The sequence below is a fragment of the Camellia sinensis genome, chromosome 7 (genome assembly GCF_055761805.1).
Source record: "Camellia sinensis isolate YWXY chromosome 7, ASM5576180v1, whole genome shotgun sequence".
NCBI lineage: Eukaryota > Viridiplantae > Streptophyta > Magnoliopsida > Ericales > Theaceae > Camellia > Camellia sinensis.
This window is the reverse complement of record NC_138967.1, coordinates 199,870,264-200,014,442: the sequence shown is the minus strand read 5'-3', so window position 1 is coordinate 200,014,442 and position 144,179 is coordinate 199,870,264. Positions and strand designations below refer to the sequence as shown.

General features: G+C 39.9%; 1 protein-coding gene, 1 long non-coding RNA gene and 2 pseudogenes across 3 annotated transcripts; all 4 read right to left on the bottom strand.

Moving 5' to 3' along the window:
- Positions 1-44,598: 44,598 nt before the first annotated feature.
- LOC114286086 (uncharacterized) lies at positions 44,599-46,002 on the bottom strand. The gene is made up of 2 exons (XM_028229172.2): positions 45,273-46,002; positions 44,599-45,164 (listed from the first exon to the last, which is right to left on the bottom strand). Exons 1-2 carry the CDS (start codon positions 46,000-46,002, stop codon positions 44,599-44,601), a joined length of 1,296 nt encoding a protein of 431 aa, XP_028084973.2.
- A 9,330-nt stretch (positions 46,003-55,332) lies between these two features.
- Positions 55,333-118,604, bottom strand: LOC114278945 (uncharacterized). 2 transcript variants are annotated; one of them, XR_014334868.1, is made up of 5 exons: positions 117,994-118,324; positions 115,728-116,056; positions 115,574-115,638; positions 115,255-115,392; positions 55,333-55,406 (listed from the first exon to the last, which is right to left on the bottom strand). It is a non-coding gene; the product is annotated as an uncharacterized LOC114278945 (long non-coding RNA). The 2 variants fall into 2 exon arrangements; XR_014334867.1 differs by lacking the exon at positions 117,994-118,324 and adding an exon at positions 118,354-118,604 and having other exon boundaries at positions 55,334-55,406.
- LOC114286094 (small nucleolar RNA snoR74) lies at positions 57,146-57,255 on the bottom strand (annotated as a pseudogene).
- Positions 116,775-116,884, bottom strand: LOC114278967 (small nucleolar RNA snoR74; annotated as a pseudogene).
- Positions 118,605-144,179: the final 25,575 nt, after the last annotated feature.

Below are 144,179 nucleotides of genomic sequence, written 5' to 3'. Positions count from 1 at the left end.
CAGGTTCCTTGCACACTGTAGAGTACCATCGGCTGGAGGGGATGCCCACCGGCCATATGTAATTTCCATCGGCTTCTGATAGAGTTATCGGCCCTTCACAAATGGCCGGTCGGCATTGGATGCTGCCGGTCGGCAGAAGCTTCCTGCAGAAGACAGTTTTGACAGCAGCAGAGGACAGACAGTATATGGCATGGGATTTCAGGCACATGTGAGCATGGTCATGTTCCCCATCATGCTTTGAACTCAGGGAAGCATGGCCCTCGATCCTCGAGCCATCAATAGTGCATGATAGCCCAAGAGATCAAGCTTGCCACTTGATGTAAAAATGCATGCAATCACACAAATGAGGACCAAGACCCTATCATACCGAAGTCAAGGGCCCCGGTGACCGAGAGTCAAGGCGCATTACATCACTTATAGTATGAACGCTCCTTAACCCTCATACTTGGTTTGACACCCCAAACCAAGTAATGCAATGCATGTTATGGGAACAATGACTCAAAGATACAACATGGGATTAAAATGCAAGGCATGCCAAGATGCAAATGCAATGCAACTAATATGGCAAGTATGCAATGCTAGGTATACAAGATGCAAATGCAATGCAAACATGGACAATCTAAGCAATAGGATCAACATATTACAACATTTGATGAAGCAATCATGCAATGGACATGAGACAAGTATGCAATGGTGGGCTTAAACCATGAACGGGCAGACCTTGATCCACCCCAAAACAGTGGCCAAAAGTGTCCAAAATGGTGGACAAATACTCATGCTAACAAACAAGCCAAAGGTCCTAAGGTCAAGGCACAAAAGAGGGCACTTTACTTCCACCAACATGACCACTCATGGCATGAATTGGACAAGCCAAAACAGAAACTTAGCAAGCAAAAATAGACCCCAAAACCTACTAACATGGCAGCTAAAGTGGCTCCAATAAGATGCATGCACCAAAGCTCATTTCTAGGCATAAAAGGCATACCTTCAAAGCATGAAAGAGGTCACTTATGCACACATATAAACATGATTTATGGGCTGAAATATGATCCTAAATGATGCCAAATCATAAGGATGGTCATAGTTACGCATGCTAGAAGTCAAAATGCTCAAAGCTTACAAGCCAAAACACAAAGAGAGGACACCAAATAAGGCAAGCATGACTGAAATAGATGGCCAACAGGCCTTAAACATGGTAAAATAATGCCAACACCTTCATGGAACTAAGCCAACATATAAAAGAATCATGACCTAAGCATGAGATGTATTTCTAGGCCAAATGGAGGAATGCAAAGCAAGTATTTTAAGCATGCAAAAGGCCACAAATCCAACCAAAAACAGAGATGACATATGACCTAGAGACACCAAAAAAAACTCTGAAATAGGGCCAAAATTAGTCAAGCATGCATGTTGCCCTTTAAGCCAAAAGGCAAGGAAATAAGACAGTGAAGGGAGAGGGGTGTCCCTCCCCTATACAAGACTTCAAACCACCTTTCTCACCACTGAAAATCCACTGGTTTTTAGTGGTGAGAAGGCTAAGACACTCAAGTAAACAAGACCTTACGAATGAAGCACCAAAAGGGGCCAAATAAGGCCTAAGAGGGTGAGTTTGAACTCAAACCACAAAACACCCTTAATGAAAGTTCTTAAGCATGAAAATATAAGCCTTTTTTATGTTATGCACAAAAACTAAATCAGCAAGCAAGATAGGTAAAAGACTAGTGCAAGTTTGGGGAAACTAAAGCAAAGTGCTCACCCTTGAAGCACACCTCAAGAACAGCCAATGCAGCCCTTTTATTTTGATCAAAAACAGTCCAAAAACTCAAGAATCAACCCTCAAAGCCCCTCAATCTCGGAGCAAGGTGTAATAGTGTGTGTATTAGTGCAAAAGTAAGGTAAAAGTACACTTTTAGGCCATGAAACACACACAAGGGAGGAGAGAGAGGGAAATATAGAGAGAGGGTGTATCTATATGTATAAGCTCTGGTTTTTGCCTTCAAATTTTCTAACCAAGAACAAGGAGAAGAGCTCTCCTCTTATAGAAGTCCCTCTTGCAAAGCTTACACAACAAGCTTGCTTAGAGGGAAATCCCTCCATACACGTGTATGGAGGGAAACAGAGTTGGTGCCAGCTATTACAGCTGGCACAAAATATCTACATAAAGTAGATGAACAGTAGTCGGCTGCTCAAAAACATCATTTTGACAAAATTGAGTGCCGATCGGCAACAAATAGTGCCGACCGGCAATATAGATTGCCGATGGCAACAAAACACCAGTCGGTGGCCTCTGGCCATGGCCGGTGATGTGTGGGGGTGCCTCACAAGGCATTCCCTGCCCCTCCAAGGCAAAACACAAGTATTTGGTGCAAAGCCAGACACTAAACAATCGATTTCGGAGATCCTGAGGCAAGGCGCGTAGCTGAGACCTCCGGGAACTCCAAACGAACACAAACAAGGGTAATCACCAAGTGTTCCAATGGTGTTGTCCAAGTCTTGAGGACGGTCAAAAATGGGGTGTCTACAGTTGCCCCTCTTTGACAGAACTCGAAAGTCATAACAATGACGGGAGTGAATGTCAAAGCCCAGAGACGACCCATTTTTGACAAGGCCGAAGACTTAGACAAACATGCAAGACAAACAAGGTATGTGCCCGAAGGCAGGGGCTAAATGCAAGACAATGCACAAAGCCAAACATAACTTATGATTATGCAAAGGAAACTGTAACGAAGCATAACATGCAACAGTTTTAAGCTAGCATACACCAAACTACACTGCAATGCAGAAAGGATGTAAGAGAATTATGCAATTCTCGATACGTCTCACTCGGAGGATACAATACCTGTGCGGCTCGTCTGGTTGCACCAACCTCAAATGAACCGTACATACAATACCGTGCCTGTAAAGAAAACAACTTAACAGGTACGATGTTATTAGCAACATGCATATTAATGTATTTGAAAATGCGTGACAACGCAAAGCGAATGGGAAGCATAACAATGCTATGAAGGCACAAATATGTAAGTGGAGCACGCGGTCTACGCAGGTAAATAGTAAAACATGCGGTCTACGCAAGTAAAACATGCGGTCTACGCAGGTAATGAAATTGAATAAACATGCGGTCTACGCAAGCAAAACATGCGGTCTACGCAAGTAATGAAATTAATTACAAACATGCGGTCTACGCAAGTAATGAGATTAACATGCGGTCTACGCAAGTAAAGTAACTATCATGCGGTCTACGCAAGCAAAACATGTGGTCTACGCAGGTAATGAAATTGAATAAACATGCGGTCTACGCAAGCAAAACATGCGGTCCACGCAAGTAATGAGATTAACATGCGGTCTACGCAAGTAATGAAATTAATTATTAACATGCGGTCTACGCAAGTAAAGTAACTACCATGCGGTCTACGCAAGCAAAACATGCGGTCTACGCAGGTAATGAAATTGAATAAACATGCGGTCTACGCAAGTAATGAGATTAACATGCAGTCTACGCAAGTAATGAAATTAATTACAAACATGCGGTCTACGCAAGTAAAGTAACTAATATGCGGTCTACGCAAGCAAAACATGCGGTCTACGCAGGTAATGAAATTGAATAAACATGCGGTCTACGCAAGTAAAACATGCGGTCTACGCAAGTAATGAGATTAACATGCGGTCTACGCAAGTAATGAAATTAATTACAAACATGCGGTCTACGCAAGTAAAGTAACTAATATGCGGTCTACGCAGGTAATGAAATTGAATAAACATGCGGTCTACGCAAGTAAAACATGCGGTCTACGCAAGTAATGAGATTAACATGCGGTCTACGCAAGTAATGAAATTAATTACAAACATGCGGTCTACGCAAGTAAAGTAACTAATATGCGGTCTACGCAAGCAAAACATGCGGTCTACGCAGGTAATGAAATTGAATAAACATGCGGTCTACGCAAGTAAAACATGCGGTCTACGCAAGTAATGAAATTAATTACAAACATGCGGTCTACGCAAGTAAAGTAACTAACATGCGGTCTACGCAAGCAAAACATAAAGAGAAACTTGAACACACGTAAGTGAAAACATATCATTCATAATGCAGGGATGTAAAATACTGCAACATAGCATAATTGAAGCGATTTTGAGGGAATCTTCAAGACATGAAAAGGATACGGGAAGGGACGTTCTTCGTACGTATTGAGCATCGTTCGCAGAAGTCGTGGCCTGAGGTCAACTCGAAGGTCCATGTTTCAAAAGTGTGGTTCCCCGCATGGTCTCAAGTAATGAAGATTCCAAACCATGTCGTTGACCCGAACAAAGGCACGGAAGGCGCGTTTGACCGCAAGGGGAGTTTTACTGGTATCAATTCCGACACTTTGTTACCCTGTCATTTTATGCTTTACTTTCCTTTTTACTGGTAGTTTAAGCACATTGCACTGCCTCGGGCAGGTTTTATTCTTTCTCAAAATTACACATTTTGTAAAACACGTGACAGGAATGAAACAACTATTTTGTTCAAAAGATGTTGCATTTGTAAACTTTCTATGCATTGCATCGCAAGGTATCACACCACAATGTGAACGAAATTGAATCTATTTTGAACATCCGAGTATTTGCATCGTAACAATCAGGCAGTGAACCGACTTACAACTCGATAAGCAAAACAAAGGTATGATATAACCAAACAAGTGTGAATACAACTCGATAAACAAATCAAAAACTCAAAGAGAGTGAAATACAACTCGATAAGCAAATGTTCGATAACTCGCTAAGCAGACAGGTGCGACTTCCGCAAGAATCGATCGCCGGGGGAGGGATTGGAGGTGGTGGAGTTCCCCAATCCCTAGCATAAACAGCTCAGGGAACCAGGAGGAAGCCCATCGGCCAGGGGGAGAGGCCATCGGCCACAAGGAATGGCCATCGGCCAAAAATTTATTCGGTCGGCAAAAGTTAATGACCGGTCGGCATAATATTTGGCCAGCCGGCTATGAATGAAGGGAATCACCAGAATGTTGACACCTGTCCTACACCCAACCTTATCTCCTACAAAAGACCCCAGCTTCGTAGTTTTTCTCGATTTCACACTGATTTGCTCTAATGGAAGAGTTTCTTGCTCAAAATCTGACAACTTGGATTGCTAGCTTGGATGGCTCGGAAAAGTTGAATTTCCGGGGTTTCGGCATAAATGCACTATTCACTCTGGGTCGTACCCCGTTGCACCTCCCGTTTCTTCATGCCGCGGCAAGGTTTTGGAATCCGGTGACGCATGTCTTTAGCTTCGCTGGGCAAGAGATATGTCCTACCTTTGAAGATTTCCGAGCCTTAATGGAGTCCGAGCGCGACGAGGAGCTCCTTCCCCAACTTAATTTTGGCCATGCCCAATCCTTAGGGCGAATGTGTGGACTCAGCATGCGTGACGCTCGGTCTCTGATTTGTGACGGGATGCTGGACATTCCGAGTTTGACCGATCGTTTTTCTGACGCTGGTGATCGCAACAACCATCACTGGCAAGGCTTCCGGCGACATGCCCTCTGTTTGTGCATGCTATCTCATTTTCTATTTGTCTCAGGCTTGGGAGGGTCTAGTGTCCGGCTGATTGAGGTTGCCCAAGGCTTGAAGGAGGGCAAGAGCTGTATTGCCATTACTCTGGCTGAGACGTTAATGGGCTTAGACGCCTTTTATCGTCGTGAGACGACCAGGTTGGCAGGGAGTCCACTACTATTACAGGTAATGTTTCCCACCCAATCTCGCATATGTATTTGCTCACATCACTCGGCCCTCAAGCTCGGTCTTTTCTCACAAAGCCCTATTCTCACTTTTCTCTCCTCGTACATCTCTCTATTCTTTACTCTCTCATTTTTCATCCCTCCCCAGGTATGGTTGATGGACAAACTGCAGGTTGTAGACTCTTGCCCAGCATATTCAGCTCGCGGCTACTTCTTCCGGCACCGTCTAGTCAATGCCCTGGATGAGGGATGGTGGTTCACTTGGATGTGCCGCTTGTCCGCAGACCGTATTGCTTGGCGGTGCCCTTGGCTGAGCCTTCCGGCAATGAGTTACAATATGCCCCGGAAGACTGGGATTCAATTGGTGGGTCTCACTCACTGTGTATTCTACTTCCCATTCCGGATTCGATGCCAATTTGGCTATGATCAAACCTGCCCGCCAGAGGGGATAGAGTATCCTGCTGCATTCCCAGCCCGAGGCGCACAGCTTGCTTGGCAGGCCACTGCATGGAGGATGAGAGAACTCCTGGCCCCCGCTCCTACTTTCAGTTGCACTTTGTCTGATGAGTGCTTGGATTGGCTTAATGAAGAAGCACAGATTGGGCCCAGCTTGGTATCAGAGGCTTCGACCAGCTCTGGGAGGGGGCGCAGGGGTACCTAACTTGACTATGCCCCGGATTTATTGCTTTATTAGTACTTTCAAGTTTTCTTTTATGAATGTAATAAAAAGGCAACTTCGATTGTATGCAAGAACAGGAGAACTCTGTTTTTGAAATCAATGAAATTGAAGGTTGTGGTACTGAAAATCTTCCGCTTTGGTCCAAAAATGGTCAGAGTTGTAAAAAGATTATTTGAACAAAGTCGGCTTTTATTAAAACTTCTCAAAATCATTTTTGATGTGGATCAGAACTGGACACGCCTGAGATCTGTCACCGAGATGCACAACCCTAGATCCTTGCAACTGGAAAGTTGCCCCTAGTCTGAAGAGCACTGCACCGGAGATCATAACCGAACCCTTGAATGCTGAATAGATAAAGATGGCCGAGACGATCAAATGGACAAAGTTGATCGGGGAAGTGTTATGGCTGAACTCCAGGATGAAGTTGCCTACGTATCCTAAAGATGGGAATCAAGCCTTACGTAGTTCAGGCTTGGGTTCACTTGAGTATTTTCACTCTCCTTTTGCGCTCTAACTTTTTCCAAAGCTGCCCTTTGCGGGTTTTCAGCCTTGCGAGCTCAGTTTTTATATTTTCTAATTTTTTTGTGCTCTAACTTTTGCCTAGGTCGCCCTTTCGGGTTTTCGGCCTAGCGAGCCTCTCAAGGGTAATATTTCTTCAACTTGTCCATGTTGATCGGTTGGGAGAACTCCAGGCCATCTAGGTCCATCAGAACCACAGCTCCGCCTGACCAGATAGCTTTGATGATGTAGGGACCCGTCCAATTGGGTCTGAACTTGCCCCTTGGGTCATGGATGGGAGCTCGGTTGTTCTTGAGCACCAAGTCCCCTTCCTTTAGATTCCTGGACTTAACTTTCTTGTTGAAAGCTCGGGCAATTCTGCGCTGATAGCTTTGAACGTGGTACAATGCTTTCAGTTTTCTCTCGTCAAAAAGCATGAGTTCCTCAAACCTGCTCTGCTGCCAATCTGCTTCGGCTATTTGACACTCAGCCAATACCCGTAAGGACGGAACCTCAATTTCGATAGGTAGAATGGCCTCCATTCCATAAACTAATGAATACGGAGTCGCTCCGGTAGAAGTTCTAATTGATGTCCTGTAGCCCCATAGGGCAAACAACAACTTATCTGGCCAATCCCGGTAGGTTTCCACCATCTTCCGCAGTATATGCTTGATGTTCTTGTTGGCGGCCTCAACTGCTCCGTTGGTTTGCGGCCGGTATGTGGATGACTTATGAAAAGCCATGTTATATTTCTCCAGCAATTCAATCACTTCCTTCTTAAAGTGGGATCCATTATCCGAAATAATCTCGCTTGGAACCCCGTAGCGACAGATGATGTTGTTTCTGATGAACTTTGCGGCGTGCGACGCCTTCAACACCGCGTATGATTGGGACTCGACCCACTTCGTGAAATAATCTATCGCTACGAGGATGAACTCATGCCCATTCGATCCCTTCAGGGTAACAGCTCCGATCACATCAATTCCCCAAACTGAAAACGGCCATGGGGAGGTCATGTTGTACAGCTTTGACGGCGGGATGTTCATGTGGTTTGCATGGATCTGGTATTTGTGACATCGCCGAACAAAGCCGATACAATCCTCTTCCATGGTAGACCAGTAGTAGCCTTGTCTGAGGATTTTTCTGGCTAGCATTACTTCATTCATGTGTGCACCGCACTCTCCCCCATGGATGACCTCCATCAAGCGCTTCGACTCTTCAGCTTCTACACAGAGCTTATGCATTCCCAGATGACCTCTCTTATACAGTTTACCCCCGCAGATGATGAACTGAACAGCCATTCTTCTGATTGCCCTTTTATCCTTGGCATTTGCCCCTGGCGGATACGCCTCCTTCTCCAAGAAGTTCCAAATGTTGTAATACCAGGGGTTGTCGTCCTGAGCCTCATCTATGGCGGAAATTGACTCGTACGCTAGCGCAAACTTCTGGTCAATAATGACTGGACGCATCCGGACTCCGGACGGGATGTCTATCATGGAAGATAGAGTTGCTAGTGAATCTGCGAACCTGTTGTTCTCTCTTACTAGGTAGGTGAAATTTAGCTTCTCAAATCGAGGAATTAACAAATCCAAGGTTTGGTGGTAAATTATCATCCTTTCCTCTTTGACTTTCCAATCTCCTTTTGCTTGAGATACAACAAGGTTCGAGTCCCCAATGACGTCCAACCGTCTTGCCCCTAGTTCTAGGGCTGCTTCTAGGCCAGCAATACATGCCTCATATTCTGCTTCATTGTTCGAGACTTTGAACCGGAGCTTGAATGCTAAAGGGATACAGGAATCGTCTGGCGCTATCAGCAACACTCCTATCCCATACCCGTATTGGTTCGACGCTCCGTCAAAGTACATCGTCCAAGTTTCATCTTCGATGTGCAGAATGGCTTCATCTGGGAACAGGTACTCAACCGCTTCATCCCCTTCAACCAGGTGGTCGGCAAGGAACTCCGCTACTGCTCTTTCTTTTACTGACTTGCGTGTTACATACTTCAGATCAAATTCAGAAAGCAACAGCAGCCAACGAGCTAGCCTACCCGTAAGTGCCGGTTTCTCGAAAAGATATTTGATGGGATCCAAGCGTGAAACCAACATTACAGAGTGAGCTAACAAGTAGTGCCGCAGCTTCCTGGTAGCCCATACCAAGGCCAAGCAGGCCTTCTCCAGCGGAGTGTAGTGGGTCTCGTAATCTAGCATCTTCTTGCTCAGATAGTAGATGGCCCTTTCCACTTTGTCCTCTGACTCTTGTGCGAGCATGCAGCCCATGGTAGTCTCAGTTACTGAAAGGTACAATATCAACGGTCTCCCTGGCTCCGGTGGTGACAACACGGGCGGATTCTGTAGATATTCTTTGATCTGATCAAAAGCTGCTTGACATCGGCTGTCCCATTGGAATTTCTTTCCTTTCTTCAGGAGACCAAAAAGTAGTTCACAAGTCAAGGTTAATTTTGAGATAAACCGTCTTATGAATTGCACTTTACCTAGAAATCCTCGCACCTCCTTTTCAGTCATTGGTGGTGGCATTTCCAGGATGGCCTTGATTTTCGAAGGGTCGACTTCGATGCCCCTTTGTGTAATCAGAAACCCTAGCATTTTTCCCGCTGTAACACCGAATGTACATTTCTGAGGATTCAACCGCAGCCGAAACTCTCTGATCCTTTGAAAGAACTTTTGTAAGGCGGTGTAGTGGCCCTCTCTTTCTTTGGACTTGACAATCATGTCGTCCACGTACACCTCAACCTCTTTATGGATCATATCATGCAGTATTGTGGTCACTGCTCGTTGATAAGTAGCTCCAGCATTCTTCAGCCCAAACGGCATTACTCTGTAACAATATGTACCCCACGGGGTAGTGAATGTAGTCTTCTCCTGGTCTTCGGGTGCCATTACTATCTGATTATAGCCTGAGAAGCCATCCATGAACGAAAGCAAAGCATGCCCCGCCGTGAAATCTACCAATTCATCAATGTGTGGTAAGGGAAAGTCGTCCTTCGGACTGGCTCTGTTCAAATCTCTGAAGTCTACACATACCCGAATTCTGCCATCCTTCTTCGGCACTAGAACAATGTTGGCCAACCAAGTCGGGTATTCTGATACCAGTAGGAAGCCTGCATCGATCTGCTTGGTGACCTCTTCCTTTATTTTAATGGCCCAATCAGGGTGGATCCTTCTGAGCTTCTGCTTAATCGGTCGGGCCTCGGGGTCAAGAGGGATCCGGTGCTGTACAATCTCAGGATCGATTCCAGGCATGTCTTTGTAGGACCACGCGAAAACATCTTTGAAATCTTTTAATAAAGCGACTAGGCAGTCGCGTTCCTCCGAAGACAACGTGGACCCGATCTGGACCAGCTGCGGGTCCTTCTCAGTACCAACATTCACAGTAGTGATTTCATTCATGAAGGGTTTAACAAATCTCTCCTGCTCTTGATCAATTAATCGTTGCAAAATCGGAGGAATTTCTTCCTCGTCGTTTTCATCAAAATTTTGAAAATCCTGATTTAAGTAATAAATTAAAGGCACAGAAAAATACTCAGAAACCACATCCACATCGTTCTCATTAAATACTTCCAAGCCATCTGATTCTTCTGTTATAATAGACTCAAAAGAGAAAGAAAATGACGACTTAGACAGGACTATGGCATCCGGATTATCACCCCCAAGAATACCGGATTCAGACTCAGTCGAGCTGGAACCTGATTCCGACTCACAGGACTCGGTGGAATCAGATTCCGGCTCACTACCTGACCCGGTGCTGCTGGACAAGAATCCTTCTTCATATTGCCAGACGAGAGAGGGTGCGATGGATGCATCTAAAATAGTTGCTGGTAGGCTCGCAGCCGTTTCGTTCCCGATCACGCATACCGAGGAATTATCCCCCAAGCACTTCTGTTCGATCGGAGGATCTAAAAGTAGACATGCCAGTGCTACCCCCATTTTATTTTCAGCGTCCTCAGACTGCACTTCCTTACTTTGTTCAGTCTCAGCCGACAGATCTGCCCGCCCTTCGGCGATGTCATTCTCAGGTAGCTGCAGGTCAAAGAAAATCTCAAAACCCGGCACGCGCTTCTTTTCCGCGTTCAACCATGGTTCTGGGAAGCCACAAAACGGAAAGTCCTCCCCCTCCCGGACGAAGCGTCCGTTTAGGGTACCCTGAATGGGCCTATGCATCAACTCAAAAGGCTTCCCAGCCTTCTTTGCTCTGGCTCTTCCGGCCATTTCCTTTCCTTTCCTTGTCCAGTCCTCTTTGGTGGGTAGATAACCCAATCCAAAGGTATGAGGGTTGTGTGGCACTTCGGCCAATGCTGCGACGCCCTTCCGGCCGCTCTTGCCCAATCCCATCCCGGGGATGTGTTGGAGCTTGTTCATGAGATAAACTGCTTGAGCACTGACATATACCCCTTCACTAGCAGCTATGATGTCCTGTACAACCCGAGCCTTAGCCAAGGTAAAACCCGATATGAACACATCTTCCATACCGTGCTCAATTTCTAGAACAGGCATAGATACTTCCGGCGGCGGATGAATCGATGAATTTCCGAAAACGATGGCTACTCCCTTCCCATAGGGGTATTTCACCACTTGATGTAGGGTGGAGGAGACTGCCTTTACCTGATGCAGCCATGGTCGCCCTAAAAGCAGGTTGAAAGTTGCAGGAACCTCCAAGACATAGAAATCTATCTCATGCTGTCCCGGCCCAACCTTTGTTTGAATCTTAACTGTTCCCATTACTTCCCGGCTTGTGTTGTCATACGCCCGAATCACCTGGGCCGTTGGCACAAAATCCGCGATTTTCAAACCGATCGCATAGGCTGTCCTTGCTGGGCAGACGTTGATGGCGGACCCTGTGTCGACAAGCGCCACGGGTATCCATTTATCTCTGCACTCCACAGAGATGTAGAGCGGCTTGTTATGGTTTGCACCCTCAGGTGGCAGTTCTTTGTCAGAAAAGGTCAACATCGGGGTAGTCCCTCCCGAAAAAACTAGGCCCACCGGCTGTTCGGGCGTGGTGTCTATAGAAAGCTTGGCTTTATCCATGGCTGAAAGGACAGCCTGTCTATGTACTCGAGAAGCCATAAGCAGCCCCCAGATGGAGATGTCTGCTTGTATCTTCTTCAATTGTCTCAATATGGCCTCATCCTCGAGTTGCTTTTCTTTTTGCTTCTCTGCCTCGTTATCTTTTCCAGACGCCTCTGGTTGATCTAGGTGTGGAGGCTTGAAGTACCGTCCACTCCTAGTCATGTGATCAACTTCGCCGATATACCAGGTATCATCTGGTTGGTTACCTCCCCAATCCTCGTCCGTGTGGGCAAGACATAGATCTTCGTCTTCCCACCACATTCCATCTGCAGCTGACAGGCACCTGTCCGGTTCTGGCATGACTGTTCTGATACTTGCAGTACCTTCTATTCCTATGCTCGCGGCATTCTCCATTTCTGTACTTGCGGCAGTCTCAATTCCCACGTGGGCTTTTGCCTTCTTGATTCTCTCGGAATCTTCGAATCTTTCCTGTCCCGACTGTATCAATGCAGTAGATTGTTCAATAATCCCTGTACTCAAAATGCTCCATTCCCGAGCGAAATTCTTGACACCGGCGCTCTCCGGCGATGTACTCTGTTCTTCGACCCTCCCGGCTGTTACTGACATTCCTGCCCCTGCCGGGCCTTGTTCTGACTGAAACTCTCCTACCACATCTGGCTGATCGTCCAACCATCCCGTGGCCTCCGCTGATTCCTCATAATCAAACCAGTTGATGGCTGAGTCTCCTGGATCTTGGTTACTGTAAAACTGGAACTTGGCAAGATCCTCTTCCACAGCCGTCAAATCATCCATTCCCTGTCCTGGACTGTCCCCTTGGATTGCACACAGCTCTCCTCCTGCTGGAAATTCCACATTTAGTCTATTCTGGCCTATTGGCGAAATGTAGTCACTCGGACTATAAGCATTCCCAACATCACTCCCAGATTCTGCAGACTCTGGCTCGACAACCCCCTTCTCCTTTGGAGTCTTCTCTCTCCTGCTCTCGATGGTCACCACCGCTGGCTTGGGTTGGGTTATGGAGACGTCCATCATGCACAAATCGGTGCAATCGGGAAAGAAAACCTCCGGCTTAGGCAGATAGGATGGTGTGATATAAATACTAGGATCGTAGGACACGACCCCAGTATGGATGAAATTGATTCTTTTGGGTGGTGGAGCTTGGTTATGTGTGGGGAGAGGATTTGTAGTAACGTTGGGTTTCTCAGGAGGCAAAATCACCCCATTATCAATGAGATCTTAAATCTCATGACGTAATCAGAAACACAGGTCAGTGTCATGACCGTGCTGTTGATGAAATGCACAATACTTGGCTGGATTGTGGGCAGCGGGAAGTCTTTCTGGTAAGGGCCGCGGCTCTAGGGGCTTCAGATGCCATTTTCTGATTAGAACCCCCAAAGCTTTGGATAGGGGCATATAAAGCGGAGCGAAGGTTCTGGTGTTTTTGGGAGGGTATTTGGCTATTTGTGGGTTGCTTCCGGACGCACCGGAGAATGGTGCGGCTGCCATAGTTCTCGGGGAAGGGTTGGTGGTGACCATACTCACTTCGGAGGTCCTGGTAGTTGTAGCGCCACTCGGGCCTGCATTAGTATTACGATTGAAAGTTCTGCGGGGTTGCTCTCGGTTATTATCAATCAAGCCTTGCTTCAAGGCGTCCTCAATCTACACCCCCATTTCATGCAGATCAGAAAAGGTAGGGAAGGGGAGCACAATCATCTTTTGCATTAACTTCGGCTGAAGATTGCGCACAATCATCCGAATCTGGTCTTTGTCCGTGGGCCTTAAGGTCATCATCGAAGTCTTAGCCCACCATCTGGTTACGAATTCTGAGAAGCTTTCTTTGGGTTCTTGCCTCGTTGTCTCGAGATCCCGGGTCGTGATCTCGATTTGCGTGTTGTATGAGTACTGCAAGATGAAGGCCTCAGCCATCTCGTCCCAACTTCTTTTAACATCATCCTCCAATTTAGCATACTATATGGCTGCCACGCCCGACAGGGTCCGGCCAAATAATGACAGCTTCTGCAGTCTAGTGAGGCCCATTGGCCTTAGGATGTCTGAAAACAGTCGCAGGTGCACCATGGGATCCCCGGATCCGTCAAAACGATCAATTTGTGGCATCTTAAATCGGTCTGGCAGCGTCACGGCTGCGTCAGTGTATTCGTCTTCAATGTCCGGAATGGACTTCACACCTTGAGATTTCTTAAACAGTTTTTCAAGCTTGCTCATTTTTAATGCCATGGGGTCCACCTCGGACTCGAAGGGAGAATCCGGTTGATTGATAGGAGTGGGTCCTTGGATAGTTGAGGCAGAATCGGGGGTGGAGCCGACCCCGTTGGGATGTCTGTATCTTCTTGGACATTCCGGGCATTTGGCGTCTCTTCGGGTATCGGAACCCTTAGTGAGGGAGGGACTTGCTGTTAAGCAGAGGCTCCAGTTTGCTGCTGCAATCTTACGATTAACTCCGCTTGCTCATTCATAACTGTGGCTTGTTGTTTGGCGAATTTTGCCTGTCGGACAGCATCCTGCTGCATCACTTTCATGCTTTCTTGGAGTTGGCGCACCATTTCTTCTAAACTAGCCATGCTGTTCTGTTTTGACTGAATTGCCGGTATATGTTCCCTTTCCGTGGGTGAAACAGAATCCTGATCCCTACTGTACACAGGTGGGGTAGATAAAGCCCTCTGTACTGACTGTTGAATTGGTGCCCTCTGCCTAGTTGTCCTCCGTCTAGTAACCGGGGGTAGAGAGTGGTACACTGGTTGCCCGTCTACCAGATCCTTAGATCGATGGAGCCGACGACCTCTAATCCAGAGTGCTTGGGAAATATCTACCGGGTTGGAAGCAATGATGCTAAACTACCTAGCAAAAAGATAAATAAAGCAGTAAATAAACTAACAATCGGACAGCACGACGGCATAAAATAAACACATATAACGCACAGTTGGGTATTCATAATACACAGTTGGTAAGCCGAACACACTGTTCCTCGATACTGATCACTGTTCCCCAGAATCACTGTTCCCAAAACTGAACCTGATACCCGCAGATAATCGATTCTCAAAACTGATACTGATGTCCTCAGGTCTAATACTCAATCTTGCAAACTGATATGCACGTTCCTGTAGAACAACACTCTAAAAGCACATAGCAAGTAAAGAGAGCCAAAACACCCCTATGTTGGGGTAGGGTTTCCCTGTCCTATTTTGTCAGGAGCTAGGGTTCCACTACGCACGCAGCAGTTTTCAAATAACCTAACATCGGGTAAGCAGCCTGTCCTAATTTGGAATGGTCACTATGGATCCGAACATGCACTAGGTCGAATGGTCGAAAAGGGTGCCCCGGTAAAACCGGGGTTTGTGTTCCCATACTGTCAGAGCCCATAACCGGTCAGCCTTATGGTCATGCCTTGACAAGACAAGCCTCCGGCAAACCGTTCAGGAATGGCAGATGGCAAACACGGTGTCCTAGGCGCACCAATGCACATGCAATGCAAAGAGACACATAAATGAGATCAAAACAGGATATCACGAGTTCGAGTCAAGCTCTCTAAATCCCCAGCAGAGTTGCCAGAAACTGTAGACGCGCCCGCGTGGGGCCTCTCTACGGTTCGGACTCGACTTGGTTTCGGTTCTTAATCTTGAACCAAAAGAGTCCAAATCTGGCAAATCGTTTTGAGAAAAATAGATTTTTTTGAAAAGAAGTGCCAAACATCGACTGCTTTGCCAGATACAGAGTCGCCACCTAAATATTTTAAAATGGAGAAATTTAGGAAACCCTGACTCGGTGCCGAAGGCCACATGTCCGTCATCACCAGAGTTGCCTCGGCTCGGGAGCTAGGGTACGATTGGGGAAGGTCAGCTATGAGCACCTCCTCTCGCTCGATCCGAAGATTAGCCTCTACTAACCGTGATATCCATTTTTGAAAACGTTATGTGTTCTTGTTCCATTTATTAGCCTAGAGTTACTATGTTATGCGCACAGCAAACAAGTATAGACTAGATTGCCTAATTTGGAAAGAAGCATTGCATATCCGTTTGTTTTGAAAATGTTTTGGAATTTGCTACTCACAAGTAGGCTAAAATACGGATTTCAATGAGTTTTTCTAACTCAAACAATCCAACCTTCACCCACAGGCATTCAAACAGTTTATCACATAGGCATTTAGCCGCATGGCAAACATACTGTCATGGCAACACTCACACGCATGCGGTATGCTAAAGCATAAATACTTACAACGTACTCCGTGCCAAAACAAAAAAACTAGTTAGCAAACATGCATGATCCTAGTTCATGTCAAGTTGACTAATGCAACACATGCAAGATGCAATTAGAGTAGGCTCGCCTAACATAAACATGGCATGTGAAATGCAACCAATTAATGCACGTATTCAATTTGGAATTGAAATACAAATGCAGTTAGCGTGATGTACCGAGCCCGGTGCATGCAGGACAAATGTATGGATGCATGCATGCATAGCATAAGGTATGCTAATTTTAAATATGCCCTAGTCTACCATCATAAGCAGGTAAATAAAAGGGAAGAAAGACGTGGGGTTGGAAGACATACATCTACTCACGCACACTTATTACACAATTGCCCTCACTCGGAGGGTACAAATAAATATTACAGTTCGAATAATAAATACATTAATTATTACAAAATTTCTAATTAATTAATAGAAAGAATGCAAAAAAAAGGAGAAAGGTGGCCACAGCCTCCGCCTCGAGATGCGCGAATGATGCATGTTCGAACCCGCCTTGCCCGGAAAGTCCGTACCATACCAAGGCTACCTCTGTTTACACTGCCCTGCTTCTTCTGAAAATTGCCAAAGTTCTGGGACAGGTTCCTTGCACACTGTAGAGTACCATCGGCTGGAGGGGATGCCCACCGGCCATATGTAATTTCCATCGGCTTCTGATAGAGTTATCGGCCCTTCACAAATGGCCGGTCGGCATTGGATGCTGCCGGTCGGCAGAAGCTTCCTGCAGAAGACAGTTTTGACAGCAGCAGAGGACAGACAGTATATGGCATGGGATTTCAGGCACATGTGAGCATGGTCATGTTCCCCATCATGCTTTGAACTCAGGGAAGCATGGCCCTCGATCCTCGAGCCATCAATGGTACATGATAGCCCAAGAGATCAAGCTTGCCACTTGATGTAAAAATGCATGCAATCACACAAATGAGGACCAAGACCCTATCATACCGAAGTCAAGGACCCCGGTGACCGAGAGTCAAGGCGCATTACATCACTTATAGTATGAACGCTCCTTAACCCTCACACTTGGTTTGACACCCCAAACCAAGTAATGCAATGCACGTTATGGGAACAATGACTCAAAGATACAACATGGGATTAAAATGCAAGGCATGCCAAGTGCCATGCAACTAATATGGCAAGTATGCAATGCTAGGCATACAAGATGCAAATGCAATGCAAACATGGACAATCTAAGCAATAGGATCAACATATTACAACATTTGATGAAGCAATCATGCAATGGACATGAGACAAGTATGCAATGGTGGGCTTAAACCATGAACGGGCAGACCTTGATCCACCCCAAAACAGTGGCCAAAAGTGTCCAAAATGGTGGACAAATACTCATGCTAACAAACAAGCCAAAGGTCCTAAGGTCAAGGCACAAAAGGGGGCACTTTACTTCCACCAACATGACCACTCATGGCATGAATTGGACAAGCCAAAACAAAAACTTAGCAAGCAAAAATAGACCCCAAAACCTACTAACATGGCAGCTAAAGTGGCTCCAATAAGATGCATGCACCAAAGCTCATTTCTAGGCATAAAAGGCATACCTTCAAAGCATGAAAGAGGTCACTTATGCACACATATAAACATGATTTATGGGCTGAAATATGATCCTAAATGATGCCAAATCATAAGGATGGTCATAGTTACGCATGCTAGAAGTCAAAATGCTCAAAGCTTACAAGCCAAAACACAAAGAGAGGACACCAAATAAGGCAAGCATGACTGAAATAGATGGCCAACAGGCCTTAAACATGGTAAAATAATGCCAACACCTTCATGGAACTAAGCCAACATATAAAAGAATCATGACCTAAGCATGAGATGTATTTCTAGGCCAAATGGAGGAATGCAAAGCAAGTATTTTAAGCATGCAAAAGGCCACAAATCCGACCAAAAATAGAGATGACATATGACCTAGAGACACCAAAAAAAACTCTGAAATAGGGCCAAAATTAGTCAAGCATGCATGTTGCCCTTTAAGCCAAAAGGCAAGGAAATAAGACATTGAAGGGAGAGGGGTGTCCCTCCCCTATACAAGACTTCAAACCACCTTTCTCACCACTGAAAATCCACTGGTTTTTAGTGGTGAGAAGGCTAAGACACTCAAGTAAACAAGACCTTACGAATGAAGCACCAAAAGGGGCCAAATAAGGCCTAAGAGGGTGAGTTTGAACTCAAACCACAAAACACCCTTAATGAAAGTTCTTAAGCATGAAAATATAAGCCTTTTTTATGTTATGCACAAAAACTAAATCAGCAAGCAAGATAGGTAAAAGACTAGTGCAAGTTTGGGGAAACTAAAGCAAAGTGCTCACCCTTGAAGCACACCTCAAGAACAGCCAATGCAGCCCTTTTATTTTGATCAAAAACAGTCCAAAAACTCAAGAATCAACCCTCAAAGCCCCTCAATCTCGGAGCAAGGTGTAATAGTGTGTGTATTAGTGCAAAAGTAAGGTAAAAGTACACTTTTAGGCCATGAAACACACACAAGGGAGGAGAGAGAGGGAAATATAGAGAGAGGGTGTATCTATATGTATAAACTCTGGTTTTTGCCTTCAAATTTTCTAACCAAGAACAAGGAGAAGAGCTCTCCTCTTATAGAAGTCCCTCTTGCAAAGCTTACACAACAAGCTTGCTTAGAGGGAAATCCCTCCATACACGTGTATGGAGGGAAGCAGAGTTGGTGCCAGCTATCACAACTGGCACAAAATATCTACATAAAATAGATGAACAGTAGTCGGCTGCTCAAAAACGTCATTTTGACAAAATTGAGTGCCGACCGGCAATAAATTGTGCCGACCGGCAATATAGATTGCCGATGGCAACAAAACACCAGCCGGTGGCCTCTGGCCATGGCCGGTGATGTGTGGGGGTGCCTCACAAGGCAGTCCCTGCCCCTCCAAGGCAAAACACAAGTATTTGGTGCAAAGCCAGACACTAAACAATCGATTTCGGAGATCCTGAGGCAAGGCGCGTAGCCGAGACCTCCGGGAACTCCAAACGAACACAAACAAGGGTAATCACTAAGTGTTCCAATGGTGACGTCCAAGTCTTGAGGACGGTCAAAAATGGGGTGTCTACACGTGGTCATATGACTCATGTTTTGCATAGCTATAGTGCAAATGCCTTAACTAGTCTTAAGTTTTGAGACCACTAGCATGCTATATTTGTGATGTGTGCATGATATGGCATCATTTGATATGAAATTTTAGAGCTTATATCTTTGCCATGCTTCCATTTAAATCACTCTTTAAGTGCTTTTGGGAGTTATGTCTTATATCTTGCTTGTGAGCCAATTTGTGCGCATGTTTGTCTAGCCTTTTGAGCTTCAATTCCGGCATGTTTAGGTCATTATTTTGATGTGATTAAGCTCTGTCCAGAGCTAGTTTAGTCCATTGAGCATTGTATTGCATGATCCTAGTGTTGTGTTCTTCACTAGTTTCAATGTTTAAGCCTACTAGCATGTTGTACTTGAAGTGTTTGCATGTTAGAGTCTTGTTTATCATGCCACTTTAGCACTGAAAAATCTTCCATCTCCGTCTTTTCTTCATTTTTGATTTGTTTTGAGGATTGGTTAGTCTTGAGATTGTGTTTAATGCTTGGGATTGAGGCCTATGCTTAAATGGCTTCAACCCTTTTTTGAGGGTTACTCCTAGTCAAAGGCATTGGTCTCTTTCATGCCTTAAACCATTCTCTTTGATAGACCTCTCTCTCATTAGAGAACTCTCATATTTGGACAAGTTGATTAATGAATGGATTGGTAATGTTAAAATGTGTAAACAAAATTAATCAAGTAAAATGTGTCAAGATAAGCATGTTGCATGTGTGCGTTGCATTGTGTTTAACCGGACGTTTTGTTGAACACAAAGTGAATTGGTCCATTTCATACTTGAAGTGATGAAAATGGGCCAATCTCCTTTGTCTCCATTGCCTTTGATTATCCATGATAAGGTGATGGTCCAAGTGTCTTGTTGTAGTATGGTTCGGTGATTTTTGAGTGAAGACGACGTATTGGATGGTGTTTGGCTGTGACATTTTCTGGAGTATAACTAGTTGAAATCAGTTCTTTTCGAGTTATAGGACGAGTGTAGGATTGCATGATTAAGGTTAGTATCATTTTGGTTATGAATACATGTTCAGATTATGTTTTAATTTGTATGATGAATGAGATGCTCTGTTTTTTGATTGATATGGATCGGATGCTCTGTTTGTTCAATTATATGCATTTTATGTGGTCCTGTGGAGGGGAAGTCATTCAGATTATGTGAAGAATATGGATGTTCTCATTTTACTTTGATGTTTGCTTAATGAGGCTCTGTGTGGGCGAGATAATTCAGAGTATATGTAACAATGTGAATGTTCATATCTTGTTAATATGAAGTTATGGAGGGTTACTTGCATATTGTGTATTGTCACCTTATTGTGGTGGTGTCATTTTGATATTGTAAAATATTTTATGTTGTGTAAAGATGGTGGTGATAGTTTTCATTTTGGATTTAGCAATTAAACTGTACACATAGGCATTTAATTTTGCACAATGTGAATTTTCATATCGTTTGGATTATTGTTGACTATTGTATTGTTGTGTTTTTACAGGAGATAGATACCTTTATGATGTTGGTGTGCACATATGGTTACAGTACAACTGTAATAAATGTTGCCCGCTCATTGTGTTATTCGCGTTTGGTGGAGCGTTTGTGTGAAAAATGGAGTGAGTTGTCTGCTTGTTCTATTTCATTGTTCTTTCAGCTACCTGTGATTAATAGTTGTGATTTGGACAATAAGGAAGAATTTCAAAACATGTTATTACTTGCTAAATCAATGGGGGTACAACATGTAGAAGTTATATTTGAGTTGAAAAGTGATATTGGTCAGTTGAGTAGCTTTGGGTCGCTACGTGTGGGGGGTGAGGAAGAAATTGATGTACTATGGAGATTTTGCCACCATAAGGAGAAGGTGTTGTTGTCAGCCCCTTGGGTAAATGGTATTACGCACGCGAGACAACGGTTTGTTGGAGGTGCACAAGAATTTCGTGATGTTTTATGTAAGTATGCCATCCAATGTGGGTTTCAGTTTACGTATGTTAAGAACGAAACAACAAGGGTTACTGCGGTGTGTGCGATGTGCAAGGAGAGAGGCTGCTTGTGGGCTATACATTGTAGAGTACAACGAGCAAATGGTTTTTTCTACATCAAAAGGTTTAGTGATGTGCATAGTTGTGGTACGGATGTCCGAACATCGAAGAATCCGAGAGTTAGTTCTGATTTGGTGTCGAGTACTATATCTGAAATTGTGAGGGACAAGCCGTTGACTCGGCCGTGTGAGGTGGTGACTATTTTGAAGAGGGATTATGGGTTAGATGTGAGTTACCACGTGGTATGGTTGGGCGTGGAGAAAGTAAAGGCTGTTATTCATGGAGATCACTCATTATTGTTTGACCAGCTGAGGTGGTATTCAGATGCTGTGATGCGTTACAATCCGATGAGTTATGTCAATATTGACTATGATGCGAGTAGTCAACAGTTTTGTCGTTTCTTTGTATCATTAGCTACGTGTATCTCTGGATTTAATTCTTGTCGGCCTTTATTATTCCTGGATGGAACATTCCTCAAAGAAAAGTACAAAGGTCAGCTACTTGCGGCAACGGTGAAAGATGGAAACAATGGTTAGTATTTTTTTAGCTGTCTTCATGTAAATATTCACATTAAGCGGCATAGTGTGGACATATGACAGACGATTACTCAGTGTAAACATTCACATGACCTGTTTCCTTTATAGTGTTTTTGTAAACTACTTGTGTTACTATTCACATTGGAATATTGTGAACAGTTGTTTAATAGTGTTGTGTTGTAGGTCTATTTCCTGTTGCATTTACGATTGTTGATTCAGAGACCACGGCCAATTAATCGTGGTTCTTACACGAACTTGGGAAGGTCATTGATGGTAAGCGTCAAATTACTTTTATGTTTGACCGTAATCTTGGTCTATTAGAAGCGATGCCAAAGGTGTTCCCATCTACTCACCACGGTTATTGCTTACAACACTTGAAGAACAACTTAAGAGACTGGATGAAGGGAATTGATAATGGATTTAGGGACCACCTTGTTAGTAGTTTGGGTGATCGTGCTTACGAGCCAACTGTGGTAGGGTTCCAGGAAAAGCTTGAGAAATTAAAAGAGTAGGGTATGCAAGGAGCACATAGTTTTTTCAAGGAGTTGGCACCTGAGCACTGGGCAAATTCATACTTCAGGTAATAGTAGTTTCCTGATGTATTCCATTTGTCAAGTTTAGAATGGTAGCTATGTGAAATTTCAGTTACGTTTTGTGACAATGTGAAATTTCATATTCAGTTTCGAAAAGATTTAATTCAATATTGTACAATGTTTGTGATGTTGTGCAGGTGCATGCATTATGGGGAGATGACATCCAATGTGGCGGAGTCATTTAATAATTGGATTAAAGAAGCACACAATCTTCCTATCACTCAGATGGTGGACACAATTCATACTCAGTTGATGTGGCAAATGTTTGCGTGGCGTGACCAAGCAAACAAATGGAGTGAGCTTATTTGTCCTACATTCAAAACAATGCTTCTTGATTCGTTCAATGACAGCAGGTCTTGGTAGGTGAGCAAAGCTAATGAGGATGTGTTTGAAGTTCGTTCTATACCATCTGTTACAATTGATATTGCAAGGCGTACGTGTTCTTGCTTCAAATGGCAAATCAACGGATTTCCATGTGACCATGCTGTTATTGCTATTCAGAAAAGCCGCTACAATCTCAATGATTGTGTGGAACATTACTTTCATATAGAGACGTATCGTGCAGCCTATTCGGGTGCCATATTCCCTATACCGTCGGTGGAAAAGCTGTCTTTTGATCCCACAGACTTCACTATATACCCACTAATTGTGAAAACACCACCCGACAGGCTGAAAAAGAATAGAATCCCATCAAGGGGTGAGAAACTAAAGCAAATAAGGTGCGTAAGATGTGATAAGTTGGGAAGCCACAATTGGAAATCATGCAAAGGAGCTGATCTAGGGTGTACATTTTTTCATTTCAACATTGTGTTTTATACGGGATTCTTATATTGATTTTTGAAATAAGATTGTGTTATGTTGGCAAACATTGTGTTGCAATAAGATTACATTGTGTTGGCAAACATAATAATGCATTGGCAAACCTAATAATGCATTCGTATTTGATTTGTGTGTTTTTTTTTTTTTTAGGTAGCAAACTGACATTTTTGTTTGTGTATTAAGGATGAATACATGATGTGAACATTCACACTTGTGTAAGATAATCACATTATGTGAATACTTGCATATGGGTTGAACTTTTTAACATTATTGTGGTGTGAATATTCACATTCTTGTTACCATTGACAGCATGAAAGTAGATGACATGAACATTTACATCAATGTAAACGTTCATATCATCAAATTAGAAGATGTGAATATTTAGATATGAATTACGAAATGTAATTGTGAGTGTTTTTTGCTAGCAAAAATAAGATATTTTTGTGTATATTATGATGCATGCATGGAAGTGGTGTGAATATTGACATCGCTGCTGCCATTCACATCATCAAAAGTTACAATGTGAATATTCACATCGTCAAATTATTTGCTGTGAATATTGACTTATGCGTTAAGAAATATCATATTCACACTTGTCATATTGTGTTACAATAACACTTTAAGCAATATTCACCCATATAGTAGGGCTTTTAAATATAAGAATGTGTATGATCCTTCCGTAATGTGGAAATTCACATTATGTCGTGTGTCAAAAAAAATAAATAAAATCTCAATGTGCATGAGCAACACGAAATAGGCCTCAAAATGCATATACATATATTGAATGAAAAATAGCAGTACAAGTAGTGATATAGAATTGATTTACAATCAAGCTAGTCTGCTCTAATATGTGAAATCTATTGACACTAAATTGTCTTAAATATGGATAACAGTGTTGGGCAACAGTGATAGGTGGACACCCCTCACCAATAGGTGTTCACATTGCACTGTCTTTCTGTGATTTAGAAAAAAGTGTACTAATGAGTTTCTTATTGGACATCATTCAAAGCGATTAAGGCTATCAACAATTTCCTTACGGTATACATGCGCCCTCATGATGTAACACACTGCGGGCCCGCAATCCGCCCTGAAAATGCAAAGTTGTTGTTAGATTTTGAAATTTAGGTGTGTATAATGGTTGTGGAAGATGTGTACAAATTGATTTGAGGCTTACGAATTTGATGCTTGTTGAGGACAAATGTCTACTGATATGATTGGTTGCGATGGATTTTGGCCTGATAATTTGATCCATAGTGGTGATGATGGTCTGATGTTGCGCACCATAGTCTCGATGTAGTCTTTCTACCATGGGGGAAGCAATGGAATTTCATATTAGGCACAAAGCAACATTGTGCATACGTCCAAGTTCAAATATTATACATCATGACAAGTATTATACGTGTTAGCCACTTATGACTATTTGTGCTTTGTCAATATATGGGTCATGTATGCTGGGTCTTGGTTGTAGTGAGTTATAATGCCTCCATAGATTGTCTTTGACGTCGTACACAACAATCGTCCAGTGGAAGTTGTGATGTATTGGGAAGATGAAGTATCTCTGGCCTTGATAATCATTGATATGTACATCAATCAGTTTATTTCTCTTGTGGAGGGATACTCTTGCATGACTTTCTGCACACAAATGGGCATACAATGATGTACCAAGTATTTATATCAATGTTTACTATGAATAATGTGAATGTTCACATCTGTTAATTTGTCAAACAATCCTATAATGTATTACAGATGTAATGTTCACACCTGTTAATTTCTCAAACTTCCCAAGACATGAATGCTCACTGTAAATGATGTGAATGTTCACATCTATCAATGTGAATATTCACACCTGTCATATTATATTGTTAACATTCACATCTGTCTAGCATTTAAGTTAACAATATAAGCACATAAGGTTAAGATGAACATTCATATCTATTGAACATGCAAATCAAATACTGTTCATGTAAACATTCTTATCAACATCAAACATAAACAAACCAAAATTCAAGTTGTTACCAAATATGTGCTTGTAAAGATGAATGTCGAATCCTTTAAAGTTGGGTTGACCAGCCCTTGTAGTTCCAGTAAAATTTCATCATATGCATCTGTCACCTACACAAACAGAGGGGTGACAGTACATTATTTCTAGTGTTTTTACAGTGTGTGTGTGTGTGTGTTTTGTACACATTTACGAGTGTCATACGTTGTTGTGTATTGATTCTTCCTTGATGATGTGTATGATGTCATCAAAATACACATTTTTAGTCTTTGAGTCCCCTCACCACACAAGCAACCTGTGCATTGTGATTACAGAAAATGTGAATGTTAACATTGCACAATTATAAAATGATCTAATCTATTGAGTACATATGTGAAGCTTAACATCATCATAAAAATAAATTCAATCTGAATATGTATGATCACTTACTCATCATCGCCGTTCTTGTGCAAATTTTGGATCTTCTGCTTGTTGAGTTTGCTCATGTTGGCCCAAACCTTCAGTTTGTTGGTCAATGTTAACTTCTTGTACTTTGTTGGGTGCTTTTTTTGTGGATGTTTGTCTAAATATTGTACAATGTGGACTGCATGGGATTACTTTTCAGCTCCCTCTTTCCCTTTCTTTTGACCAGGCAAGTCAGGGTATTGAAACACATCCAAGCAATGCTCTTTCCTTACCTTTTGCTTGATGCACTTTACCCTAGATGGTGGGCTAAGAATGTCTTTCAGTGCTGCAATGGGATGCTTCTTAAGGTTGTCATGAGCCTTTTGTGCTTCGACTTGCGTGATAATGTGGACAAACTGATCATTGTAAAGGTCTTGAAGAATTGTTTTTTCACATTCCAGGTTGATGACCAATTTTGTCAATCGTTGAATTTCTGGATCTTTCCACTCCATGCAATTCTTGATTTCCATGTCCATATTGGATTGGCCCGATTGGTTGAATAATTTGGCTTCAAGTGCAGCGATCACCCTTGCCCTCAAGTCCCATGATTCTTCCAATTGTTTGTATTTTGCTTCCCATTATCGTACAAGACCCCAAGCTTTTTGGTTTTCTTTTATAAGTACATCCACATTGTCCAGTTCACTTGGTTGTGCTAGGATGATACCTCTCTCAGCATTGGGGTTGTTAAAGCTGGTGTTGATGTCATCTTTAACATCATTACGGTCCATTGCATCACTAGAAATTTTATCGTTGTTGTCACTGCCGTCATTGTCTTCATCGTCATTGCTTTCATCTTGCTTTGCTGGTGCACTCGACAAAACCACATGTTTGGGCTCCACATTCAATTTGGTATGATGGTACATCTTTGCTTCAGTTGGGAATGCCATCAGTTTGCTGTGGACTCGCCTTTTTTTCGCGCCCTCTTTCGGAAGGTTTGAAAAGAAAGCCCTACAGTTTGGACTCTCGCGATTCTAAATCTAATCTCACAAGTGTAATGTGAAATTGATAATCACCAAAGAGTCCAAATCCAGCAAATCTTTTTGGAAAATTGATTTTGAATAAAAAATGTCAAAATTGGACTGTTTTTCTAGATACAGAGTCGCCACCTAAATATTTTATTTTGGGAAAATTTAGAAAACCGTGACGCCTGCCAAAGGCCATGAGTCCGTCATCACCAAAGTTGCCTCCGCTCGGAAACTTACGTACGAGAGGGGAAGGTCCTGAAATGAGCACCCCTGCTCGCCCGATCAAAGATCGGCCTCTACTAATTATGATATGAAATTTTATAAACATTATGTGTTCTTATTCTAATTATTAAACTAGCTTTACTATGTGATGCGCACAAGCAAGTATAGACTAGTTGCAAGACTTGAAACAATTCAACTCATGTTTGTTTGTGAAAATGGTTTGAATTTGCCACCTCAAGTGGGCTTAAAGTTTGCGGGTTTGCCACTAAACATAGTGGGCTTAAAACATGATTTGCCATAACAAAGTGGGTTTAAAATTTACATTTGTTGTATCGTTCCAATCCAAACAACAAGCCTTCATCCACATGCATTCATGCTAATCATAGCACATATGGCAATCACATTGGCATTTAAGCACATAGTCTCATGGCAAACATGCTAATCATAGCAATATGGCAATCACACTTATGCAAGTATGTTAAAGCATAAAACTCACCGAGTACTCCAAGCCAAAACAGAAACTAGTTAGAAAAATGCATGATCCTAACTATGTTAAGTGTCTAACGCAACACATGCAATATGCAATTAATAAGCTCGGCTACTAATATGGCATATGAAACAATTTGAACAACATGCTATTTAACACGTATTCGAAGAAGATATTGAAATTGCAATGCAGTTTGAATGATGTGCCGAGCCTCGGTGCATGCAAGACAAATGAATGGATGCAAAAATGCAAGCATAATGTATGCTAATTGAAAATGTCCCTAATCTTACCATCGAAAGCGATTAAATAAAAGGGAGAAAGACGTGGGGTTGGAAGACACACACACACGCACGCACACACGCACACTTATTACAACATTACGCCCTCGCGAAGGAGAGTCTGAATGAATAAAAGCTAACCAATTAGTTATGCTAATTAAGCTAACTAATTATTACAAACCGAAACTAATTAACTATTCTAGCTAATTAATTATTACAAACTGAAAATGAATAACTAGTTAAACTAACTAATTATTCACAACATTTAATTAGCCACAAGTAATTAATTACAACACATGCTTGATCTAATACTAATTAAACTAACTAGCTAATCTCGGGAAGCGAGGAATGCATGCATGCTAGATCCTTCACCCAAAAAAGTTACTGCTTTGCTGTTGCAAGCCTCTGTTTGCATATATGACCACTGAAAATTGTGCCCACTTCCAGAACACCTCTGCTCCATCTCAGGAACACATTGTGCAAAAACCACTGATGGCCGACAAGGGGGACAAGGGGCCAGTCAGTTACCAATGGTGGCCGGTCGGCTACCATTGGTGGCTGGTCGGCCACTGCTAGTTCACATTTGCATGCTGCAACAGAGAGCAAAATAGAGCAAAACAGTGTATTCTCACAGGTTGTTTATACTGTTTACCCTCTTTATCATCACACAAGCTCAAAGGAGAGAAACTCATGGCCCTCAAACCATCAATCAAGAAATTTCCATGCATAATGGCTAAGGGACCAAGTTTGTACATGTTAATAAATGCATAAACAAGACCAAAATGTCCATCACCCTATCATGCATGATCATGGGCAATGGAGACCAAGGAAAGAGGCACATTTAATCACTTTTGAGTATGAAATGTCCCATTTGCCTTGTGTTCAAATTAACGTCCAATTTGAACATATGCAATACAACACAAAGAATGCTTAATCTTGCCTCTTTTACTTGTCCATTTTGTTTACTCATTTGAATTACCAAACCATTTATTAGTCAATTTGTCCATTGGTGAGTGTCATTTAAAGTGCAAGAAGTCTCAACCAAGGGGTAGTTTAAGGCATGAGGGAAGCTTCATGCCGTTGGTAATGAACCCTCAAAAGAGGATTAAATCATTAAGCATAAGCCTTAACCTCAAGCTTAAACAACCCTAAGGTTGAAACAACCCTCAAAACAAATGAAAAAGTGAAGAAATGAGGGAGGTTATAGAGATTGTATGTGCTGAAAATGAGTGACAAAAACACTAAAAACATGCAACCAACTCACACCAATGATGGTTAAAGCCTTAAAACACCAAACTAGTGAAGGAATTAACACTATAACTATGCAAAATAAGACTCAAATGAATTAACTAGTTAAAAATAGAGGCAAAACAACCCTAAATATAGTCTAAAACATGCTGGACTTGAGCCACAAAAAGCTAAAACAATAAACTAATAAATGAGGCTAACTAGGCATGCAAACAAGACACAAGGAGAGGAGGCTAACCCCTCCTATTTTAAACTTCAAAACATGATTTTAGCCACTGAAATAGCTCTAAAAAATAGTGTTTAAAAACTCTAAAAAAGATGATGCGAGGGTGGGAACACATAAAGGCAAAGGCCTCCATAACAAGGTACAAAGAAGGGCTATCAACCCCTTAACCTTTAATGGCCTTAGGACCCAAGCTTGAGCCTAAAAACACAGAGTTTTTATAGCCCAAATTTAGTTGGAAAACATGCTGGAATGAAGACAAAAGCAGCTAAAACAATAAGCTAAAACATGGAGTTTTAAACTAGTAAACAAGCCAAAGGAGGGGTGGCTAACCCCTCCATTTTTGGGACTTCAAAACCACTTTTTTTAGCTTTGAAAACCTTTAAAAATCAGTGGTAAAAAGCTCAAAAAAATTTGATGAAAGAATAGGAAACACAAGTGGAAAGGCTTAGAAAGTAAGGTTCAAAGAAGGGTGATTAACCCCTCTACCTTTAAGAGCCTTGAACCACAAGCTTCAGCCCATAAAAATAGGTTTTAAAGAGCTTAAAAGTAGCAAGAAAAGATGGAAAACAAATGGTGTAAAGATGGTACAAAGGCAAGAGAAAGTATACCTCTTGGAGATGAGTGAACACTTAAGCCATAAACCACCAATTTCCACACTCTCAAGTGTTTCAAGAGCTCAAATCCGAGCTCAAATCACCTCAGCAAGAAGCTCTCTAGGTTTGGTTTGGTGTGTTTGGGCATAGGCTATGCAAGTTGTAAAAGAGAGAGAGAATTGTAGAGAGAGAGGATTGTAGAGAGAGAGGATTTTTCCAAAAATATTTCACTCCTAAATGTTTTCTAACCTTGAAAGTAAGAAGAGAGGCCTTCTATATATAGAAAAACAGCCCCTCAGGTCAAAAATATCAAGCCCTGGATAGCTGGCACATGTTTCAGTGGTGACTGGCCACCAATGATGGCTGGTCGGCCATCAAAAATCTACTTCCAAGCCCAAATTCAAAAGGGCATATCTCCTTCATCTGGACTCCTTTGTAGGTCATTCTTAGTCTAAATTGAAGCCCTGGAAGTCTAATTTCCAATGAAAGTGGCCTCACATCAAAAGTTTAAGCGTGCAAAGAGATATGCCTATTTTAGTGAAGGTCACTCAGTTTTGGCTTAATTGGATGGATGCCTAACTTCAACCAACCATATCTCTCTCATCCGGACTCAACTTTAGGCGATTCTTGGGTCTAAAATGAAGCCCTGGAATTCCACTTTCCAATGGTGGCGGCCTCACAATTAAGGTCCAAGTGAGAAAAAAGATCGACCTGATTTAGTGAAGGTTGCCCGGTTCTCTCTTTACGGTTTATGCCCAACTTCTTCCCCAACTAGGTTTCTTCCATCTCCTCCAATTTTCTTCAACTCCAAACTCTAAATAAGATGTTTTAAAATATTTTGAAAGATTTCACCTTTCTTCCATTTATTTCCACTTTGTCCTTGTTTGGTTTACCGAAAAGTGCAATTTTTAACGAAATGTGAGCCTCAGAACATCGTAGAAACTTTTGAGAAAAATATTTTAAAAAAGAGGGTTTTAAGGTCTAAAATGATTTTGGTCAATATCGTTTTGGTCCAAAATGGGGTGTAAGGTTGGGATTTAGAGCTCCTCTTGCTGAAGAAATCGAACGTTTGTACAACATAACTTCATCATCGAGTGATCAACTTGAGGCGCCTAAGTCTTAAGGGCGGTGAAAAATGGGGTGTCTATAGTTTCCCCTTTTTGATAGAGCTCAAAGTTATGAAGTGATGTAAGTGAACGTTAAAACCTGAAGACGACCCATTTTGACAAGGTCGTAAGACTTGGGCAAACAAACAGAATGCAAATACAGTTGGTTGAACCCGAAGGTTACCTACGTATCCCTTTGCAAGGAATCAAAACAGCGTAGTTCAGGGGTAGGATACGAAATGACACACAATGCAACAAAACAATGTAAATGATATACAATGTAACGAAATCATGCAAATGATATATAATGTGACGAAATCATCAAACCACAAGCAGTGCAAAACCACACAAATATCATAAAGGATTGGCAATGCAAATCAAACTATGTTTTATATAGAAAAGGTGTCGAAGTACTCTACCACTATTCTTGCGAAATAGGCACATGCACATGCAGAACTATGTTTTTCGTAGAAAGAGAAAGAGTACAAATAATTGGGTAGGATGTTATAAGTGAGGAATGATATGCTGGGGAAAGATAATGATCCTAAATGCTAAATGCAACAAGACAAAGTACAATGCAATGAATGCAATGGATGCAGTGAACAAGGCGTAGGCCGAACCACATCTTACCTAGAAAAGGTATGGACACAAAACAAACCACGTCTAACACAGAAAAGGTGCCGAAACCCTCAGACCACAATTCTTGCAAAATAGGTTCGTACGCATGCAGAGCTATGTTTTAACGTAAAAAGGATGGGCACATGCCAAACTAAGCTTAACATGGAAAGAATAATATGATAAAATAGATAATGCAGTAGATGCATAGGGTGACATACTCTAACCACGTTGGAATCGTGAGAGGAGGAAGAACAAATCCCAAACACGCTGAAATCGTGTGAGGAAAGGAACACTCAAACCATGCTGAAATCGTGAGAAGAGGACAAACAAATCCCAAACACGTTGAAATCGTGTGAGGAAAGGAATACTCAAATCACACTGGAATCGTGAGAAACGGTCCTAAGAAAAGCTAATTAGGGGCGCATTCCACACGTCCTGAGATAAATTCCAAACATGCTGAAAATTGTGTGAGGAAAGAAACACTCTGACCACGCCAAAACACAAGACGAGGAAAGAAAACACAGCTCAGGGCAAACTGAGAATCGAAAACTACTCGGGGTCGCGTTTCACGTGTCCTGAAATAAATTCCAAACATGCTGAAATCACGTTGGCCCCAATCCTCGTTAGGGTGTTTGGCTTTTCCAGCTTTCTGACTATTCTCATCTATTTCCTGTTCAAACCGCTTCAGTGCAGCTTCTTGTTCCGTATCAGCAGTACTAACAATGCTCAATTCCTAAGCTGAATTCTTAATACTGGTGCCCTCCGGCAATTTCCCCTTGTCCTCGGCTATTCCGACCCTTGTAATAGTTCCTGCTTCTAGCTGTTCCAACTTTGGTTAAAGTCCCTCATCTACATCAGGTTCATCACTGAACCACCCAGAGTTGTCTGTCAACCCTTTCAGATCGAACCAATAAATGTACACATCTCCCGAATCTTACTCATTGAAGAATTGTAGATTATTGATAACTTCCTCCATATCGGCTAGGTCATCTAATTCCTGGCTTGGCCTATCCTCTCGAACCACACTGACCTCCATTCTTGTTGGTAACTCCACCTCTAGTTTAGCTTGATTGGTCAGCACAATATAACAACATGGGTTGTATTCCTCCTCAGAAAAATCCACGGGGCCCTCAGGTACTGGACTGGTATTCTCCACCAAAGCTAATCTCCCTCCATCTTCCACTGTCACTACCACGGGTTCAGTTTGGATTATTGACGTATTCATCATGCACAAATCTGTGCTCTTGGGGATGAACAGTGCTGACTTAGGTAGGTGGGAGGGGGTGATGTATATATTGGGGTCGTAAGGGATGACCAGTGTATGGATAAGGTTTATTTGTCGAAGTGAAGGGGGTTGGTTTTGTGGTAGGAGAGGATTTGTAGTGACATTAGGCTTTTCTGGAGGTGCCATCACCTTATTGTCAATGAGATCTTGAATCTCATGACGTAATCTAAAGCACTGATCAGTATCATGACCATGCTATTGGTGGAAAGCACAATATTTGGTCGGGTTGTGTTTCGGAGGGAGAGGATTGGGCAATGGGCTTTGTTCTAACGGCTTCAGATGCCCTTTTTTGATTAGAACCCTTAGGGTTGCAGATAAGGACATATAGAGCAGTGTGAAGACTCTCTGGCCTCGGGCCTGATGGCTAGAGGTTTGTGAGGTTGGGTTGGATGTACCAACAAAAGGATTGGCGGTCTTGGGTGTGGTAGTGGCAGTATTCACATCTGAAGGCCTTGCAGCTGCACTACCGCTAGTAGTCACATTGGAGCTGCGTGTGAAAGCCCTCTGGTTGTTCCTTTTCGTGGTCTATCAGACCCTGCTTCATTGCATCCTCAATTTGTACCCCTATTTCGTGGACATCAGCAAAAGTAGACAAAGGCAAGACTATCATTTTCTGTAACAATCTTCTTTGCAAATTACGGACCATCATTCTGATCTGGTCCTTTTCAAACGGCCGAACAGTCATCATAGAGGCCTTAGCCCTCCACCGGGTCACAAAATCTGAGAAGCCTTCCTTTGGCTCCTGGCGAGTTGCTTCTAGATCACGAGTAGTGACCTCGATCTGAGTATTGTAGGAGTACTGCGCTATGAAGGCCTCGGCCATTTCTTTCCAGTTTCTCTTCATAGAGTCTTTAAGCTTAGCATACGGAATGACCGCTATACCCGACAGGGTCCGACCAAAGAGCGACAGCTTCTATAGTCTGGTGAGACCCATAGGTCGTAGGATGTCAGAGAATAGTCGTAGATGGACCATAGAATCCCCAAAACCGTTGAACTAGTCTATATGCGGCAACTTGAATCTATCTGGCAACGTTACTACCGAATCAGTATAGCCATCCTCTATGTCAGGGATCGAATTCACGCCCTGTGCCCATTTAAAGAGCTTTTTCCAGCTTGTTCATTTTCAGTGTAGTAGGGTCAACCTCGAATTCAAACGGCGCCTTTGTCGGGTAAATCGGTGCCTTGAAGGTCTGAGGTGGGATAGGATCCGCCTGAATGCCCACATTTTCTTGGACATTGATTATAACCCCGGGTGCCGGGATTCCTATTGGGGGTGCATGGGATGTTGAGGCTACTGCAGGTTGTGGCTGTTGTTGTTGAAGCCTTTTTATTACTTCTGCTTGGTGGGCTACAACCTCGGCTTGGCGAGCTGTGGTTTCAGCTTATCAGGCAACATCTAGCTGCATGTTCTCAATAGTCTGCTAGAGCTGACGAAGCATGTCTTTTATCTTGACTGGAGGACTGTTTTGACCGTCCTCAAGACTGTGGGGTGATACCTCCAGTCTAGCCAAAACAAAAGTAGCTAAAACAGATAAGGGATATGCTGGGGACTTAAAGACATTGGTTGTTTTAGCTAAAACAACATATCCACTAGGAATGATGACAAAAGTAGCTAAAACAATCCATGTCACCAACTTGGCTAGTGGGATATGTTGTACCGCTTCTTGGTCAAGTGAAGCCAAGGGCATCGCCAAGTGATGTCTATTGCAAATCTGCTGCATGTTCAATCGCATCACAACCCTTCTGTAGGAAAGCTCACTGTTGTGAGCAGAAGAGTGAGAATCTAGTAGAATACTGGGGGCAAGAGCCCACAACTTCCTTCTTATCCATCAACCACCCAAGGGATAGATAAAAAAAAAAAAAGAGAGATCAAAGAATAGAGAGATGTGCGTTGAGAGAAAAGTAAGGAAAGGGCTTTTAAGAGAAAAAGATATTGAGTGCCAAAGTGATGTGAGAATCACAAATGAGAAAGGGTGGGAAATAATACTCAGAGAAGTAGTGGGCTACCCGTGAACCGAGAAGTCTCCTACCAGCAGAAATCATTCGAGTGTTGTGGTTATTGTTTTTGTTTGTCTTGATTATTGTTTTAAGTCGTTAGTGTAAATATTTGTGTTTAGGTTGTTTTGCTTTGTTTTCCTTTGTTGAGTTGTTTTGACTGTGGTCAGTCGTAGGCTCAATACCTGGTTAAGAACTCATTCTTAGTTTCAATTTCAAAAATAAATCGTTTTGTGCTCAGAGTGTCGTGCCATTCCTAACAGGATGTACAAAACAGGATTCTTTCATTCATAAACTACAGGGTTCAACCCAGGTTAAGAGAGAACAATAAAACAAGGACCTATCTGAAGCTACATAGGTTCCAGACTACAAAGCAAAAGAAAAGAGGAAAAATCAGAGCATCTTAGTGTATTTCGACTTCAGCAAATTACGAGATTGCATTTTGGATGTACCTTCTCAGGCCTTGTCTTTTCTCCGGAGTATGAGTGTACCTCTACTTCAAGCTCAAGCTCAAGCTCAAGCCTGCTTCAAGCTAGAATGGCGATCAGAAGTGCTCTCCCTGAGTACCATTTCCCTACCAAAGGCGTAGTGGCTATGTTTTGCAATGAGTTCCTAGGAGATCAACTGTGACGGTGGAAACTAGAGTTCGAATGGCGATGCCTAGAACACAAAGATTTGGAATTTCTAAGACTAAAATCTGGTTTAAATACCCAGGGGTGCATCATCAGCTTGAAATCTATATGGTAGTCCCATAGATTGAGATAGCATATATGCGCCTCAATTCTGGATATTGAACCAACCTAGTCTGTCACCCCATTGGAGAATAGGAAAAGTTGTGAATATGATCAGGAAGACAGTGGCGTCCGTGGCTTCTACATGCAGAGGTTACCCCTTGTCAGCATTTGAGGGCCTTTGAACTGTGAGTTAAAGGTAAGAGTTCGAAGAACACAAGGGGAGATCCCCATCAGAGTAGAGCAGTTTATTGCCACTCGCCTCATGAGGTGCTTTCTAAAGCGTCGCTTTGCTTGTTTATTGCATTCCCTAAACATCATGCACTACATCGCTTGTAACATGTATCATATCATCGCATGTATTGCATTTATTTGCATCTTTTGTTATCTTGTATCATTTATCCCTTTACGCTGAGTAGCGTTTAGGAACGTTATCTCTCAGGGCTATCTCAGGATGCGTGGAACGCGTTCCTGATGGCTTTTCTTGGGACCTCTTCTCAAGATTTCAGCGTGGTTAGAGTGTCCCTTTCCTCATACGATTTCAGCGTGTTCGGAATTTATCTCAGGATGCGTGGAATGTGCTCCTGACGGCTTTTCTTTGGACCTCTTCTCACAATTTCAGCATGGTTAGAGTGTCCATTTCCTCACACAATTTCAGCATGTTTGGAATTTATCTCAGGATGCGTGGAATGCACTCCTGAGGGCTTTTCTTTGGACCTCTTCTCATGATTTCAGCGTAGTTAGAGTGTTCTTGCCAAACGACACTTAGTAATCTGAGGAGGTAGATCATATGACTAGAAGTGGGTGGTACTTCAAGCCCCTACACTTAAACCAACCCGAAGCATCCGGAAAGGACAAAGAAGCTGAAAAACAGAGGGAAAAATTGTTAGAGGAAGAGGTTGTGCCGAAATAGTTAAAGAAGATTCAAGCAGACATATCTATCTGGGGGCTGCTTATGGCTTCGCGCGTGCACCGGCAAGCTATATTGTCAGCAATGGATAAAGCAAAGTTGTCTGTCGACACCACCTCAGAGCAACTAGTGGGACTTGTCTTCCCAGGAGGTGCTGCGCCAGCTTTGACCTTCTCGGATAAGGAATTGCCGCCCAAAGGCTCCACACATAACAAACAGCTATACATCTTAGTTGAGTGTAGTGAGAAGTGGGTGCCGATTGTATTGGTTGACACTAGGTTTGCAATCAATGTTTGTTCGTCTTGCACAACTTATGCTATTGGCTTGAAGCAAGTGGATTTTGTACCAACAGCCCGAGTGATCTGGGCTTACGACAACACAAGCAAAGAGGTGATAGGAACAGTTCAGATCAGAACATAGGTCGGGCCGGCCTAACAGGATATTGAGTTTCACGTCCTGGATGTTCCGGCTACTTTCAACTTGTTACTTGGGCGACCTTGGTTGCACCAAGTAAAAGTAGTTTCTTCCACCTTACATCAAATGCTGAAGTATCCTCTTGGAAAGGGGGTAGCCATTGTTTTCAGGAATTCATCTATACATCCTCCACCAGAGGTTACTACACCCGTACTGGAGATTGTACATGGCGACGAGGATGTTTTCTTGTTTGGTTTTACCTTGGCTGAAGCCCGGGTGGTGCAAAATATCTTGGTTGTTGACGAGGGCTTATATATCAGTGCTCAATCAGTGTATCTCATGAACAAGCTACAGTATATACCCGGGATGAGATTAGGAAAGAGCGGCCAGAAGGGTGTTACTGCATTGGCTGAAGTGCCACATAACCCTCATGCCTTTGGCTTGGGCTATACGCCCACCAAAGATGACTGGGTGAGGAAAGGAAAAGAAATGGCCGGAAGAGTTAGAGCAAAACAAAGTGGGAAGCACTATGAGCTGGTGTATAGGCCAATTCATGAAACTCTGAACGACTGCTTTGTCCGGGAGGGGAAAGACTTCTCATTTTGTGGCTTTCCTGAGCCATAATTGAACTCCGAGAAACCGCGTCTACCAGGCCTTGAGATTTTCTTCGACTTACAGCTCAAGAGGGTGAAGCTACAGAGGAACATACTGAGTTAACTGCTGAGGCTGAACAAAGCACGGAAAATGAGTCCAACATTAGTGAACTTGAGGTAGGAGTAGCGCTGGCATATCTCCTTTCAGATCCTCAGATCAACCCGGAGAGCTTGGGGGATGACCTAACCGTTTCAATGATCGGAGACCAATCAGGTGTGGACTCTTCCAGTGGTATCCTGGATGCATCCGACGCACCATCTCTCACTTGGCAGCTGGAGGAGGGTTTTTTGTCCAGTAGTTTTGAGTCAGGTAGTGAGTCAGAATCTGATTCCACAGAGTCTACGGAGTCGGAATCAGATTCCAGTTCTTCTAAGTCGGAGTCCGGTATTCTTGGGGTTGATAACCCGGGTGCCGTAGTTTTCTCCAAGTCGTCTTTTTCCTTTTCTTTTGAGTCAGTTGTAATCGAGGAATTGGATGAGCTGGATCTTGTAAATGAGAATACCACTGCAGTTTCTGAGTACTTCTCTGTGCCACTTATATATTGCATTGATCATGACTTTCAAAATTTTGATAAAAACGATGAGGAAGGAATTCCTCTAGTTTTGAAACATCTGATTGATCAAGAGGATGAGAGGTTTGTAAAACCCCTTGTTAATGAAATCATTTCAATTAATGTGGGTACTGGAAAGGATCTGTGTCTGGTTCAGATCGGGTCCACATTGTCTTCGGAGGAACACGAGCGCTTAGTTGCTTTATTAAAAGATTTCAAATATATTTTTGCATGGTCCTACGAAGACATGCCTGGAATCGATCTTGACATTGTACGGCATCGGATCCCTCTTGACCCCGAGGCTCGACCCGTTAAGCAAAAGCTGTGGAGAATACGCCCGAATTGGGCTTTGAAGATTAAGGAGGAGGTCATCGAGCAGATAGACGCAAGGTTTTTGCTAGTATCTGAGTATCCGACTTAGTTAACCAACATTGTTCCGGTGCCGAAGAAAGATGGCAGAATTCGGGTGTCTGTGGATTTCAGAGATCTGAACAAAGCTAGTTCGAAGGATAACTTTTCTCTACCGCACATCGATGAATTGGTGGACTTCACCGCAGGCTATGCGTTACTCTTCTTCATGGATGGATTTTCCAGGTATAACCAGATTTTGATGGCACCCGAGGATAGAGAGAAGACTGCCTTCACCACGCCATGGGGAACCTACTGCTATAGGGTGATGCCGTTTGCGTTGAAGAATGCTGGGGCCACCTATCAACGGGTTGCAACCACAATTTTACATGATATGATCCACAAAGAGGTCGAGGTGTATGTGGATGACATTATTGTCAAGTCCAAGGAAAGAGACGGCGACTACTCCGCCTTGAAGAAATTCTTCCAACGGATCAGAGAATATCGGTTGAGGCTGAATCCACAAAAGTGCACTTTTGGTGTAACAACAGGGAAAATGCTGGGGTTCCTGATCACACGGAGGGGCATTGAGGTTGATCTTTCCAAAATCAAGGCCATACTAGAAATGCCACCACCAAGGACCGAAAAGGAGGCGTGAGGCTTTCTGGGTAAAGTGCAATTCATAAGACGGTTTATCGCAAAATTAACCTTGGCTTGTGAACCACTATTTGGTCTTCTGAATAAGGGAAAGAAATTCCATTGGGATGACTGATGCCAATTTGCTTTTGAGCAGATCAAGCAGTACCTTTAGAACCCGTCCGTGTTGTTACCACTAGAGCCGGGAAAGCCGTTGATTCTGTATTTATCAGTAACGGACACAACTATGGGCTGCATGCTTGCTCATGAATCTGAGGATAGAGTGGAGAAAGCCATCTATTACCTGAGTAAGAAGATGTTGGACTATGAAACCCCTTACACCCCGTTGGAGAAGGCTTGCTTAGCCTTGGTATGGGCTACCAGGAAGTTGAGGCACTACTTGTTAGCTTACTCCGTAATTCTGGTTTCGAGATTAGATCCTATCAAATATCTCTTCGAGAAACCAGCGCTTACGGGTAGGCTAGCTCGTTGGTTGTTTCTTCTTTCCAAATTTGATTTGAAGTATGTGACTTGTAAGTCTCTCAAGGGGAGAGCAGTAGCAGAGTTTCTGGCTGATCACCCGGTAGAAGGGGACGAAGCAGTAGAATACTTATTCCTAGATGAAGCTATTTTGCAGGTCAAGGAAGAGATTTGGACAATGTACTTTGACGAAGCATCTAATCAGTACGGTTATGAGATAGGGCTGTTGCTGATAGCACTCGACAATTTCCACATACCTTTAGCCTTCAAACTCCGGTTCAAAGTATCCAACAATGAGGCAGAATACGAAGTGTGTATCGCTGGATTGGAAGCCGCCCTAGAACTAGGGGCAAAAAGGTTGGATGTCATTGGGGACTCGAACCTGGTTATGTCTCAAGCAAAAAGAGACTGGAAGGTTAAGGAAGAAATGATGAAAATCTATCACCAAACCCTGGATGTTTTGATTCCTAGGTTTGAGAAGCTAACCTTCACGCATCTATGAAGAGAGAACAACAGGTTTGCTGATGCCTTATTAACTCTATCTTCCATGATAGATATCCCGTTGGGAGTCCAGATGCGTCCGATTATTATCGAGCAAAGATATGCGCCGGCCTACGAGTTTATTACCGCAATAGATGAAGTGCAAGATCGAAACCCTTGGTATTATGATATCTGAAACTTCTTGGAAAATGAGGTTTATCCACCAGGAACAAACGTCAAAGATAAGAGGGCAATACGGCGAATGGTCGTTCAATTTATCATCTGCGGGGGTAAGTTGTACAAAAGGGGTCATCTGGGAATGCACAAGCTGTGTGTTGACGCAGAAGAGTCGAAGCGTCTAATGGAGGCCATCCATGGGGGAGAGTGTGGAGTGCATATGAGCGGAGTAAGCTAGCCTGGAAGATTCTCAAGCAAGGTTACTACTGGTCTACCATGGAGGAGGATTGTATTTGTTTTGTTCGGCGATGTCACAAATGCCAAATTCATGCAAATCGCATAAATATCCTGCCGTCGAAGCTATACAACATGACTTCACCATGGCCTTTCTCAGTCTGGGAAATTGATGTTGTCGAGGCAGTTACGCCGAAAGGCTCGAATGGGAATAAGTATATCCTGGTGGCAATAGACTATTTTACAAAGTGGGTCGAAGCCCAATCCTATGTAGTGCTGAAAGCATCGCATGTAGCCAAGTTCATCAAGAATAACATCATTTGTCGTTATGGGGTCTCGAATGAGATCATTTCAGACAATGGCTCCCATTTCAAAAGAGAAGTGATCGACTTGTTGGAGAAACACAACGTGGCTTTTCATAAGTCATCTACATATCGGCCGCAAACCAATGGAGCTGTTGAGGCCGCCAACAAGAACATTAAGCACATTTTGTAGAAAATGGTTGAGACATATCAGGACTGGCTAGACAAATTGCCATTCACTCTCTGGGGCTACAGAACTTCAATTCGGACATTTATTGGGACAACTTCGTACTCTCTGGTTTATAGGATGGAAGTTGTTCTGCCGATTGAGATAGAGGTTTCGTAGTTGCTAGTTATGGCTGAGTGCCAGATAGCGGAAGCAAATTGACAGCAGAGCAGGTTCAAGGAGCTAATGCTGTTCGATGAGAGGAGGCTGAAAGCACTGTACCATGTTCAAGGATATCAACGAAGGATTGTCCGGGCCTTTAACAAGAAAGTTACGTCTCGGAATCTTAAGGAAGGGGATTTGGTGCTGAAAGACAATCGAGCTCCCATCCATGACCCTAGGGGCAAGTTTAGACCCAATTAGACTGGTCCTTACGTTATCAAGACCATCTGGTCGGGTGGAGCTGTCATTCTTATGGACCTAGATGGCCTAGAATTTTCCTAACCAATCAACATGGACAAGTTGAAGAAATACTATCTTTGAGTGGCTCGCTAGGCCGAAAACCCAGAAGGGCGACCTAGACAAAAGTTAGAGCACAAGAAATTAGAAAGAAAAAAAATTGAGCTCGCAAGGTTGAAAACCCAGAAAGGGCGGCCTTGACAAAAGTTAGAGCGTAAAAGGAAAGCGTTAAAACCTGAGCGAACCCGAATTGAACTACGTAAGGCCTGATTTCCATCTTCGAGATACGTAGGCAACTTCATTCTGAAGTCTGGCTGTAAACCCTTCTAAATCAACTGTGTCCATGTGATTGTTCAAGGCATCTTTGTCTACTCATTATCTGAAAGATCAGTTGTGATCCTTACCTCCTAGATTGTTCCCCAACCTCTTTGGACACAAACTTACACCCATTGCTATCATGGCCTAACCTCCTACACGCATAACAGAAGTCCGATAGTTTTTTGAACTTGTAGGATATCCAAATATCATTACCCTCTAATGGTATTTTAAGCTAGAAACCTCTAGGTAAGGGCTTAGTTGTGTCAATCTCCACTCAAATACGCAAAAAGCTGCGATACAACAACAACCCCTCTATATGAGCTTCTACCCGAATCAGACGCCCTACATGGTTTCCAATGATCTCACCGTTTTGCTTAGTGAGCTTGTTAAAGGGTAGGCCATGGGCTTGAACCTAGAACTGGCACCACTTGAAATCGGTCTCTTCCATGGTTTGTCCTGCGATTAGAGGTCGAAGAACTAACAAAAAACCTATAACTAACTAGGGACTATCCCTTAAGATTTTATTATGGTCTTCTCCATCAGTGAATTAGCATTACGAATAGCTCACCTCAAATTCGCTAAGCATTACGAATAATGTTAGTAACAACACTCTTATTCAGTGGTTTAGAAGCCAGCACCTTCCCAAGGAGACAGAGGTGGGATATACCTTCATTCTCACCCGATCCTTCTACGGCCAAACCATCCAACTATGAAAGCTCTATCGTATTAAATGCCATAGATAGGTAGAGAAAGGGGAGGTTGACGGAGTAATGTCTGGGTACAAATTTTATCTAGGTTGAGTAGGGGATGGTGAAGGTTAGACTGAGAAAGAGAGAGAGAAAGAGAGAGAGAGAGAGATATGGAGAGAGAGATGTAGGGGCAGGTAAAGATTGGGGTTAACAAGGAAGAATGGTGTAGAGACATGTATTATTTGGATTGGGTATGAGATGGTAAGGGTTAGACTGAGAGAGAGGGAGAGAAAGGATAAGGCATGTAAAGATTGGGTTTAGAGATGGAGCTAGGCAAACAGGGATAAGAGAGGGGCTGTGTGAGAGGAGGGGAGAAAGAGCCAGTGAGGTGGAGAGGAAGATGATGTTGTTGATAGCTTGGGATGAATCTAGGAAAAACTGTACTAGGACAGAGAAGCTCTCATCCTAGAGAGAGAAAATTTGTCCTTAAGTGGCTCTTGGGAGAGAGTAAATTTTTAGGGATAGATATTGTCACAACACCCATGCTGTCAAACCATGTGAGATTTGTTCCGACTATATTTTGATGATCCGAGCCGTTTATATTATCGGGTTCGTTGAGTATATCTTTCATATGAAAAATGAAAGTAATCAAACAAGCATAACCCTATAATCAAGCTGAATAATAATTATAAGAATTTATCAAAATCATACTAATCATTTATTTTTCTTAAATATAAACGTGATCTTATTATGGGTCACATATGTCTAATTAACTTAATTTTTTTTCTTAGATGATCTACTCAACAAACCTTACATTATGAACGGTTCAAATTATTAAAATAAATTTAGGACCAGTGTTATTAAAAGCGATAAGCGCACCAAGGTGCCAAGGTCTCCTAAGGCCTTAGGAGCAATGCGCAAGGCAAGGCGCGGGCTTCATTGAAGTAAGGTGCACCATGGCAGGTTGAAATAATATGATTTAATGAGACATATAAGCAAAAAGCTAACTGGTATAACATAAATAAAATGAAGTATTAAACATTTTAAAAAATAAATACCAACAAATATCACTATTTTAACATATACAAATGAATATGAACATGCATTTCAAAACATAAAACACGAATATCCATGATCTAAAGGTCAACTAATAACAATATTTCAAGTTTAAGCATGCATTTCAAAACATCAACAAATTATACCAACAAAACATCACGTCTTTGCTTCTGTTTATCCAATGAGGATCTAACAATCATCATCATCCTCAATATCAACAGCACTCAACTCATAATCTTCTTCTTTATCATTGGATTTGTATCCTTCTACATCTTCCTCTTCTGTCTCCTTTGAATCTGTCTCTTTTTGATCTATCAATTGACATGCATTTGATGATCTAGAACCCTTTGGCCTTGTCCTCGACGTCGATGGTGTCTTTGAAGTTGTTGATCTAGTTCTCTTATTTCTTTCCTGAACTCTAGAAGCTTTAGCAACATCACCCCACATCAAACTTTCATCATCAAACACATTATCGTTATCTTCATTCTCTTCTCCATCCATCCTCCCAACCAACCACTCATTGCTTTCATCAATATTTGTTAAAGTGATGGGATCAAGTGTGTCACGCATATCATATCGACATCTCAATTGTCACTTGTACTTAATAAATACCAAATCATTGAGAAATTGTTGTTCCAACCTATTTCCTTTTTTGCTGTGGAGCTACAAGAATAAGAGAATGTATTAAAATTTGCCATATGAGAAGAAAAAATGACAAAAAAAAAAAAAGGAAAACAAAGAAGAGGAATTCACCCAACTTTAGGTAGATGCTCAAATGCTCAAATACACTCCAATTTCTTTTATAACCAGATGCACTACAGGTTAAGCTAAGAACTTTTATGGCAAACTTTTGCACATTTGGCGTTGAAGAACCATATGCAGACCACCAATCAGTTGTGAATTGCAACTAATTTTAGCACAACTAGAAACTTTTGATTTAATCTAGAAGCATGAAAAAGTAAATGGTGTAAAATGGATTACTTGGTGCCCTTGTCATTCTCCACCTAATTGCTAGTGGCATCGCAAAGAGACCTTCAGATTTCTATAAATACTCATTTCTTGAGTGATTTTATCTTGAATCTCAGTGCCTCAAACCAAACTTGACACAACCTTGACACACACTTAAACAACCCTGACATGATTTCAATATCATGCACAATACTTGGATTAGCATAAAAGAACTTTGGATTCAAAAAAATGGCCAGTTGCATAAAGAGGTTGATGCAATTAGATATTCTACCCATTGTCAATGATTTCAAAGATGTTCTTGTATTTTTCTTCTTTTTCATTAAATGACTTTGCAATACTTTCTTTAGCCCTATCCATAGCCTCATAAATGTATCCCATGACAGGCTTTTTCTCAGAATCAACCAACCTAAGCACGTGCACAAGTGAACCTGAGACCTTGAGAGCATAGACAACTAGATTCCAAAATGATGGCATCAACATAATCTGTGTTGCTTGCTTACCCTTTGGCTCCTTTGCCCATTTGAAGCTTGTCCATTCCTTCGAAGTGAACATCTTTCTCAAGCTATTTTTTTGTTGATGAATCCTAGATAGAGTGAGAAAGGTTGTTGCAAATCTTGTATTTGCAAGCTTGACCAAATTCTTTAACTGTTTAAATATCCTCATCATATTCAACACACCTGGACGGTTATAAAAATAACTGTGTACCCGAATAGCCCTATCAAATGTCTTCTTCATATGTGGCAATTTGAAAATATCTTCCAGTATCAAATCCAAGCAGTGAGCAATGCATGGTGTCCAAAAGAGGTGCGGTCTCTTTGCCTCCAAAAACTTACCTATTAAAATTATAGAAACAAAACATAGAAGATTATTTAATGACAACTAAACTAACTAACTAACTAGTAAGTACATATTTTTTAAGAATCAAGACAAAAGATTCTTACCAGCCAACACATTAGTTGAGGCACTATCTATGATAATTTGGACTATGTTAACTTCTCCAACATCATCCACAAACTTGTCAAGTGATTCAAGGAGTTTTTCCCCATCCTTTGAGTAGCTTGAAGCATTGATGGACTCAACAAACATAGTTCCTCTAGGACAATTGACTAAAAAATTAATCAAAGTCCTCCCACTCTGCGAAGTCCATCCATCTGACATCAAGGAACACCCATATTTCACCCATTCCTCTTTTTGAATCCTCATTAACTCATTTGCCTGACTCAACTCTTTCTTCATATATGGAACCTGCACTTCATGGAAACTAGGAGGTTTCATACTAGGACCGTACTGCCCAACAGCTTCAACCATTGGTCCAAAGCTGTCATAACTAACTGCATTAAAAGCTATACTTGCATCATATATCCACCTTGTAATTCTCATCATTGCTCGGTCTATTAATTTTTCATTATAAGGATCATTGTGATCAATTGTTGTTTGTTTTCCTTTTTTATTTTGCACCACAAAATTAGGATTGGGTGTGTAGAATACATCCATGGGCCCCTTTGTCTTCAACCTTTTTGATCTAGCAAATGAACTATTTTGATTGCTTGGCAATGATTTACCACTTGGTCCACAAGGCCGATGAATCTCAAAAGCAACGTCATCTTCATCCTCTTCAAGATCATTGTTCATCTCATCAAAATGAGGCAACAAGTTAATTTGCTCTTTCATTGTTTTCTTGTTTCTCATATACTCTTTTATCTCTTCCTATACATCAGGCGGACATTTTTGACAAGCTATGACATTCCTTGAACCACTAACAACGTGTTGGTTGGCTCTATAAACTCCTCCATTAGATACCTTACCATAAAAATTACACTTCAATTGATTTGGGTTCTTAGGATCTAACTGATGTGCATATTTCCATGCAGGATCTTTTCTTACACCTTCAGATGCCATCTAAATCATAAAAGTAGAGAAGAAAAAAAGCAATTCAGAATAAATATTTAATCAATAGAGCAGTCCAGAGAAGAAGACATGAAAAAAAGAAAAGAATAAGAGAAGTAGAAAATAAAAGAAAAAGAAGAAGAAGGCAACATGGGTATAAGCAGAAAATAAGAGAAGAATTGACAAAGAAGAAGAAGAAGAAGAAGAGAAGAATAGATGGAGAAGAAGAAGAAGAGACTGACAAATAAACAGACAAAGAGAACAGATGGAGAGAAGATGAAAAAGAGACGAAGAAACAAAGAGAAGAATATATATGCACATTCGAAGCTCCTAGACTGAACGATGACTGAGATAGTTCAACTTCTTTGCAGATTTGCATTAGGGCTTGGTGTTTCTTCTGTCGTCGTTGATTTGGGGCTAAATCGGCAAGTATATTTGAAGAATATGATTTGCTATAGCTAACTTATGAAATTTTGGTGGTCCAATTCGAATTTAAAAAAAAAAAAAGCCCTCAAGGCTTGCGCCTTGGGCTTAAATGCGCCTTGTTCGAGTCGTGTGCTTTAATCGCGTCTTAGTGAAGTCGCCTCGCCTTAACTACTGCAAGGCACAGGAGGTGGGCATGGTTGGGAATTGGGCCTAGGCGTGCTTTTAATAACACTATTTAGGACACACCTATACCTAGGTTGAAATTTTATACATTTTAAGTATATTTAGATTAATGGATTTAAAAGTTAAAAAAAAGTTGTATATTTTTCTGATATGTTTGTTAGTGTTTAATGATTTTTTTATAAAAAAAAAAAATCATAAATTTTATACATTTTAATAACTGTTTAGATTGACAAGATTTGAAAATTGAAAAATATTAATTAAAGTATTTAAAAAAATTAACTACAAACAATAAAAGATGGATTGAAATTCAAAAATTATTTTTGAAAACTCTAAAATCAAAAAGAGTTTTAAAAATTATTTCAGAATCACTAAACCAAATGAATTTTGGATTTTCAATTTCCTAAAAATTATTTTTAGAATGTACAACCAAACAAATTTATCGGGCTTGTTTGGTTTGCTTTTGGGAGAGTTGTTTTTGAAATGTTTTTCCAAAATTTTGTTTGGTTTGTGGTTTTTCTCAAAAAATTTTGAAAATCACTTTTTCTCTTTTACATATCAATCAATCACTCTCTCTCTCTCTCTCTCTCTCCTTCTCAATCACTTTTTCTCTTACACACATCTACTAAATTACAACAAAATATCAAATGTGAAACCCCGTATTTTTGAGGTATTAATATTTTAGTGAGAGGAATTGGTTGTAGTTTGGTGGTGAGACATTTAGATGAGAATCTAACTTATTTTCTCTATTTATTTTATCTCTTTTTCTCTTCACGTCATTATTATTCATCTCCTTTGTTTTCTAATATATTGTTTTTTCATTATTCTTGGGCACCAAGTAAATTTCCTTTCTTTGAAGTTAGTACCATTGTGTGTGTATATATATATATTTGTACCTCTTATTCATCAAATCTTTTTGTACACAATATTTATGGAATTTGTACACTTAATAAATAGGAAAATCTCTCCCAAATCTTGAGCACATGGCTAGCCATCATACCTCCTAGGCTATAATCATTGTGCTTTAGTACAAACAAATCCCTTGAAATCTTGGAGCAATGATGACCTTGGTACCAATTCTATATATATACATTGGGAATATGTCCATAGTACACATATATTGAATAAAATATTCTCCATTTCCCTTCTCCATAGCCGGCCAACCTAGGAGAGTGTGAGGGATCAATTCTCAAGGCTTGTAATCATGACATTCTAGAAGCTTAAGTACCAAGTACACCCCTTTCTTGCCCACCATGTAAACTTTATTTTATTATTTTTCATTTTCTTTTGTCCCAAGTATCCTTGCCTATAAATTGAGCTCACCTTTCAACCATTTCTATCATTCTTCTTCTTGGTCCATCCATATCTCTATCTCCCTCATAATGTTCTCTCTTAAATTACAGAAATTTTGAGTTTAGATTAAGAGTGTAGTTATTTGATGAACTCTGTGTAGTTATTCTGTGTGGGAAATGTTGATTTGTCTGGCTAAATGACGTGGAAATACTCTGTACATGGATCAAGTGGACTTTGCCAATATGCTCTGTACCAATAGCCCGGATAAGCGGTTGAGCTTGGGTGAGGGGGGTGAGGCCAGTCACTAGTCATGTATCGAGTAGGACCGGGTATTTGGTTCTGGATAAATTATCATATGTCGAGTTGACTTGTTTGTGCAATTTGGTAAATTGCTTGATTATCGAATCTAATCGGTTGTGTAATTGTTGGATCTCTGTTGATTTATTTTCTGTCCGAGCCTTGTTATTCCTGCTGTATTGTATACTTCCCGAATTAATTTATTTTTTAGGCGTGGAGCAAATTTAGTGGCGATTGGAGTTGAAGCATATAAAGAGATAATTTGAGTTGGAGTTTTTTTTTTTTTAGTTCACAACTATATATTATTTTGGAGATTTGTATAATTTATGTTTTGGAGACATTTGAGTTAATTATTTATGGAGACGATTTGTATATTTGAGATTTTGAGTTATCTGCGATTATAAATTTGAGGTTGATTTGATTTATTAACGACTCGGAAGTCGGGGCGTTACATCAAATCATCCCAAACTTCCAAACTCTAAAACTATTTTCAAAATATACAACCAAACAAACCAAAAAAATTTCTAAACTCTCCCCCTAATTTTTTTTTTAAAAAAAAAAATCGCTCTCTGAAAAGCAAACCAAACACACCCATCATATTTCGTATACTAATCAAGTGGTAAGTGTGTTATTTATCAAACCCAAATGTTAATTCGAGCCTTACCCTCTTTTCTAACTTTTTTTTATTTAATTGCGAAATTCACTTGGTACATAGAGAAGTCAAAATTTCAAGACACTAGAATAGATGTCTAAGAAACAAATTTCTAAACTAGCATTTATATACAAAACCTAACAAAATATTTTTTCTTAGATACAAAACCTGAGAAAAATTAATTCAATCTATTTCAATGCAAAGAATTTCTTAGACATTCTAGATTTTGTATAGAAAACATAGATTGCTAAGAATTAATTTCTACATACAAAATCTTATTCAATCTCATCATTATTTCCATTCAATCATGCCTAACATATAATTTATCCTCCAATTTTTTCAGATACACACAAACAAACAGAGGGAAAGCAAAAGCAGAAAGAACAAAACATGAATGGAACTGCAAGTGATTTCAATTGTATGCATAAACAGCTTGAAGCTAAACCAAATCGGGAATTCGACAGTTTAGATTTCCTCCATGCGTCTTCATTCACTACATATATATATATCATTACTAAAGAAGCAATTTTTGCAACTGCTATAAGGCGTCACAAATAATAAAAATATAGTCACAAAAGACATTTTGCAACAGCTCATGCGATGGCAAATGAGAAATGAAAATGTGGGGGTGACAAATACTTTTTGCAGCCGTAAAATCTTTGCGACCACCTAACCTACTTATGGCGACTGATGTTTTTTCGTTGCATAAAAAAAATAAAAAAACAACAAAACACCGGAAGTGGTTTTTGATGTAAAACTTTCATTGCCCAATAACAAGGAGTTTATGAAAGAATCCTGTAAAGGTTTTCCACCTCTCAATCATGTAGGCAACAATGTTGATTCCAACAATCCTTGCAATTACCCACCGTAACACATAAAAAACTAGTATATGGAAACAAGAAACAGGCACTCCTTTATAGTCTTGTTACATAGTCTGGAAGGAGAGCCAGAAAAAGAGCAACAACTCTTAAGATTTTGTTTTAGCAGCTCCATCGTACGCAAAAAAGCTGAAAAAGAAATCTTCCCATCTGAAGTAATCACTCAATTATTCAACTTGGATACTCATCTTCAATGTCACACCTCCTACAGCTTCACAAATTGGAAGTGATTTAAGAAACTGTCCATGAAATTACAGACGTCTTCTGGTTCGTCAACTGTTCTCTACAAACAACAAAGTTTAAACTATCAATATGAAAACTCTGCCTTTTGTCATTCAGCCATATGAGTGGATACTTCAAATATAGGAAGAAAACAACTAGTATAGTAGTAACCTCATACATCCAAGCAAACAAGTGTGTGTGTGTGTGTGTGTGTGTGTGTGTGCGCGCGCGTGCGTGTAAGTTAGCTAATTTAACCAAATAACAAGTTGCAAATCAACCACTTGACCCTAACTTTTGGAACAAAGGTATTTATGGGGTATTCATCTTCTACTTGCATGTTCTGAGAATAGTTTAGTTATAATAATAGTTGTTTTTGTAAAAAAAATGATTCAATTATATCAATTTTTATTAATTAAAGATAACCAAACCACCCAAAAAAGGTTCTCCTTGAGTCTTGATTTCAAGTTCACAGTAATTCTGACGGGGATGCGGATTTAGTGCACTAATACCTACAAAATTGATAGTTTAGGTTGATTTCAAGTTTCAGGTTCTCCTTGCAATACCTAAAGCTAAAATCAGTAGCTCATAAGCAGGAATGCATACAACTTCGATAATAAGTTATTTTCCAATGTGGAATGTCATTGATACTTTTTGTTACAATATCTAAGAGAGAGAAAGAGATAGAGAATATTATATTATGTTGAATAATTAATGTAACAATGTATATAAGACTCCTTTATATAGGAGGAGAGAAGCCTGAGTATGATAATTCTAAGTATGGTAATGAATATAATATGGTATGTATGATAGACAGAATATATAGTTACTATATTTAACACCCCCCTCAAACTCAAGCAGGGATACCAACTTGAGTTTACTTGAGTTTGAAGAGAGAAACTAAAACATGAAATAAAACTATAAAAATTAAATAAAAGGTAAATAGATTGCAAAGTCCGAACGGGAGCGCAAAGGCACTTGAGATAGATCAAAAGCCGGAGCTAATGCCAGAAGACAGTTTATGATTGTATCAAACCGTTGTAGGAACTAGCCGGAACAAACACCGGGACAGCTTAAGGTCGTATCGGACCATGGTAGGAATTGACCGAAATCAATGTCGGAATAGTTTAAGGGGTCATATCGGATCCTTGCAAAGAAGCAATGGATGTTGAACCAACAGACGTGGTGTTGAACGGTAATGGTAACAGATGAAATTGTGTACCAGGGGGCAACTTATGAGAAAGTGCGCCAAGGGGGTGACTTGGGTGGTGCGCCAAGGGGCGGCTTAGATGATGCACCACATACGGTAGCTTGGGTTATGCACCATAGGGTAGGGCTTGGATTGTGTGCTAGGGTGCAGCTTGGGTAGTGTAACACAGGAGGCAGCTTGAGTTGTGCGCCACATGGCCAACTTAGGTGGTTCACATGGTATATCACCATACTCACCATGATATATGTACAATACCCCCCTCAAACTCAAATAGGGTTGAAGATAGAAACTTATTTGAGGTTAAAGCAGAGAAAAAGACAGAGTAGAGCAGAATGGAGATTTTCATAGGTTATATAAAAAGAAATTTGTTTTTTTTTTAATTTTAAAAAAAAATATAAAAACAATGAACATAAAGGTGGGAGTGGTGTTGTAGCACCTGTATCCTTCGAAGCTTTTGGGGAAGTGTATTCGAATCCTTTATTTTTATTTTGGAAATCTTTGGTGTTGTTGTATGCTGGTTTTGGAGGAGTATAATCCGATTTAAACTTGTTGGGTTTGGTTGTTCGTACTTGTTCTTGTCAAAAGCTCCTTGGAGACTTAGAAATTCTATTCTAGGGTCGACACCAGCCTTCCTAAGGGTCGACCCTTACCTATTGGTGAAGTTTCTGGAAGTGTTGTTGGAATATAGGATCAACACCAGTCTGGGGAGGGTCGACCCTTTTATATTGCAAAATCTGTGTGTTAGTTACTGGAAATTAGGGTCGACCCCCTCCTGTCTAAGGGTCAACCCCCTTGCTTGTTGCCAGATTGTCTTTCTACCTAAAGGGTCTACCCCCCTACCCGAAGAGTCGACCCCTGTGTGTTTTTTTTCAGATTTTTGGGGTTCGTATGGGCCCTACCTTTGGGTTTTTTTTTTGGGTCTATTATTTTATTTGACCTTGGGGCTATTTGCTACTACTATAAATAGGCCCAAACCACTTTTTCTCATTATTTTTCCTCCTCTTTTCCTTTCAAACTGTGAGTTCTTTTCTCTCTCTCTAAGACTCAAACTTTTTCACTTAAGTCTCTAGATCTGCCCACCTAGAGTGATCTTTTCACCTTGCTCCTTTGAGATTAAGTGTAAAGCTTGTCAAGGGCTACGTTTTGATCAGGGCAAATTGTTGTTTTGTCAACGCCGACTTTTGGGCTTTTCTCTCTTCTCTCTCATCTAAGCTTGAGGTAGGGATCTTTTCTACACTTCCATATGATATTTAACTTAGTTATTTGTATCTTGTGTAACAATGATGCGATTTGGAGGTGCTTAAGGCAAACCTAGAGTTTGGGCACAAAATGGAAAGAGGGGTTTTTGGGTGAAGGTGAAATAAATGCTTGAGAGGTTTGAAAATGATGTTGTATTGTGTATGATTTGATGATTTTGGCACTTGGCTAATATTTGGGGAAAAAAAGGGGATTTTACCTAATTGAATCAAATTATTATTTTGTATAAATAATGAAAATTGACATTAAAAATGTGAAATTAAAAGGGTATTGATTTGAATAGTGGGATTGGTTATGTGTTATTTCATTGTTTGATAGTTTCGAATAAACTATCTATTATGAGATTTGATATCTGTTTAGAAATAACTGTATTGGGTTATCGGTGGAGGATAACTATGATTGTTGTAGAAATTGCATGCGGATTAGGTAAATTGAAACCAATCACTTGTGTTTGTCATTGAATATGACTATATTTATGAACATTGTATATGTATGGTTATTTGGAAGTGGAAAGAGGATGTACTCCATTGTTTGAGTTTGTGATTAAACACATTGCATATGTATGTGTGATTGTTTGGGAGGAGAAAGGAGATGGACTCCATTATAATTAAGTTGGCCGGAGTGTCCTGGGTGAAAGTCCCGAAATTATACATGGGTACCTAGCCCACAGACAAAATATCCGTAAAATGGCAATTGCAGTGCTTGTATAGCCTACGTTTACATGGGTCTCGTTTGACGGCTGCCCGCTGACAAAATATCTGTAAAAGAATACATGGATCCCATTTGATGGCTGCCCGCGGATGAAATATCCGTAAAAGAATACATGGGTCCTGTTTGACGGCTGCCCATGGACGAAATATCTATGAAAGAAAAGTTTGAAGTGCTTACATGTTGATAAGGTGGTTCTAGAACTAATGAGTTGTAATCTCTTTTGGGTTGTTGAGAAATGATGAAATTGGCTTATGTAATTAAATGAAATGAAGGGGAATGGCTTAATGATTGAGTTTGGTAATTTAAGACTACACATAATGTGGATGCCTTTATCTTTGATGTTGCATATGCATAGTGTACTTATACCTTTGCTAAATTTCATTTACTGTGTTAGATGGTTTCTACTGGGTTATGGCTCACCCTTCTTGGGAATATCATTTTCAGGTAATGATGGCATGCCTCCACTAAGGCAATAGCGTTGGAGAAACTTTTGGAAGCAAGGGCTTCTTGTTCTGATTGTGTATTTTTGTAAAGCCAAGGGCTTAAGATGTAATGAGCTAAGCTCACTTTTGATTAAAACCAAGATATGTCTTGGAAAGATGTGAGCCCGTAAGGCATTTAACTTGTTGTTATTAATTTGCATTGCATGCTGTAGATTCAAAATGAATGTTTGTGAATGTATAATGCATGTATTCCCTTTTGTAATACGAACTCTGTTATGTGAAAGCGTACCAATTATATTATATTCATTTCTCTTATGAGTTGGGTTATTTGTATTATTTTGAGGGCGTTACAGGTGTGATGGAGGTAGTGACTAAGGCTGCCTCAGAGAGAGAGAGAGAGAGAGTTTGTAGAGATGGGTTTCGAAAAACCAAGCAATAGAAAAAAAAAAATCTGCGCTCTGAAGAGAGACTTTGGAAAGGAAAAACAAAGAGGTCCGGGAATGGATCGAGTTGAGGTCCAGCAGGCGGCCAAGGCAAGGCTACCGCCTGCCTGTGAAGCGAAATTACTAGGTACTTAACCTAGTTTTAATACCATGTTACAATATATACATATATATATATATATATATAGAGAGAGAGAGAGAGAGAGAGAGAGAGAGAATGTTATATTATGTTGAATAATTAATGTAACAACATATATATGACTCCTCTATATAGGAGAAGAGAAACCTAAGCATGGTAATCCTAAGGATGATAATAAAAATAATATGGTATGTATAATAGACAAAATATAAAGTTACTATATTTAACACTTTTAATAGTTGTATTCTACTTTTTAAATTGTGCTTCTTAGTTCAATTGATAAAAAAAAACAATGCTCAATTAGTACACATTAATATGTGTTTGGAAGGGAAAAAATTGGGTACACACCTAACCTTTGGCATAGTGCGCAAAATGGTTGGCCCATGACTTGAACCCATAACCTCAAGGTTATTAGGCTAAGGTTTTACCATTGTACCAATAGTAAAATTGCATACGCATTTAAAATTGCATACATGAAGATTTTATTGAGCAATAAAAGACACTCCTATCTCAATCCATCGATCAGTCAAAACATGCAATAAAAAGCAATTTTGATGTCTGATTAATAATTTCACGTTTCAGATAGAGCTTCGAAATTTCATGCACACAATTCAGAAAAAGGCAATTTTACTAGCACTAATTGGCACATACAGATGTGAGGGAGTACTTCGCAGCAACGAGAATCCTGTGGTTGTGACTGTGAGAATATATATTGTATATATGGCATGCTTGTGTATATTAGGAAATTGTGTATATTAGGAATTAGGCAATTTCCTAATATACACAAGCAAGAAAAGGAAATTGCCTAATTCCTAATATACACAAGCATGCCATATATACAATATATATTCTCACAGTGACAAGGTACATGGGTTTTAGAATGATCAAGTTTTAGGCCAAGGCCTTTGTAAAACCTTTGAGAATTGATCGAAATACAATAAGGTGAGCAATTGTGAGTGTATAGAGAGAGAGATTGTCATCATACCAATCGCAAGAGATACATGATGGAGACCATATTTTTCTGCAATGTCGATATATGCCTGCAAAAAAAAAAAAAAAAAAAAAAAAGAGTTAAGCATGCATAAAATACTTACTACAAACAATCTTGAGCTTAATGAAAGACACCAACAAGTTGGTGATTATCATCTTTTCCATTTTTTTATCATAGTTGAATGCTTCATAATTTCAAGAAGGATAGATTGTCTCCTCAGTATCTCAATTCTGAGCTGGTACAAAAATAAATCTAATACTCAGAGTGTGAACCATTTGCTTACTTTGGTAGCTTTTTTTACGAGAGTGTTGGACAGGTTGTAACTGAACTCCCCTTCTACATACCTCCCTGGGCAAAAGGAATAGAGCAATGAGATATATTCATCAAGAGGTTGCAAGATTTAAACATGTTGGTGTTCAAGCTTCAAAAAGATTCAAACAAGCATCAGTTGGACCCCAATCAGATGAGAAATACTTTCCAGAAAGAATGCCCATTGCCAGAGGGCTATAGGTCAATAAGCTCACCCTGAAAAAGGTCTAATAGTGAGAAAGGGAAAACATCATACTACTAAAATTATAAGGCACAATTACCAATCAATATACCTCTCATGATGACAGCATTCAGCCAACTCACAATCAAAATTTTGGCAAAGTAAGTTAAATGAATTCTAGAACAAAGAAAATGAGTTACAAATTAGCCTCAGCTTGCAGATAGCACATGCACACACACACGAATGATGGGTTGCTAATTTCTGACCTTGAATTGACCATATAATACCCGTAAAGATACTATCTTAGGGAAAACTAGGGCCATATTTGACAGTGAAAAAACTTCATGACACCATATGGTGTTTCGTTACTGAGCCCAACATATTTGATCTAATAAAACATCTTTGACTAGATTAGGAAAATTCAAAATGACATGGGCACAAAGATAATGGCAACAAAAGCAGCAAAACCCCTGATAGTGCCACTAACCTTACCAGCATCAACAACTTTGCCTAGAGCATCAAGCTATTCCTCTATGTCTATTGAATGAAATTGTCGAATCAGATCAAACATTGAATGTAGCTACATGAAAAGCAATGGAGGGCTTCAACAATAGTGGAGTGGAACAATTGAAAATTTTGACATAGAAGTTCATTTGGCAAATCTATCCATGATTTCCAAATAAAAAACATGTTTATCTATTTGTTCTTTATACAAACACAGTATAACTTAATTTGAAAAACACATTATAGTTCAAAAAGTACACAAAATAAAATCAATGGCCCAGTAATTTCCCATGAAACTGTTGAACAAAATGAGCAATTGATTATTTATGAAGACTAAAAGCTCAAAATAAAATAATAGTATCATAATCAACCACATTTCATAAGGCTCAATAAAAACTAATAAACACAAAAAGTAGTAGTAGTTAACTTTCTAAACTAATGATCATTATCTCATACATTATTATAATGATAAAAATTCTATGTCTCAGATTTCCCAACCAAAACATCAGTTAAAATATTTTAGTCAACCACACTATAATCTACAAAATGCCAAGTCAACTTCATTGCTTCAAGAAACACAAATACGAATAAATAGCTTCTTTTTTTCTTTTTTTTTTTGTTATTAATTTCTTACTCTAATAAATACCCTCATCTTCATTAACAAACGCACATTGTCATATTCTTAACGGTGGTGTTACATGCACCAATTGATATATCAATTAGTGTACCAACATATATTATGACATTATTATTGGCCCCATCCATTAATTGAACTAACATACTTCAATTGATTATAATGTCCCATCATTTACTAAACCTTCAGTCATTAACTACTCAAGAGGTTCACCCAATAACAACGAAAAAAATGATTTCTCATAAGAAGGCAATAGGCCTCTGCTTTTTCATCAGGTTAATACAATCTAAACACAATGTTGATGCTAAATTTCCAGCTGTTTAAAGAAGAAATGCTGCTAGAAGATGAGGAAATAAGACTCAGGTTTAAGAAAAAAAATCCTCTCTTAAACAATTTGTCCAAAAGGCATAACTTTTTTTTTTTTAAATTATACCATAAAAAAATTTATTTCAAATTTTTTTTTTGATCAACAACAAAAGAAGAATTTTATTAAAAAGGAGAAAAGAGAAGTACAAAGGAGGACAATAAGTCCACAAAAGCAAAAACCAAAAAATCTACAAAGGAAAAAACAAGAAGTCCTCAATTTTTATTTTTTTTTTAATTTCAATTTACTATCCAATTAAGCAAAAAACAAGTGGTTTACAAATCAAGTGTCAGTAACAATTTAAGAAATATATATTGAGATTTTCATCATCAATTTAAGGAATAGAAAGTTTCCATATTGTTGAAAATTCCAAACATTCTGTAATTAATGGACAAAATTTGAAAGGTATTGCCATATTGATAATTAAAAGTGAAAAAGAATAAAAAATTGACGAGAACCAATAATATAATGACACATAGATTTTTACATTATAAAAATTCAAAAATTTGAGAAAAATATATTGAAGTTTTCATCAATAAATACCTTACAACGTTGCAGTTATATTATATAATGTATTCCCATTTGTCTTGCAGCTCTAGTTCTAGTTCTAGTTTTAAGATGTAAGCTCTAGCAACTCTTTATCACAAAATATATGCTCTTAGTTGTAATCATCTAATCATTTTTATTTTATTTTTTTGGCAAAATATTCATCAAATAATTAGAGTTTATACTCCTACTAGTTTGGGATTGGAAACAAAAACTAATTTCCCATTCATCTACGTTGAAAATTGCTGCAATTAATCACAACATCAACAATAATCAACACATTAGCTATATTTTAACTGAACACATTTGTCAATAAACATGATATTCAAACTACAAAAGCTAACAAATTGAAATCAATTCCGAAACAGTAAACAAAAAGCTAACAAAGAGTTGTTCAATACAAATCTAAACAAGAACAAAACCAGAACAAACATATAAACAAATAGAGTAGAACTTAAATCCAATAAGAAAGTTAGGGTTTCTTTTCTCAAAGGAGTAAATTTTTCCACCGCCAATTAACAATTGGATCAGTCGAGAACTTGAAAATGAAAGAAGGATGATTATTCAATCAATACATAGAGATACATATATAAATTCATATATATACTTGTATAGAGAGATTTTTAGGAGAAGAAAAATTATCTAAAAAAGGTTAGATAATTTGTATGCAGATATAAAGAGAACAAGATTGTGAGAGAGAGATAAAGAAATTGAGATTAAGAGAAAGTTAGAGATCGGGGGAGAAATTGAGAGATCGAAAGAGAGATTGAGAGATCGAGAGTGATAGAGATTCATACCGATGTTCTTCAGACGATGAAAGAAAGAGAGCGATGCCGAATCCCAGTGGTTTTGATGCCTGTCTAGGGAAAAACTGGAAATGGAGCAAATAAATAGAAGGAAATAGGAGAAATAAATTGGGCCTTGCATTCCTGCGGGCTGAATGAGGTTTAAAGTCACTGATAAATTGGGACTAGCTCTAATGATTCCTAACCCCAATAGATTAATCTATTTGAAGGGTTTATTCTTTCCTTTCAAAACAACTCTCTATTCTATTTCATATGGACTGATGCTTTTGGATTTTTGTGGGATTTGATAATTTATAAAAAGTCATCCTTTAGGGTATCAAATCCTGAATTCAGTAGAGATAGTCTTTTGCTAGTTTTTAGGGCAGCAATTTCCATAGGTCTATCTTGAAAGGGTGGAGGGTGCTGTTCTTTAGTTAATAAGGTTAGATTGGTTGGAGAGTTGTTTCAAGAATAAGAGCAGGTAAACTATTTGTGGAAGGGATAAGGACAAAGTGATGAGTACAAATGGATTTACAATTACGACTGGTGGAATTTGAGGGAGAATTTGTTTGTGAAATTTGACCAATGTACATAAACTCCAGGATTTATCTCTCAACCTTCTCTGTGATTTCTATATTGTCATTGACTCATTGCCAATTTTGTTGCTAGAGATTTGTGGCATTCTTCAAAAACTACTTACAAGGTTGAGCGGTTGAGAAAGCTTAGGAACTGTATTGATTTGAGGTTTCAGAAACCACTCACCGTGTGCCAGCTCGGTAACTTTGAGGGTGTCAGCCCAGCACAAAATTAGTCCCTTTTGGTTCGTTTTTAGGTCTAATTTCAGGGAAGCATCTTGGGCACATTCAAACTTTTTTTATGCTATCTAGATATCAAAAAGCTTGGAGACTTTATTTTCTTCTCCAGCTGGTTTCAACATCAAATACTTATTCTTTTTTGAGTTATGGTCGTTTTACCCTCTCAGGAGGTAAACAATGAGTCATTTTCATAAAATGCTCATAACTCTTTTATTTATCTTTTTGAAGGGCACCGCGGGGTATTTTGTCATTTTGCATGTTTCACTTTTTAGCCAATTTCTAGCCTAGGGAACTGTTCCAAAGGGCATTATGATTTAGTTTTTGTAGCTGTAGGTTGGTGAGTTTGTTTGGTTGCACAGAAAGAGTAACAGTTTTTAGTTATAATTAAGCAAAGAAAACCAAAGTTTTGGGAACTATGAATTGTAACAATTACGTTTAAGTCTTGGTGCTCTGCCAATGCCAGGAGTGAGTGGTTGAAGGAAAGATGTTGGCATTGTTTTGGAGATGTTTGGTGTGTGAGTTTAGGAATATGGTTCTGGGACTTTTGTGAAGTGTTGGTCTTTAAGGTTTTAATTGTTAGAGAGAATGAGAGTTATTGTGTAGGGAAAGTACTAGGGTAATGAAAGATGAGGCTTATGGTGTAGGGAAAGGACTAGGGCTTTGAAAGAAGTATTTTTGGTTGAAAAAATGATGAAATTAGTGGCTACTAGTGATTGAATTAGAAAATTTTGCTTTCAGACAGTAAGGGAAGGAGGACAATTTTCATTTATGAGATTCACTTCAGGCATCACACCTAGGGTTAAAATTGCATTGAATGATCCCCCATGGCTTCAAAAATATATTTCATTGATATTCATTCTTGGTAATCCAAACACAAATATGGTTTAGACTCCAGTTTGGAAGCAGTAAAACATTTATTGACCAATAAAAAATCCATAACCATAATGTAGACACTCCATTTTGACTGACTCTAAGACTTCGGACACTTGCAAGCCTCCCGATGATGAAATGGTAAATTACTTCATCTTTAGAATGTTTAAGGATGTTTGGAGTTGTTGTGTGAACCCGTTTTTAGCCAAAAAATTAACTTTTTAACCCCAAGAAAGAAAGATAATCCCGATTCTGCTTTGATAAAACATATTTCCCAAAACTAGTGACTGGTTTTATCAAAAACATTGATCAGAAGAAAATTCGGACTTACTTGGGTCACATGCAAGCCAAGAACATGAAATACATGCAAGGATGACACGTGCACCATGGCAAAGGGTGCATGTACACAATCGTTACGTGTGCGCACATTCAAGCGTAGCAAAGCCAGGTATAAAAACTCAATCTTGGTGTATTTTTGGTGGGAGGTGGAGGGAGAAAGCGATGAAACCCTAGGAAAGGTTCCAGAACCTTCCCCTTTGCCTATAAATAAAGCCTTTCCCCTCCCTTTCAAAAGGGTTAAGAAATCTTAAGCTTTTAAAGAGTTTTAAGAGCCAAACACTCCCATCCTCCTCCCCCTTAGCCTTAGCCACGAAATTCCTCCATCCACAGCAGCTTTGAACTTCTGTAAATCATCCTAAGGTGTGAAGAACCCAAACTATTTCAAAAACCTAAGGTTGAGGGAGGCTTGCAAGCAAGAAACTTGCCTTTTCTTACTATTTCTTGGTGTGTTCTTCGGTTTAATCAAACCAGTATGCAAAACTCTTTCACCTTTCTATATTTCTGTATGTTCTTACTTTATTTTTCAATATGTATCCAAGCTAGGTTGTTAGTTCATCATTCTATCATGTAGTTCTTTTATTTCATTAACTTTCTCGCCTCTTTCTATGCATGTTTCTTCTATGTCATCAGAACATGTTTTAGGTCTTATTTAGACACAATAATCATGCATGGTTCGGTTTGATTATCATTTAGTTTAGTTTATATATATACTTTTTTATTTGTTAGCTGTATCTTTGTGCATATTCATCATTAGTGGCCTCAAACCGGGCCTAGGACCATCACTGTATGTATTAGTTGCATATTAGGGCATATTCACTTTATGCATGCATGTAAGATGCTGAAAGTAGGCGATCGAGTAAGTCCTTTTTTCCTCCTTAGCATATGCTTGTTTCTTGTATTTTTTTCAATTATGCAAGCTAATTGCTTTTCTATTCAAAATTGTGTGTTTTGTATGTTTTTATGAATATTGTTTATTTTAGTTTAAGTTTATGGCCACGTTATGTTAAAAATCCTTTTTATTTTATTTTATGAAAAATCTTATTTTATAAGGAACGTGGCTTTATTCTTTAAATTTAAAATAGACGGTATTTATTTTCTTCAAATCACATCGTCTACGTTAGTTAAAGGTTTTAGTTCTAAAAATGAATTTATGCGAATAATTAACCACTAAAATCATAAAATAGGAAAATAGTAGAGGCCAATCTTTGGATTGGGCAAAGGGGGGTGCTTCCATGAAGATGGCCTTCTCCTTTCGTACCTATGCTTCCGAACCCAAAATTTTCTTAGTTATGACGGGCTAGGCCTTAATTTAGTTTTCATTGTTAAAGGTTTTTTAATTCCCTTTTAAAAATTAAGTGGTGACTCTTTGTTGGTCAAAGTAAGTCAGTATGGGAAGTAATGTCTTAAACTAAAAAAAGGCACCGTGCCAACAGTTGGCGACTTTATTGGGGAATTAAGTTAGCTTGACTTGAAAATTTCTATTTCATGAAATTAGCGGTTAATTGTTAATTGTATTGCATCATTTTAGACTAAAGAAACCTACTTTGTTGCATAATATTTCGGACACTATTCATGGGCTATGTTATGTCAATAAGACAAGTGTCAGATTATGTTATTAGTACTGTTTGATCATTCCCTTGTGGGATGAGATGTATATTGATAGTAATAACTAATGTACCCTTTTGTGAACAAACCTACGTTTTGCATATAGAGAGCATTAACACCTTCCAAACTAGGACATGATACCTTCCTTTCTAGGATTGTATTGTTGTCTTTTTGTATGATTTAGTGAATCCTAGATCTCATTTCCAAATTAGGATACGACAACCCTATCCCCAAATAGACACGAATGCAAATTATGTACTTAGGTGATGTTTTGGAAATGATTTGATTACGAAGATCAACAATCATAAAGGCAATGATTAGATTCCAAAAAAAAAGTCTGAAGAGTCTAATATGGCAGTAATGTGATTTTGGAGCAATCTAAGTCGTTTGGGGACAGTGATCCAATTACAAAATTTAGGGGTTCAATTTAGGCAGTGATTCAAATTTTGATTATGAATTGAGCAATCAGTGGGAAATTAGGAGGTAGTTTCCCAATTTAAAGGTGAGTTTAAATTTGAATTCTTATCTTAGTGATTAATTGAGAATGATTGCCTTTCCAAAATTTAAATACCCAAGCAAATATGTTATCAAAGAATAACTTCTTAAAAAAAAAAAAACTTTCCAACTTAAGTACAACTGTAGACACCCATTTTTGACCGTTCTTAAGACTTGGGCGCCACTGATTGGATCATTCGATGGTGCAGGCTATCTTGTGCAAAGGTTTGATTTCTTCGGCAAAGAGAGAGAGTCAAATCCCAACCTTATAACCCATTTTTGGACTAAAACTATTTTGACCAAAGATTTTAGACCTTAAAACCCTCTCTTTCAAAATATTTTTAAAACAAAGTTCCTACGATGTTTCGACGCTCGCATTTTGTTAAATGTTGCGCTTTTCGGTAAACCGAGCAAGTACAAAGTGGAAATAAATGAAAGAGAGGTGAGATCACTGAAAAAATCTTTCAAACATCTTGTTTAGAGGTTTGGAGTTGAAGAAAAGAAGAGGAGAGGGAAGAAACCAAGTTGGAGAAGAAGATGGGCATGAACCGTTAAGAGAGAGTCGAGCAGCCCTCGCTAAATCGGGTCTATCCATTTGTACACTTGGATTCCAGCTATGAGGCCACCATCGTTGGAAAGAAGACTTCCGGGGCTTCATTTTTCACTCAAGAATCTCCTAAAGTCGAGTCCGGATGAGGGAGATATGGTTGGTTGAAGTTGGGCATGAATCTGATTGAGCCAAAACTGAGCAGTCTTCACTAAAATAGAGATATCTCTTTTCACACTTTGAATTTTGATGTGAGGCTGCACCATTGGAAAGATTACTTCCGGGGCTTCAATTTGGACACAAGAATGACCTAAAAAGGAGTCCATATGAAGGAGATATTGCCCATTTTAAGTTTGACCTGCAAAGCAGATTTTTGCTGTCAGCCTGAAAAGTAGCCGGCTGGCTAGTTATGTCCAAAACTCAGATATTTTGCAGATCTTTTCCCTCCAGCTGTTCTACACAACCTCCAGCTGTCCCAATTCAGATATTTTGACCTTGAGCTCTTGTATTGCTATATATGGAGGCTATATCTATCATTTTGAGAGGTTAACAAGTTTGGGAACCTCTCTCTCTAAATATCTCTCTCTCTCTCTCTATAATTTTGTGAGCAAAATTCCAGCCTCTCTCTCTTCCTATATTGTGCTTAGAAGTGAGAATTTCCTACACTCTTGCAAAGAGACCCTAGATCAAACACCTCTACCTTGTTGCTGAGATTCTTGGAGGTCCTATTTGAGCTCTCAAAGCTGGTTTTGGTTCAGATTTGCACCTGTTTTGCTGTTGTGCTTCAAGGGTAAGTACTTGTCCCTTTTAAGCTTGTCTTGCACACTTGTTTTGCCACCTTTGCAAACTATTTTTGGCTTGGTTTTGAACTGAAGAAAACTCTATTTTTTAGTCCTAAAAATGGTGGTTTAAGCCCCTTTTGAGTTTGAGGGTGGTCCACCCTTCTTGTCTCTTTGCTTTGCTAAGTTTTGTGCCATCTTTCAAAGCTTTTGAAACCATCTCTTTTTGGCCCTTTAACCACTGAATTCCAGAGGAATTTCAGTGGTGGAAAGGTGGTTTTGAGGTCTAAAATGGGAGGAGGTGGTCCTCTCTCCTCTTGTCTTGTTTGGATGTGTTGATGACCCAACACATGAGCATATTTTTCTACCATCTCATGGCTTGATCTCAGCATATTTTTGTGACTTTTTGGACCTGCTTTAACTCTGTTTTTGGCTGGTTTGGCCATCAGTTTCTTGCATCTTGCACTTGTAGTGTAATTTTGCTTACTAGCCTAACATGCCTAATGAGTATGCCTATCATTCTAGATTGTGTTAGCTCAACTCCAGCATATTTTTGCTAATGTTTTAGCATGCTTTAAGACTATTTTGAGTGGTCTTGGCCCTTTGAGGCTTGCTTTGTATAGCTATAGTGCAAGTGCCTTAACTAGCTTTGAGTTTTAAGCCTCCTAGCATGCTTTATTTGAGTTATTTGCATGATATGGCATCATTTAGCATGTGATTTCAGAGCATATTCTGCTGTCACACTCTCACATATATCACTCTTTAAATGCTTTTGAGAGTTGTGTATTATGCCTTGCTTAAGAGCCAATTTGTGCGCATGATTTTGTTGCCTTTTATGCTTCAATTCCAGCATGATTAGGCCACTGATTTGGCATGTTTTAGGTCTGTCCATTGCTGATTTGCTCATTTGAGCTTTGTATTGCATACCTCTAGTGTTGTATCCTTTACTAGTTTCAATGCTTTTGACTCCTAACATGTTGTGTATGGTTTGTTTGCATGATTTTAAGTCATTTCGCATGTCATTTCAGTGCTGAAATATATGCCATTGCACTCCATTGTTTCACTCTTTCATTCTCTTTGAAAGAGGTCTTTAGCCCCTTGTTGGCTTGAGCATGGGATTGAGGCTCTCATGCCTAATGATTTTAGCCTTCTCTTGAGGGTTTTTACTAACCAAAAACATGAGGCTTCTTTCATGCTTAAGGTGCTTGTGGCTTAGGCCATCTCTCCAATTAGAGGACTTTTCACATTAGACTTAACCGGTTAAAGGACGAATTGGTAAGCTAAAATGTGTAAACAAAATTGAATCAAGTAAAACATGACTAAGATAAGCATGTTGTTTGCATTGCATGTGTTTGGATCGGACGTTAATCCAAACGCAAGAAATGTGGGACGTTTCATACTCGAAGTGATGAAACGTGTCACATTTCTTGGTCGCCAATACCCTTGATCATGCATGATAGGGGTGGAGGCACTTTGAGTCTTATGTGCGCATTCACTAAGCTTGTACAAGCTTGGCTTTTGGACCATCATGCATTGAGATGCTTGGTTGGTGGCTTAAAAGCTGAGCGTTACACTCCTTTGAGCTTGAGAAATGATGAGGAGTGTGGCAGTACACACATTTCCTTGCAAATATATTGTTGTGCCTCTGTTGTTCTCTATTGCAGCAAAAATAGCATTTTGGAAAAACAGGTGGCTGACCGGCCACTTGAGGTAGCCGACCGACCACTCTCACTAGCTGGCCGGCCAGTTGAGGTGGCCGACCGGCCACCAGTCCATTTTTGTGCAGAAATGATCCTGTTTTGGAGCAGAAGCCGTGTGAAGGTTGGTTCAATGTTCAGAAACCATGGCACGTGCAAATAGAGGCAATTGATGGCAAAGCAATGGATTTCCAAGCGGATGCCAACCAAGCATGCATGTCTACCTCGCCTGTGAGGCCACTTTATCGCTTTAATTAGTTAGTATAGCTAATTATTCAAATGTTGTAATTAATTAGTTTGTGTAACTAGTTATTCAAATTCAAATTGGTTTGTAATTAATTAGTTTAGCATAGTTAATTAGTTGGTTTGTAATAATTAGCTTAGCTTAGTGTAGCTTAGCTTGTTTATTCGGACCCTCCTTCGCAAGAGGGCAATATTGTAATAAGGGTGCGTGTGTGTGTGCATGTCTTCCAACCCCACTTCTTTCTCCCTTTTACTTATCAGCTTTCGATGGTTAGTTAGGGCATATTTCAATTAGCATACCTTATGCTTTGTATGCGTGCATCATTCATTTGTCTTGCATGCACCAGGTTCGGCGCATCATTCAAAATGCATTGTATTTCAATACCTATTTGAATACGTGTATCAATTGTTGCATTCATATGCCATCTTAGATAGCCGAGCCTATTCAGTTGCATTATTGCATGTGTTGCATTAGGCATTCTGTATAGTTAGGATCATGCATTGATTTCTAACTAGCTTCTGTTTTGGCTCGGAGTACACTGTAAGTGTTTACACTTTAGCATACTTGTATTAGTGTGAGTGCTGCCATGATGCATGCTTGCCATGAGGCTATTTTCTTAAGTGCTTAACTGCATGAATGCCTGTGGGTGGAGACTTGATTGCCTGAATTGGAACAACTCGATGATTGTGAGCTTTAAGCCCACTTTGCGAAGTCACAAAATCATGTTTTAAAGCCCACTTGAGGGTGGCAAATCCGCGCTTTAGCGTACTTGCGAGTAGCACTTTTAAACCATTTTTGAAAACAAACATGCATTGTTTTGTTCCAATTCTCGTGATTGAGTCTGTACTTGTATGTTGTGCGCATCACATAGTTAGTTAGCTAAATAACCGGAATAAGAACACAGGGTTTATAAAACAACATATCATGCTTAGTAGAGGCCGATCATTTGATCGGGCAAGCGGGGGTACTCATTTCAGGACCTTCCCCTCTCGTACCCAAGTTCCCGAGTCGAGGCAACTTTGGTGATGACGGACACGTGGCCTTAGGCACGAGTCAGGGTTTTCTAAATTTCCCAAAATAAAATATTTAGGTGGCGGCTCTGTAATCTGGCAAAATAGTCCATGTTTGGTGCTTTTTTTTCTTCAAAATTGATTTTTCAAAACCAATTGCCAGATTTGGACTCTTTGGTGTTTATCAGTCTCACATTGCACTTTGTGAGATTAGATTCAGAACTGTGATAGGAGTCCGAACTGTAGTAAGACCAAATTCAGGCCCTCTCCGAAAGGGGGGCACGCGAAGGAAGTCAGGTCTATAACAGCATTGGAGATTATGGACGGTGTTTGATTGAATAAAAATCTTTAAGTCATTGACTTTAGGGGGAATTTCAAATTTTATGAAATATGGTAGATACAGAAGTGGTGATCAAGTCTTTCATTTTGAATGAAATTCTATTTTCCTTGAAAAATATTTGATGAAGGAGACAATTGTTTGATTAGGCACTTGGAATGAAACCCAAAGTTCCTTGGGATGAAAGAATTTTGAAAAAGAAAATATCTGAGTAGAATTTTGGAAATTATGGAAGGTTTTCGATTAGATGAAAATATTTAAGTTATTGACTTTAAAGAAGACCTATCTCGCACTGGTGTGGGCTATTCGAAAGTTACGACATTACTTATTCACCCACTGAGTGGTGTTGGTTTCAAGATTAGACCTCATCAAATATCTCTTTAAGAAACCAGCACTAACTGGTAGGTTGGCATGATGGTTGTTGCTTCTGGCCGACTTTGACTTGAAGTACATCACTAGAAAATTAGTGAAAGGCAGAGCAATGGTAGAGTTCCTGATAAATCAATCGGTTAGTGGAGAAGGTAGTTCGAAATACCTATTCCTGGATGAATCAATCATGCAGATTGTGAAGGAAACTTAGAAATTGTACTTTGATAGAGCTTCAAACCAAATCGACTATGGAATAGGGGTCCTTATTGCCTCGATGAACCCAAGTGCCATTGTCCTTCAAGTTTCAATTTGAAGTTTCAAACAATCAGCTGGAGTGCGAAGCTTGTATTGTTGGATTAGAAGCAGCCCTTGAACTAGGGGCAAAGCGGTCGGATGTTGTCAGTGACTCGAATTTGGTGGTCTCACAAGCCAGAGGAGATTGGAAAGTCAAAGAAGAGATGATGAAAGTATATCACCAGACTCTGGATTGTCTACTATCTAGATTTGAGAAAGTCACAGTTACCCACATGTTGAAGGAGAACAACTGGGCCGCTGATGCCTTGGCTACCTTGCCTTGTATTGTTGACATCCCTGAAGTCATTAAAATGAGACCAACCATCATAAAGTAGAGATATGCACTAGCCTACGAGTTGATTGTTGTAGTGGAAAAAGCCCAAGATGGACATCCTTAGTACTACGACATCTGGAATTTCATAGAGAAAGAGGTCTATCTATAAGGGGCAACGAAGAAGAAGAGGATCATCCATTCTACAAAAGGCAATTAAGAAATACAAGGATTGGCCAAACAAGCTGCCATTTGCACTATAGAGATATCAGTTATCAGTCAAGACTTCAACTGAGGCAACTCCTTATTCCTTGGCCCATGGGATGGAAGTTGTCTTGCCCATCGAGATTAAAATCCCTTCACCGTGAGTGTTGGTTGAATGGCAAATTCAAGAGGTTGAGTGGCAAAAAGGAATTGATGCTATTAGATGAAAAGAGGCTTCATGCATTGTATCATGTCCGAGTTTATTAGCATAGAATTGCCCGTGCATTTAACAAGAAGATGAAGGATTGGAGTCTGAAAAATGGGGATCTAGCGCTCAAAGAGGAATCGAGCTTCGGTGCATGACCCAAGGGAAAATACAAGCTAAACTGGATGGGGCTGTATATTATCAAAAAAAAATAAAAAATGAGCAGTTACAATGATGGATCAGAATGGGTTAGAATTTACACATTCCATTAACTTAGGCAAGCTAAAGAAGTATTATCCTTGAGAGAACTTATTAGGCTGAAAACCAGAAAGGGCGACCTAAGCAAAATTTAAAGAATACAAAAAAAAAAAAAAAAGTATAGAAGCTCGCAAGGTTGAAAACCTGAAAAAGCGGCCTTGGCAAAAGTAAAGAGCACAAAAAGAGAGAGTTAACACTCGAGTGAACCTCAACCTGAACTAAGAATGACATGATTCCCACTCTTGGGATACGTAGGCAACCTTCTCTTGAAGTTTGGCCCTATCTCGTCCAGATTCCATCAACTTGTGAGCACCAGTCATTAGCATCTAGCATCGGATTACTAAGTATTAAGGGGGATTTTTAGTTGTTCAACTCATGGATTCGATTGTGGAAATGTCTAATTAGTGAGTTTGCAAAATTATATTTGAGTTGTTTTCAACGAGAAGAGTGAGTGATTTGTGTTCCTTTCTGGTTGACCAATTATACAAACTTTTCAAAATAAGGGAATAAACTTCATTGCACTATTTTATTGATAACAATCTCAGACATAGCATATGAAAGCAAATTTAACTAATTCCTATTTGACAAAAGTCTTGAACTTCTAAATTAAACAGAAGTGGAAAAACTCTAAACTAGGGGCACCGTAAGTCAAGAATCACTCGGTCTTTATCCTCTTGAATGGTCTCTTCTTATGCGTCTTGACCCACTAAATCTCGTGTTCAAGCCACTAGATGAATGCTCCCGATAGTTTGCAGCTGGAACCCTCTTCTACCATCATGAATGTCCTGTCTTGCCAAGCTTTGGCATTGGACTTCAAGTGAGAAACTCGAAAAGTAAAAGGAGAAGGGTATGAAGGAGAACTGAAATGAGCCACCTGTTCATGCCCAAATTGTTACATAATCTGATGAGGGAAATAGTAGACCATATGAGTCAGGCTAACTACCTCTACGCTTGGGAAATGAAGCATCTCTCGGGTCATAGCTGGAAGTGCTAACTAGGGGTAACACCAAGCAATGTCTCTGTGAGTCCGGGCGCACATCCAATCATGCCAATCTTTAGCGGAATTCATTTTCACCAAATTGGGCCTGAGTATGATATGATATCGCCGAGTAATGGGTAGGAGTTGCCCACATCTTCAACTTGTCCATAAGCCACATTTGGAAAAAGAGAAAAAGAAAAAAAGAGACAAAAAGAATAGAAAGGTGTGAGATGAGTAGAAAAAGTAAGTTGGAGTATACAAAAATAGAAAAGAGAGATAAAAGAATAGAGAGGTGAAAGATGAGAAACCAAGTGAGATGGGTGGGTACTTGAAGCAATAGCGGGCTCCCAGCAAAGTTTGCAGTCTTACTAGCACGAACCTCATCCAAACCTATCAAAGTCTCCACCAAGACTAAACCAATGAAGCTCCTCTCGTCCTTAACCTGCTTGGCCACATCAACCAAGATAGGGCTAACTATCCCACTACTCGATATCGCTAGGAACTTGGCAAACAAGCAGATACATAGAGTAGCCTGTCTACACTCTTGAAACTCACCTTGGAAGGTTAACACGGTGATATTAAATTCTAATATGGTTTAACTGGCACACAAGCACATCTTCATCAGCCATGGCAATTCAATTGGTTCATTCAGGGCACGACGACGTTTCAGAGACAATGGGGGTATTTCGGCATCAATGTCAGAGTCATGTTAGGTTGTTAGGTTGCATGTATAGCGTTTTTAAGTTGTAATTTTGTTTTATTGTCTTAGTCATGTTCAAGAGTCTTTGTGAGATTCATGAGAAAAGCACAAAAGGCCAAGCAATTGAAAGAAATAAAACATTTTGACAAAAATAATATTGGATTTCATTGCATATTCTATGAAAATTTTGGATCTATACAAAACATGGATTTTTACGAAAAACATGGGACATCCCCTAAAGACATCCTGTACAATATTTTATGAAAAAGAAAAAAAATACAAAAAAAGAAAATGAAAAGCATAAACATCTTAAAGACTATGGCAAATGGAACCCGATCAGCCTTCCCAAGGGCACTTCGAATTACCTTGAAATGGACCCCCTTTATCTTGATCATCATCATCATCGCTACTATTACTAGACTCATAGTCATCATCTGAACTGCCTCCCCTAGCCGTATGGGATGCAGATGCACCTCCCGCATTCCTAGATAGGCCAATGACTTGTAAGAATCAAATAGGAACTCATAATCGGCCAAGATTATAGTATAGTTGAATCGTTATATGGTAGGAAAGGAAAGTCACCTGAATCGGGCCCCGAGCGCCCATACATACTCCCAGATCAGTGTCATCATGGTCGATAATGTCCTATAGTTGTGAGCATGCCTATAAGGAACCTAACAAGTACAATTGAAAGCCAGAGATAAGGGATAGGAAGTAGGAACCGAAAATGAAAGATAATTAGGAGTAAATTACAAACACACCTCATAAGGTTTATTTAAATTATTAATTATTTCATGTGGTTTTAAAAATTACATTATGGCCTCTAAGGTTTCTAATTTCATAACAAATAAATTCTTTTATTAATAAATCATCAAGTTAATTAAGAGTTTTTAATGATGTTAAAATTTTATTTCAATTAATAATTCAAATAATTTTATTATTGTATAGAAGAACAGTTAGAAATTTCATTTTTTCAGTTAATTTTGTTAAATAAAAAATTATGACAATGAGGTATTTGTAATTTTCCCAACCATAGGGGGTAATTCGTATTTTAAGAAAACCTTAGGGGGTGTATTTATAATTTACCCGATAATTATTAGGTACCTACTTGACTCTAGCATGCCAAAATGGTTCTGGTGCAACTGACTAGTAGCTAGGTCTGCAGCCTCTCACCACACATACAAAGGCTGAATGATCAAAGAGAGTAAAGATCCATAGCGAATTTGCAAAACTTTTGGATGAGGAGCTTTACAGGCAAGGCGCTTCAATCATACCAGTTAGCGAAGCATTCAGCAAAAGAGAAGGTTTTGGCAATGATCATGAAATAGTTTGGCCTCACATGATAATCATTATAAACACAAGATTTGAGCATGATGAAAATGACAAGTTGATTGGCATGTGAAATCAGGAGCTTTTTATTACTTCAACCCATTTCACCTGCAGGTGACCTCCCAAGGCACATGTACGTCCTAAACTCAAGTTCAAGCATTGGTACACTTTCTAAGGAACATCATTTTATGAGAAATTCGATTACATGGCACCGCATCACACTGGCACATGAGTAATTTGGCATTGGTAAATTTTGGTAAACATTTGGCACCACTTGGTAAATTTTAGCAAACATTCAGCACCATTTAATACATTTAGGCAAAACATTTGGCACCACTTTGTATAGATTAGCAAAGAAACCACACATCTTGCCGATGCGAATGCAAAATGGTGCCTAATAAACCTTTATACCTCGTCGATACGAGCATGAAAATGCATCACTTGGCATCTAAATAAACCCTATCTTGTCAATGTGAGCGTCGAATGACATCTAATAAACACCCATGTCTCGTCGATATGAGTATGGAAAGGCACCACTTGACATCTAATAAACCCCACATTTTACCAATGTGAGCATGGAATGGCACCCAATAAACCCCCATGTCTCGTCGACACAAGCATGGAAAGGCACAACTTGGCACCCAGTAAACCCCATGTCTTGTCGGTGCGAGCGTGGAATGGCACCTTGTAAACCCCCATGCCTCGTCAATACGAGCATGGGAAGGCACCACTTGGCATCTATTAAACCCCATGACTAGTTGATACGAGCATGAGATAACACCACCTGGCATTTATTAAATCTCCATGAGTCGTTGATACGAGCATAGAATGGCACCGCCTAGCATCTATTGATCCCCATGACTTGTCGATACGAGCATGGGATGGCAACACCACTTGACATTTATTAAATCTCCATGACTCGTTGATACGAGCATAGAATGACACCTCTGGCATCTATTAAACCCCATGACTTGTCTATACGAGTATGTGATGGCATCATGGCACCACTTAGCATTTATTAAATCTCCATGACTTGTCGACATGAACATGGAACGACACCACCTGGCATCTAATTAAACCCCATGACTCGTCGATACGAGTATGGGATGGCATCACTTGGCATTTATTAAATCTCCCTGACTTGGGGTGGCACCACTTGACATTTATTAAACCCAATGACTCGTCAATACAAGCATGGGATGGCACCACTCGGTATTTAATACCTCTGTGACTCGTCAATACAAGCACAGAACAGCACCACTGGGCCTTTAATAAACCCATAACTCATCGATATGAGCATGAAATGGCATACATTGGCATTATAATGGCATCACTCTAACCACATTGTGGTGTGTATTATCTGGATAGCTCTCCTTGGAAAAATTTGCAGGATTGGCACAACTTGGAAAAGAATGGAAAGTAACTTGGCATAGGTACGACAAGGTGAGTATGGAAAGTATCACCCACTCTCCTCTTCTTAGAATGCATGCTTGGATGATTGCTTAAGTGCTTGTTGCGCATATTCACTCATGTATAAATTGTTGCACAGCCATCCCTGAACTACACTGATCTGATTCTTTGCATCAAGGATATGTAGGAAACCTACAAGTTCTATCATTTGCATGAATGAATAGCAATGCCTTAAGCCTTAGGGTTAAGTCAATTGGGATTTCTCGAATCTTTGACATTCGCTTCTTATCACTTCATGATTGTTTGGGCTCTATCAAAGAGGGGTAACTGTAGACACCCATTTTGACTAACCCTAAGACTTCGGGCGCTTGCAAGCCTCCCGATGATGAAGTGGTAAATTACTTCATTTTTAAAATGTGCAATGATATTTGGAGTTGCTTTATAAACCCGTTTTTAGCCAAAAAAAAAAAAAAACTGACTTTTTAACCCTGAGAAAGAGAGATAAGCCCGATTGTGCTTTGATCAAACATATTTTCCAAAATTAGTGACCGATTTTATCAAAAACATTGATTTTAAGACAATTCAGACTTGCTTGGGCCACAAGCAAGCCAAGAACATGGAATACAAGCAGGGATGACACGTACACAAATCCAAGCACAACAGAGCCAGGTATGGAAACTCAATCTTGGTACATTTTTGGTGGGAGGTGGAAGGAGAAAGCAAAAGAACCCTAAAAAGGGTTTCAGAACCGTTCCCTTTGCCTATAAATAAAGCCCTTCCCTTCCTTTTCAAAAGGGTTAAAAAATCTTGAGTTTTCAGAGAGGTTTAAGAGGCAAACACTCCCCTTGTAATTCTCATAATCTTCTGCATTAAAAGCTATACTTGCATCATATATCCACCTTGTAATTCTCATCATTGCTCGGTCTATTAATTTTTCATTATAAGGACCATTGTGATCAATTGTTTGTTTTCCTTTTTTATTTTGCACCACAAAATCAGGATTGGGTGTGTAGAATACATCCATGGGCCCCTTTGTCTTCAACCTTCTTGATCCAGCAAAAGAACTATTTTGATTGCTTGGCAATGATTTACCACTTGGTCCACAAGGCCGATGAATCTCAAAAGCAACGTCATCTTCATCCTCTTCAAGATCATTGTTCATCTCATCAAAATGAGGCAAGAAGTTAATTTGCTCTTTCATTGTTTTCTTGTTTCTCATATACTCTTTTATCTCTTCCTATACATAGGTGGACATTTTTGACAAGCTATGACATTCCTTGAACCTCCAACAACGTGTTGTTTGGCTCTATAAACCCCTCCATTAGATACCTTACCATGAAAATTACACTTCAATTGATTTGGGTTCTTAGGATCTAACTGATGTGCATATTTCCATGCAGGATCTTTTCTTACACCTTCAGATGCCATCTAAATCACAAAAGTAGAGAAGAAACAAAGCAATTCAAAATAAATATTTAATAAACAGAGCAGTCCAGAGAAGAAGACATGAAAAAAAGAAAAAAATAAGAGACGTAGAAAATAAAAGAAAAAGAAGAAGAAGAAGGCAGCATAGGTATAAGAAGAAAAGAAGAGAAGAATTGACAAAGAAGAAGAAGAAGAGAAGAATTGACGGAGAAGAAGAAGATGAAGAAGAAGAGACTGACAAATAAACAGACGAAGAGAACAGATGGAGAGAAGATGAAAAAGAGACGAAGAAACAAAGAGAAGAATATACATGCACATTCAAAGCTCCTAGATTGAACGATGACTGAGAGAGTTCAACTTCTTTGTAGATTTGCATTAGGGCTTGGTGTTTCTTCTGTTGTCGTTGATTTGGGGCTAAATCGGCAAGTATATTTGAAGAATATAATTTGTTGTAGCTGTGAAAACCCCACATTTAATTATTCTTAAAAGAAAATAAATAAATTAATTAATTAATTAATTTTGTCTACAGTCTATCTGAATTGTATTTTAGTGTAAAAGTTAGTTTTAAATTGACTCAATTCAATCGCTAACAAAGGCATTATTAAGAATAATAATTTGGTGAGTGTTCAATATTTATTGTTTATAAATTATTTTAATTAGGATTCAATATAATAATTATTCTTACTAAATACCTTAGTTAAAAATCTTAGTGTATCAATTTTCAGAAACCCACACAAATACAAATACAAAAAAAAAAAAAAAAAGAGGGAATCAAACCTTTGCAGAAATTTGGTGGATGCTTTCCACGTGTTGATTTGCATGCTTGTTTAGGGAAGAAGAGCTAATGATGCTCTTGGAATTGAGAGAAAGAAAACTTAGAATGAAGAGAAAGAAAGAGCAAGAGAGAGAGAGATTTGTGCAACAAGCATTGTATATATATATGCATGCAAGTCTTCATTGTCTATAGGGTGCATGAAAGCATTCGGAGAAAAAAAAAAAAAAAAGAAGAGAGAAATCCCTGAAGCAACCAAGCTTAGTGATATGAGAGGAAGAAGAGTAGGAGATTAAGGAAGCCAAAGTTCTCAATCATTTTGTCACCCTACTACTAGGTAAGAAAACCCTTCCAACCCTCTCATTTTTTTTTATTGTTGGAATCTTCAAATTTTATTCCTATGATAAAATGACTAATTTATAGATAGAAATTTTTATATATATGTATGTAAATTTTGTGATGTGTATATCAAATATCTGAAGATACTGATAGTCAAAAAAATAAAAAATAAATCAAGGTATTATTGTAAAAATAGGCTTGCATGTGTATTTCATACCATTATAGAGTGAATTGAAGAATTTATTTGGTCTTTGAATCTGCCAGCCTGTTACCCGAATTTTTAGATAATTTTATACTCAAAATTTCGAGATGATTTCTTCTACAAAGTTGTTGATAATGATGTCTAGTTTATCCAGAAATTTTTGGAAACAATTTTTGAGCTTTCTACGAATTTATACAAATTTTTAATTAAATCTGAAACTGTGTTGAGAATAATCTGTTTTGAATCTGCCAGCATGTTTACCCGAATTTTTAGATAATTTTATACTCACAATTTCGAGATGATTTCTTCTAAAAAGTTGTTGATAATGATGTCTAGTTTATCCAGAAAGTTTTGGAAACAATTTTTGAGCTTTCTACGAATTTATACAAATTTTAAACTAAATCTGAAACTGTGTTAAGAATAAATTGTTTTGAATCTGCCAGCCTGTTACCCGAATTTTTAGATAATTTTATACTCAAAATTTCGAAATGATTTCTTCTACAAAATTGTTGATAATGATGTCTAGTTTGTCCAAAAAGGTTTGGAAATAATTTTTGAGCTTTTTACGAATTTATACAAATTTTTAACTAAATTTGAAACTGTGTTGAGAATAAATTATTTTGAATCTGCCAGCATGTTTATCCGAATTTTTAGATAATTTTATACTCAAAATTTTGAGATGATTTCTTCTACAAAGTTGTTGATAATGATGTCTAGTTTATCCAGAAATATTTGGAAACAATTTTTGAGCTTTCTACTAATTTATACAAATTTCTAACTAAATCTGAAACTGTGAGACAAATTTTACCATGTATTTGAAAATTTATTTAAAATTCTATACTAAGCCAAATCTGGTAATTTCTCACTAAAAGATGCAATTTGAGAAGTCTAGTTTCATGATAAATTTTTAGATTATGGGTTTGATCTATAAATTTAAGCATGGAATTAATGTAAGGAAATGTGACAAATCTGTGTCATAAACACCCTTGGAATTTGTTTAGAATTATTTATAAGTTATTTTTGGAAAATGCTTTCTGAAAAATAACCATAACATGTTTATTGAGTATCCTGTAGATTGATATGAATTTTAGAGTTGTATAAGTAATGCATTTATAATTTTATTTGTAAGATATATACTCTGAAAATTTTTCTGGACAGAATAAAATCACCACTTTAATATTATGCTAGTCTAATTTTGTAAATCAAAAATTTGTGCATGTGTGTATTTAGGGTTTAATTCTTGTATCTAAGTTATTATTTCATACCATGGTTTAAATAAATTGTTTATTTAAATTCTGTACTTTTATTTAGTATTGTGTGACACATGCAATATTTTATGATTGGGAATTTTAAGGAGTTGGTATAACATTACTTGGGATTAAAAATTTGGAATTATTTTTGATTAATATCAAAATTAACTGAAATGATTAACGGCATATACAAAGTTAACAATTGACGGTTAATACCAGTTGTTCGGGGTGAGTCTTGGTTTAAAGACTGTACGGGATTAAGAGTTGACGGTTAACACCGGTTGTTCAGGGTGAGCCCTGGTTTTGAGAATTCTCACGTAAATTGTGTTGCGAAACTCTAAGATGGCACGGGACTTATTTGAACCCTTTTCGGTATTCGGTTTTGGAATAAGGGTGGATGTGCAGGTGGCACACAGGGAGGTTACTTACCCCTGGCAGACCGTTTCCTTGGGGCAGACCACGGATGCCACTACTTGGGTATATAACTCCGGATGTTGGCATCCCTGGTAGTTACAGTTGGTAACACTTAAATATTTGACCAAGGGAGGGTTTCAAATTAACCGTTGCCATGCTTAGTGGTTGGTAAGTTAAATCTCTTTGGTGAGATTTCGAGTGTCACCTAATTTATAAAAATTACTGAAATCATTCTAATGGTTGTAATTTCTGTGTATAATTATATTGTTATCTCATGTTTAGAATATTATTTTTCTCTTAAAAAGAATGGTAGGTTGGTTACGTTTTCTTATTGTGTTGCAAAACTCATGGCATATATTTTGTTGCCCTGGCGTTTCATGCCAGATTATGTTGAAGAAGGGACTGAGGCTGAAATTAGAGCTGTTGCCAATATCGAACCTTGGCTGACTTAGAGTCAAGATTTTATCGAAATAAAATCCTGTTATCCCTTGTATTAGGATTTAACTATGTTGTGACATTGGGTGTGAATTTGTAGTTTTATTTTGTTGTTGGACTTTGACTATGTAAGAACTTAAAAGTTCCTAATTAATAGTTAAAACTTTATCTAGCAAGTTATCGTTATTTAAATCTTATGACGTTTCAAAAAAAAAAAAAAAAATTTGGGGCGTCACAGCTTGGTATCAGAGCCTAGGTTTGAACCTTTGGGCCATGGGTAGTAGTTTATTATTTTTACAAAAAAAAAAAAAAAAAAAAAAACCTTAAGTTAATTTGTAATTCTCGGTGACTTAACTAAGTTAGAGCCTTTTTATTGTAGGATGCCAGGGTCATCAGACATTAACTCTAACGAGGAAAATTCAGTGGAAAACTATGACATAGAATCTGACCTAAGTAAAGAAGTGGAGATGCCTATAGAAGACTATGAATCCATAGAATCTGACCCAAGTGAAGAAGTGGAGATGCCTATAGAAGACTATGAATTTGAGCCTGAGCTTGACCCTGAACCTGATCCTGAACTTGAGCCTGAACCTGAGTTTGAAGAAGTTGAAGAAGTTGTGCCAATATACAACCCCCCGGAGGTTATTGTGATTGAGTCAGACACTGAAGATGAGTCTATAGAAGGCAATATCGAGGAGGACACTGGAGATATAGGAGTCACGTTTGAGGGTTGGGATGTGCGAAATGGGTTGCAGATTGGCTCTTTTGTATATGTCAGACTTGATCCCCTAGGAGGTTGTGCTTGGAAAGCTGAGAGCTGGGTGGGTACCTATATCGGACCTGTCCAGATTCTAGGACAAAAGACTCCTTGGGTATATCAATTAGGCCCTTTCCCGAATGGTTTCACCGATAGGGTGGGCGACCTTTTTGACTTTTGGAGCCTTCAGTGTATCATGCCCGACCCAAGCAGAATTGTGAGGAGGGATGGGTCAGTGGACTTCAGAGACTGGAGGACCTATCGGGAGGAGCCGGTGCTGCTGCTAGGGCATCGTGTGTGCAAAACTTCTATCTTCGTAAGGGTGCTGTGGCGATTCATAGGACTTTTCCAAGCCACATGGGAGCCGGAAGCCCTGGTGTGGAGAGACTTTCCTTGGCTATTTTAAGAGGTCTTAAGGGAACTATAAACTAGGCTAACTGATTGTTTTGTATGCTCACATGTAAAAAATTGTCTAGTTTAGAATTGTGAGTGTAGGAGTTAACTCGGATTGTAGGGGCTATCTCTTGACCGTAGTATGTTATTTAATATTTTCCTTTGTTTTATTTGTATTTTTCTAATTGTAGCTTATCTAATCTAATTAATGAAGTCTTTTTTTTTAAACTATCCTTGCACATAAGTATAATAATAATAATGATAATAAATAAATGAATAAATCACAAGAAAATCCCATCATGCAAAGTGGCTGGACGAACAAGAAATAATAACGACGATAATGGTGATGGAGTGCCTGATGGCGATGTCGCTCAAATTATACGCGCGATTGCTGATAGGGTAGGCAATATACCACCCTGAAACCAAGATCAAAACAAATTGGAGATGATAGCAAAATTTGAAAAGCTACGTCAACACAAATTCCTTGGTGGATCAAACCCCCATGAAGCTAAAGCTTGGTTAAGACAAATTAAGAAGTTGCTAGATACTTCCGACATCCGAAATGAACAAGATAGAGTGACCATGACGGCATTTCAAATGGAAGGGGAAGCAGATCATTGGTGGGAAATGATCAAAAGTACTCGACAAGTAGAGACATTAACTTGGAGACAGTTCGAAGACCTGTTCATGGAAAAGTATTTTCCTAACTCGCTAAGACAAGAAATAATTCAAGAGTTCCTCGAACTGAAACAAGGAAAAATGTCAGTCGCTCAACATGCGAACCGTTTTGAAGCTCTTTCACGGTACGCTTCAGCCATAGTAGCAAATTCTAAGAGAAAACCAATTGTATGCTAAAGCTAGCAAATGTGAATTTTGGCTGAAGGAAGTAAAGTTCTTAGGTCATGTTGTGTCTGAATCAGGGATATCAATGGATCCTGCTAAAGTAGAAGCAGTAATGGGGTGGAAACAACCTAAGAATACGTTTGAGATTCGTAGTTTTTTGGGATTAGCAGGTTATTATAGGAGATTCATTCAGGATTTCTCCAAATTAGCCAAGCCGATGACACGCCTAACGCAAAAAGGAGTAAAGTTTGAATGGAACGAAGCGTGTGAGCAGTCATTTCAAGAACTCAAGAAGAGACTAACAAGCGCTCCCATATTAATCATACCTGAACGCGACGTTGGGTACACTGTTTATTGTGATGCCTCTAAGGAAGGGTTAGGTAGTGTGTTACTGCAAAACGGGAAGGTAGTAGCTTACGGATCAATACAATTGAAGAATCATGAGAAAAATTATCCTACTCACAATCTGGAGTTGGCGGTTGTGGTCTATGCACTTAAGACTTGGCGACATTACTTTTATGGCAAAAAAATTTGAGATATTTGCTGATCACAAAAGCTTAAAGTACTTGTTTACACAAAGAGATTTGAACATGAGGCAGAGACGCTAGATAGAGTACCTTGAAGATTACCAATTCACCTTGTCTTATCATCCCGGGAAGGCTAATGTTGTAGCAGATGCACTAAGTCGAAAGACAAGAGAGATTGTAGCCAACATATCAATTAAAGAATGGGACATGGTAAGCACTGTGAATGAGTTTAAGTTACAACCAGAGACTCAGAATGGGAAGGGTAGGTTGTTTACAATAGTTACAATACCCCAACTTCTTACCAAAGTATTGGAAGCCCAAAGATTTGATCAGGAGATCGACTCCATCAAGGCCCGATTAGTGTCCGGGGGATCTTCACCGGATTGGACGCTCCATCAAGATGGTAGTTTAAGGTATTTAGATAGAATTTTTGTGCCAAACATCGAACAATTAAGAGACGAAGTACTTAAAGAATTTCACCATTCAGTTTTTGCGGTTCATCCGGGAGGAAACAAGATGTACCAGGATCTTAAGCGACAGTCTTGGTGGAGTGGAATGAAGAAGGACGTTGCTCAATTCGTATCTAAGTGCTTGACGTGTCAGCAAATGAAGGCAGAACATCAAAAGCCGGCAGGGAAACTCCAACCTTTACCAATACCTAAGTGGAAATGGGAACACATAACAATGGATTTTGTAACGGGATTACCCCGGTCGCCGCAAGGCCATGATGCCATTTGGGTGGTGGTTGATCGATTAACTAAGAAGGCACATTTCCTACCAATAGGACCAGCAGACACACTCGAATCTTTAAGTCGATTATTTATTCGAGAAATCATTAGATTGCACGGAGTACCAGTCTCAATAGTGTCAGATCGTGATTCTCGTTTTATGTTACAATTGTGGCAAAGTCTGCAGAAAGCCTTGGGTACAGAGTTGTGTTTTAGTACAGCTTTTCACCCTCAAACTGACGGTCAATCACAAAGAACAATTCAGACTTTAGAAGACATGCTTCGAGCTTGTGAGATGGACTTTAAAGGTAGTTGGAAGAAACATTTACCATTAGTCGAATTCTCTTACAATAACAATTTTTAAGCAAGTATTGGTATGGCACCGTATGAAGCTTTGTACGGACGGCCTTGCTGGTCACCAATATGTTGGACAGAAGTCGGAGAAGCACCTCTTTTAGGGCCAGAGTTAGTTCAAGAAACTACCAAGAAAGTGAAACTAATTAGGCAAAGGCTTGAGACCGCTCAGAGCAGGCAGAAAAGCTATGCAGATCAAAGGAGAAGACCTTTAGCATTTAAAGTTGGAGATCACGTGTTTCTAAAAATACAGCCTCGTTGAGGAGTTGTTCGTTTCGGAAAGAAGGGAAAGTTGTCACCTCGCTTCATTGGGCCTTTCGAAATCTTGGACAGAATAAGAGAAGTGGCGTACTGTTTGGCTCTACCGCCTCAACTGGTTGGAGTACATAATGTTTTCCACGTCTTTATGCTACGGAAATACGAGCCACACTCTTCTCACATCATCAATTGGGAGGAAATTAACCTTGATGAAGACGTGACATTTGAAGAAAAGCCTGTCAAAATTTTAGATCGTCGCGAGAAGAAATTACGAGGTAAAACTATACCGTTGGTTCGAGTTCTCTGGAGACATCATGGGACGGAAGAGTCAACGTGGGAACGAGAAGATATGATACGTGCCAATTACCCTCAGCTTTTCGAGTCTAAAGGTACGAATTAATTTCGAGGACGAAATTTTTTTTTTAGGAGGGTAGATTGTGAAAACCCCACATTTAATTATTCTTAAAAGAAAATAAATAAATTAATTAATTAATTAATTTTGTCCACAGTCTATCTGAATTGTATTTTAGTGTAAAAGTTAGTTTTAAATTGACTCAATTCAATCGCTAACAAAGGCATTATTAAGAATAATAATTTGGTGAGTGTTCAATATTTGTTGTTTATAAATTATTTTAATTAGGATTCAATATAATAATTATTCTTACTAAATACCTTAGTTAAAAATCTTAGTGTATCAATTTTCAGAAACCCACACAAATACAAATACAAAAAAAAAAAGAAAAAAAAGAGGGAATCAAACCTTTGCAGAAATTTGGTAGATGCTTTCCACGTGTTGATTTGCATGCTTGTTTAGGGAAGAAGAGCTAATGATGCTCTTGGAATTGAGAGAAAGAAAACTTAGAATGAAGAGAGAGAGAGAGAGAGAGAGAGAGATTTGTGCAACAAGCATTGTATATATATATGAGTCTTCATTGTTTATAGGGTGCATGCAAGTATTCGGAGAAAAAAAAAAGAAGAAGAAGAGAGAAATCCCTAAAGCAACCAAGCTTAGTGATATGAGAGGAAGAAGAGTAGGAGATTAAGGAAGCCAAAGCCCTCAACCATTTTGTCACCCTACTACTAGGTAAGAAAACCCTTCCAACCCTCTCATTTTTTTTTATTGTTGGAATCTTCAAATTTTATTCCTATGATAAAATGACTAATTTATAGATAGAAATTTTTATATATATGTATGTAAATTTTGTGATGTGTCTATCAAATATCTGAAGATACTGATAGTCAAAAAAAAAAAAATCATTGTACTATTGTAAAAATAGGCTTGCATGTGTATTTCATACCATTATAGAGTGAATTGAAGAATTTATTTGGTCTTTGAATCTGCCAGCCTGTTACCCGAATTTTTAGATAATTTTATACTCAGAATTTAGAGATGATTTCTTCTACAAAGTTGTTGATCATGATGTCTAGTTTATCCAGAAATTTTTGGAAACAATTTTTGAGCTTTCTACGAATTTATACAAAATTTTAACTAAATCTGAAACTGTGTTGAGAATAATCTGTTTTGAATCTGCCAGCATGTTTACCCGAATTTTTAGATAATTTTATACTCAAACTTTCAAGATGGTTTCTTCTACAAAGTTGTTGATAATGATGTCTAGTTTATCCAGAAATTTTTGGAAACAATTTTTGAGCTTTCTATGAATTTATACAAATTTTAAACTAAATCTGAAACTGTGTTGAGAATAAATTGTTTTGAATCTGCCAGCCTGTTACCTGAATTTTTAGATAATTTTGTACTCAAAATTTCGAAATGATTTCTTCTACAAAGTTGTTGATAATGATGTCTAGTTTGTTCAAAAATGTTTGGAAATAATTTTTTAGCTTTTTACGAATTTATACAAATTTTTAACTAAATCTGAAACTGTGTTGAGAATAAATTGTTTTGAATCTGCCAGCATGTTTACCCGAATTTTTAGATAATTTTATACTCAAAATTTCTAGATGATTTCTTCTACAAAGTTGTTGATAATGATGTCTAGTTTATCCAGAAATATTTGGAAACAATTTTTGAGCTTTCTACGAATTTATACAAATTTCTAACTAAATCTGAAACTGTGAGACAGATTTTACCATGTATTTGAAAATTTATTTAAAATTCTATACTAAGCCAAATCTAGTAATTTCTAACTAAAAGATGAAATTTGAGAAGTCTAGTTTCATGATAAATTTTTAGATTATGGGTGTGATCTATAAATTTAAGCATGGGATTAATGTAAGGAAATGTGACAAATCTGTGTCATAAACACCCTTGGAATTTGTTTAGAATTATTTATAAGTTATTTTTGGAAAATGCTTTCTGAAAAATAACCATAACATGTTTATTGAGTATCCTGTAGATTGATATGAATTTTAGAGTTGTATAAGTAATGTATTTATAATTTTATTTGCAAGATATATACTCTGAAAATTTTTCTGGACAGAATAAAATCACCACTTTAATATTATGCTAGTCTAATTTTGTAAATAAAAAATTTGTGCATGTGTGTATTTAGGGTTTAATTCTTGTATCTAAGTTATTATTTCATACCATGGTTTAAATAAATTGTTTATTTAAATTCTGTACTTTTATTTAGTATTGTGTGACACATGCAATATTTTATGATTGAGAATTTTAAGGAGTTGGTATAACATTACTTGTGCTTAAAAATTTGGAATTATTTGTGATTAATATCAAAATTAACTGAAATGATTAACGGCATATACAAAGTTAACAATTGACGGTTAATACCAGTTGTTCGGGGTGAGTCTTGGTTTAAAGATTGTACAGGATTAAGAGTTGACGGTTAACACCGGTTGTTCAGGGTGAGCCCTGGTTTTCAGAATTCTCACGTAAATTGTGTTGCGAAACTCTAAGATGGCACGGGACTTATTTGACCCCTTTTCGGTATTCGGTTTTGGAATAAGGGTGGATGTGCAGGTGGCACACAGGGAGGTTACTTACCCCTGGCAGACCGTTTCCTTGGGGCAGACCACGAATGTCACTACTTGGGTATATAACTCCGGATGTGGGCAACCCTGGTAGTTACAGTTGGTAACACTTAAATATTTGACCAAGGGAGGGTTTCAAATTAACCGTTGTCATGCTTAGTGGTTGGTAAGTTAAATCTCTTTGGTGAGATTTCGAGTGTCACCTAATTTATAAAAATTACTGAAATTATTCTAATGGTTGTAATTTCTGTGTATAATTATATTGTTATCTCATGTTTAGAATATTATTTTTCTCTTAAAAAGAATGGTAGGTTGGTTACGTTTTCTTACTGTGTTGCAAAACTCATGGCATATATTTTGTTGCCCTGGCGTTTCATGCCAGATTATGTTGAAGAAGGGACTGAGGCTGAAATTGGAGCTGCTGCCAATATCGAACCTTGGCTGACTTAGAGTCAAGATTTTATCGAAATAAAATCCTGTTATCCCTTGTATTAGGATTTAACTATGTTGTGACATTGGGTGTGAATTTGTAGTTTTATTTTGTTGTTGGACTTTGACTATGTAAGAACTTAAAAGTTCCTAATTAGTAGTTAAAACTTTATCTAGCAAGTTATCGTTATTTAAATCTTATGACGTTTGAAAAAAAAAAAATTTTTGGGGCGTCACAGTAGCTAACTTATGAAATTTTGGTGGTCCAATTCGAATTTAAAAAAAAAAAAAAAAAAGCCCTCAAGGCTTGCGCCTTAGGCTTAAATGCGCCTTGTTCGAGTCGCGTGCTTTAATCGCGCCTTAGTGAAGTCACCTCTCCTTAACCACTGCAAGGCACAGGGGGTGGGCATGGTTGGAAATTGGGCCTAGGCGTGCTTTTAATAACACTATTTAGGACATGCCTATACCTAGGTTGAAATTTTATACATTTTAGGTATATTTAGATTAATGGATTTAAAAGTTAGAAAAATTTGTATATTTTTCTGATATGTTTGTTAGTGTTTAATGATTTTTTTTACAAAAAAAAAATCATAAATTTTATACATTTTAATAACTGTTTAGATTGACAAGATTTGAAAATTGAAAAATATTAATTAAAGTATTTAAAAAAATTAACTACAAACAATAAAAGATGGATTGAAATTCAAAAATTATTTTTGAAAACTCTAAAATAAAAAAGAGTTATAAAAATTATTTCAGAATCACTAAACCAAATGAATTTTGGATTTTCAATTTCCTAAAAATTATTTTTAGAATGTACAACCAAACAAATTTATCGAGCTTGTTTGGTTTGATTTTGGGAGAGTTGTTTTTGAAATTTTTTTCCAAATTTTTTTTTTGGTTTGTGATTTTTCTCAAAAAATGTCCAAAATCACTTTTTCTCTTTTACATATCAATTAATCACTTTTTTTTTTCTCTCTCTCTCCTTCTCAATCACTTTTTCTTTTACACACATCTACTAAATTACAACAAATTATCAAATCACCCCAAACTTCCAAACTCTAAACTACTTTCAAAATATACAACCAAACAAATCAAAAAAATTTCTAAACTCTCCCCCTAAATTTTTTTTTTTTTAAAAAAAATCACTCTCTCAAAAGCAAACCAAACACACCCATCATATTTCGTATACTAATCAAGTGGTAAGTGTGTTATTTATCAAACCCAAATGTTAATTCGAGCCTTACCCTCTTTTCTAACTTTTTTTTTTATTTAATTGCGAAATTCACTTGGTACATAAAGAAGTCAAAATTTCAAGACACTAGAATAGATGTCTAAGAAACAAATTTCTAAACTAGCATTTATATACAAAACCTAGCAAAATATTTTTTTTCTTAGACACAAAACCAGAGAAAAATTAATTCAATCTATTTCAATGCAAAGAATTTCGTAGACATTCTAGATTTTGTATAGAAAACATAGATTGCTAAGAATTAATTTCTAGATACAAATCTTATTCAATCTCATCATTATTTCCATTCAATCATGCCTAACATATAATTTATCCTCCAATTTTTTCAGATACACACAAACAAACAAAGGAAAAGCAAAAGCAAAAGCAAAAGCAAAAAAAAAAAAAAAAAAAAAAAGAAGAAGAAGAAGAAAAGAAAAGAAAGAACAAAACATGAATGGAACTGCAAGTGATTTCAATTGTATGCATAAACAGCTTGAAGCTAAACCAAATCGGGAATTCGACAGTTTAGATTTCCTCCATGCGTCTTCATTCACTACATATATATATATATATATATATCATTACTAAAGAAGCAATTTTTGCAACTGCTATAAGGCGTCACAAATAATAAAAATACAGTCGCAAAAGACATTTTGCAACAGCTCATGCGATGGCAAATGAGAAATGCAAATGTGGGGGTGACAAATACTTTTTGCAACCGCAAAATCTTTTCAACCGCCTAACCTACTTATGGCGACTGATGTTTTTTCGTTGCATAAAAAAATAAAAAAACACTGGAAGTGGTTTTTGATGTAAAACTTTCATTGCCCAATAACAAGGAGTTTATGAAAGAATCCTGTAAAGGTTTTCCACCTCTCAATCATGTAGGCAACAATGTTGATTCCGACAATCCTTGCAATTACCCACCGTAACACATAAAAAATTAGTATATGGAAACAAGAAACAGGCACTCCTTTATAGTCTTGTTACATAGTCTGGAAGAAGAGCCAGAAAAGATCAACAACTCTTGAGATTTTGTTTTAGCAGCTCCATCGTACGCAAAAAAGCTGAAAAAGAAATCTGGACATCTGAAGTAATCACTCAATTATTCAACTTGGATACTCACCTTCAATGTCACACCTCCTACAGCTTCACAAATTGGAAGTGATTTAAGAAACTGTCCATGAAATTACAGACGTCTTTTGGTTTCGTCAACTGTTCTCTACAAACAACAAAGTTCAAACTATCAATATGAAAACTCTGCCTTGTGTCATTCAGCCATATGAGTGGATACTTCAAATATAGGAAGAAAACAACTAGTACAGTAGTAACCTCATACATCCAAGCAAACAAGTGTGTGTGTGTGTGTGTCTATGCATGTAAGTCAGCTGATTTAACCAAATAACAAGTTGCAAATCAACCACTTGACCCTAAATTTTGGAGTAAAGGTATTTATGGGATATTCATCTTCTACTTGCATGTTCTGAGAATAGTTTAGTTATAATAATAGTTGTTTTTGTAAAAAAAATGATTCAATTATATCAATTTTTATTAATTAAAGATAAACAAACCACCCAAAAAAGGTTCTCCTTGAGTCTTGATTTCAAGTCCACAGTAATTCTGACGGGGATGCGAATTTAGTGCACTAATACCTACAAAATTGATAGTTTAGGATGATTTCAAGTTTCAGGTTCTCCTTGCAATACCTAAAGCTAAAATCAGTAGCTCATAAGCAGGAATGCATACAACTCCGATAATAAGTTATTTTCCAATGTGGAATGTCATTGATACTTTTTGTTACAATATCTAAGAGAGAGAAAGAGATAGAGAATATTATATTATGTTGAATAATTAATGTAACAATGTATATAAGACTCCTTTATATAGGAGGAGAGAAGCCTGAGTATGATAATTCTAAGTATGGTAATGAATATAATATGGTATGTATGATAGACAGAATATATAGTTACTATATTTAACACCCCCCTCAAACTCAAGCAGGGATACCAACTTGAGTTTACTTGAGTTTGAAGAGAGAAACTAAAACATGAAATAAAACTACAAAAATTAAATAAAAGGTAAATAGATTGCAAATTCCGAACGGGAGCGCAAAGGCACTTGAGATAGATCAAAAGCCGGAGCTAATGCTAGAAGACAGTTTATGATTGTATCAAACCGTTGTAGGAACTAGCCGGAACAAACACCGGGACAGCTTAAGGTCGTATCGGACCATGGTAGGAATTGACCGAAATCAATGTCGGAATAGTTTAAGGGGTCATATCGGATCCTTGCAAAGAAGCAATGGATGTTGAACCAACAGACGTGGTGTTGAACGGTAATGGTAACAGATGAAATTTTGTACCAAGGGGCAACTTGTGAGAAAGTGCGCCAAGGGGGCGACTTCGGTGGGGCGCCAAGGGGTGGCGTAGGTGATGCACCACATAGGGTAGCTTGGGTTATGCGCCATAGGGTGGGGCTTGGATTGTGCGCTAAGGTGTAGCTTGGGTAGTGCAGCATAGGAGGCGGCTTGAGTTGTGCGCCACATGGCCGACTTAGGTGGTTTACATGGTATATCACCATGCTCACCATGATATATGTACAATACCCCCCTTAAATTCAAATAAGGTTGAAGATAGAAACTTATTTGAGGTTAAAGCAGAAAAAAAAGACAGAGTAGAGCATAATGGAGATTTTCATAGGTTATATAAAAAGAAATTTGTTTTTTTTTTAATTTAAAAAAATATATACAAAAACAATGAAAATAAAGGTGGGAGTGGTGTTGTAGCACCTGTATCCTTCGAAACTTTTGGGGAAGTGTATTCGTATCCTTTATTTTTATTTTGGAAATCTTTGGTGTTGTTGTATGTTGGTTTTGGAGGAGTATAATCCGATTTAAACATGTTGGGTTTGGTTGTTCGCACTTGTTCTTGTCAAAAGCTCCTTGGAGACTTAAAATCTGTGTGTTAATTGCTGGAAATTAGGGTCGACCCCCTCTTGTCTAAGGGTCAACCCCCTTACTTGTTGCCTGATTGTCTTTCTACCTAAAGGGTCTACCCCCCTGCCCGAAGAGTCGACCCCTGTGTGTTTTTTTTTTTTTCCTTCAGATTTTTGGGGTTCGTATGGGCCCTACCTTTGGGGTTTTTTTTTGGGTCTATTATTTTATTTGACCTTGGGGCTATTTGCTACTACTATAAATAGGCCCAAACCACTTTTTCTCATTATTTTCCCTCCCCTTTTCCTTTCAAACTATGAGTTCTTTTCTCTCTCTCTAAAACTCAAACTTTTTCACTTAAGTCTCTAGATCTGCCCACCTAGAGTGATCTTTTCACCTTGCTCCTTTGAGATTAAGTGTAAAGCTTGTCAAGGGCTACGTTTTGATCGGGGCAAATTGTTGTTTTGTCACTGTTGACTTTTGGGCTTTTCTCTCTTCTCTCTCATCTAAGCTTGAGGTAGGGATCTTTTCTACACTTCCATATGATATTTAGCTTAGTTATTTGTATCCTTTATAACAATGATGCGATTTGGAGGTGCTTAAGGCAAACCTAGAGTTTGGGCACAAAATGGAAAGAGGGGTTTTTGGGTGAAGGTGAAATAAATACTTGAGGGGTTTGAAAATGATGTTGTATTGTGTATGATTTGATGATTTTGGCACTTGGCTAATATTTGGGGAAAAAGGGGGATTTTCCCTAATTGAATCAAATAATTATTTTGTATAAATAATGGAAATTGACATTAAAAATGTGAAATTGAAAGGGTATTGATTTGAATAGTGGGATTGATTATGTGTTATTTCATTCTTTGATAGTTTCGAATAAACTATCTATTATGAGATTTGATATCTGTTTAGAAATAACTGTATTGGACTATCGGTGGAGGATAGCTATGATTGTTGTAGAAATTACATGCGGATTAGGTAAATTGAAGCTAATCACTTGTGTTTGTCATTGAATATGACTATATTTATGAACATTGTATATGTATGGTTATTTGGAAGTGGAAAGAGGATGTACTCCATTGTTTGAGTTTGTGATCAAACACATTGCATATGTATGTGTGATTGTTTGGGAGGACAAAGGAGATGGACTCCATTATAATTAAGTTGGCCGGAGTGTCCTGGGTGAAAGTCCCGAAATTATACATGGGTACCTAGCCCACGGACGAAATATCCGTAAAATGGCAATTGTAGTGCTTGTATAGCCTACGTTTACATGGGTCTTGTTTGACGGCTGCCCGCGGACGAAATATCTGTAAAAGAATATATGGGTCCCGTTTGACGGCTGCCCGCTGTAGACACCCCATTTTTGACCGTCCTCAAGACTTGGACGTCACCGTTTGAACACTCGGTGATCACCCATGTTTGTGTTCGTTTGGAGTTCCCGGAGGTCTCGGCTACGCGCGCCTTGCCTCAGGATCTCCGAACTCGACTGTTTAGTGTCTGGTTTTGCACCAAACACTTGTGTTTTGCCTTGGAGGGGTAGGGAATGCTTTGTGAGGCATCCCCACACACCACCGACAGTGGCTAGAGGTCACTGGCTGGTTTTTGCTGCCATCGGCAATGTATATTGCCGGTCGGCACTCTTTGTTGCCGGTCGGCACTCCTTTTTGCCAAAATGGCATTTTTGGCCGGCCGACTACTGTGCATCTGCTTTTGCAGATATTTTATCACAGCTGTCTTGCTTTTTGCTCCCCTCCATACACGTGTATGGAGGGATCTCTCTCTTGGAAGCTTGTCTTGTAAGCTTTACAAGACAAGAAGCTCTATAAGAGAGAGCCTTGTCTCTTGGCTTTAGGGTTAGACACTTGAGAGACTTGAGATATTTTTAGATAGCTATTTTTAGGGTTTTGAGTTCTAGGGTTAGAAACCATACACTTTCTATCTCTATATCTCCCTCTTGTGTGTGTTTAAGTGCATTTGTGTCTTACTATTGCACACAAACACATAGTGTTTCACCTTCACTTAGCTACTGAGGTTCTAAGAGGTTGGTTTTGAAGTTTTGGAGCTGTTTTCAAGCCAAGGAGGGCTGTTGGAGCATCATTGTTGAAGGGGTCTTCAAGGGTAAGAAACTAGCCCCTTTATTCCCAATCTTGCATTGTATTTCTACCTGTCTTAAATTCGTTTTTGAGCTTGGTGTATAATACAAAAAAGTTCTGTTTTTTAGCCCTCTTGATTGTTTATTAAGAGTGTTTTTTGGTTTGGAGGTGTTTGACCCCTCTTAGGCCTTGAAAGGCCCCGTTTTGTGATATTTTGTGCAAGTTTCGAGACTTTGGTGTTTGGGCCTCTTCACCACTGAAATCTTGAGGGATTTCAGTGGTGGAGATGGTGCCTTGAAGTCTCCAAAAGGGGAAGGCCACCCCCTCTCCTTGTTGTCCTTGAAAGGGACCCTTTTTGGCCTCTTGAGAGAGCATCATGTTAGAGTGTGTATTGGTCATGTCTTGGTTGTTTTCCATGCTTATTATGCCATGATATAACCTTGTTGTGTGTTGGTTTTGGTACACCATGCATGCTTAGCATACCTACCATGTAATGCCTTGTTATTACCTTAATATGCCTTAGGTTGTTAGCCTTTGCTCGAGCATGCTTTAGGTCTCGTTTTGTGAAGCTTGTGTGCTTATTTTGCCATGCTAGAGGTCTGTCCATAGTTGTTTGGGTCGGCCATGGCACGCATTATATGCCCCCTTTGCATTTTGGCTTGTTGGCCTCAAGTGTGTGAGTTTGTAGCATGCACTATTTGCTTTATTCTAATGATTTGGCATCATTTATAGCATAATTTCAGACCTTATAGCATGCTTGCATGCTTACTTTGGATACCTCTTTGAAGCTTTGAAAGCTTATGTAACATGTTCCATGTTTTGGCCATTATACATGCCTTTGATTTTGAGCCACTTAGATGCCATCTAGGGGGTCCCCTTTGCATGGTCTAGGTCTGCCTTGAACCTATTTTAAGTCCTCTTAGCCTTATGAGGCTTGGTTGGCTTGGTCATGGTTCAAGCCCCTTTGACTTGCTTCAAGCACTTGGGCCATTTGTTGCATGTTTGGCTTGACTTGTTACTTGGTTTGGCACCCTGTTTTAACATGATTTTCAATGCTTATGTTGCATGCTATATGTCCATGATTACCTCCTTTCAAATGTGTTTGAGAGTTGTCCAATTTGTGCCGAAGTATTGGCCTTTGATCATGTGTATGCGTGCATGTGTATTTGGTCCCTTATTATAGCACTTTGGCCATTGTTTTAGGCCTAATTAGAGTTGCCTAAATTATGTGTAAGTCCACCTTTCCATCAATTTGCATTGCCTCATGTTTGCTTGTATGCTTGCATAAGTGTCTTGCCATGCCATGTTGCATCCTTAGCTTGCATGCCTAGGTTGCATTGCATCTTGCATGCATGCCTTATTCCTTGATTTGGTGATGGGAATTGGGCCTTGGTTTGTTTGTTTGGTTTGCATTTCATTTGACATGAAAGTTGGACACTTGATCCTTTGGGCCGTCATGCATGGAAATGCGTGATTGGCGGTTCAAAAATCGAGACACATGCCCCTTTGAGTCACAAACATGATAGGGGGCATGATTAGTGCATACATTGCTTGAATTGTATTGCCATGCAAGTTCTGTCCTCTGCTGCTGTGAGTTGCAGGTTCTGCAGGCATTCTTTGCCGACCGGCAGTGTACATTGCCGACTGGCAATTATTCTTCTGCCGATGGATCAATTTTGTGCCGATGACCACAATTTGCTGCCAGTGGTGACTCTACTCAGCCGGTGGTGATTCCCAGTATCCAGAGAAGCATCCTTGAGACTTTGGCAATCTTCAGAGGGGCAGAGCAGGGAAAACAGAGGCAGGCTATGCATGGCGGTGCACTTCCGAGCAAGATCCGAGCACGCGCTGCATCTGGCTCTCCTCCCGAGGTGGTTTACTGCTTTTCCTAGCTTAATTAGTTTGTTAGCTAATTAGGTAATTTGTAATATTTAATTAGCTTGCGTAGTTAATTAATTTGTATTATTTATTTAGTCCCTCCGAGCGAGGGCAAATCTGTAATAAGTGTGGGTGAGTGTGTGTATGTCTTCCCATCCCCACTTCTTTCTTCCCTTTTATTTACCTGCTTTGATGGTTAGTATTAGGGCACGTTTAAATTAGCATACCTCATGCAATGCATGCGTGCATTCATACACTTGCTTTGCATGCACCGGGCTCGGTACATCATGCTAACTGCATTTGTACTTCAATTCCAAATTGAATACGTGCATCAATTGACTGCATTTCACATGCCATGCTTAGGTTAGCCGAGCCTACTCTAATTGCATTTTGCATGCGTTGCATTAGCCACTCTAACATGAACTAGGATCACGCATGTTTGCTAACTAGTTTATTGTTTTGGCACGGAGTACTATGTAAGTATTTATGCTTTAGCATCTCGCATGCGTGTGAATGTTGCCATGACAGTATGTTTGCCATGTGGCTAAATGCTTATGTGATATTATTGTTTGAATGCCTGTGGGTGAAGGTTGGATTGTTTGAGTTGGAAAAACTCGTTGAAATCCATATTTTAGCCTACTTGCAAGTAGTAAATTCCAAAGCGCTTTTCAAAACAAACGGATATGCAATGCTTGTTTCCAAATTAGGCAATCTAGTCTATACTTATTTGTTGTGCGTATAACATAGTAATTCTAGGCTAAGAAATGGAATAAGAACGCATAAAGTTTTCAAAAATGGATATCACGGTTAGTAGAGGCCGGTCTTCGGACCGGGCGAAAGGGGGTGCTCATAGCTGACCTTCTCCGATCGTACCCTAGCTCCCGAGCCGAGACAACTCCGGTGATGACGGACATGTGGCCTTCGGCACCGAGTCAGGGTTTCCTAAATTCCCCCATTTTAAAATATTTAGGTGGCGACTCTGTATCTGGCAAAACAGTCCATGTTTGGCACTTCTTTTCAAAAATCTGTTTCTCAAAACGATTTGCCAGATTTGGACTCTTTGGTTCAAGATTAAGAACCGTGACAATTTGAGAGTCCGAGCTGTAGTGACCCCACAAATGAACAGAACGGGAGCTCACCCTCCCGGGGCGTTCGGGGGACGTCTACAGTTTCTGGCGACTCTGCTGGGGATTTTAGAGAGCTTGACTCGAACTCGTGATATCCTGTTTTGATTTCATTTATGTGTTTCTTTGCATTGCATGTGCATTGGTGCGCCTAGGACACCGTGTTTGCCATCTGCCATTCTTGAATGGTTTGCCGGAGGCTTGTCTTGTCAAGGCATGACCATAAGGCTGACCGGTTATGGGCTCTGACAGCATGGGAACACAAACCCCGGTTTTACCGGGGCACCCTTTTCGACCATTCGACCTAGTGCATATTCGGATCCATAGTGACCATTCCAAGTTAGGACAGGTTGCTTACCCGTTTATAGGTTGTTTGAAACCGCTGTGTGCGTAGTAGAACCCTAGCTCCTGACAAAATAGGACAGGGAAACCCTACCCCAACATAGGGGTGTTTTGGCTCTCTTTACTTGCTATGTGCTTTTAGAGTGTTGCTCTACAGGAACGTGCATATCAGTTTGCAAGATTGAGTATCAGACCTGAGGACATCAGTGTCAGTTATGAGAATCAGTTATCTGTGGGTATCGGGTTCGGTTTTCGGGATAGTGATTTCTGGGAACAGTGATCAGCAGTAGAGTACAGTTGTTCAGCTACACCTGTGTTTGATCTGTTTGGGCTGAAATGCTGTTTGTTGTCTCTTTCAGTTCAGACAGTTGGTGCAGAATAGCTAGTGCTCCCCCTTTGCTGAGGCAGAACTTATGATGACACAAAATTCAGAAGAGATCGTGGTTATGACGGCTGCATTAGAGCAGGGGATCACTCTGCAAAATGAGGCCAACACTGATGTGTCACATCCACCCAGGTCGCCTGTTGTGCACCCGGTTTGGGCCCCGCAACTATACCAGGCTCGCGAGCCTACTACATTTGAGCTAATGGGGATGATAGGTGATCTCCAGAGGTCTGTGGCGGATCTCGCCTACGGAATGTCAGCTTCACCTCCAGCCGCACTATATGCCGGGAGTTTTGTACCCCAGGAGCCCCCGCTGTTGGGGCGAATTGTGATTGAACTTAGCCAACCGGAGATGGCCTCCAGCTATGGCAATGACATGCCAACATCAACTCAAACCCTCGATCAAGCTGAGGCCAGAGGAAAAGACAAAATGAAGGCAGATGCCGATCCCATTGAACAACTGCTGTGGGCAGTCGAGGCTTTGAAAGCCGGGGGGATGAACAAGCAACAGATATCCGCAGTTGTGGCAAAAACTGTGGAGGATGCTTTCCCCACTCCGCCTGAGGGTAGTTCGATTCAGTCAGAAAATCGGGATAGGCCCCGTCATGCCAAGACAGTTCCTCCTATTCCCGCCCCTGCACCCGGGAAAGATCAGAAAGCTAAAGTGGCGCCTGCCGACCCTTTCGCTGGTGCAGCTAGTAAGAGCGCTCAGACCCCAAAGTACCTGCCCCAGGGGCGCAGGACCTTTCATGCTCTCTATATGCCTTTGTCCAAGGCACTTCAGATCCTTGCCGAGAGGGGGCACCTTAAACCCTTGGAGCCTCGGCCTCTCCCGAAGAATCTCCCCGCTACGCATGATGCTGCTCAGTACTGCGCGTACCACCAGCAGACAGGCCATGCCACCGACAATTGTTTCCGCCTCCGCCATGAGGTGCAAGATTTGATTGACAACGAGGTTATCCTCCCGCCCACCGCAGCCAAGTCCGTTACCACTCAGTTATTGGATTTTGAGAACACAGATACTGCAAGTACGTAATCAGAAGGTGAACCACCTGCGGGTGGCATCTGGATGTATTTTGAATGTGGCGTCTGGCACGCATTTTTGAGTGGCTGTGAACGCTAGCTTTGTAAATCCTGGCTTGGGTATCGAGTCAGTCTTTTGTTTTGAGTCTGTCTCTTTGTCTTGAGTCAGTCTTTTTTTGCTTAAGGGTCTGTCTTGTTGTAGCGAGTCAGTCCTCTTTGTATAGAATACCAGGTGATTCTGGGGTTGTTGTCCCGAACACCGTTTTGTCTTGTAATTATCTGTTTTTGTTTTTGAGTCTGTTTCTGCCGAGGGGCCAGTTACACCAACAAAATCTGAATGAAACAGCTGTTGCTATCTCACTTTCGTGCTTACTTTCAGTATAAGTGCCAGAGGATTTGAATGGGCTGACAGTACATCTCGCCTGCTCTCCTGTGCACCAAGCTCATTGCATTAACCTAAGTTTTTCAAAAAACCCTTTTGAACACTACGGTGATAAAAACGAAGAGGAAGGAATTCCTCGGGTTTTGTAAAATTTTAATCATTTTGAGAGAAAGAGAAGCATGCTAAGCTCTTAATGAATGAAACCGTGCTTGTCAGCGTGAGTACTGAGAAGGATCCTGGCTTGATCCAGATTGGTTCCACACTATCTTCGGCACGAGCGATTCGGCGTTTCTTAAAAACTTTCAAAAACAAATGTTTTACGCGGCCTTGTGAAGACCTGTGTGGAACCGCTCTTGAGATTGTGCAGCCTAGGATCGCTCTCAGCCTCAAGATTCAACCCGTCCGTTTCAAACCTCGAACTCATTCAGAGCATTCAACGGTCAACTGTCGCAGAAGGCCCGTGTGGCCAGTTTTGAAGCAGCCCTCGAACAAGAGGCACCAAAGTCGAATCAAAAGAGTAGATCTCACCTGAAAGAGCTCGTGGAGTAGCCATGACGGAGTCTCCTACGAATCATTGCAACAACCGTTCTCCTAGACACAGAGAGGCTTCAACTTCAAAAACCATTTGGCATGGACTTGTTGCACTCTTACCCTTTGAGAGGCTCGCTGGGCCGAAAACCCGGAAGGGCGACCCAGGCAAAAGTTAGAGCAAGAGAAAAATACAAAAAAAAGCAAAAAATAATACCAAAAAAAAACAAAAAAAGAAAAGAAAAGAAAAAAAAATGCGAAGAAGAAAAGAAAAAGAAATGAACGAAAAAAAGAAATTGAAAAGAAGCTCGCAAGGTCGAAAACCCGCATCGGGTGCCTTGGCAAAAGTTAGAGCCTGAAAAATGAAGGTTAAAATACCCGAGTGTACCTTAACCGGAACTACGTAAGGCTTGATTCCCATGTTTGGGATACGTAGGCAACTTCATCATGAAGTCCAGCCCCCAACGCTTTCATAGCGTCTCAGTCTATGCAATGGTTTCGACTTCATCCCAAAGTCTAGTCGCCAACACCTTCCAAGGTGATTGTGTCCATATATTTGTTGTGACCGTCTTCGTCATCTCTGTATCCAAGAGTTCGACCACCGCCAATGAAGACTATTTGCGGACTGCTGCGGCACCGTCCAAACAAGGGGCAACTTTCCGTTGCCACGAGCCGTCGCAAGACGCCATTCAAACCAGGGGCAACTTTCCGTTGCCATCCATCCACCCCCCTTTTAAGCCAGGGGCAATTTTCCATTGCCTCTGATCCGAGGTTGCGCATCTCGAAGAGTAAGTTCCATGCTCGTTGAGCATCAGCCGTTTGCAAAAATAGTTTTTGAAAATTTTTACTGAGGTTGACTATTTTCTCGAAAGCTATTCCATTTTCCAAAATTGGACCATTTTCTTGGACCCAAAAGGGAAAATTTTCAGTGCTTACAGCCTGACTTGCATGGTTTTCAAATCAAAAATCGTACAAGTACGTTAATCCGACTCTCGTTTTGATCAAAATTGTTTTAGTAGAAAGTAAAAACAAAGAATGGTTAAAATGATGAACTAGGGGCACAGTTGAGTCAGGCGTTCTGTCTTTCCCCCGTCATCGACGTACTTGCCAGAAGAGCGCTCTACCCGCCAGAAGAAACAGCCGTGAGCTAACGGTGTTGAACATGAACCCACACCTTTCTATTTATCCATTAATCACCCTGGGGAGGGACGGAAAATGAGAGAATAAAGAATAGAGAGGTGTAAGTTGAGAGAAAAGTGAGGAAAAGGGTTTTGAGAGAAAAACCGAGCTTGAGTGCCAGAGTGATGTGAGAATCACAAATCAGAAAGGGTGGGAAACAATACCCAGAGAAACTGGCTCCTCGTGATCTAAGGTCCCCCGTTTTCGTTGACGCGTCTGTGTGTCGTGTCTTTGGTTTTGTTCACCTCAACCTTTGTTTTAGGCCTTTTCCGAGCGTGTCTCGTTGTGTTTAGGTCGTGCACCCTTTTGTTTGAGTCCTTCCCGCTGTGTTCGATACCCCGGTTTGAAAAATCCTTATTTAAAATTCAAAAATCGTTTATGCTCAGAATGCTGTGCCATTCTCTACATTTGGGCGAACCAAAAGAAAGGAAGGGAAAATTTAAGGCATCCGAGCATGTTTCAACCCTAGCCGGTTTCACCTTTGAAGGCCGTCTTGTCAGATTGGGCTGTTTTGTTTAAAGTTTGCTGAGTGCAGAATGAACCGAATGCTGTGCTATGGGCTGTATGCAGATTAATCCCCAGCAGAGTAAGGGCTGTGCATCCAGAATCAGGTAGTGGGTTGCTTGGGCTATTTTGCTGTTGGCTGTTTAGTTATCTGATTATTACAGTACAAGTGTTCAATTTTCAGACAACCAATCAATTTCATTTACATTGAGGTGTAATATGGTGTTATGCGATGCAAAAGTATGAAATGTAAAGATACACTGATATAACACTTTTTTTAAGATAAAAAGTTTGTTCATCTCATAATCTTTTAAGTACACAAGTTTTGAGGAAAACAAAAATCTGCCTGCGGCAGTACAAGGTAATCTAACTACCAACAAAAAGGGAAAAGTACAAAGAAAGAAGAAAAATAACAAAAAGCTGTATCCGTGTCCAGCGACTCCAAGGGCTAACGGTCTGTCCTAGTCCTCTTCCTGGACGAAGGTCCAGGAGCATCATCAGCATCGTCGTCAGAACCCGAGCTAGTGCCGCCTCCGGTCTCCTCCTCCGATAACTCTGCCTTCGACTCTGTCTCCGCCTCCGGCTCGTCATCCTCATCGTCATCATCATCAGGGACTGGAGCTCGCGAGCTACTCCCGACATGAGTGCGCCCCGCCTTGGAGCGGGGGAATGCTCGGCCCTCCTCATCTCTCCCTCGGGCAGGGACGGAAGGTCCAGCCGGAGCACCTCCTACCCCGGGAATCTGGAAGGGAGGCTAAAAAAGTACACAAAAGGAAAATGCATCAGTATACCGTGGACAGAGTATAGTGCAGAATGCAGTGTACAGTGCAAGAATGCCGTGGGCAGTTTATTAGTGCAGAATACAGTGTATGAGTACAGTGCAAGAATGCCGTGGGCAGTTTATCAGTGCAGAATGCAGTGTATGAGTACAGTGTGAGAATGCCGAAGGCAGTATATCAGTGCAGAATACAGTGCAGAATGCAGTGTATGCAACGTATCAGGTGTTATGCCGTGCATCAGATTCCGTGAATCAGCTTGTGAGTGATTTGAGGCCGTGATCAGAAGAACATACTGGAATGCTGTAAAGGGCCAGGAGATCAAAGGTCCGCTGGAGCATCCCCATCATGGAGGCATTTATCTCCAATGACTGCCGGGTGTACGCAGAAGAAGCCTGCAAAAGTATCAGATGCATCAATATTCTGTGGAATATCAAATAAACTGAAATGAAATGACTGTACAGAAATGCAGTAATACATACTGGAGGCAAGTCGGGGACACCGACAAACTCATGATCAGCTGGCGGAGGGGCGAAGGGGACCTGATAGGTCACCCCACCCTGCCCTCGGAAAGTCAATGAAGTGGGCAGAGCAGGCCAACCGGTCCCCCGTCCCTCCTGAACTCCGCCCCTGCCACGGACTCAGGCCCTCCTCGAAGCTCCCGCTCCAGCTCCTGCTCCCGCCCTAGCCGCTGGCGCCACGGGCCTAGCTCCCTCAACCCGACGGCCGCCGCTTAGAGGCCGCATAAGGTACGTCTGCACGTACTCTCGGTAGTCGCCGATACCTCTGAAGCGGGTCGCCTCCCAACCGATGGTGTAATCGTCCATCTGCTCAGTGGTGAGCCTCTCGGTCTCCCTCATTTCTTCGGGAGGGTGAACCGGGACTATCTGCTCCGGTAATCCTAGGGTCTGGCGTAAGAAACGCTCACCTAGGTACCAAGCCCGACAGACCGGGCCCTCCAACAAGATCCGGAAATGCGAGGTCTCATCGGCACCGGCAAACCGATCCCGCGTCACGGCTGGCAAAGGAGCCCAAGGCTGCCAGGTGATCTGAAAATGCAACACAGTTTGTTATCTACTGTTATTGAAATATACAGTGGAAGGGCGAAGCTTAAATGAACTGCAAGTAAAACATACCTCCGCGGGGGTGATGGTGTCAAAGAAGCGGCGGAAAAAGCTGAAGGTCTCTCGCGGCCTCCGGGTACATCTCCCGTCAAAGCGGCGTGAAAAGGGGACGACCAGAGGGGTCTCCGTGACCGGTACGGGTGCGAGCCTAGGAAAGTAGGCGTAAACCCACAACTGCAGAGAAAACATCGATATGACTATTAGATAAAGCAAATTACAGAATAAAGCAGAAATGGCAGAGCCGTGTGTTGTACAGTGTATTGTGCAGTGTGAGCAGTGTACAGTCAGTGAAAAGCAGAGTGTATGTGTGTGCCGTGTGTACAGTATACAACAGGTATAAAGCAGACTACAGTGTGTGCAGTGTACAGAGTACAGAAAATATAGAACAGAAATGAAAAGCGGAGAAGAAATGTACCTCCCAAGCCCGCCAGTAGCCTCCGAGCAACTGTCCGCTGCCGCGGGAAGCCGAGCTCATGTATCCATAGAGAGTGGCCAGAGCGGCACCACCCCAGTCATAATGCAAGATCCGCCTGACGTCCACCAGTGCGCTGAGCAGGCAGAGTGGCATGGTGTTCGCCCGGTCAGCGAAAATAGTCGTCCCGAACAAAAACATGAGGAAGCCGCGAGCGTACCTCTCCACGGCCTCCGGGGTCATCGGGGCTGCGTCAACAAGGGTGGGCTGGACCCGGAACTGCACCTCGAAACAGGAATATCAGACAAAGCCTGGACGAGCAAGAGGTGGCGCCTCACCGAGTAGATGGATTTGAGCGGCAGTCCACTCGTCCATGTCAATATCAAAGGGGATCGGATCACCCCCTACCCCGATGCCTGTGAGCATCGAGAAATCGTAAGGGGTCATCGTCATGTCCCCTGCCGCGGAGAAGTGGAACGAATCGGTGGTGTCCCACCACCTCTCTACCAAAGCGGCGAGTAGAGGTCTGCACGTAGTGAGCCTGGAGAGTCCTCTGCAGAATGCGCCGAAACCCGCCTGGTCCACTATGCGACGGACCGCATCAGGAAGCTCGGCGTACCACTCTCGAGCGCCGGTGTTCCCATACCCACGGATGGTATGGGAATCCCCCTGTAAACAGAAAATAACAATTGCAAGGCAATATTCAAAATGCAGTTCTAAGCAGTATACAGATGCAGCATGTGTGCAAGTTTGACGAATACAAACAAATACCGGGTGTCGGTGTGCTTACAGTGAACTACAACGTGTGGTGCATCAACATGTTTGGGTGGTTCAGAACAGTATAGCATGCGTGCAAGTTTAACAGATTCAAGCAAATACTGGGTGCCGGTGTGCTTACAGTGAACTACAACGTGTGATGCGTCAGCGTGTTCGGATGGTTCAGTGCAGTATAGCGTGTGTGCATACGTTCAGACTCAAGCAGATGTCGGGTGCCGATGTGTGCAGTGAAATACAGTGTGCGCCGTGTGTTTGGGTGATTCAGGGCTAGTGCAGTGTGTGTGCATGTGTCAGTTTCAAGCAGATATCAGTTGCACGTATGTTTGCAATCAACTACAATATACAGAGTATCGACTGTAATCGGTTATGGCAGTTGACAGTTTTGTATCCTACATTGCAGAAAGTAAAGCAGAAAAAAGAGAGTTACCTCAGAAGTGTCGAAGGACAAGTGGGAGGTAGGCTCACGTAGTAGTAGCTCGGGTCGCGCGTACCTCTAGAAACTCCTGAACTGGCGCAGTCCGTCAGGGGGCAGAACATGGATCGTCGGCCGGTAGGTCGCCGGGTCGAACGGGCGCTCGCTCAAGGGTAGGAGCTCGACCCCGGGATCCATCTCGTGATCTGGGGGAGTCCCACCGCGTGGAATGTCATCCGCCATATCAAAAATGATGAGAAAATAGCCAGAGGAAGGAAAACCGGGCTAGAATACGGAAAGTCAACCGAAAAGTCAACTCCCGGGAAGGCTGAAAATGACCGAAAAGGCTGGGATGTGAAAGGGCACGGAAATCAAGAGGAAAGCGAGGGGAACAAACCCCAAAAAGGTGGGAATGGCAAACGAGGCATCGAAACAAAGATTTGTTCGGTTCAAAATGTCCGAAACGCGAAGAAAATCGCGAATCCGACGACGAAACGGGCGTAGAACGCGACGAAACGGAGAAAAGAGGAGAGAAAAACACTCTAGAGAGAGAGGGTGTGAGTTTTCGGCGGAAGAGGAAGTGGGAAATAGGGTTTAGAAACCCTATTTTAAAACGCCCGAGGTGAAATGTCGAATCTGCCCCGACTCAGGAACTTTTTGCCGGTCGGCAACATTTTGTACCGGCCGGCAGAAAATTGTGCCGATGGAATTGAATGAGTGCCGATGGATGGCCGGTGATTTATTCTGATGGCCGGTGGACATCCGGTGGTCTCCTACAGTGATTTTGGAGCCTCCTACACCCTTGTTTGAGTTATGTGTGGGGTCCAGGGCCTTTAGTACTCAAAACAGTGCAAAACAGTGTGTTTCCGACGCTCAACCGACCTCCGTTTTGACCTCGGGTCGTGTTTTCAGTGCGTGGCACTCGAACTCGTGCAAGGTGTATCCTTTCCGTATCATTTTGGCTTTTACAAAACTCAAAAGTTGCCCCATGCGCATCGCATTTCAATCGCGTTGTTTAGCGCATCGCACTGTTTTGTGCATTTCAAAATCAATCGCGCTGTTTAGCGCATCGCACTGTTTTGTGCATTGCATTTCAATCGCGCTGTTTAGCGCATCGCACTGTTTTGTGCATTTCAAAATTAATCGCGCTGTTTAGCGCATCGCACTGTTTTGTGCATTTGAAATCAATCGCACTGTTTTGTGCATTTCAAAATCAATCGCACTGTTTTGTGCATTTCAAAATCAATCGCGCTGTTTAGCGCATCGCACTGTTTTGTGCATTGCAAATTAATCGCGCTGTTTAGCGCATCGCACTGTTTTGTGCATTGCAAATCACTCGCGCTGTTTAGCGCATCGCACTGTTTTGTGCATTGCATTTCAATCGCGTTGTTTAGCGCATCGCACTGTTTTGTGCACTTCAAATCAATCGCACTGTCTTGTACATTTCAAATCACTCGCGCTATTTTGCGCACCGCATCGCACTGTTTTGTGCACCTTACTTGCATCTTGCATGCATCCTCTCGCGCTATCTTGCGCACCTCACTTGTACTTGTTAGTACATTGCATTGTTTTGAATACGAACCGGCTTCGCATAGCGTATAAGTCCAATTGTCAAAGTCTTCATTCCGTGTGGCATGCGTGTCACACTTGCATCATTTTGCATCTTATGAGGCACGCGTGTCTCATTTGTATCATTTTACATTCCGTGTGGCATGCGTGTCACACTTGCATCATTTTGCATCTTATAAGGCACGCGTGTCTCATTTGTTTCATTTTGCATCTTATGAGGCATGCGTGTCTCATTAGTTTCATTTTACATTCCGTGTGGCATGCGTGTCACACTTGCATCATTTTGCATATTATGAGGCACGCGTGTCTCATTTGTATCATTTTACATTCCGTGTGGCATGCGTGTCACACTTGCATCATTTTGCATCTTATGAGGCACGCGTGTCTCATTTGTTTCATTTTGCATCTTATGAGGCATGCGTGTCTCATTTGTTTCATTTTGCATTTCGTGTGGCATGTGTGTCACACTTGCATCATTTTGCATCTTATGAGGCACGCGTGTCTCATTTGTTTCATTTTGCATCTTATGAGGCATGCGTGTCTCATTCGTTTCATTTTACATTCCGTGTGGCATGCGTGTCACACTTGCATCATTTTGCATCTTATGAGGCACGCGTGTCTCATTTGTTTCATTTTGCATCTTATGAGGCATGCGTGTCTCGTTTGTTTCATTTTACATTCCGTGTGGCATGCGTGTCACACTTGCATCATTTTGCATCTTATGAGGCACGCGTGTCTCATTTGTATCATTTTACATTCTGTGTGGGATGCATGTCACATTTGCATCATTTTGCATCTTATGAGGCACGCGTGTCTCATTTGTTTCATTTTGTATCTTATGAGGCATGCGTGTCTCATTTGTTTCATTTTGCATTCCGTGTGGCATGCGTGTCACACTTGCATCATTTTGCATCTTATGAGGCACGCGTGTCTCATTTGTTTCATTTTGCATCTTATGAGGCATGCGTGTCTCATTCGTTTCATTTTACATTCCGTGTGGCATGCGTGTCACACTTGCATCATTTTGCATCTTATGAGGCACGCGTGTCTCATTTGTATCATTTTACATTCCGTGTGGCATGCGTGTTACACTTGCATCGTTTTGCATCTTATGAGGCACGCGTGTCTCATTTGTATCATTTTACATTCCGTGTGGCATGCGTGTCACACTTGTATCATTTTGCATCTTATGAGGCACGCGTGTCTCATTTGTATCATCTTGCATCATGCTTCATTTGCATCGGCATGCGTGTCACATTTTCGCTGGCATGTGTGTCGTCATTAGCATTAGCAGGCGTGCCTCATTCTTGCATTGTCATGCACATTGCAGTGGTCTGGCGAGACCTTAAACACGCACGGTCTAGGAGACCTTAAATCCTTGGAAGGTGCGAAACCTCCGGTGCATTGATGTGCACAGTTCGGTTGCATTGCCACGCATGTCTTAAGCACAGGTGTCCAGCCGGTCTAAGAGACCTTAAATCCTTGGGAGGTGCGAAACCTCCGGTGCATTGATGTGTGCAGTTTACCTACATTGTCATGCATTCCTCGTGCAATCTCCACAGTCTAGGAGACCTTAAATCCTTGGAAGGTGCAAAACCTTCGGCACATTGACGTGTGCAGTTCGATAATTTGCATTGTCATGCATATCTTAAGCCGCGTGTTGTCGCGTATTCCATGCAACATGCATTTTATACATCATTTGCATTTCAAAAACAAAAAAAAAGCACATGCATTGTCATGCATACATTTTGCATCCCGGTCTAGGAGACCTTAAATCCTCTGAAGGTGCAATTCCTTTGGTGTTTGTCGTGCCCGAACGACTTTCGGTGGTCTGGTAAAGCCACCTGCCTATGTTTGCGGTGAGTTCCTAGAAGACCAACTGGGACGGTGGAAACTAGAGTTCGAATGGCTTATGCCTAGAACGCAAAGGTTCGGGAGTTCCGAGACTAAAGTCTGGTTTAAATACCCAGGGGTGTATCCTCGGCTTGAAATCTGTATGGAAGCCCCATAGATTGAGGCGGCATGTCTACGCCTCAGTTCTGGATACTGAACCAACCTAGTATATCGCCCTGTTGGTAAGATAGGGAAAGTTGCAATCATAGTCGTTGCATCATAGTGCATTGTCATGCATTTCCATTGTAGCTTGCATGCATTCATTGCATTTTCCCCAGTAGATCGCATCATACTGCATTGTCATGCATTTTGTAAATATCCATTCCATTGCATATTTGTAAATATTGCATTGTAGTTTGCACGCATTCATTGCATCACACCTTCCATCTATGGCTTGCGCCTTTCCAGGTTGAGCTTGGTCTGGTATGTGCCCTTACTTTTCACGTTAAAACACAGTTCTGCATGTGTACGCGCCTATTCCACGCTAGTATGTTGGTTTGAGGGTTGCGGCACCTTTTCTGTGTTAGACGTGGTTCGTATGCGTACATGCCTTTCCTAGGCAAAATTTGGTTTGGCCTGCATGCCATATCTATTGCATTATAGATTGCATGCATTCATTGCATCACCTTCCATCTATGGCTTGCGCCTTTCCATGTTGAGCTTGGTTTGGTATGTGCCCATACTTCTCGTGTCGAAGCATAGTTTAGTGGACCGTTCTATGTTAGCCGCGGCTTGTACGCGTACATGCCTTTCCTAGGCAAAATTTGGTTTGGCCTGCGTGCCATTTCCATTGCATTGTAGATTGCATGCATTCATTGCATCACCTTCCATCTATGGCTTGCGCCTTTCCATGTTGAGCTTGGTTTGGTATGTGCCCATACTTCTCGTGTCGAAGCATAGTTCAGTGGACCGTTCTATGTTAGCCGCGGCTTGTACGCGTACATGCCTTTCCTAGGCAAAATTTGGTTTGGCCTGCGTGCCATTTCCATTGCATTGTAGTTTGCATGCATTCATTGCATCACCTTCCATCTATGGCTTGCGCCTTTCCATGTTGAGCTTGGTCTGGTATGTGCCCATACTTCTCGTGTCGGAGCATAGTTCAGTGGACCGTTCTATGTTAGCCGCGGCTTGTACGTGTACATGCCTTTCCTAGGCAAAATTTGGTTTGGCCTGCGTGCCATTTCCATTGTATCGTAGCTCACATGCATTCACTGCATCACCTCCGCCTATGGCTTGCGCCTTTCCATGTTGAGCTTGGTCTGATATGTGCCCATACTTCTCGTGTCGAAGCATAGTTCAGTAGACCGTTCTATGTTAGATGTGGCTTGTATGCGTACATGCCTTACCTAGGCAAGATTTGGTTTGGCCCGCGTGCCATATCCATTGCCATCTCTCCAGCATATCCATATTTATATATTGCATTGTAGTGTAATTTTTGCATCCGGCATTAGGATCATTGTCCTTTCTCCAGCGGGTCGTTTCCCCACTTATGTCATTCCCCCCAAATACTTGTTCTTGTGTCTGTCTACAATGCTCATAGTTCAGTTGACCATTCTATGGTAGACAGACTTGTTACCTCCATCAATCTATTTGACATAGGTGTGGTCTCGAACCACTCGTGACTGGATCGTAATTCAATTGCTTTGCATATAGTTTGTATTGTTTCAATTGCATTGCATTTTCATTTGTATTGTTTATACATTGTTTTGTATATACTGCATATCATTTTGCATCCATTTTTGCATTATCATGCATGCTGCTAACAATATTGTACCTGTTAAGTTTGTTTTCTTTGCAGGCACGATATTGTATGTACGGTTCATTTGAGGCTGGTGCAACCAGACGAACCGCACAGGTATTGTATCCTCCGAGTGAGACGTATCGAGAATTGCATAATTCTCTTACATCCTTTCTACATTGTAGTGTAGTTTGGTGTATGCTAGCTTAAAACTGTCGCATGTTATGCATCGTTACAGCTTTCTTTGCATTATCATAAGTTATGCTCGGCGTCGTGCATTGTCTTGCATTTTGCCCCTGCCTTCGGGCACATACCTTATTTGTCTTGCATGTTTGTCTGAGTCTTCGGCCTTGTCAAAAATGGGTCATCTCTGGGCTTTGACATTCACTACCGTCATTGTTATAACTTTCGAGTTCTGTCAAAGAGGGGCAACTGTAGACACCCCATTTTTGACCGTCCTCAAGACTTGGACGTCACCATTTGAACACTCGGTGATCACCCATGTTTGTGTTCGTTTGGAGTTCCCGGAGGTCTCGGCTACGCGCGCCTTGCCTCAGGATCTCCGAACTCGACTGTTTAGTGTCTGGCTTTGCACCAAACACTTGTGTTTTGCCTTGGAGGGGCAGGGAATGCTTTGCGAGGCATCCCCACACACCACCGACAGTGGCTAGAGGTCACCGGCTGGTTTTTGCTGCCATCGGCAATGTATATTGCCGGTCGGCACTCTTTGTTGCCGGTCGGCACTCCTTTTTGCCAAAATGGCATTTTTGGCCGGCCGACTACTGTGCATCTGCTTTTGCAGATATTTTATCACAGCTGTCTTGCTTTTTGCTCCCCTCCATACACGTGTATGGAGGGATCTCTCTCTTGGAAGCTTGTCTTGTAAGCTTTACAAGACAAGAAGCTCTATAAGAGAGAGCCTTGTCTCTTGGCTTTAGGGTTAGACACTTGAGAGACTTGAGATATTTTTAGATAGCCATTTTTAGGGTTTTGAGTTCTAGGGTTAGAAACCATACACTTTCTATCTCTATATCTCCCTCTTGTGTGTGTTTAAGTGCATTTGTGTCTTACTATTGCACACAAACACATAGTGTTTCACCTTCACTTAGTTACTGAGGTTCTAAGAGGTTGGTTTTGAAGTTTTGGAGCTGTTTTCAAGCCAAGGAGGGCTGTTGGAGCATCATTGTTGAAGGGGTCTTCAAGGGTAAGAAACTAGCCCCTTTATTCCCAATCTTGCATTGTATTTCTACCTGTCTTAAATTCGTTTTTGAGCTTGGTGTATAATACAAAAAAGTTCTGTTTTTTAGCCCTCTTGATTGTTTATTAAGAGTGTTTTTTGGTTTGGAGGTGTTTGACCCCTCTTAGGCCTTGAAAGGCCCCGTTTTGTGATATTTTGTGCAAGTTTCGAGACTTTGGTATTTGGGCCTCTTCACCACTGAAATCTTGAGGGATTTCAGTGGTGGAGATGGTGCCTTGAAGTCTCCAAAAGGGGAAGGCCACCCCCTCTCCTTCTTATCCTTGAAAGGGACCCTTTTTGGCCTCTTGAGAGAGCATCATGTTAGAATGTGTATTGGTCATGTCTTGGTTGTTTTCCATGCTTATTATGCCATGATATAACCTTGTTGTGTGTTGGTTTTGGTACACCATGCATGCTTAGCATACCTACCATGTAATGCCTTGTTATTACCTTAATATGCCTTAGGTTGTTAGCCTTTGCTCGAGCATGCTTTAGGTCTCGTTTTGTGAAGCTTGTGTGCTTATTTTGCCATGCTAGAGGTCTGTCCATAGTTGTTTGGGTCGGCCATGGCACGCATTATATGCCCCCTTTGCATTTTGGCTTGTTGGCCTCAAGTGTGTGAGTTTGTAGCATGCACTATTTGCTTTATTCTAATGATTTGGCATCATTTATAGCATAATTTCAGACCTTATAGCATGCTTGCATGCTTACTTTGGATACCTCTTTGAAGCTTTGAAAGCTTGTGTAACATGTTCCATGTTTTGGCCATTATACATGCCTTTGATTTTGAGCCACTTAGATGCCATCTAGGGGGTCCCCTTTGCATGGTCTAGGTCTGCCTTGAACCTATTTTAAGTCCTCTTAGCCTTATGAGGCTTGGTTGGCTTGGTCATGGTTCAAGCCCCTTTGACTTGCTTCAAGCACTTGGGCCATTTGTTGCATGTTTGGCTTGACTTGTTGCTTGGTTTGGCACCCTGTTTTAACATGATTTTCAATGCTTATGTTGCATGCTATATGTCCATGATTACCTCCTTTCAAATGTGTTTGAGAGTTGTCCAATTTGTGCCTAAGTATTGGCCTTTGATCATGTGTATGCGTGCATGTGTATTTGGTCCCTTATTATAGCACTTTGGCCATTGTTTTAGGCCTAATTAGAGTTGCCTAAATTATGTGTAAGTCCACCTTTCCATCAATTTGCATTGCCTCATGTTTGCTTGTATGCTTGCATAAGTGTCTTGCCATGCCATGTTGCATCCTTAGCTTGCATGCCTAGGTTGCATTGCATCTTGCATGCATGCCTTATTCCTTGATTTGGTGATGGGAATTGGGCCTTGGTTTGTTTGTTTGGTTTGCATTTCATTTGACATGAAAGTTGGACACTTGATCCTTTGGGCCGTCATGCATGGAAATGCGTGATTGGCGGTTCGAAAATCGAGACACATGCCCCTTTGAGTCACAAACATGATAGGGGGCATGATTAGTGCATACATTGCTTGAATTGTATTGCCATGCAAGTTCTGTCCTCTGCTGCTGTGAGTTGCAGGTTCTGCAGGCATTCTTTGCCGACCGGCAGTGTACATTGCCGACCGGCAATTATTCTTCTGCCGATGGATCAATTTTGTGCCAATGACCACAATTTGCTGCCGGTGGTGACTCTACTCAGCCGGTGGTGATTCCCAGTATCCAGAGAAGCATCCTTGAGACTTTGGCAGTCTTCAGAGGGGCAGAGCAGGGAAAACAGAGGCAGGCTATGCATGGCGGTGCACTTCCGAGCAAGATCCGAGCACGCGCTGCATCTGGCTCTCCTCCCGAGGCGGTTTACTGCTTTTCCTAGCTTAATTAGTTTGTTAGCTAATTAGGTAATTTGTAATATTTAATTAGCTTGCGTAGTTAATTAATTTGTATTATTTATTTAGTCCCTCCGAGCGAGGGCAAATCTGTAATAAGTGTGGGTGAGTGTGTGTATGTCTTCCCATCCCCACTTCTTTCTTCCCTTTTATTTACCTGCTTTGATGGTTAGTATTAGGGCACGTTTAAATTAGCATACCTCATGCAATGCATGCGTGCATTCATACACTTGCTTTGCATGCACCGGGCTCGGTACATCATGCTAACTGCATTTGTACTTCAATTTCAAATTGAATACGTGCATCAATTGACTGCATTTCACATGCCATGCTTAGGTTAGCCGAGCCTACTCTAATTGCATTTTGCATGCGTTGCATTAGCCACTCTAACATGAACTAGGATCACGCATGTTTGCTAACTAGTTTATTGTTTTGGCACGGAGTACTATGTAAGTATTTATGCTTTAGCATCTCGCATGCGTGTGAATGTTGCCATGACAGTATGTTTGCCATGTGGCTAAAGGCTTATGTGATATTATTGTTTGAATGCCTATGGGTGAAGGTTGGATTGTTTGAGTTGGAAAAACTCGTTGAAATCCGTATTTTAGCCTACTTGCAAGTAGCAAATTCCAAAGCGCTTTTCAAAACAAACGGATATGCAATGCTTGTTTCCAAATTAGGCAATCTAGTCTATACTTGTTTGCTGTGCGTATAACATAGTAATTCTAGGCTAAGAAATGGAATAAGAACGCATAAAGTTTTCAAAAATGGATATCACGGTTAGTAGAGGCCGGTCTTCGGACCGAGCGAAAGGGGGTGCTCATAGCTGACCTTCTCCGATCATACACTAGCTCCCGAGCCGAGACAACTCCGGTGATGACCGATATGTGGCCTTCGGCATCGAGTCAGGGTTTCCTAAATTCCCCCATTTAAAAATATTTAGGTGGCGACTCTGTATCTAGCAAAGCAGTCCATGTTTGGCACTTCTTTTCAAAAATCTGTTTCTCAAAACGATTTGCCGGATTTGGACTCTTTGGTTCAAGATTAAGAACCGTGACAATTTGAGAGTCCGAGCTGTAGTGACCCCACAAATGAACAGAACGGGAGCTCACCCTCCCGGGGCGTTCGGGGGACGTCTACACCCGCGGACGAAATATCCGTAAAAGAATACATGGGTCCTGTTTGATGGCTGCCCATGGACGAAATATCCATGAAAAAAAAGTTTGAAGTGCTTAAGTGTTGATAAGGTAGTTCTAGAACCAATGAGTTGTAATCTCTTTTGGGTTGTTGAGAAATGATGAAATTGGCTTATGTAATTAAATGAAATGAAGGGGAATGGCTTAATGATTGAGTTTGGTAATTTAAGACTACACATCATGTGAATGCCTTTATCTTTGATGTTGCATATGCATAGTGTACTTATATCTTTGCTAAATTTCATATGCTGTGTTAGATGGTTTCTACTGGGTTGTGGCTCACCCTTCTTGGGAATAACATTTTCAGGTAATGATGGCATGCCTCCACTAAGGCAATAACGTTAGAGAAACTTTTGGAAGCAAGGGCTTCTTGTTCTGATTGTATATTTTTGTAAAGCCAAGGGCTTAAGGTGTAATGAGCTAAGGTCACTTTTGATTATAACCAAGATATGTCTTGGAAAGATATGAGCCCGTAAGGCATTTAATTTCTTGTTATTAATTTGCATTGCATGCTGTAGATTCAGAATAAACGTTTGTGAATGTATAATGCATGTATTCCCTTTTGTAATATGAACTCTGTTATTTGAAAGCGTACCAATTATGTTATATTCATTTCTCTTATGAGTTGGGCTATTTGTATTATTTTGAGGGCGTTACAAGTGTGATAGAGGACATGCCTTTTCAAAAGTAGGAAGAAGAAAAAAAATGGAAGAAAAGAAGAAAAAGATATTCAAGAAGTGGATTGTAAGGAAAATAATAATAATAATAATAATAATAAATAAAATAATTAAGTTTAGAAAGAAAAAAGAAAGAGAAAGGCAGTGACTAAGGCTGCCTCAGAGAGAGAGAGAGAGTTTGTAGAGACGAGTTTCGAAAAACCAAGCAATAGAAAGAAAAAAAATTGTGCTCTGAAGAGAGACTTTGGAAGGGAAAAACAAAGAGGTCCGGGAATGGATCGAGTTGAGGTCCGGCAGGCGGCCAAGGCAAGGCTACCGCCTGCCGGTGAAGCAAAATTACTAGGTACTTAACCTAGATTTAATACCATGTTACAATATATACATACATATATATATATATATATAGAGAGAGAGAGAGAATATTATATTATGTTGAATAATTAATGTAACAACATATATAAGACTCCTCTATATAGGAGAAGAGAAACCTAAGCATGGTAATCCTAAGGATGATAATAAAAATAATATGGTATGTATAATAGACAAAATATAAAGTTACTATATTTAACACTATTAATAGTTGTATTCTACTTTTTAAATTGTGCTTCTTAGTTCAATTGATAAAAAAAAACAACGCTCAATTAGTACACATTCATGTGTGTTTGGAAGGGAAAAAATTGGGTACACACCTAACCTTTGGCATAGTGCGCAAAGTGGTTGCCCCATGATTTGAACCCATAACCTCAAGGTTATTAGGCTAAGGTTTTACCATTGTACCAATGGTAAAATTGCATACGCATTTAAAATTGCATACATGAAGATTTTATTGAGCAATAAAAGACACTCCTATCTCAATCCATCTATCAGTCAAAACATGCAATAAAAAGCAATTTTGATGTCTGATTAATAATTTCACGTTTCAGATAGAGCTTCGAAATTTCATGCACACAATTCAGAAAAGGCAATTTTACTAGCACTAATTGGCACATACAGATGTGAGGGAGTACTTCGCAGCAACGAGAACCCTGTGGCTGTGACTGTGAGAATATATATTGTATATATGGCATGCTTATGTATATTAGGAAATTGTGTATATTAGGAATTAGGCAATTTCCTAATATACACAAGCAAGAAAAGGAAATTGCCTAATTCCTAATATACACAAGCATGCCATAAATACAATATATATTCTCACAGTGACAAGGTACATGGGTTTTAGAATGATCAAGTTTTAGGCCAAGGCCTTTGTAAAACCTTTGAGAATTGATCGAAATATAATAAGGTGAGCAATTGTGAATGTATAGAGAGAGAGATTGTCATCATACCAATCGCAAGAGATACATGATGTAGACCATATTTTTCTGCAATGTCGATATGAGAGGGGCGATTTGCGCGTTAGTACGGCCGAGCTACGATAACGCCGATCATGACGAACCGTACGCCGCCGAGCAGAAGACCGGTCAGACACGAACCAATGCCTGGCCGAGCTAGAACGCGGCCAAGTGCGTAGCAGTGTCTGATGACCAAGCTAAGAGCAACTCGGGCTAGACTGTGGACGCGGTTAGGGCCGGCACGCTTCTGACCGACCAGCCGAGATAAGTGGGCTTCGTGTGACCGAGAATAAAGGTAGGACGGGTGGAGGCCGGCATACCTCACAACCGGTTAGCCTAATGAACTGATCAATATCAGCTCGGCCATGAGTATCGCCCTTTGGCCCCTTCGCAAGGGATAGTCCGACGGTGCATAGCTCGGTTGAGTGCATGTGATGGCAACTCTCCACAAGTGATAGGCCGGTCGTGGTATTCTGGTCGAGTGTGCCACCTGGACCAATGGCGTGAGGGATAGAGGAAATCTGCTCCAAGCATGCGCCAATATCGTTGGACAGTTCTGCGTGTACTGGTGGGAGGACTAAGCCTTTACACGCATAAGGTGGTGAGAGGTGAGCACTGCCACCTGTCCTAGGAAGGACAGCAGAGGTAGTGCGCGCATAATCTTGAGGCTGCATGGCCAGTCTTGAAATATGGAGGAGGACGAACGTTAGAGGTATGCAAAATCTTCCCCAAAAAGAATACTCTCTCTAACAGTCTTCTTCTTCAATTGGACTGACTTGATCGTCGGAGGGTTTATCCGGCACACTACCGCCGGGCAGCTCACCGTTTCTGTGTTGCCAGGTAGACGCCATCAAGAGAAGCTTGGAGTACAAGGAGTACGGAAAGCAGAGGATATTTCAACCCCGTACACGATATATGCCTGCAAAAAAAAAAAAAAAAGTTAAGCATGCATAAAATACTTACTACAAACAATCTTGAGCTTAATGAAAGACTCCAACAAGTTGGTGATTATCATCTTTTCCATTTTTTTATCATAGTTGAATGCTTCATAATTTCAAGAAGGATAGATTGTCTCCTCAGTATCTCAATTTTGAGCTGGTACAAAAATACATCTAATACTCAGAGTGTGAGCCATTTGCTTACTTTGGTAGCTTTTTTTACAAGAGTGTTGGACAGGTTGTAACTGAACTCCCCTTCTAAATAACTCCCTGGGCAAAAGGAATAGAGCAATGAGATATATTCATCAAGAGGTTGCAAGATTTAAACATGTTGGTGTTCAACCTTCAAAAAGATTCAAACAAGCATCAGTTGGACCCCAATCAGATGAGAAATACTTTCCAGAAAGTATGCCCATTACCAGAGGGCTATAGGTCAATAAGCTCACCCTGAAAAAGGTCTAATAGTGAGAAAGGGAAAACAACGTACTACTAAAATTATAAGGCACAATTACCAATCAATATACCTCTCATGATGACAGCATTCAGCCAACTCACAATCAAAATTTTGGCAAGGCAAGTTAAATGAATTCTGGAACAAAGAAAATGAGTTACAAATTAGCCTCAGCTTGCAGATAGCACATGCACACACACACGAATGATGGGTTGCTAATTTCTAACCTTGAATTGACCATATAATACCTGTAAAGATAATATCTTAGGGAAAACCATGGCCACATTTGATAGTGAAAAAACTTCATGACACCATATGGCGTTTCGTTATTGAGCGCAACATATTTGATCTAATAAAACATCTTTGACTACATTAGGAAAATTCAAAATGGCATGAGTACAAAGATAATGGCAACAAAAGCAGCAAAACCCCTGATAGTGCCACTAACCTTACCAGCATCAACAGCTTTGCCTAGAGTATCAAGCTATTCCTCTATGTCTATTGAATGAAATTGTCGAATCAGATCAAACTTGGTTTCTCCAAACGTTGAATGTAGCTACATGAAAAGCAATGGAGCGCTTCAACAATAGTGGAGTGGAACAATTGAAAATTTTGACGTAGAAGTTCATTTGGCAAATCTATCCATGATTTCCAAATAAAAAACGTGTTTATCTATTTGTTCTTTATTACAAACACAGTATGACTTAATCTGAAAAACACATTATAGTTCAAAAAGTACACAAAATAAAATCAATGGCCCAATAATTTCCCATGAAACTGTTGAACAAAATGAGCAATTGATTATTTATGAAGACTAAAAGCTCAAAATAATAGTATCATAATCAACCACATTTCAAAAAGCTCAATAAAAACTAATAAACACAAAAAGTAGTAGTAGTTAACTTTCTAAACTAATGATCATTATCTCATACATTATTATAACGATAAAAATTCTATGTCTCAGATTTCCCAGCCAAAACATCAGTTAAAATATTTTAGTCAACCACACTATAATCTACAAAATGCCAAGTCAACTTCATTGCTTCAAGAAACACAAATACCAATAAATAGCTTCTTTTTTTCTTTTCTTTTTTTTTTGTTATTAATTTCTTACTCTAATAAATACCCTCATCTTCATTAACAAACCCACATTGTCATATTCTCAACGGTGGTGTTACATGCACCAATTGATATATCAATTAGTGTACCAACATATATTATGACATTATTATTGACCTCATCCATTAATTGAACTAACATACTTCAATTGATTATAATGTCACATCATTTACTAAACCTTCAGTCATTAACTACTCAAGAGGTTCACCCAATAACAATGAAAAAAATGATTTCTCACAAGAAGGCAATAGGCCCCTGCTTTTTCATTAGGTTAATACAATCTAAACACAATGCTGATGCTAAATTTCCAGCTGTTTAAGGAAGAAATGCTCCTAGAAGATGAGGAAATAAGACTCAGGTTTAAGAAAAAAAAATCCTCTTTTAAACAATCTGTCCAAAAGGCATAACTTTTTTTTAAAAAAATTATACCATAAAAAAATTTATTTCAATTTATTTATTTTTTTTTTTTTGTTGATCAACAACAAAAGAAGAATTTTATTAAAAAGGAGAAAAGAGAAGTACAAAGGAGGACAATAAGTCCACAAAAGCAAAAATCAAAAAATCTACAAAGGAAAAAACAAGAAGTCCTCAAATTTTATTTTTTTTATTTCAATTTACTATCCAATTAAGCAAAAAACAAGTGGTTTACAAATCAAGTGTCAGTAACAATTTAAGAAATATATATTGAGATTTTCATCATCAATTTAAGAAATAGAAAGTTTCCATATTGTTGAAAATTCCAAACATTCTGTAATTAATGGACAAAATTTGAAAGGTATTGCCATATTGATAATTAAAAGTGAAAAAGAAAAAAAAATTGACGAGAACCAATAATATAATGACACATAGATTTTTACATTATAAAAATACAAAAATTTGAGAAAAATATATTGAAGTTTTCATCAATAAATACCTTACAACATTGCACTTATATTATATAATGTATTCCCGTTTGTCTTGCAGCTCTAGTTCTAGTTCTAGTTTTAAGATGTAAGCTCTAGCAACTCTTTATCACAAAATATATGCTCTTAGTTGTAATCATCTAATCATTTTTATTTTATTTTTTTGGCAAAATATTCATCAAATAATTAGAGTTTATACTCCTACTAGTTTGGGATTGGAAACAAAAACTAATTTCCCATTCATCTACCTTGAAAATTGCTGCAATTAATCACAATATCAACAATAATCAACACATTAGCTATATTTTAACTGAACACTTTTGTCAATAAACATGATATTCAAACTACAAAAGCTAACAAATTGAAATCAATTCCCAAACAGTAAACAAAAAGCTAACAAAGAGTTGTTCAATACAAATCTAAACAAGAACAAAACCAGAACAAACATATAAACAAATAGATTAGAACTTACCTCCAATGAGAAAGTTAGGGTTTCTTTTCTCAAAGGAGGAAATTTTTCCACCGCCAATTAACAATTGGATCAGTCGAGAACTTCAAAATAAAATAAGGATGATTATTCAATCAATACATAGAGATACATATATAAATTCATATATATACTTGTATAGAGAGATTTTTAGGAGAAGAAAAATTATCTAAAAAAAGGTTAGATAATGTGTATGCAGATATAAAGAGAACGAGATCGTGAGAGAGAGACATAGAGATCGAGAGAGAGATAAAAAGATTGAGATCAAGAGAAAGTCAGAGATAGAGGGAGAAATTGAGAGATCGAAAGAGAGATTGAGAGATCGAGAGAGATAGAGATTCATGCCAATGTTCTTCAGACGATGAAAGAAAGAGAGAGATGTCGAATCCCAGTGGTTTTGATGCATGTCTAGGGCAAAACTGGGAAAAACTGGGAATGGAGCAAATAAATAGAAGGAAATAGGAGAAATAAATTGGGCCTTGCATTCCTGCGGGCTGAATGAGGTTTAAAGTCACTGATAAATTCGGACTAGCTCTAATGATTCCTAGCCCCAATAGATTAATCTATTTGAAGGGTTTATTCTTTCCTTTCAAAACAACTCTCTATTCTATTTCATATGGACTGATGCTTTTGGATTTTTGTGGGATTTGATAATTTATAAAAAGTCATCCTTTAGGGTATCAAATCCTGAAGTCAGTAGAGATAGTCTTTTGCTAGTTTTTAGGGCAGCAATTTCTGTAGGTCTATCTTGAAAGGGTGGAGGGTGCTGTTCTTTAGTTAATAAGGTTAGATTGGTTGGAGAGCCGTTTCAAGAATAGGAGCAGGTAAACTATTTGTGGAAGGGATAGGGACAAAGTGATGAGCACAAATGGATTTACAATTACGACTAGAGGAATTTGAGGGAGAATTTGTTTGTGAAATTTGAGCAATGTACATAAACTCCAGGATTTATCTCTCAACCTTCTCTGTGATTTCTATATGGTCATTGACTCATTGCCAATTTTGTTGCTAGAGATTTGTGGCATTCTTCAAAAACTACTTACAAGGTTGAGCGGTTGAGAAAGCTTAGGAACTGTATTGATATGAGGTTTCAGAAACCACTAACCGTGTGCCAGCTCGGTACCTCTGAGGGTGTTAGCCCAGCACAAAATTAGCCCATTTTGGTTCGTTTTTAGGTCTAATTTCAGGGAAGCATCTTGGGCACATTCAAACTTTGTTTATGCTATCCAGATATCAAAAAGCTTGGGGACTTTACTTTCTTCTCCAGCTGGTTTCAACATCAAATACTTATTCTTTTTTGAGTTATGGCCATTTTACCCCCTCAGGAGGTAAACAATGAGTCATTTTCATAAAATGCTCATAACTCTTTTATTTGAAATCAGATTGAAGCTCATTTTTTATGCACGGAAACCTCTTCCAAGGTACTAAAGAACAATTTTTAAAAATGAGTAGTTTTGCACATAAAATAATGGGCAAAAAGTAGCTCTTTTTGAAGGGCACCGCGGGGTATTTTGTCATTTTGCATGTTTCACTTTTTAGCCAATTTCTATCCTGGGGAACTGTTCCAAAGGGCATTATGATTTAGTTTTTGTAGCTGGAGGTTGGTGAGTTTGTTTGGATGCACAGAAAGAGTAACAGTTTTTAGTTATAATTAGGCAAAGAAAACCAAAGTTTTGGGAACTGTGAATAGTAACAACTACGTTTAAGTCTTGGTGCTCTACCAGTGCCAGAAGTGAGTGGTTGAAGGAAAGATGTTGGCATTGTTTTGGAGGTGTTTGGTGTGTGAGTTTAGGAATGTGGTTCTAGGACTTTTGTGAAGTGCTAGTCTTTAAGGTTTTAATTGTTAAAGAGAATGAGAGTTATTGTGTAGGAAAAGTACTAGGGCAATGAAAGATGAGGCTTATGGTGTAGGGAAAGGACTAGGGCTTTGAAAGAAGTATTTTTGGTTGAAAAATTGATGAAATTAGTGGCTACTAGTGATTGAATTAGAAAATTTTGCTTTCATACAGTAAGGGAAGGAGGGCAATTTTCATTTATGAGATTCACTTCAGGCATCGCACCTAGGGTTAAAATTGCACTGAATGATCCCCCATGGCTTCAAAAATATATTTCATTGATATTCATTCTTGGTAATCCAAACACAAATATGGTTTAGACTCCAGTTTGGAAACAATAAAACATTTATTGACCAATAAAAAATCCATAACCATAATGTAGACACTCCATTTTGACTGACTCTAAGACTTCGGACACTTGCAAGCCTCCCGATGATGAAATGGTAAATTACTTCATCTTTAGAATGTTTAAGGATGTTTGGAGTTGTTGTGTGAACCCGTTTTTAGCCAAAAAAATAACTTTTTAACCCCAAGCAAGAGAGATAATCCCAATTGTGCTTTGCTAAAACGTATTTCCCAAAACTAGTGACTGGTTTTATCAAAAACATTGATCAGAAGAAAATTCGGACTTACTTGGGTCACATGCAAGCCAAGAACATGAAATACATGCAAGGATGACACGTGCACCATGGCAAAGGGTGCATGTACAAAATCATTACGTGTGCGCACATTCAAGCGTAGCAAAGCCAGGTATAAAAACTCAATCTTGGTGTATTTTTGGTGGGAGGTGGAGGGAGAAAACGATGAAACCCTAGGAAAGGATCCAGAACCTTCCCCTTTGCCTATAAATAAAGCCTTTCCCCTCTCTTTCAAAAGGGTTAAAAAATCTTAAGCTTTTAGAGAGTTTTAAGAGCCAAACACTCCCATCCTCCTCCCCCTTAGCCTTAGCCACGAAATTCCTCCACCCACAGCAGCTTTGAACTTTTGTAAATCATCCTAAGGTGTGAAGAACCCAAACTATTTCAAAAACCTAAGGTTGAGGGAGGCTTGCAAGCAAGAAACTCGACTTTTCTTACTATTTCTTGGTGTGTTCTTCAATTTAATCAAACCAGTATGCAAAACTCTTTTACCTTTCTATATTTTTGTATGTTCTTACTTTATTTTTCAATATGTATCCATGCTAGGTTGTTAGTTCATCATTCTATCATGTAGTTCTTTTATTTCATTAACTTTCTCGCCTCTTTCCATGCATGTTTCTTCTATGTCATTAGAACATGTTTTAGGTCTTATTTAGACACAATAATCATGCATGGTTCGGTTTGATTATCATTTAGTTTAGTTTAGTTTATATATATACTTTTTTATTTGTTAGTTGTATCTTTGTGCATATTCATCATTAGTGGCCTCAAACCAAGCCTAGGACCATCACTGTGTGTGTTAGTTGCATATTAGGACATATTTACTTTATGCATGCATGTAAGACGCTGAAAGTAGGCAATCGAGTAAGTCCTTTTTCCTCCTTGGCATATGCTTGTTTCTTGTATTTTTTTAAATTATGCAAGCTAATTGCTTTTCTATTCAAAATTGTGTGTTTTGTATGTTTTTATGAATATTGCTTATTTTAGTTTAAGTTTATGGCCACATTATGTTTAAAATCCTTTTTATTTTATTTTATGAAAAATCATATTTTATAAGGAACGTGGCTTTATTCTTTAAATTTAAAATAGACAGTATTTATTTTCTTCAAATCACATTGTCTAGGTTAGTTAAAGGTTTTAGTTCTAAAAATGAATTTATGCGAATAATTAACCACTAAAATCATAAAATAGGAAAAGAGTAGAGACCAATCTTCGGATTGGGCAAAGGGGGGTGCTTCCATGAAGATGGCCTTCTCCTTTTGTACCTATGCTTCTAAACCCAAAATTTTCTTAGTTATGACAGGCTAGGCCTTAATTTAGTTTTCATCGTTAAAGGTTTTTTAATTCCTTTTTAAAATTTAGGTGGCGACTCTTTGTTGGTCAAAGTAAGTCAGTGTGGGAAGTAATGTCTTAGACTAAAAAAAGGCACCGCGCCTATAGTTGACGACTCTATTGGGGAATTAAGTTAGCTTGACTTGAAAATTTCTATTTCATGAAATTAGTGGTTAATTGTTAATCGCATTGCATCATTTTAGACTAAGGAAACCTACTGTGTTGCATAATATTTCGGACACTATTCATGGGCTATGTTATGTCAATAAGACAAGTGTCAGATTATGCTATTAGTACTGTTTGATCATTCCCTTGTGGGATGAGAGGTATATTAATAGTAATAACTAATGTACCCTTTTGTGACCAAACCTACGTTTTGCATATAGAGAGCATTAACACCTTCCAAACTAGGACATGATACCTTCCTTTCTAGGATTGTATTGTTGTCTTTTTGTATGATTTAGTGAATGCTAGATCTCATTCCAAATTAGGATACAACAACCCTATCCCCAAATAGTCATGAATGCAAATTATGTACTTATGTGATGTTTTGGAAATGATTTCATTCCGAAGATTAACAATCATAAAGGCAATGATTAGATTCCAAAAAAAAAAGTCTGAAGAGTCTAATATGGCAGTAATTTGATTTTGGAGCAATCTAAGTCATTTGGGGGCAGTGATCTAATTACAAAATTTAGGGGTTCAATTTATGCAGTGATTCAAATTTTGATTATGAATTGAGCAATCAGTGGGAAATTAGGAGGTAGTTTCCCAATTTAAAGGTGAGTTTAAATTTGAATTCTTATCTTAGTGATTAATTGAGAATGATTGCCTTTCTAAAATTTAAATACCCAAGCAAATATGTTATCCAAAAATAACTTCTTTAAAAAAAAAAAAAAACCTTTCCAACTTAAGTACAGCTGTAGACACTCCATTTTTGACCGTCCTTAAGACTTGGGCGCCACTGATTGGATCATTCGATGGTGCAGACTATCTTGTGCAAATGTTCGATTTCTTCAGCAAGGAGAGAGAGTCAAATCCCAACCTTATACCCCATTTTTGGACTAAAACTATTTTGACCAAAGATTTTAGACCTTAAAGCCCTCTCTTTCAAAATATTTTTGAAACAAAGTTCCTATGACGTTCCGACGCTCGCATTTTGTTAGATGTTGCGCTTTTTGGTAAACCGAGCAAGAACAAAGTGGAAATGAATGAAAGAGAGGTGAGATCATTGAAAAAATCTTTCAAACATCTTGTTTAGAGGTTTGGAGTTGAAGAAAAGAAGAGGAGAGGGAAGAAACCAAGTTGGAGAAGAAGATGGGCATGAACCGTTAAGAGAGAGTCGAGCAGCCCTTGCTAAATCGGGCCTATCCATTTGTACACTTGGATTCATACTATGAGGCCACCACCGTTGGAAATAAGACTTCTGGGGCTTCATTTTCCACTCAAGAATCTCCTAAAGTCGAGTCCGGATGAGGGAGATATGGTTGGTTGAAGTTAGGCATGAATCCGGTTGAGCCAAAACTAAGAAGTCTTCACTAAAATAGGGATATCTCTTTTCACACTTGGAATTTTGATGTGAGACTACCACCATTGGAAAGCTTACTTCCGGGGCTTCACTTGGACACAAGAATGACCTGAAAAGGATTCCATATGAAGGAGATATGCCCATTTTAAGTTTGACCTGCAGAGCAGATTTTTGCTGTTGGCCAGAAAAGTAGCTGGCCGGCCAGTTTAGGTAGCCTACCGGCCACTTGAAGTAGCCGGCCGACCAGTTATGTCCAAAACTCAGATATTTTGCAGATCTTTTCCCTCCAGCTATTCTACACAACCTCCAGCTGTCCCAATTCAGATATTTTGACCTTGAGCTCTTGTATTGCTATATATGGAGGCTATATCTATCATTTTGAGAGGTTAACAAGTTTGGGAACCTCTCTTTCTAAATCTCTCTCTCTCTCTCTCTCTCTATAATTTTGTGAGCAAAATTCCAACCTCTCTCTCTAGAAGCCTTTCTCTCTTCTTACATTGTGCTTAGAAGTGAGAATTTCCTACACTATTGCAAAGAGACCCTAAATCAAACACCTCTACCTTGTTGCTGAGATTCTTGGAGGTCCTATTTAAGCTCTCAAAGCTGGTTTTGGCTCAGATTTGCACCTTTTTTGCTGTTGTGCTTCAAGGGTAAGCACTTGTCCCTTTTAAGCTTGTCTTGCACACTTGTTTTGCCACCTTTGCAAACTATTTTTTGCTTGGTTTTGAACTGAAGAAAGCTCTGTTTTTCAGTCCTAAAAATGGTGGTTTAAGCCCCTTTTGAGTTTGAGGGTGGTCCACCCTTCTTGTCTCTTTGCTTTGCTAAGCTTTGTGCTATCTTTCAAAACTTTTGAAACCATCTCTTTTGGCCCTTTAACCACTGAATTCTAGTGGAATTTTAGTGGTGGAAAGGTGGTTTTGAGGTCTAAAATGAGAGGAGGTGGTCCCCTCTCCTCTTGTCTTGTTTGCATGTGTTGATGACCCAACACATGAGCATGCGTTTTCTACCATCTCATGGCTTGATCTTAGCATATTTTTGTGACTTTTTAGACCTGCTTTAACTCTGTTTTTGGCTGGTTTGGCCATTGGTTGCTTGCATCTTGCATTTGTAGTGTAATTTTGCTTACTAGCCTAACATGCCTAATGAGTATGCCTATCATTCTAGATTGTGTTAGCTCAACTCCAGCATATTTCTGTTAATGTTTTAGCATGCTTTAGGACTGTTTGGGTGGTCTTAGCCTTTTGAGGCTTGCTTTGTATAGCTATAGTGCAAGTGCCTTAACTAGCTTTGAGTTTTAAGACTCCTAGCATTTGAGTTATTTACATGATATGGCATCATTTAGCATGTGATTTCAGAGCATATTCCGCTGTCACACTCTCACATATATCACTCTTTAAATGCTTTTGAGTGTTGTGTATTATGCCTTGCTTGAGAGCCAATTTGTGTGCATGATTTTCTTGCCTTTTATGCTTCAATTCCAGCATGATTAGGCCACTGATTTGGCATGTTTTAGGTCTGTCCATTGCTGATTTGGTCATTTGAGCTTTGTATTGCATACCTCTAGTGTTGTGTCCTTCACTAGTTTCAATTCTTTTGACTCCTAACATGTTGTGCATGGTTTGTTTGCATGATTTTAAGTCATTTCGCATGTCATTTCAGTGCTAAAATATATGCCATTGCACTCCATTGTTTCACTCTTTCATTTGCTTTGAAAGAGGTCTTTAGCCCCTTGTTGGCTTGAGCATGGGATTAAGGCTCTCATGCCTAATGATTTAGCCTTCTCTTGAGGGTTTCAACTAACCAAAAACATGAGGCTTCTTTCATGCTCAAGGTGCTTGTGGCTTAGGCCATCTCTCCAATTAGATGACTTTTCACATTAGACTTAACCGGTTAAAGGACGAATTGGTGAGCTAAAATGTGTAAACAAAATTGAATCAAGTAAAACATGACTAAGATAAGTATGTTGTTTGCATTGCATGTGTTTGGATCGGACGTTAATCCAAACGTAAGAAATGTGGGACGTTTCATACTCGAAGTGATGAAACGTGTCACATTTCTTGGTCACCAATACCCTTGATCATGCATGATAGGGTGGAGGCACTTTGAGTCTTATATGTGCATTCACTAAGCTTGTACAAGCTTGGCTTTTGGACCATCATGCATTAAGATGCTTGGTTGGTGCCTTGAAAGCCGAGCGCTACACTCCTTTGAGCTTGAGAAATGATGAGGAGTGTGGCAGTACACACATTTCCTTGCAAATACATTGTTGTGCCTCTGTTGTTTTCTGTTGCAGCAAAAACAGCATTTTGGAAAAGCAGGTGGCCGACTAGCCACTTGAGGTAGCCGACCGACCACTCTCACTAGCCGGCTGGCCAGTTGAGGTGGCCAGCAGCCACTTTTTGGAGCCGAACGGCCACCAGTCCATATTTGTGCAGAAATAATCCTGTTTTGGAGCAGAAGCAATGTGGAGGTTGGTTCAATGTTCAAAAACCATGGCACGTGCAAACAGAGGCAATTGACGGCAAAGCAATGGATTTCCAAGCGGACGCCATCCGAGCATACATGTCTCCCTCACCTGCGAGGCCACTTTATCGCTTTAATTAGTTAGTATAGCTAATTATTCAAATGTTGTAATTAATTAGTTTGTGTAACTAGTTATTCAAATTCAAATTGGTTTGTAATTAATTAGCTTAGCATAGTTAATTAGTTGGTTTGTAATAAATTAGCTTAGCATAGTTAATTAGTTGGTTTGTAATAATTAGCTTAGCTTAGTGTAGCTTAGCTTGTTTATTCAGACCCTCCTTCGCGAGGGCGCAATGTCATAATAAGGGTGCGTGCGTGTGTGTGTGCATGTCTTCCAACCCCACTTCTTTCTTCCTTTTACTTATCAGCTTTCGATGATTAGTTTAGGGCATATTTCAATTAGCATACCTTATGCTTTGCATGCGCGCATCATTCATTTGTCTTGCATGCACCGGGCTTGGCGCATCATTCAAACTACATTGTATTTCAATACCTATTTGAATACGTGTATCAATTGTTGCATTCATATGCCATCTTAGATAGCCGAGTCTATTCAGTTGCATTATTGCATGTGTTGCATTAGGCATTCTGTATAGTTAGAATCATGCATTGATTTCTAACTAGCTTCTGTTTTGGCTCAGAGTACACTGTAAGTGTTTACACTTTAGCATACTTGCATGAGTGTGAGTGCTGCCATGACACATGCTTGCCATGAGGCTATTTGCTTAAGTGCTTAACTACATGAATGCCTATGGGTGGAGACTTGATTGCCTGAATTGGAACAACTCAATGATTGTGAGTTTTAAGCCCACTTTGCGAAGTGGCAAAATCATGTTTTAAAGCCCAGTTGAGGGTGGCAAATCCGCGCTTTAGCCTACTTGCGAGTAGCACTTTCAAACCATTTTCGAAAACAAACATGAGTTGTTTTGTTCCAATTCTCGTGATCGAGTCTGTACTTGTATGTTGTGCACATCACATAGTAAGTTAGCTAAATAACCGGAATAAGAACACATGGTTTATAAAACAACATATCATGCTTAGTAGAGGCCGATCCTTTGATCGGGCGAGCGGGGGTGCTCATTTCAAGACCTTCCCCTCTCGTACCCAAGTTCCCAAGCCGAGGCAACTTTGGTGATGACGGACACATGGCCTTAGGCACGAGTCAAGGTTTCCTAGATTTCTCAAAATAAAATATTTAGGTGGCGACTCTGTAATCTGGCAAAACAGTCCATGCTTGGCCCTTTTTTTTTTTCTTCAAAATTGATTTTTCAAAACCAATTGCCAGATTTGGACTCTTTGGTGTTTATCAGTCTCACATTGCACTTTGTGAGATTAGATTCAGAACCGTGATAGGAGTTCAAACTGTAGTAAGACCAAATTCGCGCCCTCTCTGAAAGGGGGGCGCGCGAAGGAAGTCGGGTCTACAACAGCCTTAGAGATTATGGAAGGTGTTTGTTGAATAAGAATCTTTAAGTCATTAACTTTAGGGGGAATTTCAAATTTTATGAAATATGGTAGATACAAAAGTGGTGATCAAGTCTTTCATTTTGAATGAAATTCTATTTTCCCTGAAAAATATTTGACTAAGGAGACAATTGTTTGATTAGGCACTTGGAATGAAATCCAAAGTTCCTTGGGATGAAAGAATTTTGAAAAAGAAATATCTGAGTAGAATTTTGGAAATTATGGAAGGTTTTTGATTAGATGAAAATATTTAAGTTATTGACTTTAGAGAAGACCTATCTCGCACTGGTGTGGGTTATTCGGAAGTTACGACATTACTTATTCGCCCACTGAGTGGTGTTGGTTTCAAGATTAGACCTCATCAAATATCTCTTTAAGAAACCAGCACTAACTGGTAGGTTGGCATGATGGTTGTTGCTTCTGGCCGACTTTGACTTGAAGTACATCACTAGAAAATTAGTGAAAGGCAGAGCAGCGGTAGAGTTCTTGATAGATCAATCGGTCAGTGGAGAAGACAGTTCAAAATACCTATTCCTAGATGAATCAATCATGCAGATAATGAAGGAAACATAGAAATTGTACTTTGATAGAGCTTCAAACCAAATCGACTATGGAATAGGGGTCCTTATTGCCTCGATGAACCCATGTGCCATTGTCCTTCAATTTTCAGTTTGAAGTTTCAAACAATCAGGTGGAGTACGAAGCTTGTATTGTTGGATTAGAAGCAGCCCTTAAACTAGGGGCAAAGCGGTGGGATGTTGTCAGTGACTCAAATTCGGTGGTCTCACAAGCCAGAGGAGATTGGAAAGTCAAAGAAGAGATGATGAAAGTATATCACCAGACTCTGGATTGTCTGCTATCTAGATTTGAGAAAGTCACAGTCATCCACATGTTGAAGGAGAACAACTGGGCCGTTGATGCCTTGGCTACCCTGCCTTGTATTGTTGGCATCCCTGAAGGCATTAAAATGAGACCAACCATCATAAAGTAGAGATATGCACTAGCCTACGAGTTGATTGTTGCAGTGGAAAAAGCCCAAGATGGACGTCCTTAGTACTACGACATCTGGAATTCATAGAGAAAGAGGTCTATCTACAAGGGGCAACGAAGAAGAAGAGGATCATCCATTCTACAAAAGGCAATTAAGAAATACAAAGATTGGCCAAACAAGCTGCCATTTGCACTATAGGGATATCGGTTATCAGTCAAGACTTCAACTGGGGCAACTCCTTATTCCTTGGCCCATGGGATGGAAGTTGTCTTGCCCATTGAGATTAAAATCCCTTCATCGTGAGTGTTGGTTGAATGGCAAATTGAAGAGGCTGAATGGCAAAAAGGAATTGATGCTATTAGATGAAAAGAGGCTTCATGCATTGTATCATGCCCGAGTTTATCAGCATAGAATTGCCCGTGCATTTAACAAGAAGATGAAGGACTGGAGTCTGAAAAATGGGGATCTAGCGCTCAAAGAGGAATCGAGCTTCGGTGCATGACCCAAGGGAAAATACAAGCTAAACTGGATGGGGCCGTATATTATCAACAAACAAAAAAATGAGCAGTTGTAATGATATATTGAAATGGGTTAGAATTTACACAATCTATTAACTTAGGCAAGCTAAAGAAGTATTATCCTTGAGAGAACTCATTAGGCCGAAAACCAGAAAGGGCTACCTAAACAAATTTAAAGCATACAATAAAAAAAAAAAAAAGTATAGAAGCTCGCAAGGTTGAAAACCTAAAAAAGCGGCCTTGGCAAAAGTAAAGAGCACAAAAAGAGAGAGTTAACACTTAAGTGAACCTCAACCTGAACTAAGAATGACCTGATTCCCACCCTTGGGATACGTAGGTAACCTTCTTTTGAAGTTCGGCCCTATCTCGTCTAGATTCCATCAACTTGTCAGCACCAGTCATTGGCATCTAGCATCGGATTACTAAGTATTGAGGGGGATTTTTAGTTGTTCAACTCATGGATTCGATTGTGGAAATGTCTAATTAGTGAGTTTGCAAAATTGTATTTTGAGTTGTTTTCAATGAGAAGAGTGAGTGATTTGTGTTCCTTTCTGGTTGACCAATTATACAAACTTTTGAAAATAAGGGAATAAACTTCATTGCACTATTTTATTGATAATAATCTCAGACATAACATATGAAAGCAAATTTAACTAATTCCCATTTGACAAAATTCTTGAACTGCTAAATTAAATAGAAGTCGAAAAACTCTAAACTAGGGGCACCGTAAGTCAAGAATCACTCGGTCTTTATCCTCTTGAATGGTCTCTTTTCATGCGTCTTGACCCACTAAATCTCGTGTTCAAGCCACTAGATGAATGCTCTCGATAGCTTGCGGCTGGAACCCTCTTCTACCATCATGAATGTCCTATCTTGCCAAGCTTTGGCATTGGACTTCGAGTGAGAAGCTCGAAAAGCAAAAGGAGAAGGGTATGAAGGAGAACCGAAATGAGCCACCTGTTCATGCCCAAATTGTTACATAATCTGATGAGGGAAGTAGTAGACCATATGAGTCAGGCTAACTACCTCTACGCTTGGGAAATGAAGCATCTCTCGGGTCATAGCTAGAAGTGCTAACTAGTGGTAACACCAGGCAATGTCTCTGTGAGTCCGGGCACACATCCAATCTTGTCAATCTTCAACGGAATTCATTTTCACCAAATTGGGCCTGAGTATGATATGAAATCCCCGAGTAATGGGTAGGAGCTTCCCACACCTTCAACTTGTCCATAAGCCACATTTGGAAAAAGAGAAAAAGAAAAAAAGAGACAAAAAGAATAGAGAGGTGTGAGATGAGTGGAAAAAGTAAGTTGGAGTGTGCAAAACTAGAAAAGAGAGATAAAAGAATAGAGAGATGAAAGATGAGAAACCAAGTGAGATAGGTGGGTACTTGAAGCAATAACGGGCTCCCAGCAAAGTTTGCAATTTTACTAGCACGAACCTCATCCAAACCTATCAAAGTCTCCACCAAGACTAAACCAATGAAGCTCCTCTCGTCCTTAACCTACTTGGCCACATCAACCAAGATAGGGCTAACTATCCCACTACTCGACATCGCTAGGAACTTGGCAAACAAGCAGATACATAGAGTAGCCTGCCTACACTCTTGAAACTCACCCTGGAAGGTTAACACCGCGATATTAAATTCCAATATGGTTTAACTGGCACACAAGCACATCCTCATCAGCCATGGCAATTCAATTGGTTCATTCAGGGCACAACAACGTTTCAGAGACAATGGGGGTATTTTGGCATCAATGTTAGAGTCATGTTAGGTTGCTTGTATAGCATTTTTAAGTTGTAATTTTGTTTTATTGTCTTAGTCATGTTCAAGAGTCTTTGTGAGATTCATGAGAAAAGCACAAAAGGCCAAGCAATTGAAAGAAATAAAACATTTTGACAAAAATAATATTGGATTTCATTGCATATTCTATGAAAATTTTGGATATGTACAAAACATGGATTTTTATGAAAAACATGGGACATCCCCCGAAGGCATCCTGTACAATATTTTATGAAAAAGAAAAAAAATACAAAAAAAGAAAATGAAAAGCATAAACATCTTAAAGACTATGGCAAATGGAACCCGATCAGTCTTCCCAAGAGCACTTCGAATTACCTTGAAATGGACCCCCCTCATCTTGATCATCATCATCATTATCATCATCATCATCGCTACTATTACTGGACTCATAGTCATCATCCGAACTGCCTCCCCTAGCCGTATGGGATGCAGATGCACCTCCCGCATTCCTAGATAGGCCAATGACTTGTAAGAATCAAATAGGAACTCATAATCGGCCAAGATTACAGTATAGTTGAATCATCATATGGTAGGAAAGGAAAGTCGCCTGAATCGGGCCCCGAGCGCCCATACATACTCTCGAATCAGCGTTATCATGGTCAACAATGTCCTATAGCTGTGAGCATGCCTATAAGGAACCTAATAAGTACAATTGAAAGCCAGAGATAAGAGATAGGAAGTAGGAACCGAAAATGAAAGATAATTAGGAGTAAATTACAAACACACCCCCTAAGGTTTACTTAAATTATTAATTACCCCATGTGGTTTTAAAAATTACATTATGCCCTCCAAGGTTTCTAATTTCATAACAAATAAATTCTTTTATTAATAAATTATCAAGTTAATTAATAGTTTTTAATGATGTTAAAATTTTATTTCAATTAATAATTCAAATAATTTTATTATTATATAGAAGAACAGTTAGAAATTTCATTTTTTCAGTTAATTTTGTTAAATAAAAAATTCTGACAGGGAGGTATTTGTAATTTTCCAAACCACAGGGGGTAATTCGTATTTTAAGAAAACCTTAGGAGGTGTATTTATAATTTACCCGATAATTATTACGTACCTACTTGACTCTAGCATGCCAAAATGGTTCTGGTGCAACTGACTAGTATCTAGGTTTGCAGCCTCTCACCACACATACAAAGGCTAAATGATCAAAGAGAGTAAAGATCCATGGCGAATTTGCAGAACTTTTGGATGAGGAGCTTTATAGGCAGGGCACTTCAATCATACCAGCTGGCGGAGCATTCGACAAAAGAGAAGGTTTTGGCAATGATCATGAAATAGTTTGGCCTCACATGATAATCATTATAAACACAAGATTTGAGCATGATGAAAATGACAAGTTGATTGGCATGTGAAATTAGGAGCTTTTTATTACTCCAACCCATTTCACCTGCAGGTGGCCTCCCAAGGCACATGTACGTCCTAAACTCAAGTTCAAGCATTGGTACACTTTTTAAGGAATATCATTTTATGAGAAATTCGATTACATGGCACCGCATCACACTGGCACATGAGTAATTTGGCATTGGTAAATTTTGGTAAACATTTGGCACCACTTGGTAAATTTTAGCAAACATTTAGCACCATTTAATACATTTAGGCAAAACATTTGGCACCACTTTGTATAGATTAGCAAATAAACCACACATCTTGCCGATGCGAATGCAAAATGGCACCTAATAAACGTTTATTCCTCGTCGATACGAGCATGGAAAGGCATCACTTGGCATCTAAATAAACCCTATCTTGTCAATGTGAGCGTCGAATGACATCTAATAAACACCCATGTCTCGTCAATATGAGTATGGAAAGGCACCACTTGGCATCTAATAAACCCCACGTTTTACCAATGTGAGCGTGGAATGGCACCCAATAAACCCCCATATCTCGTCGACACAAGCATGGAAAGGCATAACTTGGCACCCAGTAAACCCCATGTCTTGCCGGTGCGAACGTGGAATGGCACCTAATAATCCCCCATGCCTCGAAAATACGAGCATGGGAAGGCACCACTTGGCATCTATTAAACCTCATGACTAGTCGATACGAGCATAAGATGACACCACCTGGCATTTATTAAATCTCCATGAGTCGTTAATACGAGCATAGAATGGCACCACCTAGCATCTATTGATCCCCATGACTCGTCGATACAAGCATGGGATGGCGATGCCACTTGACATTTATTAAATCTCCATGACTCGTTGATACGAGCATAAAATGGCACCTCTGACGTCTATTAAACCCATGACTTGTTGATACGAGTATGTGATGGCATCATGGCACCACTTAGCATTTATTAAATCTCCATGACTTGTCGACATGAACATGGAACGGCACCACCTGGCATCTAATTAAACCCCATGACTCGTCGATACGAGTATGGGATGGCATCACTTGGCATTTATTAAATCTTCCTGACTTGGGGTGGCACCACTTGACATTTATTAAACCCCATGAATCGTCGATACAAGCATGGGATGGCACCACTCGGCATTTAATACCTCCGTGACTCGTCAATACAAGCACGGAATAGCACCACTTGGCCTTTAATAAACCCATAACTCATCGATACGAGCATTATAATTGTCACGCCCCCAAACCGCCCCTAGTAGTTTGGGTGCCGTGATGGCCAGTAATCCGAGATTACCGAAAGCCGACTTACAAAATCACACACAATCAGAGTATAAAATATGGGGCTTACGAGTGCGGAAGCAATGTATATATATACGTTTACAGAATCTAAATAGTCCATGAGAGCCATGCTTAAGTCCAATGAAATGACATACATCTTTACAAAGTCTTACAACTTAAATACAATAAGGAAATGAGATACAAAACACATCTTGACCAAAAGGCTTCTCAAGCCGACGTATACAAGTACAAATGAAAACAAGCCGAGAAGCATGATCTTCAAGACGGTACAAAATGATAATCCAAAACATGTCGGCAATGCACCCAAAACACATCGGCATCACGTCTAGGCCTCAATGCCTTCTTGTTCGTCACCTACATATATATAGAGAGGGTGAGCTTGGATACTCAGTGAATGATATTAGAAATAAAGGTTTTGCATGACTGATATCCAAGATTTCTTTCAAAACAATACATAGCATACTTTACAATCAAGAGGGAAATCAAGTTCATTGCCGGCCTTTCAAGTTCTTTGGATGTTATTACATCTACTTAATACAAGAGGGTGATGACATTCCCAAGACAAGAGTGCAGTTGCATTATAGTCCCCTGCAACTAAGGACTTTCAAGACAAGCTGTGCTGCGAAAGTTTATAGTCCTCTAGCACTAAGGACTGTCAAGACAAGAGTGCAGTTGCATTATAGTCCCCTGCAACTAAGGACTTTCAAGAAATGTCATCAAAACAAGATAGTGCTTGATATGCAATTAGGGATAGTCATTCATGCTAAATCAAATACTTTTCAAGACAAGGCAAAACAAGATTTGTCAAAACAAGTGTAACATAGCTTTATTAGAAATACCACTCACATAGTTTCTTCACACGTCGGGGTCGAGACAAGCCCAAGTCCTACAAACACATGGCAAAGCCTATTGAATGCACCTTCAACAAGTTTCGTATGTACACAAATGGTTTCGGAAAACATGCTGGGCACCAACCAGGTCCAGGCCGAGGTTCCACACCTCCTCGCCGAGGTGTGTCCCCGAGGGCCACATGCAAGGAAAAGAGGTCGGGAAACTCTGGGTTTCCCTCTGCTGATGAACATGAGGAACATGAGTGTGAAAATATGAAAAAAATATGAATGTTCGATTACAATCTGTTATCACAAATCTGGGATCTTCATGTTACGAGTTTGAAAACATGGACCTGGGTACCCATAGTTGAAAATCATGCAAGAACAAACACAAAACATGAGTCTAGGCAAAAAGCTTTCGGATCAAAACAAGACTTTTCTTGAAGAACACATGAATGTCATTTTCTCTTTCTAAAATCGAGCTTCAAAACGATGCATGGCTTACAAATCATTTTCAATCATGTAATGCAATAACGTAAACATAGAGAACATCATGAGCAGATCAAGAATCTAACCTTAGAACGTGGATCTAACGGTCGGATCTCTAGGAACCAAGCTTGAAGATCTACTTCCTCACTCTAAAACTCTTTCTCCCTCCTAGAGCTTCTCTCTCTACAAGGCAAGGTTATGACACCAAATGATAGCTTTCTATACCCGGTTCTGGGGTTAACCCTCTGCTGAGGCACGTGGCGGCGACTGGTTGGGTTCTTCCTGAAAAGGTGGCTGACAAACCAGACAAGGCATGGTGGAAAGGGTGTTCAACAAGCAAAGCGGTATGGGCTCTCTGACGAGGCAATGACATCGGCTGACAACAAGGCGTATCTAACACGCTACACGGAATGGCACTCCGGCAAAGGAATGACATCGGCTAGCAAAGGACTTCGGCAACTAAGGTGACAATGACCTCGGCTAGGAAGGACAACACTTGACTAAGCTGTGCCACATCTTGGCCTAGATGCGCCACACCTCGGCCTAGGTCATACCACTCCAGGACGAGATCACTTGGGTGCAAGGTAACATCTCGGCTAATGTGGTCAAGGCAAGGACTGGGGTCGACAGGGGGTTCCAAGATACTATTACTAGACTAAGGATGACCTCAGCTTGGAATAACATCGGCTAGTATAACTCCGGCAAGGCGTGACCTAAGTTTCACATCAAGGAAGGAACAAGACAAGCATACTACACTTAGACAAATCACAAGGCTTCAAGACAAGGCACGGATCACATTAACTCAAGCGAAACAAATCACAACACACACATGCAAACTTAACAAATCATAATCACACAGATGCTCATGAACATGATGAGAACATAAAATGTGGGTTCCTACAATAATGGCATCACTCTAACCACATTGTGGTGTGTATTATCTGGAGTGCTCTCCTTGGAAAAATTTGCAAGATTGGCACAACTTGGAAAAGAATGGAAAGTAACTTGGCATAGGTACGACAAGGTGAGTATGGCAAGTATCACCCACTCTCCTCTTCTTAGAATGCATGCTTGGATGATTGCTTAAGTGCTTGTTGCACACATTCACTCATGTATAAATTGTTGCACAACCATCCCTGAACTACACTGATCTGATTCTTTGCATCAAGGATATGTAGGAAACCTACAAGTTCTATCACTTGCATGAATGAATAGCACTGCCTTAAGCCTTAGGGTTATGTCAACTGGGATTTCTCGAATCTTTGACATTCGCTTCTTATCACTTCATGATTGTTTGGGCTCTATCAAAGAGGGGTAACTGTAGACGCCCATTTTGACTAACCCTAAGACTTCGGGCGCTTGCAAGCCTCCCGATGATGAAATGGTAAATTACTTCATTTTTAAAATGTGCAATGATATTTGGAGTTGCTTTGTAAACCCATTTTTAGCCCCAAAAAAATTGACTTTTTAACCCTGAGAAAGAGAGATAAGCCCGATTGTGCTTTGATCAAACATATTTTCCAAAATTAGTGACCGATTTTATCAAAAACATTGATTTTAAGACAATTCGAACTTACTTAGGCCACAAGCAAGCCAAGAACATGGAATACAAGCAGGGATGACACGTACACAAATCCAAGCACAACAGAGCCAGGTATGGAAACTTAATCTTGGTACATTTTTGGTGGGAGGTTGAAGGAGAAAGCAAAAGAACCCTAAAAAGGGTTTCAGAACCTTTCCCCTTTCCTATAAATAAAGCCCTTCCCTTCATTTTCAAAAGGGTTAAAAAATCTTGAGTTTTCAGAGAGGTTTAAGAACCAAACACTCCCCTCCTCCTCTCCCTTAGCCTTAGCCATGAAATTCCTCTACTCACAGCAGCTCTAAATTTCTGTAAATCATCCTAAGGTGTAAAGAACCCGAACTACTTCAAAAACCTAAGCTTGAGGGAGGCTTACAAGCAAGAAACTTGACTTTTCTTATTATTTCTTGGTGTGTTCTTCGATTCATTGTTGTGAAAGGCATGCTTAGGCGCAAGGCGCAATGAGGCACATGTTTAACGCCTGAAGCTACCCAAGGCGAGGCAAGTTAAAGAAGGCGTGCACTTGGTGTGTGTAGACGTCCCCGAACGCCCCGGGAGGGAAATCCCGTTTTGTTCACTTAGGCTTACTACAGTTCAGGACTCAAATGTCACGGTCCTGTATCTAATTCTGCAGAGTGCAATGCAAGACCGATGAATCATCAAAGAGTCCAAATGCGGCAAATCGTTTTTGAAACCAAATTTTTTTTTTGAAAGAAGTGTCAAACATGAACTGCTTTGCCAGATACAAAGTCGCCACCTAAATATTTTATTTTGGGAGAATTTAGGAAACCCTAACTCGTGCCGAAGGCCACGTGTCCGTCATCACCAAAGTTGCCTCGGCTCGGGAACTTGGGTACGATTGGGGAAGGTCACTTCGTGAGCACCCCCGCTCGCCCGATCAAAGATCGGCCTCTACTAACCATGATATCGAGTTTTGAAAACATTATGTGCTCTTATTCCGGTTATTAGCCTAGATTTACTATGTGATGTGCATAGCATACAAGTATAGACTGGATCGCCTGAATTGGAAAAATACATCTCATGTTTGTTTATTTTGAAAATGGTTTGATGGTGCTACCCGCAAGTAGGCTAAGACGCAGATTTTGCCACCCTCGGGTGGGCTTAGAAAACATGGTTTTGCCACTATCTAGTGGGCTTAAAACTCACAGTCAATGTATTATTCCAATTCAAATAACCCAACCTTCATCCACAGGCACTCAGGCAGGTATATCACATAAGCAAATAGCCTCATGGTAAGCATGCTATCATGGCAATCACTCACACGCATGCAAGGATGCTAAAACATAAAACTTACCGAGTACTCCAAGCCAAAACAGAAGCTAATTAGAAATCATGCATGAATCCTAACTATGCTGGAATGCCTAATGTAGCACATGCAAAATGCAACTAAAATAGGCTCGACTATTCTACAATGGCATGTGAAATGCTACAACTAACACGTATTCAACTCGGAATTGAAATACAATGCAGTTAGTATGATGCGCCGAGCCCGGTGCATGCAAGACAGATGAATGAATACAAACGTGCGAGCATAAGTATGCTAATTGAAACAGGCCCTAATCTAACCATCATAAGCTATAAGCTGATAAATAAAAGGGAGAAAGACGTGGGGTTGGAAGACATACATCACACACACGCACACTTATTACAATTGTGCCCTCGCTTGGAGGGTCCGAATAAATAATACAGTTTGAATAAATAATTAACTATTCTAGCTAATTAAATATTACAGAACCCTAATTAATTAACAAATTAACTAGGAAAGCGAATAAACTAGCATGCATGCTATAAAATGGACTGCCTCAGCTCTGTTTCGGATGACGAAGGGTGTATGCATGCTCGAGTCGCTTTGTCGGGAAATTCCGTCGCAATGCCTCATCTCGCCTTTGTTTGCAACTGATTTTAGAAATTTGCACAAGGCTCCAAGAGGCTAAAACTCCACCCTGGGAAGGCTGCCGACCAGATATTGGCTTGGGAAACACCTGCCGACCACCCTTTGTGGTGGAAACCAAAAAAGGTGGTCGGCCTGCCAGAAAACCAGGTCGGTCGACCACTTTCTGCCCCTGGATTCTGGTTTTTCTGCAACAAAGGCAAGATGGAGAGAAAGCAAGGTATTTTCAACATATGTGTGCAAGACCACTCTCCCCGTCCTTGCACAAGCTCAAGGGAGTGTAGACCTCGATCCTCGTGCCACCAATCACGCATCTCGATGCATGATGGCCGAGAAGTCGAATTGCACGACTCAATGGGACGTGAATGCACATATAAGCAAGTAAAGCCAACAACTCTATCATGGATAGTCAAGAGTGTCGGCGACCGGAAATTGAGACACGCTTCGTCACTTTGAGTACGAAACGCCCCTCGTTTCCCATGTTTGGACTAACTCCTACTCCAAACACAATGCAATATGCATGACATGCACAAATGCAACTAGCATGCAATCCTAATGCAATGCGACCTAACCATGCAAACATGCAAGGATGAGATGCAAACATGCTACTAGCATACACAATGCTATAAACTATATGGCATACACAATGCGACTAACAACCTAGCATACGCAATGCACACACGAAGATGGACATACAAAAAGGCATAATCAAAGCATACACAATGCGATGGTCAAACATGCGACAACATGAACCAAATGGCATACACAATGCAAGGTGGACTTAAACCAATATGAGTGGACTTCAGCCACACTCAAATCAGTGGCCATGTGATGGAAATGAGACAACCGAAATACATGCAAACATGCACGGATGCAAAGGATCGACCCTAAGGCATCAAATGCCACTCTACCAAAACATGGCAAGGGATGAAAGATGGCCTACAAACATGCAATTTCCAGCTCTGAAACATGATGCGCAATGGTTCCGAATCATGAAAATATGGCACACAATGCAAGCTAGGGGGCCCAGGTACCGAAACTAGTGAAGTGCGTTACACTAGAGGTACCCAAAGCAATGCACTAATGGAAAAACCAACCCTAAACAGACCCTAGGCAGGTCTGAAACAGTGGGGAAATGGCCTAAAATGATGGCTCGAAATGCAACGAAATAGAGCTCATTCAATGGTCGGTAAATGAGGCATACAAGCCCGACTCTCAAACGCATTTAAAGAGTATAAAACATGACAATATGGCATTCAAAAAAGCTCTGAAATATGATGTATAATGGCCCCAAAACAAGGAAATACCTCAGTATATGCATGTAATAGACCCCGAAACTCAAAGCTAAGCAAGTGTATTGAACCACAAGCATGCAAAACAAACACCATTCGACCATGAGACCCAAAAACAGAGCTAAAACAGTCCAAAATATGCCTAAGATCAGTTTAAGTCATGGCCAAAAAGTGCTAACATGAAGGGCCAAAACAACATGCAACATAGGCTTGTAAGCATGGTTTTCACTACATGTATATGAAGCACAAGAGAGGTCACCAAACCAGCCAAAAAAAAAAATATGGCATGTCAAATAAACCACAAAAACCCATGTAAACTCAGTCAACACATGCTAGAATGAGGTGCTCCTTTGAGAGGCCAATAAGAGGGCTGTTCAACACATACAAGATAGACATGCAACATGGAAAAACCACCTCTGTAAATCAGTTATGAGGGTCCTAAAACTCACCAAAAAGGCCCTGAAATGGGTCAATGAAGCATGCAATGAAAGGTCCCTTTGAAAGGCCTTGAAGAGGATTGTTCCACACATGCATGAGGGACACAAAATATGGCCAAAAGGGCTCCAGACAGAGTTAAGGTAGACCCTAAAACTCACCAAATAGGGCCTGAAATATGACTTTACAACATGCAAGTAGGGGCTCCTTTGTAAGGCCAAGAAAGCTAGTAAACAAAACAAGGGGTGAGAGGGTCACCCCTCTCTAATTTTAAGGCTCAAAAACACATGTTAGCCACTGAAAATTTGCTGGATTTCAGTGGTTAAAAGGCCAAACCAAGGCCAACACAAATGCTTTAATGCATAGCTCAAAACAAGAGGAAATGAAGCATGCAAGGGGGTAGATGACCCCCAACAGAAAAATGACCTTAAACAAACATTTTTATAAGATCAAAACAAAACTTTTTTAAGTTTATGAAGAAACCCAAAAATACTTGCAAGTAAGGCTAAACAATGAAGCAAAATAAGGGCCAAAAGAGGGAACTAGTGTCTTACCCTTGTAGAGCAGAGGGCCAGCAGCTTCTGGACCAAAATAGGAACTCTCCAACCTCTGAAAATGAGCTCCTGGGTGCTTAGGTTGATAATGGAGGTGTTGTGCTTGGAGGTGTAGTGCAATGGGACCAAGAACAAGGGTTTTTGGAGCTTGGAATATAGAGATATGGAGGGAAAGTGTATGTATGCTCAAAATAGGTTTTGAACCCTAGCAATGGAAAAGGGCCCTTTCCTTTATAGAGGAGAAGGTCTAAAGCTTCTCCAAGAAGCTTAAAAGCTAGCTTAAACATCCTCCATACACGTGTATGGAGGATGCATTCTGAGGCTTCCAGCTGACACAGCTGGCTTCAACTCATTGAGACAAAAAAGGAAAAAGCTGGCCGACCAGTTCAGGTGGTCGGCTGACCAGGTCAAAAGGTTCAGGTGGTCGGCCTGCTACTTTTTCTGGTTTTTCAAGACAAAAAATTGGTCTACTAGAAAGAAAGGTGGTCAACCAGTGATTAGGAAGTCCAAAAGTGGTCGGCCAGGTGTCCAAATTGAAGCCCCAGAAGTTAGCTTTCCAATGGCACCATCCTTGCATCAAAATTCCTCCTGTGCAAAAAGTTATTCCTGTTTTGGTGAAGCCGCGCAGATTCGGTCCAACTGGAGTGATGCCCTACTTCAATCAACCATATCTCCCCCGTCCGGACTTGGCTTTAGGAGATTCTTGAGTGAAAAATGAAGCCCCGGAAGTAAGCTTTCCAATGGTGGTGGCCTCATAGCTGAAATCAAAGTATGCAAATGAATAGGCCTGATTCAGCAAGGACTGCTCGTCCCTCTCTTAACGGTTCATGCCCATTTTCTCCCCAACTAGGTTTCTTTCCCCTTGTCTTCTTTTCTTCAACTCCAAACCCCTAAGTAAGGTGTTTTGAAAGATTTTTCAAAGATCTCAACTCTCTTTCATTCATTTCCACTTTGTCCTTGCTCGGTTTACCGAAAAGCGTAACATTTAACGAAATGCGAGCGTCGAAACATCGTAGGAACTTTATTTTCAAAACATTTTGAAAGAGAGGGTTTTAACGTCCAAAATCTTTTGATCAAGATTGTTTCAGTCCAAAAGGGGTGTGAAGTTGAGATTTGACTCTCTCCTTGCCGAAGAAACTGAACCTTTGCCTTGCACACCTTTCTCTACCAAGTAAACCATCAGTAGTGCCCAAGTCTTAAGAGCGGTCGAAAATGGGGTGTCTACAGTGTGCGACTTAGCCAGGCGAACAGAGGCGCAAGTCATGCGACTCTATGTGACCTATTTTTTTTGGTTTTCTGATTGAATCTAACGACCTAGATCATGTTGTTAAAGGCTCCAATTACAGAGGATTAGAACTCTGAGCTATACTACTCAACACCCAGCCCCAAATCGATTCGAAATGCCCTAATCGATTCGAAAAAAAGAAGAAATTCTTCTGTTGTGTCTCTTCTCTTCCCTTCGGCTCATCTAGTCTTGTTTGGGTGCTTTTTCGATTTTAGGTGGCTTCTTCATCTTCTTCTTCTCTCCTCTTTGTTGGGTGCTTCTTTGATTCAATTTTTTTTCCCTACTTATTTGTTATTGGGCTAGTTGGTTCTTCTTCTCCTTTTTTTTTTTTTTTTTGGTGAGTTCTTTCTTCTTCTTTTTTTCTTCTTTACTATTTTGTTTTCCTATTTTTTTGTTGTGTTGTGTTTTTTTGCTCTCTGTTTTTTTTTGCTTCTCTTCCATGCTTGTCCCTGTTTTTTTTTTTTTTTTTTTTTTTTTTTTTTTTTTTTTTTGCAATTATGCCTTTGTTTTGAGTCTCAGTATCTATTAGGAAAAAAAGTTACAAATGATTAACTCATCACACATTACAAATAATTAATTCTTAGTACTATGAGTCATTAGTCTTAGTTAATTTATCTATTTTTTACTAAGACTGTATGCCTTGCTTCAATAAAGCCCATACCTCGCCTTGCGCCTAGGCCCCAATAGACCTTCGGAGCCTTGAGCCTTTAAAAATGCCGCTTCGGTTTAATCAAACCAGCTGGTAAAACTCTTTTATCTTTCTGTATTTTAGTACTTGCTTGCTTTATTTTTCAATACTTATCCATAGTAGGTTGTTAGTTTATCATTCCATCATGTAGTTCCTTTATTTCATTAACTTTCTTGTCTCTTTCTATGCATGTTTCTTTTATGTCATTAGAACATCATGTTTTAGGTCTTATTTAGCCATATAATAATCATGCATGGCCCTATTTGATTATCATGTAGTTTAGTTTACATTTATGCTTTTTTATTTGTTAGTTGTATCTTTGTGCATATTCATCATTAGTAGCCTCAAACCAAGCCTAGGACCACCATTGTGTGTATTAGTTGCATATTAGGACATATTTACTTTATGCATGCATGTAAGATGTTGAAAGTGAGCTCTCGGGTAAGTCCTTTTTTCCTCTTTGGCATATACTTGTTTTTTGCATTGTTTTTCAATTATGCAAGTTAATTATTTTTCTATGCAAAATTGTGTGTTGTATGTTTTTTTGAATATTGTTTATTTTAGATTAAGTTTATGGCCACGTTGTGTTAAAAGTCTTTTTGTTTTTAATTTTTATTTTTATGAAAAATCATTATTTTATAAGGAATGTGGCTTTAATCTTTAAATAGACGGTATTTATTTTCTTCAAATCACATAGTCTAGGTTAGTTAAAGGTTTTAGGTCTAAATATGAATTTATGTGAATAATTAATCACTAAAATCATAAAATAGCAAGTGAGTATAGACTAATCTTTGGATTGGGCAAAAAGGGGTGCTTCCATGTAGATGGCCTTCCCCTTTTGTACCTAAGCTCCCGAATACAAAATTTTCTTTGTTATGACTGTAAGATTTTTGAATGTTTTTTTGTATATTCAATTGTGCATTAAATACAAGAACACAATGGTTTATATAACAATCTAACCCTAGAATTGAAAAAGGAAACAAAATATATGCTCAATCTCTAATATATACAGAATATATATACTACCATATATACATGAAATGTAATATTCTCACACCCACGCTCAAACTCAGTGTGTTTTAGCAGAAAATACTAAGAGTTTGCCAAGAAGGAACTGAAATCAAGCAGTGGTGTGAGTCTTGGTAAAGAGATCACCGAGTTACAAAGTTGAAGAGACAAAAAGAAGCGAGATAGAGTCAAACTGCAGATGCTAATGGACAAAGTGACAATCAATCTCGATGTGCTTTGTCCGCTCATAGAAGATAGTGTTATGGGCAATCCAAATAGCAATATGGTTGTCATAGTAGAGGGAGGTCAGAGAAGACTGAGGGACACCCAAATCAGATAAGAGACAATGAAGCCAAACAATCTCAACAGTTGCATGAGCCATAACACTGTACTCAGCTTTGGCAGTAGAACGAGCAACAATAATTTGTTTCTTGCTTTTTCAAGAGATAAAGGAATCACTTAGAAATATACATAAACTAGACGTGGACTCGTGATCAATAACATCATTAGCCCAATTAGAATTAGCATAGGCCACCAAGTCTAGAGAGAAAGTAGAGGACAATAGTAAACTTTGAAATATAGTACCTCAGAGATAGCGAAGAATTTGAACCAATGCAGTCCAATGTGTGGAGCGAGGAGCAAAAACAAACTGGCTAATCACATGAACAGCATATGTAAGATCAGAATGAGTAATCGTCAGATAGACTGAGTAACCCACAAGCTCTCGATATAAAGTAGGATCATCTAGAAGAACACCATCAATAGTGTTGAGCTTCACATTAAGCTCAGTGGGGATATC

Excerpts from the sequence above, each read along its gene's own strand:
- LOC114286086 (XM_028229172.2), bottom strand. The coding sequence starts at position 46,002 with ATGAAAGAGCAAATTAACTTGTTGCCTCATTTTGATGAGATGAACAAT. Across the intron at positions 45,165-45,272 it reads CTCAACTAATGTGTTGGCTG|GTAAGTTTTTGGAGGCAAAG; the intron begins GTAAGAATCTTT and ends TAATTTTAATAG.